Source organism: Schistocerca cancellata, chromosome 11 (assembly GCF_023864275.1).
Source record: "Schistocerca cancellata isolate TAMUIC-IGC-003103 chromosome 11, iqSchCanc2.1, whole genome shotgun sequence".
In the NCBI taxonomy this organism is placed as follows: Eukaryota; Metazoa; Arthropoda; class Insecta; order Orthoptera; family Acrididae; genus Schistocerca; species Schistocerca cancellata.
This window is the reverse complement of record NC_064636.1, coordinates 48,400,521-48,544,699: the sequence shown is the minus strand read 5'-3', so window position 1 is coordinate 48,544,699 and position 144,179 is coordinate 48,400,521. Positions and strand designations below refer to the sequence as shown.

The window sequence follows — 144,179 nt, the reverse complement described above, 5'->3', positions numbered from 1 at the left end:
AAAATATTGTGTGTCAGTTTAGTGTTGATCAGAATAAGTAAAGAGAGAAATGTCTGAGTACATTCAGTTCTGCTCAGCTGTTTGAAAATCAACTAATGTAAGAGGTTTATCAGCACAGTAATTCACTAATTTTTCTAAGGGGAAGTTTCATTGCCTTACGTTTACAATAGTGTTTTCGTTGTCAGGACACCGAGCATCTGGGCTCCTTTCTGGAACGACATATTCCCCACTATCATAACTACTGAAGCACCCGGTTTCTTCATTCTCTGTAGAAATGTCCAGTTCAGTATTGGCAACATCTCACTGATGATGTTTATTTCCCAAAATTCCTTCTCCAGCATCCACATTTTGTGAAGACTTAAAACCAGAATTAATGAAGCATTTTCTAATTTTTTCTTTACATTCCGAGCACTTTTAATCCAGTTAACAGCGTCACCTACGGTCACCAGCTTGGCTAGCTCATATACGCATGTGGCAGTGTCCATTTTCGCAACTACGGAACGCAGAACAATCTTTCAGTAATTTAACATAAAAGATCGGATCACTCTCTGGTCAAGAGGCTGAAGATACGATGTTGCGTTTGGTAACTTTTCGCTGGAATCGCATGGTGTATTAACTACAAAAAGTAGTGATTAAAATTCTTCTGGGCACGTGCCCTAAGGAAGGCTATTGCAATTCCGCCGAAACGTCGGTTTTAGTTTATTATTGTTGTTAGTTTTTAGCAATGACGCGGCATAATACCCAGAAGAATTTTTTCACTATGACACCGGCCGTGGAAGCCTACATTCTTATATACAAAAAGTAGTATTTCACGATTGTGAATGCCCATTTTGGAATATAAGTTATTCATCCAAGAACGGAGAATGTCACATGTCATACGTACATTTTTATTTGCATTTTGAAGGACCGTCAACGAATTTGTGTATCTATCACTAGTGGTTATTGTTTTTCACCGCAGAGGTTAGCTCAACGACCGATCGTTAATCTTCGTTTCGCCATTTTGCTACCTTCGCACTGACCACTCTTCACAGTAAGTACACATTAAGTTTTTTTACAACTGCGAATAAAGATAACCATCAACTATGGAGTGGAATGGCGACAATGAAAATTTGTCACAGACCGGGGCTCGATCCCGGACTGCCCGCTTATCGCGAGAGGTCGCCTTAACGTTTGGCTGTCTGTGCAAGTCTCCAGGCCAGAGCCGAACTCCCACGTGTCGTGAGCCACGTGTCTGTGGCCTGCACTCGTACATCCATTATGTCTGTCCAGACGTTGTCCTTGAAAATCGCTTGCCCAGTATCGGTAGATGTATACTTCGCAGTTAGTGTTTTGTCTGAAATAGCTTTAAAAATCATTTATGTCGTAAATGTCGCTATCACAATAGCCACTTGTTTTTACTCTAAGTTTCGACTTCCAGTCCGGTACCACATCTTGACTAACTGCTGATCTTTCTCCACAGACTGCTCAGGAAGCAATTCTGTATCGAAGACGAAATCGATCCGCCCAGACGAAGTTTGTATCGAAATCAGGAAGTCCAAGACAAGAAGCAAATTTAAGAGCTTTTTCTTGTAGCGCGGCAATTCTCTGGCACATGCTGTATTAAATCACTCCAAAACAGCATTATTAACGCCTTCAGTTGGTTGCTACCGTCTTTTGCATGAATGGTGCATACCCTGGCAGTTGACCCTGAACGTAAATAAATGTAACATATAGAGCATACATAGGAAAAGAAATCCACTACTGTACAGATTAGATTAGATTAGATTAATACTTGTTCCATAGATCATGAATACGACACTTCGTAATGATATGGAATGTGTCAGGTTAACAAAAGATGTCTGTACAAGATATTACATTACACAAAATATTGCAAGACACTAGTGTTTAAGTTGTTTTTTTTTTCCCCTTAATTTAATATCGAAAAATTCAGCCAGTGAGTAGAAGGAGTTGTCATCTAGAAATTCTTTTAACTTATTTTTAAATGTTAGTTGGCTATCTGTCAGGCTTTTGATGCTGTTTGGTAGGTGACCAAAGACTTTTGTGGCAGCATAATTTACCCCTTTCTGTGCCAAAGTCATATTTAACCCTGCATAGTGAAGATCATCCTTTCTCCTGGTGTTGTAGCTATGCACACTGCTACTGCTTTTGAACTGGGTTGGATTATTAACAACAATTTTCATAAGTGAATATGTATACTGTGAGGTTACTGTGAGGATCCCTAGATCCTTAAATAGATGTTTGCAGGATGACCGTGGGTGGGCTCCAGCAATTATTCTGATTACACATTTTTGAGCAATGAATACTTTTCTACTCAACGATGAATTACCCCAGAATATGATGCCATACGAAAGCAATGAATGAAAGTAGGCATAGTAAGCTAATTTACTGAGATTCTTATCACCAAAATTTGCACTAACCCTAATAGCATATGTAGCTGAACTCAGATGTTTCAGCAGACCATCAATGTGTTGCTTCCAGTTTAACATCTCATCAATGGACACACCTAAAAATTTTTGAAAATTCAACCCTAGCTACAGACTTCTGTTCAAAGTCTATATTTATTACTGGAGGTGTGCAATTTACTGTACGGAACTGTATATGCTGTGTTTTATCAAAATTGAAAGAGAGTCCGTTTGCTGAGAATCACTTAATAATTTTGTGAAAAACATCATTTACAATTACATCACTTAGTTCTTGGTTTTTGGATGTTATTACTGTACTTGTATCATCAGCAAAAAGAACTAACTTTGCATCTTCATCAATGTGGAATGGTAAGTCATTAATGTATATCAGGAACAGTAAAGGACCTAAGACCGAACGCTGTGGGACACCGTACTTGATAGCCCCCCAGTTTGAGGAATCAGCTGTTGTTTTAACATTACATGAACCTAAAATGTAAACTTTCACGGCCGGAAATATCATGTCCATTATAATTATCCGGGCTGTTATGCCGTGGTCGGTTGATGAATGCTGTGGTGATTCCCAACGTTTCGTCTCCGACTGCGGGAGACATCTTCAAGGGGGTCCGTAGCTTGATGGAAGATCCAACACACACACTGGCTCGCTACTGACTGCCGCTACATTCCGTGTCCGCGCGCCCCCGCGCCGCGGCGTGACGTCACGTCATTACATGAACCACTTATTTCAACTTTCTGCTTTCTTCCAGTTAAGTATGAATTAAACCATTTGTGCACTGCCCCCCTCAAACCATAATGATCCAGCTTCACCAAAAGAATTCCATGATTTACACAATCAAAGGCCTTTGAGAAATCACAGAAAATACCAATAGGTGATGTCTGGTTATTCAGAGCATTTAATATTTGATCAGTGAAAGCGTATATAGCATTTTCTGTTTAAAATCCTTTCTGAAAACCAAACTGACATTTTGTTAGTACTTTATTTTTACAAATATGGGAGGCTACTCTTGAATAAATTACTTTCTCAAAAATTTTGATAGACCTGTCAGAAGAGAGATTGGGCGGTAGTTGTTGACATCCGACGTATCCCCCTTTTTATGCAATGGTTTTACAATGGCATATTTCAGTCTATCGGGGAAAACACCCTGCTCCAAAGAGCTATTACATACGTGGCTGAGAATCCTACTTATCTGTGGGGAACAAGCTTTAAGTACCTTGCTGGAAATGCCATCAATTCCGTAAGAGCTTTCACTTTTCAGTGAGTTTATTATTTTACTGATTTCAGAGGGAGAGGTTGGTGGAATTACAGTTGTTTCAAACTGCACAGATATGGCCTCTTCTATTAGTAGCCTTGCCTCTTCTAGTGAATATCTAGATCCTATTTTCTCCACAACATTTAAAAAATGATTATTGAAAATATTTTCAATTTCTGATTGTTTGTTATTACACTTGTCATTCTGTTTTATGGCACTTAAGTCTTCCTGTGCTCTTGGTAGCCCTGTTTGCCTTTCAATAATATTCCAAATTGCTTTAATTTTATTATCAGAGTTACTGATCTCAGACATGATACACATGCTTATGGACTTTTTAATAACTTTTCTTAGTACTGCACAATAGTTTTTATAATATTGAACAATTTCGGGGTCAGTGCTCCCTCTTGCAGGTCTCTTTTACGGTTGCAAGATATTCTTATTCCTTTAGTTAGCCAAGGTTTTTTATATGTTTTCTTGGAATTATGTTTAACTATTTTCTTGGAAAAACAATTTTCAAATACCCTTCAAAATGTATTGTGAAATAAGTTATATTTAAAGTTTGCATCGGGTTCCTTATACACTTCATCCCAGTTGAGCTGCTGTAGGCTTGCCCTAAAGTTTGCAATATTTATATTGTTAATTGAACGCACAGCTTTGAAAGTCTGATTTGATATACTGCATGGAGCTATGTCATATACTGTAACTAGCTGTGCACCATGATCTGAAAGACCGTTCTCAACAGGATATGCATTTATGTCCTTAAACTTATCCTGTTCTATAAAAAAGTTATCTATCAATGTACAGCTGTTCTTTGTTATCCGAGTAGGAAAATCAATGACAGAGCTCAAATTGAAAGAACTAAGTAATACTACAAGGTCATTCTTCCTATTACACTCTTTCAGGGAATCAACATAGAAATCCCCACAAATGATAATTGCTTCCACCTGTCTGACAGATAGCACAACAAAGCATCCAAGTTTTCTAGAAATAGCTGGAAATTCCCTGAGGGGGACCTATACACTGTTACAATTATGAAAGTGCCATCATTTAGTTTAAGTTCAGTGGCTCATGCTTCCATATGTTGCTCTACACAAAATTTTTTAGTTTCTAAATTTTTTACACTGTGGAAGCTTTTGACATATATGGCAACTCCTCCTCTCTTCATATTATCTCTACTTACATGTGCAGCTAATTTGTACCCATCGATGCTAACCTTTTGCATATCAGTGACAATGTGATGCTCAGACAGGCATAGTACATCTATTACATTCTCGGTTTCTATATCTTCTAAACAAAGCAGAAGCTCATCAATTTTATTCTTCATCCTCCAATATTTTGATGAAATATACTAACATTATTTTTCACTTTACTTTTGTGAGTATCTTGAACTTTTTTAACATCTTTAGTACTTGCCTGGCTGAGTTTCCCACTGGACACTGATCTTACACTACACACAAGATTACTGATTGACCCAGCTCTTGGGCTACGCCACAGGTTAGTCTTTCATCACAACCAACACTTCAGGACAACATGGACAGACAGTCCAATAAAACACTATGACAAGTATTTTTCAGTAACTGCATAACAAAATAATTGGCAAATAAGACAGCTAAAACAAGAGGAGAACAGAATTTTCATTATTTACTTTCAGTGTAATACAGATTTCTTTTTCATCAGTTTTAAATTCACAAATCGACAATATTTAAGTGAGAGACCAGTAATTTCTATTCTGGAAATAGAACATTACTGATGTTAATACACACAGCATTCCATACTGACATAGAGCCTTGGCAATGCTACAGGTTAGTCTGTCATCACAACCAAAATTTCAGAGCAGGATGGACAGACAGACCAATAAAATAAACTGACAAGTTTTCATCAATAACTACAGGGCAGCCTATTTTCTTGTATGATTCGCTAAAAGATGAGCAGAATGTAATGTATTCCACTTTTTTTATCATTCCTTTAAAATTCACAAATCATATATATATATATATATATATATATATATATATATATATATTAGAGGGAAACATTCAATGTGGGAAAAATATATCTAAAAACAAAGATGATGTGACTTACCAAACGAAAGTGCTGGCAGGTCGATAGACACACAAACAAACACAAACATACACACATAATTCAAGCTTTCGCAACAAACGGTTGCTTCATCAGGAAAGAGGGAAGGAGAGGGAAAGACGAAAGGATGTGGGTTTTAAGGGAGAGGGTAAGGAGTCATTCCAATCCCGGGAGCGGAAAGACGTACCTTAGGGGGGGAAAAGGACAGGTATACACTCGCACACGCACACATATCCATAAATTCTCGTCTGCAGAAGGAAAAAAGGCGGACATTGCTTTGATACCGGCGGCATCAGTAATTCGGTGAGTAAATTCGATAAGAGCCAATCATGATGTCCGATTCATTCACATCCTTTGTGCTGGGATATAGGGGCCTCTACATAGCGGAGGGGACGTTTGTGTGTGTTGAAAGCAGGAAGGGTAACATGCAATAGAGGGTGTGCCTCGTTAGGTCCACAAGGGAGACTGCATTCAACGTTATTGTGCGCTATTTGCGTAAACAGGTTCTGTTAGGGCAAGAATTTTCTTGCATACAAGCTGAGACATCAAGAAAAACGAGAATTAACAATTTCTGGGACATTATACAATTTCCGTGAGGTCGGCTCAGATCTTATTTTCACATAGTCGTGTGACATGAGTATAAGGTTGAGAATGTTGTTAGAAGTGCTTGCGACAATCGGCCCCTGCTTGTGCTTAGACAGTGATCTATTTCCAAACAAGGAGAACGCTCTTACTATTAAGGGTGTGTGTTCAGAAGCATGCCACCTTGTGGCGTCTGTGCTTTGAAAATAGGTCTTCGCTCCCGTACGATCGCAGCATAACACTTTTATAGACCAAGGTAGGTTTAATAACATAAATTCTTGTCCTGTTGAGAATGGGCTTTCCAATCATGATGCTCAGCTAGTTACAGTATATGACATAGCTCCATTCAGTAATTCAAAACTACCCTCCAAAGTTGTGCATTCAATTAGTGACTCAACAATTAGAAATTTCAGAGAAAATCTTCAGCAGTTAGACTGGGATGTGGTGTACAAAGAACTCGATGCTAATTTAAAATATAACTTATTTCATGATACACTTGTAAGAGAATTTGAAAACTGTTTCCCCAAGAAAGTAGTTAAATCTAATTATAAGAAATCATGCAAAAAGCTTTGGCTTACCAAAGGAATAAAAATATCTTGTAACCACAAAACGGAACTGTATCTAACAACAAGAAAGAGTAATGACCCAGAAACAGCCAAATATTATAAAAACTATGGTGCTACATTAAGAAAGGTCATTAAAAAGTTCAGAAGCATGTGCATCATGTCTGCGATCAAAACCTCTGAAAAAAATCAAAACAATTTGGAATATTATTACAAGGAAGACAGGGCAACCAACAGTGCTCGATGTCGGCATCACCATCAAAGCGAATGGAAACTCGATAAACAACAAGCCGGAAGTCGAAAACATTTTGAATAATCATTTTTTAAATGTTGTAGAGAAAATAGGATCTAAATGTTCATTAGAAGAAGCAAGGCAGTTAATGGAAAAGTCCTTCATCTACATCTACATCTACATTTATACTCCGCAAGCCACCCAACGGTGTGTGGCGGAGGGCACTTTACGTGCCACTGTCATTACCTCCCTTTCCTGTTCCAGTCGCGTATGGTTTGCGGGAAGAACGACTGTCTGAAAGCCTCCGTGCGCGCTCTAATTTTCTCTAATTTTACATTCGTGATCTCCTCGGGAGGTATAAGTAGGGGGAAGCAATATATTCGATACCTCATCCAGAAACGCACCCTCTCGAAACCTGGCGAGCAAGCTACACCGCGATGCAGAGCGCCTCTCTTGCAGAGTCTGCCACTTTAGTTTATTAAACACCTCCGTAACGCTATCACGGTTACCAAATAACCCTGTGACATAACGCGCCGCTCTTCTTTGGATCTTCTCTATCTCCTCCGTCAAACCGATCTGGTACAGATCCCACACTGATGAGCAATACTCAAGTATAGGTCGAACGAGTGTTTTGTAAGCCACCTCCTTTGTTGATGGACTACATTTTCTAAGCACTCTCCCAATGAATCTCAATCTGGTACCCGCCTTACCAACAATTAATTTTATATGATCATTCCACTTCAAATCGTTCCGCACGCATACTCCCAGATATTTTACAGAAGTAACTGCTACCAGTGTTTGTTCCGCTATCATATAATCATACAATAAAGGATCCTTCTTTCTATGTATTCGCAATACATTACATTTGTCTATGTTAAGGGTCAGTTGCCACTCCCTGCACCAAGCGCCTATCCGCTGCAGATCTTCCTGCATTTCGCTACAATTTTCTAATGCTGCAACTTCTCTGTATACTACAGCATCATCCGCGAAAAGCCGCATGGAACTTCCGACACTATCTACTAGGTCATATATATATATTGTGAAAAGTAATGGTCCCATAACACTCCCCTGTGGCACGCCAGAGGTTACTTTAACGTCTGTAGACGTCTCTCCATTGATAACAACATGCTGTGTTCTGTTTGCTAAAAACTCTTCAATCCAGCCACACAGCTGGTCTGATATTCCGTAGGCTCTTACTTTGTTTATCAGGCGACAGTGCGGAACTGTATCGAACGCCTTCCGGAAGTCAAGAAAAATAGCATCTACCTGGGAGCCTGTATCTAATATTTTCTGGGTCTCATGAACAAATAAAGCGAGTTGGGTCTCACACGATCGCTGTTTCCGGAATCCATGTTGATTCCTACATAGTAGATTCTGGGTTTCCAAAAACGACATGATACTCGAGCAAAAAACATGGTGTTACCCACACCATTTGATACAATTGAAATTCCACCCACCTCTCCTTCTGAAATCAGGAAGATAATAAACTCTCTCAAGAATAAAAGCTCACATGGAATTTATGGCATTTCTAGCAGGATAATAAAAGCTGGTCCCCAAGAAATAAGTGGAATTCTTAGCCACATATGTAATAGCCCTCTGAACAGGGTATTTTCCCAGATAGACTTAAGTATGCCATTGTTAAACTACTGCATAAAAAAGGGGATACGTCTGATGTCAACAACTACTGCCCAATCTCTCTTCTGACTGCCTTATACAAAATTCTTGAAAAAGTAATGTATTGTAGAGTAGCTTCACACCTTTGTAAAAATAAAGTTTTAACAAAATGTCAGATTAGTTTCCAGAAGGGTTTTTCAACGGAAAATGCTATATATACTTTCACTAATGAAATATTAAATGCTCTGAGTAACCAGAAGTCACCCGTTGGGATTTTTTGTGTTCTATCAAAGGCTTTTGATTGTGTAAATCACGGAATACTTCTAGCTAAGCTTATGTACTGTGGTATGAATGGGACGGTGCTCAAATGGTTTAAATCATACCTAAATGGAAGAGTGCAGAAAGTTGAAATAAGCAGTTCACATAATATGCAAAAAACTGATGATTTCTCAAACTGGAGAAAAATCAAGAATAGGGTGCCGCAAGGTTTGGTCTTGCATCCTCTGCTGTTCTTAATATATATTAATGACTTGTCATTCTATATTCACGAAGATGCAAAGCTGGTACTTTTTTCTGATGATACAATTATAGCTATCACACCCAACAGACAAGAATTAACTGGTCAAATTGTAAACGATGTTTTTCAAAAGATCATTAAGTGGTTCTCTGCAAATGAGCTGTCATTAAACTTTGACAAAACATAGAATATACAGTTCCACACAGTAAATGGAATGACACCATTGATAAATATAGACTTTGATCAGAAATTGGTAGCTAAGGTAGAATATTCAAAACTTCTAGGTGTATGCATTGATGAGGTGTTGAACTGGAAAAAACACACTGAGAATCTGCTAAAACGTTTGAGTTCAGCTACTTATGCTATTAGGGTCATTGCAAATTTTGGCGATATACATCTGAGTAAATTAGCTTACCACGCCTATTTTCATTCTCTGCTTTCGTATTGCATCATATTCTGGGGTAACTCATCATTGAGTAAAAGTGTGTTCATTGCACAAAAGCATGTAATCAGAATAATTGCTGGAGCTCATCCAAGATCATCCTGCAGACACTTATTCAAAGAGCGAGAGATCTTCACTGTAGCCTCACAATATATATATTCACTTACGAAATTCGTTATTAACAATCCAAACGAATTCAAAAGTGATAGCAGTGTACATGGCTACAACACTAGGAGAAAGCATGATCGTCACTACTCAAAGTTAAATCTAACTTTGGCTCAGAAGGGAGTAAATTATGGTGCCACAAAAGTCTTTGGTCACTTACCTAACAGCATCAAAAGTCTGACAGATAGCCGTATCATATTTAAAAGGAAATTAAAAGAATTTCTTAATGGCAACTCCTTCTACCCATTAGATGAATTTTTGGATATAGTAAGTGGATAATTTTCCCAACCCCCACAAAAAAAAGAAATTAAAAATATTGAGTGTCATGCAATATTTTGTGTAATGTAATATCTTGTATAGACACCTTTATTAACCTGACAAGTTCCACATCATTATGAAGTGTCGTATTCATGATATATGGAACAAGTACTAATCAAATCTAGTCTAATCTAATCTTATCTAAGAAAGCAGTCAAACAGATGAGAGGGATGATAGCACCCTCTGGTGCCGGTACTGTGTACTAGCTCAGTTGGGCTCTGGACCTCGTGGCGAACATATTGGACGATGGTAGAGCCTGAAATTGTTGAGATACAGACTGGTGCATGATTTCGACAGTTGCTGATTAGCAATCACGTTTGCAGAGTCTTTTAGTGATTCACGTGTCTGTAGGCTGTGAGACGTGACCCCAAGCATGTCAGAGCGTGTGTTTTGTATCAGTGTAATAAATATACTCCATTCTTAAATAAATTGTTCCAAAATAAATAAAGTACACTCCTTCCTCTCTCCACCAGCCCAGTGCAAGCTGAAGCCTTCTTCCACGAACCCCTAGGAGAAGGTGGCGGTCGGATGACTTACGTTAGTCCAAGTGTCCTTTCTTTTGCGCAATTTTTTTAGGGTAGCAGAGGTAGCCCTATTGACCTATCTTCCCGCCAAAATTCAAACTTCCCACCAGCTCCTAGGATGAGGTGACAGGTTAGTGGAGGTAGCTCGAGTGACCTATCTTCCCGTGATTTTCTTAGCTTAGTAGATATAACTGTGGTGTGATGAATTATCCTGTTTTAATTTGAACTTCCCGCCATTTTGGTGAGGGAGGGAAGTGTGGCACTTTCCCGCCAAATTTCAAACCTCCCTACAGGGGTGTGTGGCAAGGGGTGTGGCACTTGCGTCATCAGTGACGTCACGGACCTCATCTGGAGTCTGCATAGTTTAAGGCGACGTCCTCATCTGGGGTGACCTCCTTTGGGGCGACACCGGCCTTGGGGTGATGTCCCCCTTCGGGTGTTGCCCCCCTTGTCACCCTACTGGCAGGATGTTAGAAAAGGAAGTATCAGAAAAATCTTAACCCGATCCAAGAATTTAAATTATTGTTTTGTTATGCGAGTGCATTCTTGTGTTTAAAATGTTTATTGAAAGCCGTTTGTCACCAGTTTTCCGTTTTAATTATCAAGAAATGATTCCTGGTTTGCCTACTCCCTATCCTTCGATAATACTGTGACTTGTCCCCCTCTCCCACCCAATTCCACTAGTTTGTATCGTGGTTACACCCTTCGATTTCACATTCATAGGGACAAACCGTGAGGTTATTCTCCAGAGCAGATTCTCAGAGCAAAAGAGTATTCACTGAGAAAGTTTGCAGTTTCATATGAATGAAAAATTGGAAGCGTATTCTCTGACGAGAGAGTTTCCTCCCCACTGCCTTCCCACCTCCCTGAGAAGGTTCTCTGTGTGTGTCGTCCGCCGTGTGACGCACAGAACGCACGCGGAGCGTCTGATTTCATTCAGCTCGCTCAAACAGGCTAATCATTTAGTTAGTGTACAAAGATGGAACTGGGATCAGTGTGTTCTGGAAGAGTTGCACTACGATCGATTTCACTTTTACGTGGGGCAACGAACTATTAAGACGATTAATGACAATTTAGAAAAATGCGTTTTCTGCGATCTTATCGAATTAACGATATGCGGGAACCTCTTCTGTTACTGAAGTTAGGTGAACACATTATGTGAATGAAATCTTAAAATTACACGATTTTTCATCTACTCCAAACCGGAACTGTGGCAGAGCTTTCTAACACGAGATAATTTTGATTGAATACGACGCGGAACGATCTGCTCGCGTGTCAAGGACGCAAGCGATCGCCTGTGGGGTTCGTTACGAGAAACTGATCGCTAGGTTTGTAATCAACCAGCTGATAATTTTTCTGATTCGCCTACATTTCTAACGTAACAAGATATTAGATTTATGCTGTGATAAGACATGAATATGAATATCCAGAAATGTCAGCGGCACAGTTGTTCTGTGTATACCAAAGTCTTCTCGTACATCACTTTGAAAAAATGTTTTAATTTTCACTTCGTTTGGAAAGTCACCCCTCTCTTTTATCATGATTTTCTCGAAGGAAATGCGCCAGGCAAGTGATGTTTTTTATTGGGAAACCCGTATAAGCTTCAATAGTTTTTCTCTTCTGTATTTCTTCAGGTTACGTATACCTTCTTACCTTCCAGGCAATATAAACTCTGCCTTTACCGCCAAAATGTCGGTAAAAATTAACCTCTACAGAACTTACTCAGTTCGATGTATGATACAGAGATCACTTCAAAAAACAGAGAATGTTCTCGACTTGTGATAGGCTCCTCTAGTTTTACTGATACGAAATGTTCTTTGTTTTGAGCGACCTCCCCCACACCTTTACTCAAGCTGAGGACGTTCTCGGACGGTGTGTATCCTCCGACTCGCTTTATTTGTACGAACCTGGGAATGCTCTCCAAAATTTAGAATATAAAGTAGACTCTCCGTCGTATTCATACGACGGAAGGTCGCGATTTTGTAAGTTGCACCAAACCATGATGACGCACACTCATTGAGGTAATTCAGCTCAGAAAGTTTTCCCACTGGTTGGCAGCCAGTACTGGACTTGCAACAGTCTGTTTCAGAAATTGTTACGTTATTCACTCTGAAGCTGCAAATCGAAATGTATAATTCTATCCCAAATACAGCAACACTACTTGTGACCAAGACTTGGCACCAAGACTTACTTAGGGTCTTTTCAATTAAAGGTGCCCAACACTGGATTGTCAATCAGCAAAAACGTCGTGTTACATAGTGCTTCCGTGTTTACTTCTGTTCCTTTTCTCTTTAACCTTCAATCCTTTCACTTTGGGTTGTCGAGATCAACTTCTCTTCCATTTCCCCCACCATCGGCGTCCCTGCAACAGTGCCACTCTCACTCCAGTCTCGCGACTGGAGAATTGAAGTCGACGTCTGAGCGAGATCTCTGCCACGACTGGAGTTTAGCGAGGAATACGACTGAGCAAGTTCTGCCAGCCCGAATTATGCACAACTTTTCTCCTGTTTTTTAATTTACGATTTCCCAAGAGCATTTACAATTAATTTTCAAAGTTACTACGATCCCATATCGTGATTAAAGTACATTAAAGAGAAAGCTTGTAATTCATTTGGAGTTGTGAATAATAACAAGTCCAACACCACATTGCATTCGAGCACTGCAGATGGGGTGCGCCACGAACTTGTAAGTCATCTTCAGCCAGGTATCCAGATACTTTTGACCACATAGTGTATGTGAAGGCATCGTCAAGATCTAAAATGGATGTTCCAGCACCCAGGAAGTGCAGAATTGTCTACGTCTACGACAGAGAGGTTGCAATTATGTTTTCCAGTCATTAAACAATCGAAGCACACAATGAACATCAGTACAGTAGTTACATGTGTAATGAATTTGATCTGAAAATATACTATGGAAGAAACTGGTTGACATGGCCAAAGATGAATAACATGTCTATGTTGGACAATCCATGTTCACAGGAAGATCATAGATATATAAAATCAAACATCTTTGGAAGAACTATGTTATCTGTGAATAGATTTATAAATAAATTCATCTCTGGACGAACAGTGTTATCTGCGACCGCAAGGTGTAAACAGTATGTTTGCAGAACAAGAATATGATATCATCCGGAAAAGAATACTCACGTTGTATACAAGTTTAAATGAGAAACACGTCCATATGTCATACATACCATGCTACAGAGAACTGCGAAAGTTTGCTATTAAAATATTTTGCGTTGTAACCAATATGTTGCAGACCACTAGAGAAGCCTATGGCCTGAGTGCCAACGTTGATAGCGAAATGAATCAACAGATTAGTAGCTCAAATTCGCGCAGTCTCTACTAATTCAGTTCTAGATTATGGGACAGTACTGCACTGGTGTTAAGGATGTGAATTACATTGGCACAAGGACGATAAAGACACCCCATCTAATGATACATTAACAGAAAAAAATGAATAAATTCTAGTGTCCGATTTCACCCTCGGCTTTGACCACAGAGTGAGGATTCAAATGCACAGAATTTATTTTCTAGTGTCGACATACATTGCCACCGCGGACATGTGATCTCGGGGTGGCATAGGTTTCTGCATAAAACGTTCTATAAATTTTGAATGCCGCCATATCGCCAGTACAGATAGGTTCCCTTCGTAGGTGCTGTGTATTTGGGACAGGTGTTTTGTAGACACCTTACCAATTTGAATTTGATACCTAGAATAAACTATTCTCACAGCTTTGATGCACAAAATGAGCGGGCATCACGTCACAGAAGCGTCACACCAGCGTGTATTCACGCTGTCTCTCACGTCATGTAACGTCAGTTCACTTAGTCCGTGTCAGAGTGTAGTATTGCAACTGAGGAGCTACGGTTGTTAATGGCCAAACCAAACCTCATAACGTATGTTCTTGATCAGTTTTGTTTGTTGAAATACTGAGACGTGAAACAATATTTCAAAACATCGACATTTCTGTGTTATGAAAAAGAGGGCGTCTGTTCTGTTATTGTCATACCTGAATAATTTTTCGCTTCCAGATATCTCACATTCCTTGTGTTAAAACATCCAGTGGAAATAATTCTAAACCTTTACAATTTGCCACGAAAACAACATACAATAATACAATAAAGATTAAGAAGATAGAAAAGCACAAGATCAAGTACTATAACACGAGCGAGCGCGGCAAAATAGGTTAACTTACGATGACAGCAGACGATGATACCGTCGACACTTCCTTGCCGGCAAACCTTGGCCTGCCGTGACGTGACGTGACAGTCTGTTGATGACTTGTCTGAATGCCGCCATTTCAAATGGATTGCGGAAAGTTATGACTTGACATTACGGGACATCACGGCCAAGGTGAACTGGTCTTAAAAAGAGTCATCCTGAGATCATGTGACAATTTCGGCTTAATGTTGACAACATGCGCAGCACGAAATGCACACTCCAGAGATTTTTCTACTCTGTGGCTTTGACCGACGTCATATCTGAGTCACAGACGCTACTTAGAGGCGACATATGAAGGCAATGAGATTTATCCCTAAATCAAAGAATGTATTTCAGAAAAGAAAGATAATACACATACATACAATAACATCCCATTGCAGCTCACGCGATTAATTACATTGTCACAAGTTACATCGGAAAGAAATTGGGGTAACAAAAAAGAAAGTTACAACATAAAAAACATACACGCATTAAATATATTATTATCACAGTTTATACGAGCAAGTGAAAGAACCATAGCTGGCCTTCAAAGTCTACTACAATATCACTCGTAGTAAACTCGTAATCTACATCTACATGCCGGCCGCTGTGGCCGAGTGGTTCTAGGCGCTTCAGTCCGGAGCCGCGTTGCTTCTACAGTCGCAGGTTTGAATCCTGCCTCGGGCATGCATGTGTGTGATGTCCTTAGGTTAGTTAGGTTTAAATAGTTCTAAGTCTAGGGGACTGATGACCTCAGATGTCAAGTCCCATAGTTCTTGGAGCCCTCTACATCTACACGGGCACTTACAAATCACACTTACGTGCTTGGCGAAGGGTTCATCTACCCACCTTCACAATAATCCTCGATTATTACAATCACGAACAGGGCGCGAAAAAACACCTATATTTTTCCGAGCGAGTTCTGATTTCCTTATTTTATGATGATGATCGTTTCTCCCTATGGAGGTCGTTGTCAAAAAAATATTTTCGCATTTGGAGGAAAAACTTGGTGATCGAAATTTCGTGAGAAGTTTCTAGAACAACGAAAAACGCCTTATTTTTAATTAGGTCCGCCCGAAATTCTGCATCACGTCTGTGTCACTCGCTCCCCTATTTCATGATAGTACAAAATGTGCTGCTCTTCTTTGAACATTCTCGATGTAGTCCGTTAATTCTATCTGGTAGGGATCCCACCCCGCACAGCAGCGCTCCAAAAGCGGACAGACAAGCGTAGTGTAGGCAGTCTCTGTAGCCGATCTGTTGTATCTTCAGCCAGTAAAACGCAATCTTTGGTTCGCTTTCCCCCACAACATTTCCTGTGTGTTCTCTCCATTTTATGTTGTTATCTATATCTGGATCCCGCTCCAGCTACTGCCAGTTCTGGGTGCTGACGAGTCCTCTCCATTTGGCTCAGTCCTCCCACCACTTTTCTTCCTCCACATGCTGCCAGGTCACACCTCTCCTTTCCACAGATATTTTCACTCCCGTTTTCCACCGTGTTCTTGGGCGCCCTCTAGGTCTTTTTCCATCCATCTTTAGTTCTTCCATAATTTTGGGGAGTCTCTACCCACACATCCTCTTAACATGCTCGTACCATCTTAATCTCTTTTTTTCAGATTCTTCTCTCATACATTCTTGTTGAAGGTCCTTTCTGATATCTACGTTCCTTACTCTGCCCATTCTTGTTTTTCCCATAACTGCTCTGAGAAATTTCATTTCCCCTGGTTGCAATAGGGAAGTAATAACCCTTATACATAAGGAGTTTTGCTTTTTCTGAAACTTCTTTATTCCAAATCAGGTGTTTTATTGTTTGGTAGAAATTGCCTCCCTTCTGTAACCTCCTATTAATTTCGTTGGTTATTCTTCCATCACTAGATATTTCACTCCCTAAATAATGTACAAAGGACACTATTGTAGAATTAGAACATCATTGGGGAACTCTGAATACTTCGAAATAAGACAAGGACTCAAGCAAGGAAGTGTTCTATCTCCTGCACTTTTTAATGTTGTGATGGAGGAAATGAATAGGGCATTTAAAGATATAGTAAAAGAAAAAGACAAAAAGATTATTTTTGCAGATGATATGGTAATATGGGGTGATAAAGAGGTACATGTACAGTTACAACTCGATGTGTGGAAGGAAATAATGAAAAGGTATGGATTAAAAATAAATAAAGATCAGAGTGAAGTAATGGTATTTGGAAGAGACCAAGGGATCAACGGATGTATTACTTTGAATGGAGAACCCCTCAAAATGGTAGACAGTTCATTACATTAATTTATCCATCTTCTATATCTATTTTCTTCATTTCTTCCCAGAGTCTTTCCCTGGTAAGTGAGTCATATGCCATTATCACCCTTGTGTTATATTCCCAACTTTTTTCCATCAGTTGACAGATAGAAAATATGAGGTCAGTTGTGCTTCTTCCTTTCCTAAACTCATGCTATTCTTCACTCAGCTCCTTTTCTATCTTTTCACATATTCGATTTAGTAAAATTCTGTCAAAAATTTGGCTGTATGATTCATAGGGGTTATTCCTCTGTAGTTTTTAGAAAGCCTTTATTGCCATTTTTGAAGATGGGAACAATGTCTCCTCTTCTCAAATCGTCAGGTACTGTACTATTTCTCCATACACTTGATAGAACTCTACACAGCCACTGCATTCCCTACAGACCTGCTGCTCTTATCATGTCGTCAGGTTCTGCAGCTTTCCCCCCATTCATCTTCTTCACAGGTATTTCCGTTTCTTCCTATATAATTTGTCCTATTTATGCTTCCCAACTTCTCTCAATTTCTCCATTATTTGCTGTTACCTCGTGTACCTGCTCCTCAGCATTTAACAGTTTCTTAAAATGTTCTTTCCAGAGGTCTTTTATATTCCGTGGATCTTCAACCACAGTAACTTCCTCTGTTTCCATCTTTACTGGTACTTCATAAGCCTTCCTTTATTTTTCATCATTTTATAGAACATTTTCTTATTGCTCTTCACATCTTCTTCAAAAATTTTTGTCAACTCTTCCCATGCCTTTTTCTTTGCTGTTTCCACTATTTCTTTGCACTTCTTCTTTTCCTCTTCATATCTCATATGGCCCTCGTCATTTTTAGTTTTCCACCACTTTCTCCATGCTCCATTTTTTCTTCTAATTGCTTGGATTGTGGTATCATCCCACCAACTTGTCTGTCCTGCTTTTTCTTTTCCAAATGTTCTGCCACATACTTTTTGTGCTGCTTCGACTAAAGTGTCTTTGAATAAACTCCATTCTTTTTCTACATCGCAGAAAACTTCTTTTGGAAATTTTTGTGTGATTAATTCTCTATAATTGTCAGCACGTTTACTCTCCTTCAGTTTCTAATTCCATATCCTCATCACTTTCTACTGTTTTCTATTTTTCACACATTGATCCATTTTCCATTGTCCCACCAGTAATCTATGGTCTCCATCTGCACTCACACTAGAAATTATCTTCACATTTGTTACTCTTTCTCCCAATTCCCTGTCTGCTAGGATATAATAAATTACACTCTTGGTTCTTCTATCCGAACTATATCTGGTGATAACATGACTTTCTCTCTTCATAAACCAGCTGTTTGCTAGTTTCATTCCATTCCTCTGGCACAAATCCAGGAGTCTTTCCCCTTCTTCATTTCTGCCCCCATATCCAAAACATCCCAACACTTGCTCAAATCTCTTTCTGTCTTTGCCTACCTGTGCATTAAAATCTCCCATCACTATATTCACACTGTCTATATGGTTCTCTAACTTATTTTCAAATACCTAGGTTCAATTTACGAACTTTAGATTTGAATGATTTATCGTCTAAATAAAGTTTGACAGAGTCCTTTTCGCACTCATGTGGATGAACTCACATTTTTCATCATTTAGGGTCAACTACCAGCTTTCGCACCATATAGATATCTTTTCTAAATCGTTGTGCAATTTTTTTGATCTTCTGATGACTTAACTAGATGGTAAATGACAGCATCATCTGCAACCATCCTAAGAGGGCTGCTCAGATTGTCTACTAACTCGTTTATATAGATAAGGAACAGCATAACCCTGGGAAACACTGGAAATGACTGCTGTTTCACTCAATAACTTTCCATTAATTAGTATGAATTGTGAACACTGTGACAGAAATCTTTGCAATAGCACTGCAACTATTGAGAAATAGTCTACTGCTAAGAAACACAACGTCTCTCTCTCGACCTTGTGTTTCTCGTGGAATATAATGTATCCATACAACTTACAATAATGCTGCCGACATCTTTCACAATCTCGTCTATTTCCAAACGTAAACTCCCAATCTCTTTGAAGGTACAAATGCCGGAATATTGGTGGCTGTCTAGTACATCACCCAACTCTATTACCGTTTGTTGTTTGAACCAGTCCCCTACATTATCAGCTTACTGGAAACTATTTGCTGGCAGCATGTATGGTCCTATCTTAGATTGGCGTAAACTGCACCATACTCAATTTACTGACATATAAGCTGTGCAGCTAGAATGTATTTTCAGTTGCGATCTCAGACTGAATTTACTTCTGTGTCTCTAGCACACATACACTTTTTGTGTTCAATTACATCATCACATTGGTAGCAGTACTTACATCACATCATGCTAACATCATCTGCAGTCATCTTACTAGTTTGTTTAAATAAAGGGAATTGAAGAAAAACCTAATACGCTTCCTTTCCCGCAAACCTGCCATGCTAGTCGTACAAAACAAGCTACCATCAAAATTTTTCAAATGGCGCTGAGCACTATGGGACTTAACATCTGTGGTCATCAGTCCCCTAGAACTTAGACCTACTTAAACCTAACTAACCTAAGGACATCTCACACATCCATGCCTGAGGCAGGATTCGAACCTGCGACCATAGCAGTCGCGCCGATCTGGACTAAGCGCCTAGATCCGCTCGGCCACTACGGCTGGCGACTACGATCTCTCAGAGGATTATACACAACTGTGCACAAGGGTAAGTCAATTATTATCCACAATTTAGTCATAGTTTTTTTTATTTTGGTACTACTGTCGTTTTACATTTATGAAGCATGAGTTGTTTATTTATAGTTATATCTTTACAATTATCAACCTGCTAGGTTAGTTTCGTTAATGCTGCTGCGCTGTTAATCATGGCTGCTCCCTTTCTATTTGCACCAAAGAAGACCAGTATTGGGACAAAGGGAATACAGCGCCACTCTGCATTGTTACCATATATATGCAAGATGGCGGCGATGACGTCATCCAAGATAGCAGCGTATAGACTTGGCAACAGCACATGAAGTCATCCAAGATGTCGGCAATGACGTTATCCAAAATGACGGATTTTGGTGGGAAGTTGGAATTTTGGCGGGAAAGTGAAACGCCCCCCTCCCCGAGAAAACTGTCAGGAAGTTCAAATTCCAGCAGGATAATGCATCACATGGCGGTTATCTCCACTAAGCTGAGAAAATCGCGGGAAGACAGCTAACTTGTGCTACCTCCACTAACCAAAGTCATCCGACCGCCACTTCTTCCTATGAACTGGCGCCAAGTTTGAATTTTGGCTGTAAAGAAAGGTCACTTGGGGTTTCTCTACCAACCTAACAAAATTGCAGAAAACTAAGCTCACCTCCACTAACCTAAGTCACCTGACCGCCACCTCTTCCTAGGGATTGGTGGGAAATGGACTATGCCTGCACTGGGATGCTGGAGAGATGAAGGAGTGTACTTTATTTATTTTCGAACAATTTATTTAGGGATGGAGTATATTTGTCAAAGCTATACAGAACACATGCTCTGACATGCCACACAGCATACATACTTGCAAACTACTCCTAAATAACTCATGTATAATGATCTACACTTGCACTTGCTAATTGCAAACTGTCAAAATAACGCATTGCACAGCCCACAGACATGCAAACCACTCGTAAATAATGCAGTACATTTACGTCCTGAGAGCCAAACAACTCGTAAATTGTCAAAATAATAATCCATCTAAAATACTCTGCAAACATGCTTGCTAATCGTCAAGTATCGAAATCATGCACCAGTGTTTATTTAAACAATCACAGACAGCACCACCATCCAGTGTGTTCGCCAGGAGGTCCGCACTCCAGCTGACCTAGTACACACTACTACCACCAGAGGGTGCTGTCCAAGATGACAGCCATTACATCAGCTGATGATGCAAGTACAGTTATCCAATATGGCTTCAAACAGTGTGTTCACCACTAGGTCAGGACCTAGTACTCAGTACCACCACCAGACAGCGCTGTCATCCTTTTCATGACATAACCCAAGACGGTGGGGGTAAAATGGGGGAAAATGACACTGCCTGTGCGGGACATGAGTTTTTATTTTGCAAGCAGTGTCTCCGCTATGAGATCTAGACTCCAAGTGAACTGTACACATTCGTGTCACGAGAGGGTGCTGTCATCCCTCCTGTGACGTAATCCGAGATGGTGGTCTATAGGGGGAAAATGGCGCGAAATTGACTCAGCTTGCGCTGGGGAGAGTAGGGAAGGAGTGCACTCTATTTATTTTGGAATATTTTATTTAGGGATGGAGTATATTTATCACACTGACACAAAACACACGCTCTGCCATGCCTGGGGTCACGCCACACAGCCCACAGATCTGTAAACTACTCCTAAACAACGCTCTCCAGACACGCAAACAACTCCTAATTTACCAAAATAATTTCAGTACAGACATGCAGACTCCTCCTAAGTAATGCAGCACAGTGATGTGTAGACATGCTCAGTACTCGTAAACTGTCCAAATAATGAACAGGGCAGCTCACAGGCTGGCTCGCAAAATAATGCAACAGACACACAATCAACGGGCAGACACTGCCCGCCACCCCTGTCCAGCAGAGTGCACAGGTGGTTAGCGGCAATCCCCGCCAAGTGATGCGGCCGTCAGCTGTCAAACTGCACACAGGTGCCCTCAGGCAAGAGGTGGCGACATCCCTTTCATACTTGACATCAGAGAAATTCCTATCCAAGTACGTGTTCAGCCAGACACAGGGGCTGACATGACTCGGTGAGAGCGCAGCTGCAATCCGGTGCCGGACACAGGTGAAAGCTGCCTCTATTTCCGAGTATACAGTCACTGTTATACCGACCTAACAGAACTCCAGGGTGCAGCCCCCATATGCGAGTCATCTGTGGACAGCACTTGCCTTTACTGCTGATGACAGAATAGCACAGTCTGCTTCCCCCTAACGGAACACATTAGCTGTGTTGAGCTGTGCGTACCCGCCCCAGCATGTCCGACACCTCGCCGTGAAACGTTCGCATGGCGACTCGCCATCTAAAACGTTCTCAATGTTGTTCTTACATCACATGGCTTTGTAAAAAATAATAGCCAAGTCAACCTCTCGGGAATTGGAAACGAGAGAAAATTTCTGTCTGGTGATCTAGGATAGAGAGAATACTAACTGCTGAGACGCCTTCATTTTCCACAGCAGTTGCTACGGAGAACTGCACACCGTACTCGTTTGAAATTAAAACTGCATCATATTCATCTAATTTTGATTCGGTTTGTTAAAGAAAACTGCTAAAAACAAGTGAGGAGAGTTGTTCTCTGAGGAAAACCGCAGGTCTGCGGCTCTACGTCTGCATTTAAAGTGTATACGGCAAGGCACCTGACGGTGTGTGGCGGAGGGTAGTTTGTGAACCGGTGTCGCTTCCCCCTTTTCCTGTTCCAGTCATGTATGGTTCGCGGGAAGAGAGATTACCGGTAGGCCTCTACAATCTTATCCCCGTGGACTTTTCGCGAGATATAGCCAGATGTGGACTCTGACCACAATGTATTGGTTATGAACTGTAAATTAAAACTGAAGAAACTGCAAAAAGGTGGGAATTTAAGGAGATGGGACCTGGATAAACTGAAAAAACCAGAGGTTGTACAGAGTTTCGGGAACAGCATAAGAGAACAATTGACAGGAATGGGGGAGAGAAATACAGTACAAGAAGAATGGGTAGCCTTGAGGAATGAAATAGTGAAGGCAGCAGAGGATCAAGTAGGTAAAAAGACGAGGGCTAGTAGAAATCCTTGGGCAACAGAAGAGATACTGAATTTAATTGATGAAAGGAGAAAATATAAAAATGCAGTAAGTGAAGCAGGCAAAAAGGAATACAAACGTCTCAAAAATGAGATCGACAGGAAGTGCAAAATGGCTAAGCAGGGATGGCTAGAGGACAAATGTAAGGATGTAGAGGCTTATCTCACGAGGGGTAAGATAGATACTGCCTACAGGAAAATTAAAGAGACCTCTGGAAAAAAGAGAACCACTTGCATGAATATCAAGAGCTCAGATGGAAACCCAGTTCTAAGCAAAGAAGGGAAAGCAGAAAGGTGGAAGGAGAATATAGAGAGTCCATACAGGGGCATGTTCTTGAGGACAATATTATGGAAATGGAAGAGGATGTAGATGAAGATGAATTGGGAGATAGGGTACTGCGTGAAGAGCTCGACAGAGCACTGAAAGACCTAAGAGGAAACAAGGCGCCAGCAGTAGACAACATTCCATTAGAACTACTGACAGCCTTGGGAGAGCCAGTCCTGACAAAACTCTACCAACTGGTGAGCAAGATGTATGAGACAGGCGAAATTCCCTCAGACTGCGTTAGAGAAAAGTGAAATAATCAACACAGAAAACAATGCTGTACTGCTTCATTTTGTTGTGTGAATGTTGATGACTCTAATGGCTCGACACATTTACATAATAAAATCGTCATTTTGTTTGTTGGTTAGATACCTTTGGCTCCATGCTGCTATCCACCACCAGATTGATGGTGCCTGACTAAATAAATAGTTGGAATTTCATTAGTTTTGCTATAGTTTTTAACTTCTACGTTTTTATTCACACAATTGTGATTGACATTTTATTGGACACATCGTTTCTGGAATAATTACAGGGCTTGAACTCTCTCCAGTGTGCAGAGTCGCCCTCTCCAGAGCAGGCGAGCCTCCAGCAGAGCTCCGTGGCCACTGGGGCGGCACCCGCTGCCACCTGCCGCGGTACCCCCTTTGCCGCTGAGCGCTCAGCCCTGCCAGAGGGAATCCAGGCCTGGCCGCGAAGCTACTCCATCGGGAGCAGCTCTCAAGTCTAACTCTGAAACGTGTTCATAAGCCTGCGACTTATCCAGTATTCGCTTTGACTTATTGTCTCGAGAACAGATCGTTCATAAGCTTCAGGAGTTAGATCTCAACTACAACTTTCGATGTTTATATCGAAGCACTGGCCTGGACGAAACAGTCGGTCCCTAGACATGCCGTCGTCTGTCGCAGAGCAACAGCAGACCAGCAACAAAGCTACGATCATTCTTGAAAATGTCCTCCCCACATGGGGACGAAACGTCCTGCTTTAAAATGAAATCCCTTCGACCACGGCATAATAGCCCGGAATATTTCATTAATTATGACAATTACGGGCGTGGAAGTTTACATTTTACAATCAGATTAAAATGTTCACCCTGAATCTTGTTAATCCTTATCTTTAGACTTACAAACGATCACTTTACCAGAACTGTTATTGTAGTTATAGAGCAAAGGAACATAAAACGTAAGACATCTGACTTTGTGTTACAACAGTTTGAAAACTCACAAGATAACAGCTGTATGAAATCATTTGCTGATTAGAAACCTCTGAAATTACATGATATTTTCACAGATACATTGCGACAGTCACTGTGCATTACAGTGGACATGAACTCTGATGGTAATTACATTTGTTGGCCTACCTGTGCGAATGGAACGTTCGTCTGCTCTGCAGCATATTACTATTAAGGTAAGGATGAAACTGTCAAAAACGAAATTTCATTTACCGTGCTTGCGAGCGACGTGCAGTACAAGAGGCTATCTTATCAGTTTTCATAAAAATGTTTCTGCAGCGAGTATGCAAGCGTATCCATAAAAGTCAAGAATGAAAAATGAGGAACTGAAGTTAACGACCGATAAATGAGGACAAAGGCTCCAAGTACAACTACGCTTCATTAAGACTGGGAAGGGATGATTATACGCGTACCAGAGGAAACACGTGGTGAGGGCCGTCGGTACAGAGTCGGGCTGAGCACAGCACTGCAGCACGGGGGCGCCTCAGCGAACACTCTGCCCGCTCTCCATCATGTGCGGCTGGAGAGGGGAAAACTTCTGACAAGTGTTACGGTGCCAAGCACTCTCTGCCATGTACGTCGATTCAGACGTAGATATGACGGTGAAGACTCGGTGTTAACAAATGTCTCAAGTACGTCTACGTTGTGACGCCACAGTTGTCTATAGTGGTGTGAGGCGTTCAGCGATCGGCAGAACAGCCTACACAGGGCTTCTGTGGAGTACACGTCTTCCGTCTGCGTATCGTTCCAGATGCTGGTTAGACGGGCAGGAGTTGTCGGCGGCACGTACGTTGTCAGTGCTGTACGACCCACGTAAACTCATTTGAAAATGCGAAGTAATACTACGGGACTCGAATACGTGTAACGCAACTAAAGCATAGGGAACAGTACAATCTCGGAATCGTCACATATTTCTAACATGTTCAGTAATTTTCTACGTGACTAAACTAGTTGCAACAATTCACACTACTGTCTTAGACAAAATCATTTGCAGTAGTGTTATCAACGGAATACCGAGGCATACGTAATAAAACGGAATTACGTTTTCTGTGACCAGAGACGCCGCACAGAACAGATTCCGCAACAATATAGTTCCAGCCCGGCTGCCGCTATTGTCTTAGCGCCGACTGAGTACAGAGAAAGTCGCCGGAATTCATTACGTCTCCGTGTGTGGGAAAAGCGTCGCAGACATCGACACCTTCCCTGGCAGTAATGCGGTCACGGAGAGAAAGGCGGTGCAGTTTTTTCGCCCTGATATCGGTTTGTTACTCGAGCTCGACTCGGCAACGACACGGACAGCGTCTGACGCAACAATGTCGCCGCCAGCAGCTCCGTTCCCAGCTGTAAGGGAATTCTCGGCCAACAGCTGTTTTCGCGGCAGCTTACAAACTCCGCGTCATTTTAATTGTTCGTTCGTCTGGTATCGACGAATTACAGACCAGTGAAAGATTTTTTCCTTTCTATTGTCAAATCGCAAGACTGTTCTCTCTGGATAAAGGGAGAGAAGACAACGCCATTTCAGTCTATTCCCGAAGCACTGGGACATAGAAACAGAATATTTAAACGAGTTTGTCAAATTGCTTAATCGCTTTGTTTGTAAGGGCGACGTGGCTTGATAGCGTCCCAAATGAAGCAGTACACACAGCGAGAGCTGAATGACAAGCACAAAAGTTAATGAGACGTCGTTAAATATGGTGATATCAGGCGGTTCTTTTTCTTTCTCGTCTCAATATGTAGTTACAAGAGTAACGTAATCTGTGTGGCGTCGTGATGTACGTGCGCGAGCGGTTACGCATAATCTGTCGGAACAAGCAGGTGCTACCAGGTTCTTATGACCAGAAGACAACGTAGCTTCATATGTCACCAGTCTTAACTAAACTAAAACCTGCTAAATATTGCCTCAAGACGCATATGTGGATAAGCTCGGCAAAACTTTACAAGCAGCTGGAAGTTTCGATATTTACATCGAAGCACCGGTCCGAACGAAACAAGAAAGTCGTAGTATGCGTCATTCACAGAACTGCTGTGAATACCAGAGACGCTTTGGTACATAAAGTCAGTATACTAAACAGATGTTAAAGATTTCAGTAGTACACAGTAGTTCTAGCATAGCAATTCTGTTCGCACTAATCGCGCCAGTTCCTAGTAGTTTTCTGCTATGGACTAGTCAAGCACTTGTGAGTGCGGTCACCACATTTCATACGAGCGGCTACTAATTATACGTTTCTCCTCTGCCCTCATCAACGCTACTACGGTACTGTTTAAGTACGTGGCCGGAATGTGTAAGATGTCGCAGCAGGAAAAAGCGACTGCAACGAAAATAGTTTGGCAACAGAGATTGCGCGATTCGATTGTCGAGGCTTGTTACCCGGCGTATTCCAAACGATGGATTACATGAACACCATTTACACGTTTTAAAAATGTGTTAAAGCTGTAGCAAAATAAAAAGTACGACTTTAAAATGCTTAAACCTGATAAACGTTGCGAATTGTTGTAGTGATAACAGTTTAAGGACAAGTTCTGTCGATCGTAAGGGCTTCGTACGTGTGGCGTTGCAAAGTAGGTCGTATTGAACACGACGCCTGTGTCGATGTCATGACGCCACGGGTGTGGGCCATGGAACGAGGGCTGCCGCGGCGTGTACGGAATGTACGTAAATTTTCTCAAGCAGGCGTCTACACCTGCATATCGTGCACTGTATATGAGTGTGGACGAGTGTGCCAGCGCTGCCAACACAGACGTTCAGCTGAGCGGCGACCTGCTAGACGCTGACCTTCCGTTTACCTCGAATGAGAGTCCGCACGTTCGAATGTTGCAGGAACCACAGCTGCGCGTGGCCGCCCGGCCGCCACACGGGACGTCGGACGGGTTTGCGCAACTTCGCTGTGAAGACGACGGACGCCTCGCGCGCCGACTCTCCGTGCTTTTGTTCACTGCCAGGCCTCCGTCAGTGGCGGATCTGGGCTGGGAACGCGCCTCCGTTACAGACGCCATTTTGAAGTCTGCGTATCGTACCACCACCTGTCGCAACTCCATGAAACTGTGACGGCTGAAGCGGGAGTATTCCACGATTCCGCACAACATATCCTGCATTTTTTTCAAGCGAAACTGGCGGAGAAAAACAAATGTGCTGCATTACTTACTTAACGCCTCTGGTTAGCCCTAAATTACAAATACTGTAATTACTCTGAAAGTACTAACTAGATTTTGAAGAGCGAAATGCTGTAGACTTGGTCTCTTTCAGAACTACGGTACTAACAGCAGAGACTACAACAGTCCTATTGCAAAAAAGCGAAATTGATACCGATATCCCTGCGATTAATATAACTATGAAAAGAGACTGTACGTCGTTCACTGAAGCCTTTCTGACAGTGTTTAATATGGAGGCAAATCGTATTACAGTATCTTAAACGAGTCCAGAAATGTGACTTGTGGTGCTCAGCTGCACCACTGTGTGTCTTGGGATGAATGACCAGTGTGCTACAGGTGGCCTCACTCGCTTTATGGGCGTCTGTCTACTGCTCCACATGTGAGCGATCCTTCGGTGATTGGAGGCAAAGTGACTCTGGCGCCGCAAGGCTAGGGCCTCTGTCATTTAACCACTGACACGTTTTATGCACTTTGCTTTCAAATCCTCACGATACAAAAGACAACCAAAAAACCCAAGATCTGCGGAGTACAGGACATCCCCTCAGAGTCACTAAGATGCTTGGCTACGCCAGCCAGGATAAAACATTCCCCCCCCCCCCTCCACCGGTGTGCAAGACATATCAGGCAAGCAACCTATCCTCAGAGTTCAAGAAGAATGTAACGATTCCTGTCTCAAGGGAGGCAGGTGGTTACAGGTGCGGAGCCAGCGGAACTTCACTTATCCGACCCTATATATCAGATATCAGATATATCGCTCATCTGAATAACTATATAGTATTGGATACTGCAGAGGGAACAATCGATGGTGACAAACACTAAATTTGAATACAGCCACTGGCATACAGAGATCCAAGCGCAGTGGCAGTTAACAAGTCAACATCGAGTTGTGTAGTTTCCTCTATTGGCCCATCTGCTGCGAGTATACAGGAACATCAAAGAGAAGGAGCGTGCTTATGTCCACGGTCAACAAGATAGTTGTCTTGCAGAGGGTGGGTAAAGTAGAACTGTTGAACAAAATTGTTGTTTAATTTGTTGTTGGAGCTTCAACGACGTCAGATAGGAAGAGGAAACGGATAGAAATTGAACACCTTTGTTTCGAAATGGTGAGTCCTTATGGTATCACCATAAGGACTCACCATTTCGAAACAAAGGTGTTCGTCTTCGGCCAATGTAAACAATTCAGCAGGGACACCTGTGTGGTCCTGATGAGCACAAACAATATACGAATACGTCTGAAATTAAATCCACTGGTTATTTCACTGTATAAAAGCCATTGTACTTCTTCTGCATCTTGGCAAAATTTAAGTGAAAATAACTTACAATTTGTGTGTTGCCATGAAAAATTTAACGTGTTTTAATGGCGTTTAACCAATGTCTTGTAACTGTTTTTTTTCATTTCCTGCTTACCCCTGTCCCACCTACACACACTCCTGCGTCCACACGACTGCTCTGCAGTTCACACTTGAGTGCCTGGCAGAGGACTCGCCGGACCGCCTCCGCACTCTGTCTGCACCGTGCCCTTCTCGAACACCACGTGGATGAAACGACCACTTAAATGTGGTGTGTTGTCTCTTAGTTTACCACGGCGATCGTTTCTCCCTGTGTAGGTGGGCGTCAACAAAATATTTTCGCCTATCATATCCGTGTCACTCTGGCCCTATATCGCGATAACACGAAATGAGCTGCCCTTCTCTCAAACTTTTCGGTGTCTTCCGTCAGTCCTATCTGGTAAGGGTCCTACACTGCACAGCAACACTCCAGGAGAGAACGGACGAGTTTCGTGTACGCATTCTCTTCACAAGACCTGCTGCATCTTGTAAGTGTTCTGCCAATAAACGCCGACTTTAGTTAGCCTTCCCCGGCAACATTATCGATGTGATCGTTCTAGTTTAAGTTGTTCGTAATTGTAATCTCTAGGTATTTAGCAGAATTGACGTCCTTCAGATTTGTGTGAGTTATCGTCTAACAGAAAGCTACCGGATTCCTTTTAGTACTCGTGTGGACCGTGTCAACTGCCGCTTCTTGCATCAGACAGATATTTTGTACTTTGCAGCTTCGTGTGGCGAGAGTTTCAAATTGAAACCTTTTGTTTATCGTAACTTGACACAAACGGATTTTTTCCGATAGCGTAAGAGGTGTTGAATTCTTGGGCAGCATTTATACTTGCTTTGGGCTGCATGCGGCTCGTGCACTATGCGCTGGACACCCCTGATGTAGATTAACGACAACAGTGGGCGCTGTAACACATTCTTGGGTAACGCCAGGTAGGACACCTGTTTTAGTCGATGACGTCTCGTCATTTACTGCGAACTGTGACCTTTTTCACAGGAAATCACGAATCCAGTCGCTCAACTTGAACGGTACTCCGTAGGCGTGCAGTTTGATTACAAACATTGTGTGTGTTCCAGAATCCTATTGCAAATCGACGTCAGTGATATGGGTCCGTAATTCAGCGGATTATTCCTGTTCCCCTTCTTGTGTACTGGTGTGACGTGTGCCACTTTTTGGCCTTTAGGTATGGGTCTCTCGTCGAGCAAGTGATGTATACGATTGCTAAGTACGGGGCAGTTACGTCTGGAAACTAACTGGTGTACGATCTGGACCTGAGGACCTGCCCTCATTAAGTGATTTAAACTGCTTAACTCCTCTGAGGATCTGGACTTCAAAGTTTCGCATATTTGTAGCTGTCATTGACTCTAATTCTGGAATATTTACTTCATCATCTTTGCTGAATTTGGGGAACCGTTTTCAGTGACTGTCATAGGAAACATCAGAATTCCTATCACAGAGTGCAGGTGGTGGCTGTGTCTTTACACTGGTGTACTTTTACTACGACCTGAAACTCTCTCATTTTCTGCCAGTTTTCGAGGCACACTTTCTTTGTGGGAACAATTAAACTCATCTCGCGTAGAATTCCACGCTAAATTTCCAGCTCCAGTAAGGACATCGCCAGTCACGATTTTGCGTTCTTTCTGTCTTGCGACGTCGGTACTACGTTTGGTAGTTCTCATGCACGAAAGGCGTACCTGTCAAGTGAAGATGTCCACGACCCTAATTATTAGAAACGGCAGTTAGTCCTGAGTACACATTACATTTTTACCATTTCTGTTTGATCAATGTAAACCGTATCTGAATCGTCTGATAAAGAATAGTGTTATCAAAAGGAAGTGAAGAAAGGCGGGAGAGAGGTCAGACACATTACACCAAATAGCTAAAAGGGCTGTGACTAAGACGATACCTGAAAGTAACTTGTACAAAAACTTTATGATGCAGCCATGTTAAAATCTCAAGCATTTTGGAATTGCTATAAAGGTCCCATAAAGCTTGTGAAAGCTATCTAGAATTGAGTGGAAAATCCCCTACTTATCCATGTCAAAGACGATGGAATACACAACATAACCACGGGACCTGTGCGAAACATGCTCGATGTTACAGTTTTAAATAATGTCAGTTTTTCGAATAAGTTTAGTCATTGGTATAAGGGTACTTGTGGGAATAAGAGGAAACATTTTTAAAAACTAACCGAACGACGTGAACTAATAATCGTGGATTATGTATGATACGTTCATGTTTCCAGAAATGTGCATTCGGACTGTTTGTCCCGGTTTGTATGAGTGGCAGAGATCAGGAACTGTCAGAGAATCCACGTAACCCGTAACTTCCTCTCGAGAGACATTTTCAGTTACAGTAAGCACGTTAGATCATGGTGGCTCTAGGTAAATCAGAATTGAAGGTGGCAATGGCAGATATGTCCGTCGTTTCAGAAGGTATACTCGATTAGGAAAGTCAACTTGTACAATGGCAGATATAGCGGATAACTGCAGTGGCCACACATATTATCTGTGACAGTGCTGTATATAAACTGTCCAGTTAATAAGTGCTTTACAACAAATAAAATTATTTTTGTAACAAGGTGGTATGAAGAGGGAGACTCTTATTCCTGTTTAATAACTTAGCTTCGTAGAATATAGGTATGAAGCTCGCCATCCGCGATACCCTTTTCCGTGTGACAGTTGAAAGTCTCCTTTAAGCTAAATTTTCCACAAGTACCAAAATTGTAGTGCAATATTAATATGCAGTGTCAGAAGCTGGTTAAAAAACCTTTCTAACGATACCTCATTTACCCCCGTACGATTACAATATGTCATGAAAAAGAGATGTTGTCTAGTATTAAAAATAGGCCTTAATTATGAGGAAGAAATCTCTCAGGGTGTACGTTTGGAGCACAGCTTTATATGACCGTGAGACACGGACTGTCTGAAACCCAGAACAGAAGAGAATTGAAGCATATGAGACGTGGTGCTACAGAAGAATGTTGATAATTAGGTGGACTGATAAGGTAAGGAATGAGGAGGTTCTCAGCAGAGTAGGCGAGGAAAGGAATATATGGAGAAAACAATGACAACAAGAAAGGACAGGATGGTAGGACAGCAGTAAAGACATGACGGAATAACTCGCACAGTGCTAGGGGGAGCTGTAGAGGGCAAGAACTCTAGAGGAAAACAGAGACTGGAGTACACCCAGCAGACAGTTGAGGACCTGGGCTGCCTGCGCTACTCTGAGGTGGAGAGGTTGGTGGACCGTATCAAACCCGTCAGAAGAGTGGTGAGTGAAAAAATAAATAAATAAACGGTACGGAGTGTCGAATAGTGGTGAAGACAGCGATGATGATACTCAATGACAATGACTCAGAAACGTCAAGTTGTGAAGGGGACGTCAGACAAGAAGTGATAACTGATTACAATGGTTTCGGTTCGGTAATTTCGTGGCCCGCTAATTGCAGTGTAGCTAGGAGTAAATTCCGTTCGACACGAAATCTAGATGTAAAAATTTCTTTGGAGATCCTCCACAATCGTTTAATAGCATCACTTTTTTATGGGAGCTTACTAGCAAAGATGGCGAGCAAGACGAACAAATGTGCTGAACAGTTCATAAACGCACACGCAGGACACATTAAAACAGCGATCGTGTGTTCGCAAATGGGTAGAAAAAAGTGTTGGGGAATTGTAATCTTTATTCGATATCTTATTCCTCTCAGGGATTATTTAAAGACTGAATTTTGAAATGTACTATTTGAGGTTCCTTCATTTTAATGACAAGAGTGTTTATTCAAAATGACTCTGGTATTCCCGCTGAATTGTGTGGATACAGATGTGTCATTGATAAACTATAGAAAACATTTGAGGAGGCTTTTTACTCCCGGACATGAGTTATACCATCATGAATCGCTGTTAATTGTGGAAAGGGCGGGACGTCTATCAATCTCGCTTTGATATTAAATAGTTTCGCTTGTATTAAGCAGGTAGCGATTCTTTGTGACACTTTGTAACTTGCAGTGGGAAAGACATTGTGTTTAAGCCACAATATAGTGAATATCCTCTAGTGTCTAAAGTCTTTGCTTCACGGATGTTTTAACAATGGGTATACTTTGTTTACCGAGAGGTTCTATATTATTCATCAGCGGTTCCATTTTATCTTTTCTAAAAGCAGTGGCTGTATTGGATCTGTTAGTATTGACGGGAAAGAAATGCCAACAGCTCTGAAGGAGGCAAAACTCGAGAGAGGTAAATGTAAGACCTCTTACAGAGGGAAGCTGATGGCAGTGCGGTGGCGAGACAGCAGAGACGTGTACACGCTTCCCTGTGTTTACAGCGGCGAGCTGCGGCAGACTGAGGAGATAAAAGTGCAGTGGAAACCTGGAGTGATACTAGAGTGCAGGGACAGAACGGCTGGCGTTGATTCAGCTGACCAATACGGGACCAGTTATTCGGCCACGAGGAAACGTCTTCGAAAATATATATGCAGCGATTTGGCCATTTCATGGACGTAGCAGCTCTGAATCCGTACCTGTTGTACAACCGACTTGGTGGTAAAATTCCGATGAGTTGAGTTTCAAATGAACCTCACAGAAAGAGGCAGTATCGACGTCAGCTGATGCTCTCAGCGTGGAACCTCGACAGGTGTCGGTGCCGACACGTCTGGTGGGACGACGTCTTCCAGAATATCACGCACAGTCTTTCGCCTAAAAGCAGGCGCCGACGCGAAAATGCCGTGTGTGTTGCCAATCGGGAATAAGCGAGAAGAAAAGCACGTGTGTTTTGTGTAGAGTGCGAAGTTGGGGTTTGTGGAACACGATGCTTTGAACAGTGTCATACAAAATCTACTTTGTAATAAATTCGTTCGACAAAGCTGCACATACACTGATTCCACCAATATTATACTCCAGAATATCGAAACAAATACGAATTATATTTATTTTTATAAAAAGATCGTTATTGTGGAAAGCTGGAAACTATTTTCTAATAACAGTCGCCCAGTTTGAAAATCTCGCGACAAAGCGCCGACCGAGGTGATTCTGTGACGTAACCTACAATTTACTCGTGAAGCAATAATTTGTATAACTGCACCTTGCACGTAAACACATATTTGAAGCATGAGAAAATATATCTCGTTTGCTCTCTGTTCCTGTCATGATGGACAGTCTCTTTGACACATAACAATTTTGTATGCAGCGTAATGATTCACAGATTCTTACACTTCTATCGATGTTCTAATAGACGAATATTTCTTTCAATGTAATTGTTTTTGCTTCAAGAGCGAATCTGTTGTAATATTCTTGCCGTTCTTGGCAGAGATGTAGCAACAGTTGTGGAATTTATGTGATCCGTGTTGGAAAAGTTTCATTGTTTTTTATGTATTATTACCACATTTGTGTGTTTTTCATTTCATCAACAGTTGTGTTGGCTTATTTGGTACCTTACGTAACGCAGATACTGCATTCCATAGAAGTTTCCTATGTCTCGCGTTCTTTGATCCGACTGGAGGTGTTGTGAACAAAACTTCACGTCGTCGAATGAATATACGACGTCTTTCTGCTGAAGGTCAAGTCTTCCGCTGTTTACTAGCCTTTTTGATTCCCTTGTAAGAAAACGACGTCCTTCATTAAATATCTGTTACTTACAAGAGAATCGTAAGTAAAACGTCCCGAAATGTACCACTTCATACCTCCCACGGTCCTAAGGTAATTAAAAAAAAAAAAAATGAGGTGTAATGTTTTAGTTACTGCAGATGTTTACAGCATTACAGACGTTCCCTGTTGAAAAACTGTGTTACAAATGAATATAAATGATGCTATTCGCATTTCTCTTATATCGCATTCAGAACTATAGCTTAGTGTCCGCTTGGAGCGCTGCTGTCAGGGGTGTATAGAGAGCGGGAAGGAGTGTCGGCAGTGTGTGTGTCGGACTGCGGCGACATTCACCACGAGGGGGGAGAGGCGGGGGCCGCCCCCTGCACGCGAAGGAGGCGCTTCTGTCTCCAGCTCTGCCTCCCTCCCTCCCTCCCCCCACTTTCCCCGTCTCTGTCCATCTGTCTAGGTATCTGGAGGACGCAGCATGGTATCTCGGAAGGAGACTTACCAACAGGTGTGGGAGTAGCTTGAGACACGCCTCAGGGATGTGTGTTGCATGCACTGCTGTTCACGTCGTATGCTACTGACCTTGGAGGCAATGTTAAGAGTCAGGCCACAGTTCCTGCAGATGATACATTCTCTATAATGAAGGAGTGTCTGAAAGAAGCTGTACAAATATTTATTCATATTTTCACATGATTTCAAAGTAAAGGAGGCTTCGACAAATTGCTGTAACCGGGAAGAAATGTAAAATCGTGTGAAAGTGGTTCGACGAACACTCTGCCATTCACTTCAGTCTGTTTGGCAGAGAAGTTACGTACAAAATTGTGCTCTTAAAAACACGCAAAAACGTCGTATTCTAAGGTTGTTGTAATATTAATGAGTCAGTTCTGGAATCAGTCAACTCATACAAAGACACGGGTGTGGCACACTGAGGTGATATAAAATGGAAGTGTCACATAGTCTCAGTTGTAGGTAAACTAGATGGCAGAGTGGACGGGACACTGGATGAATGCGGTGAGTCTACAAGAGAGACAGCTTACGAAACACTCGTGTGGTCCATCCTAGACTATCGCTCGGGTGCGTGGGACCCATTACAAAGAGAACTAACAGGGAATATTGAACGCGTACAGAGAAGGGTAGTGCGAGTAGGCAAAGGAGTGTTGGCGTGAAAGCCTGCTTACAGGAAATTCCAGAGCCAGCAGTGGGTGGTGAGCAGGGCTGAGCCGGCGTGGGGACGTGTGCCCAAGCTCTGCGAGGGGCTCTCCCACACCCTCCCCCCCCCCCCAACCCCTCAGCCCCTCCTCCAACACAGGGCACATATCTCCGTCACGTTCAAAAGAATTCTAACTTCCGTCATTAACGCAGTACCAGTGCATCAGTAGACTGTTACCGCAGGGGACCTACTGTCATTGTAGGAAAATAGTTAATTGGAGAAGAAATCTTAATAGTTATGGTTATTACAAAATAATAATAATAAGACTGCTACGGGAATCCTTCCAATTCAATGAAGTTCAAAATCAGTTAAGGTTCACAAATTTTGTTCAGGATATACGCTTCAATGTTTTCATCACTCGACTGTGCTCTGTGTTCACAAGAAATTAACCGAGTTGTAGGTTATAAACACAAAGGGTATACACAAAACATCTTTTCCTCGCTATTTAAAGAGCAAATTCGTGAATAATATCTTCAGAACTCAATTTTGGAACCACGCCATGTTCTATTGACAACATGGCCGACATGCTGCTTCGGAAATAATTCTTGACGAGATCTGGAAAGCTTGTTTCAGAGGAGGCGACAGTTCCTGGCACAGCTGGCTAAATCCTGTGGGCGATGTAAATCCCGTTAAACGGGTTTGCAGAATCATTCGAGTATTTCAGTATTAACGTAGGAGTTTTCACGTCATCGGGCGCCATTTCTCTGAGCACATTAATTTCTGTTCAAATGGTTCAAATGGCTCTGAGCACTATGGGACTCAACTGCTGAGGTCATTAGTCCCTTAGAACTTAGAACTAGTTAAACCTAACTAACCTAAGGACATTACAAACATCCATGCCCGAGGCAGGATTCGAACCTGCGACCGTAGCGGTCTTGCGGTTCCAGACTGCAGCGCCTTTAACCGCATGGCCACTTCGGCCGGCTTAATTTCTGTCAAGAGAGCTGAAGCAACAATGTCTTTCGAACATTCACAATTTATGTTTACACTTAGCTCTTTCTCAAGGTTTGTAGACAGCATTTTCAATTCTTCGTCCTGTATGTATTTTAAACTGTCTAGAGAAAACGAAAAGTCGAGTACTCTGGAATACTTAGCCATTTGGCGAAACCTCTCTTTCAAACTTTTTAACACTGTCTCAACGACAGGGTAGAAAAAATCGCTCCTATATGTATCCTCTGAAGGTTGAGCTCTGCAAACCATGTCGTCACCTTCAAAATCAAATTGCTTCGCCTTCTTGCCAGTTCTCCTTTCTCCAAATTTTGTTCAAGCCTGCGAAGTTTCAGTTATCTCTTTCGCTGTTAACTGCACATTAACGAAAACTCCTTCGCGGAAATTCCCAATAAACGTAATTAGACTTTCGAGAGATTTAGTTGCTACTTTCACGTACGTTTGCTGCTTGCTGCCTTTATTGTTGCGCTAATGGGAAAGAGAAGGCCATACTATACGAGAACGCCTACAATAAACTCGAAGCTTTTCAAATCGTTCACAGCAAGCGAGTGAGCTCCGCTCTTTGTTTTCGATTCAACAGCGCTGTTGCTGACCTCAAGAAGAGCGCCTCTGACTTCTCTCGTCTGGCACCTTAACAGCTTTGACACTCTACACCCTACTTTGACATCAACTATCTGAAAGATTCTTCACCGTTAAAGTTGGCGCCCTGCGCAATAAGATTTCCCATCTCTGAGTGGATGCACTGAAAATAACGTATATTCTTTAAATTACACCAGAAAATGTGACTGCTTTTGCAGTAGATTTCGCCGCATCTGATAACACAAGACTGTGGCTGTCACATGGCATATAAAATGCTCTTGGTTTGCACCTTAATATTCGGGCTTGAACACCACTTCCATCACCTTTCATATTCGATAACGTTGGCCTCTGCAGTCATGAATATCGAGCCCTAGTTCATCTAATTTCGAAAAAACTGTTTCGGTCAAACTTTCTCCTGTTGTTGAAGTGACGCTCAGGAAGTCGAGGAAGTGTTCTACAGTCGCTGCGTCTTCTGATAAATTTACAGACCTAACAATCAATGTCATTTGTTCCTTGTGGCATGTATCAGGAGTACAATCAAGCACGTCAGAAAAATATTTACTTTCGATTACAGAATTAACAATGCTGTTTTTTACTTTGTTGGCAAGCAAATTTATGAGTTCATTCTGAATGTTTTTTTCCAAGAAAATGGTCATGACTTACTTGAGCCTTTACCCACCTCTAATGTTCCTGCAAAACGGTGTCAAATTCTGCTGTCTTTCGATCAAACCAAGAAAACTACCATTATTTCCTTGATAGAGCTTGTCGCTGCCTCCCTTTAAGGCAATATTGCTTTGAAGTAGGTACCTGATGGTGAGTATAATTGATATTAGAACCTGACGCTAATGTTCTTTCTCTTTTTCCAGTAGTTCAAGGTCAGTATGATCAACACCACTTTGTTGTTTCAAATTACCTCGCATTCTACCCACTTTCTTGTACTGTTTATGTTGTTAAATTATTGTTCATGCTCTTGAAGCCGATTTCCTAAATGAACCCAGTCACAGAGTCCATCACCTGATAGCTTGTTTGAAGGAGATCGAATATGTTTACAATAAAAACAAAGAACTTTGTCGGTAGGTTTCGAATACTTAAGCCATTTACGATCATTGTTTTTCTCAATTTGGTAAACTTCTTATGTTAAAAATGAGTTGAAAATTTTCTTCCATTCTCGTTTAAAGGATACTCAAAACTTACAATTTTAGTAGGGCCTTTATGTAAAATTTTATTTATCATTGTGGATGTTAACCTATTAGGCCAAGTGCCTGCGTCCAAACTCCTGATTGCTTCACAACTGCTAGCAGTAGGCCTACCCGAATGTGGGACAGCGGGAGGTCCGTATTCCAGTGCTTGTGTTCACTTGCATCTGGAGCACCACACGATGAGAGGCTGCTGTTAGGGACTGGCCTTTTAAGCACGCTTAAGTCTCACTGTCTGACGTTGTTGGTCGGAGAAATTTTCCGGAAGCGCCTTTTTGTGAGTTCAAAAACTGTTCAGTTGTAGCTTTTTCTTGATCTTTTGAATACGTGAATCGTATCTTTTAAATCTGTCCCTTTCAGGAAAGGTTTCCCTGTTGGCACTTTGAACTCCACAGGACAGGGAAAAACACTGTATCTTCACACACAGAGCACACACAACACGTGAAGTGAGAATGTGCGGCAGGCATATGTTTCAACTGACGAGAATAAAACAATCATTCTGTGGGAACACCTTCTGACGGGTAGAATGTAATGCTTGATTGTTATCCACAGCAATGACTAGAAATGGCGCGGAGAGGCAGCGAGCAGCAATGAATGGAATCGACGCATGGGCAGCGGCCGTCTGTTGGCAACAGATACTGCTGCGACGCGTCCGTCTCACAGCTGCTGGTTCCCTCGACTCCGGTGCGGGCATAATTTTCTGAGAGGCACTCCAGTGGCCACAGCAGTGTCACAGTGAGCGTAGAATTGGATTACATTACGTGAAAAGTACTTTCACAAACATGTTACTTTATGTTTTTCAGCTTGTCCGCAATAACTAAATTAGGACGCGACAGTCTTCGTATTACATTCGCATATTCTGCGCGGGGTCCCTGGAAGCGCTGCCCGCTGTGTGAGGCCCCCGTAGCAGACTGCAGTTGGTACCTGCCGGCCTCGCAGCCGTTGGCAGCACTGACTGCGTGCCACAGCCCAGGCGTCTGTCGCATTTGTATCGAGTCGTGTCCAGTGTGACGTTCTGCGTTGGGGTTTCGTGCTGCTGTTTCTGCGCCGAGAATTTCTTCTGCTGCACCCACACCCTTAATAAGGTAAGGACGACTGTTTTCATGCGTTCCCGCAGTGTTGAATTATTTTCTTTGTTTTCTTTTGGTTTGTTTTTGCAAAGTCATGGTAGCTGTAAGGTTTCATTTACGTTCACTATGGAGACTATCCCTTACAAAGCAAACCGCGTTCGGTTATTACGCTCTCAAAATATTAACGAATTTCGTATTACAAATCTTATTAATTTAAAGTCCTGCCGACATTCCTATTAATTCTGCTGTTCTACGGACTTTAGGCATGAGAGAAAAGCATAGGCTCGGACGAGATTTCTACTCGTATTCGCGCCATTTTGTTGAATTTTTTTTTTTTCCGAAATATAGGTTCGTATTTGTACACATGTGATCCATAAAAGGATTATTCTGCGTGTTAGGAATAACAGAACAGAATGACGGAACACTGCTTCTGCAAGTAGATAAGATGCTATGGCAACTTCGATTATTGAGGAATTCAACAATTACTTTACGTCAGGATAGTGCGTAGACCTTGGGACAGTCTGATCCTATTCCTAATGGCTTGAAATCAAACCAAGCTAGACGCATTTTGACAGTTCGATAGTGGAGCATTGAATCCAGTATTTTCCAAAGCAGTCAGCTCCACGAAAACTGCCGAATTTAGTACAACTAATCTGTTAGCTTCTTTCTCCCAGTCCTGCATTAGCAATCGTCAGCACGTTAAGTCACGCAAATGTGTTTTAGTACAGAACGCTGTTCCATTGAATTTCGATATTTTCACTTTTCTAGAGTAATGTTTTTGGTGACAACGTAGTCTGTTGGTTAGTCAGTAAGACAGATAATGTTACCCTCCATTTCGTCTTTGTTCTATACGTGTAAGTGGAGAAATTAATGAATTCTTACGATGACCTAAAATTGATCCTCTTGCTAGAAAGTTTGTCAAATTCCCGTCGTTAGGGGCTTAGTCTTCACTTCTGTTAATAATCGTGCATCTCCAGGCAGTGACTGTGCCGTACACTTACCAAAAAAATAGTCGGTTTTCTGCTAAGGGGGTATCTGGACGAGTGAAGCAGTATCCCATGTAAAGGACCAGTACTCAAACACTTTGGCAGTACAACCAGCCATCCTCAGAATCTTTTCTGATAAGTGTTTGTCATTGCTCAGAACGATATCAAAATACAGAGTATCAGTTACAAATCTCGCTGCAGAACTCAATACATATTCTTGATGGAACAGTCCATAGGTGTACTTTCGGTTCATAGCGTGCACGTTGGACACTACGAACAGGCAGTTCACCTGTGGACTGTTTCATCAAAACATAAGTTGGGAGAAACTGAAACCAAACGGGTGCTGCTGAGTAATACTTTATTAGGACAAACAATTATTCAACTGTTGCGGCTTTAAGAAGAACGCATTGTTACATCTGTAGTTGCCTACAGTATGAAGTGTGTTGCTGTTGCGTAGAGGAAGGAATACACAGTTTATATCACAGCAAGCAGATCTCTTGACATTAATACGTTAAGAGTAATTTCATCGTCTTTTGTGGAAGTAAATGAAAAATAGCAATGCAGGTGGTTGTAGACAAACTTCCACAAAGAAGGGCTGATACGATAGCCACCTCCCTGAAATATGGGTTGTGTTGACAAATTGGTTTGCATCCATAGATACATACATACATTGATCCTTGTTGCATAGCGCATTAATACATTTCGTAATGATGTGGGATGTCTCACTTTAACATAAGTTTTCTTTACACAAAATAGTAAATATTTTTATAGTTAATACTTCATGTCTAAAGATTCATCTATTCAGTAGGAGCTGTCATTCAGGAATACTTTTATTTTCTTTTAAATGTTGTTTAGATATCTGCTGGATTTTTAATGCTGTTTGGCAAATGACCAAATATTTTTGTGGCAGCATAATTCACACCTTTTTGTGACAAAGTGAGATTTAATCCAGAGTAGTGAAGATCTTCGTTTCTTCTAGTGTGGTAGCTATGCACTTCGCTGTTATTTTTGAATTGGGGTGGGTCATTAATGACAAATTTCATAAATGAATATATGTATGTCGAAGGTACTGTGAATATCTCAAGTTCATTGAATAAATGTCCACAAGGTGATCTTTGGTGGGCTCCAGCTGTTAGCCTGATCACACCCTTCTGTGCTATGAATAATTTTCCTCTTAGTGACGAATTGCCCCCAAATACGATACCGTGTGTAAGCAGTGAATGAAAATAGGCATAGTAGGCTAATTTAATGATGTTCATCACCAATATTTCGCAATAACCGCAGTAGCGTAAGTAGCTCAACCTAACTACACTCCTGGAAATTGAAATAAGAACACCGTGAATTCATTGTCCCAGGAAGGGGAAACTTTATTGATACATTCCTGGGGTCAGATACATCACATGATCACACTGACAGAACCACAGGCACATAGACACAATCAACAGAGCATGCACAATGTCGGCACTAGTACAGTGTATATCCACCTTTCGCAGCAATGCAGGCTGCTATTCTCCCATGGAGACGATCGTAGAGATGCTGGATGTAGTCCTGTGGAACGGCTTGCCATGCCATTTCCACCTGGCGCCTCAGTTGGACCAGCGTTCGTGCTGGACGTGCAGACCGCGTGAGACGACGCTTCATCCAGTCCCAAACATGCTCAAAGGGGGACAGATCCGGAGATCTTGCTGGCCAGGGTAGTTGACTTACACCTTCTAGAGCACGTTGGGTGGCACGGGATACATGCGGACGTGCATTGTTCTGTTGGAACAGCAAGTTCCCTTGCCGGTCTAGGCATGGTAGAACGATGGGTTCGATGACGGTTAGGATGTACCGTGCACTATTCAGTGTCCCCTCGACGATCACCAGTGGTGTACGGCCAGTGTAGGAGATCGCTCCCCACACCATGATGCCGGGTGTTGGCCCTGTGTGCCTCGGTCGTATGCAGTCCTGATTGTGGCGCTCACCTGCACGGCGCCAAACACGCATACGACCATCATTGGCACCAAGGCAGAAGCGACTCTCATCGCTGAAGACGACACGTCTCCATTCGTCCCTCCATTCACGCCTGTCGCGACACCACTGGAGGCGGGCTGCACGATGTTGGGGCGTGAGCGGAAGACGGCCTAACGGTGTGCGGGACCGTAGCCCAGCTTCATGGAGACGGTTGAGAATGGTTCTCGCCGATACCCCAGGAGCAACAGTGTCACTAATTTGCTGGGAAGTGGCGGTGCGGTTCCCTACGGCACTGCTTAGGATCCTACGGTCTTGGCGTGCATCCGTGCGTCGCTGCGGTCCGGTCCCAGGTCGACGGGCACGTGCACCTTCCGCCGACCACTGGCGACAATATCGATGTACTGTGGAGACCTCATGCCCCACGTGTTGAGCAATTCGGCGGTACGTATACCCGGCCTCCCGCATGCCCACTATACGCCCTCGCTCAAAGTCCGTCAACTGCACATACGGTTCACGTCCACGCTGTCGCGGCATGCTACCAGTGTTAAAGACTGCGATGGAGCTCCGTATGCCACGGCAAACTGGCTGACACTGACGGCGGCGGTGCACAAATGCTGCGCAGCTAGCGCCATTCGACGGCCCACACCGCGGTTCCTGGTGTGTCCGCTGTGCCGTGCGTGTGATCATTGCTTGTACAGCCCTCTCGCAGTGTCCGGAGCAAGTATGGTGGGTCTGACACACCGGTGTCAATGTGTTCTTTTTTCCATTTCCAGGAGTGTATTTCAGCAGATCATCGATGTTTCTTCAAATTCAATTTCTCATCAGTGTACACATCCAGAAATTTTGAATACCCTGCCTTAGCAACAGACTTGCGTTCATAGCCTATATTTATCAGTGTTATGCCATTTACTGCACAGAATTATATTCACTGTTTTTTCTCAAAATTTAATAAGTGTCCACTTGCAGAGAACCACTTAGTAATTTTTATGAAAGACATTATTTACAATTTCCTTGAGTGTGATTACTGTACTTGTATCATTAGCAAAAAGAACTAGCTTTGCATCTTCATGAATATAGAGTAGCAAGTCATTAATATATATTGAGAACAGTAAGGGACCCAAGACTGAACTCTGTGGGACACCATTCTTGATACCTCCCCAGTTAAAGGACTCTGCTGATTTTTGCAGACAATCTGTAGTGCTAATTTCAGCCTTCTGCATTCTTCCAGTTAAATATGAATTAAACCATTTGTGCACTGTCCCATTCATGCCACAATACTTAAGCTTGTGTAGAAGAAATTCATGATTCACACCATCAAAAGCCTTTGAGAGGTGACAAAATATCCTAATGGGTGATGTTTGATTATTCACTGCATTTAATATTGATCAGTGAAAGCATATTTATAGCATTTTCTCTTGAAAAGCCTTTCTGAAAACCAAATTGACATTTTGTTAGTACTTCATTTTTACAGGTACGTGATGCTACTCCTGAATACATTACTTTTTCAAGACTTTTGAATAAAGCTATCAGAAGTGAGACTGGCTGGTAGTTGTTAGCATCAGACCTATCCCCATTTTGGAAATACGCAAGCGTCCGATCCCGCCCATCTGCTTTGACGTCACAAATATGGCGGAAACGACCATAAACCACGATTCCAATATGGCGCATATAAAGTCGTTACGTACACATTATGAGGACGAAAATCGAAAAACAAACACACACACTTTCCACAAAAAGCCTAATGAGACTAACGGGACAAGCGCGGGAAATGGGGTGTTTTTGGGTGGCGGGCAAACTAAATATAAACTAATTTGGACGCCCACCCCCATACAAAACAACACAAAACTCTCCAAATACCACTAAACACAATATCATCTGGAATCGGACACTTCCCTTGACCTATATAGCTCAACAGCAGCTCCCGATCCCATAAACGAGGATCAAACACTTTCCTTGGCCTATATAGCTCGAAAAACATCTCCCGATACCAATACCAACATACGCAGCCACACATTGGGATCGAACACGTCCCTTGCCCTGTGCACTGTTAATTTTATCCGTCATATCCATTCCTGAACAAAAACAACAACCGATTAATTTTACTAAAATTACCACACGATGTACAGCGAACACTAAATTAACTTTCACACAAGATCGTTAACTCACTGAAACGAATTCCACCACAAACACAGCCGACACTCGAACAATTCTGGATAATGATCAAAAGCAAACTGAGCCCATTACACCACACGAACGAAAACTCTGAACACACCACCAGAGAGCACAACAAACCACAACACGACGACATCTACAAACACGCCACACTCACAAACCAAACTCTGCGCCGTCGTGACGTCACACACGACACCCTTACGTCACGGGTCACGGGTCAAAGCCGACGCGTGGGATCGGACGCTTCTGTCGACCCCTCATTTTTACGCAGTTTTTGAACAACAGCGTATTTCAGTCTTTCAGGAAAAATACATATCTGGCTGAGACTCCTACTTATTTGTTGGGAACAAGCTTTCAGTACTCCGTAGCACAGCGAGAGGTCTAGGTTGGTGTGGAGTAAGGTGGTATGGCTGTGAGACGGGTAAGACAATGAACGTGAATGCGAAATAAAGGGTGGGGCTGCGGGGTTCGTGTGTAGCACGTACTTCATCATAAGAGCAAACCAGATGTAAACAAACGCAAGCGCGATGATTGGTCAGCAGCCGTAGCTCTCCTAAACTGGTGGTGCTCCGCTCTTGGAAGTAGGTCCAACTTAAGTGTTCGGTAGCTTATTAGTATGTCAGTGTGGAAGAACCTTTCAGACATTCTGACGTATTAACAGCCATCAACGTCTATCTTAATCGCACTTTACCTACGAAACTTTTATCTTAAAAATTGTGTACAGTCACAGTGTCTCTGTAACCAGTACTTGTGCTCTGATTGTCTCGCTGTTCATACGTACCGCGAAAATGGACGACACTGCTTCCTGCTTCGCAGTGAAACACGCGCGTGGAACACCGTTAATGGCGAGAAACAAGTAGTTAATGTTCTTCACAAGATTACAGACAAAAATCAGCTTTTAACTTTTTTCGAGTAGGACTATGTATCAGAAATAAGGGAGGTGTTAACTGTATGCGTGGCGTGATAGACAGGGTCGTAGACTGACCATCGTGTGTGCCGGCGGGCGGTGGTTCTACACTCCACGTGGTGCGTAATTTTCTTTGTTTGGTTTGAATACCTAAAGCATTTAAATATGAAACTCATCACATCTACATATACATCTATATGGTTACTCTGCAATTCACAATCAAGTGCTGGGCAGAGGGTTCATCGAACCATTTTCATACTACTTCTCTACCATTCCACTCTCGAATGGCGCGTGGGAAAAAGGAACACCTATATCTTTCCGTTCGAGCTCTGCTTTCTCTTATTTTATGATCATGATCATTTCTTCCTACGTAGTTGGGTGTTGACAAAATATTTACACATTCGGGAGAGAAAGTTGGAGATTGAAACTTCGTAAATAGATCTCTCCTCAATCAAGACTGCCTTTGATTCAGTGACTCTCAGCCCAACTCGCGTATCATATCAGTTACACTCTCACCCCTATTTCGCGATAACACGAAATGAGCTGTCCTTCCTTGAACTTTTTCGATGTCCTCCGTCAATCCTACCTGGTAAGGATCCCATACCGCGCAGCAATATTCCAGCAGAGGATGGACAAGTGTGATGTAGGCTGTCTCTTTAGTGATCTGCCAACAAAGCGCAGTCTTTTGTTTCGCCTTCCCCACAATATTATCTATGTGATCTTTCCAATTTAAGTTGCTCGTAATTGTAATTCCTAGGTATTTAGTCGAATTGACAGCCCTAAGATTTGTGCGATTTATCGTATACCCAAAATTACTCGGATTTCTTTTAGTACCCATGTGGATGACCTCCCACTTTTCTTTTGCTTAGTGCCAATTGCCACTTTTCGCACCATACAGAAATTCTCTCTAGGTCATTTTGTAGTTGGAATTGATCGTCTAATGACTTCACTAGACTCTAAATTACAGCGTCATCTGCAAACAATCTAAGGGGGCTGCTCAGATATCTCCTAGATCGTGTAGGTAAATCAGGAACAGCAGAGGGCCTATGACACTACCTTGCGGAACGCCAGATATCACTTCTGTTCTACTCGATGATTTACCGACTATCGCCACGAACTGTGACCTCTCTGAGAGGAAATCACGAATCCAATCACACAACTGAGACGATACTCCATATGCACGCAATTTGATTAATACTCGCTTGTGAGGAACGGTATCAAAAGCCTTCTGGAAATCTAGGAATATGGAATCGATCTGAGATCCCTTGTCGACAGCACTCATTACTTCATCGGAATAAAGAGCCAGCTGTCTTGCACAAGAACGATATTTTCTAAAGCCGTGTTGGTTATGTATCAATAAGTCATTTTCTTCAAGGTGATTTATAATGTTAAAGTACAGTATGTGCTCCAGAATCCTCCTGCAGATTGAGGTCAGTGATTTGGGTCTGTAATTAAATGGGTTACTCCTATTTCCTTTCTTGAATATTGGTGTGACCTTTGCTACTTTCCAGTCTTCAGGAACAGACCCTTCAAGTGAGCGGTTGTATATGATTCATAAGAAAGGCGGTATTGTCTGCATACTCTGAAAGAAACCTGATTGCTATATCATCTGGACCTGAAGACTTGCCTTAGGAAAGTGATTTGAGTTGTTTCGCAACACAAATCTACTTTTGTCACTCACGCTAACAACTGTTCTGGTTTCGAATTCTGGAATATTTACTTTCGTGAAGGAAATACGGAAAACTGTGTTTAGTAACTCCGCTTCAGTGGCGCCACCATCGGCAACTTCTCCATCGCTATCGCGCAGTGACGGTATTGACTGTTTTTTTTGCCACTGGTGTACTTTACATGCGACCAGAATCTCTTTGGGTTTTCTACCGTGTTTTGAGACAATATTTCATTGTGGAAACTACACTCCTGGAAATGGAAAAAAGAACACATTGACACCGGTGTGTCAGACCCACCATACTTGCTCCGGACACTGCGAGAGGGCTGTACAAGCAATGATCACACGCACGGCACAGCGGACACACCAGGAACCGCGGTGTTGGCTGTCGAATGGCGCTGGCTGCGCAGCATTTGTGCACCGCCGCCGTCAGTGTCAGCCAGTTTGCCGTGGCATACGGAGCTCCATCGCAGTCTTTAACACTGGTAGCATGCCGCGACAGCGTGGACGTGAACCGTATGTGCAGTTGACGGACTTTGAGCGAGGGCGTATAGTGGGCATGCGGGAGGCCGGGTGGACGTACCGCCGAATTGCTCAACACGTGGGGCGTGAGGTCTCCACAGTACATCGATATTGTCGCCAGTGGTCGGCGGAAGGTGCACGTGCCCGTCGACCTGGGACCGGACCGCAGCGACGCACGGATGCACGCCAAGACCGTAGGATCGTACGCAGTGCCGTAGGGGACCGCACCGCCACTTCCCAGCAAATTAGGGACACTGTTGCTCCTGGGGTATCGGCGAGGACCATTCACAACCGTCTCCATGAAGCTGGGCTACGGTCCCTCAAACCGTTAGGCCGTCTTCCGCTCACGCCCCAACATCGTGCAGCCCGCCTCCAGTGGTGTCGCGACAGGCGTGAATGGAGGGACGAATGGAGACGTGTCGTCTTCAGCGATGAGAGTCGCTTCTGCCTCGGTGCCAATGATGGTCGTATGCGTGTTTGGCGCCGTGCAGGTGAGCGCCACAATCAGGACTGCATACGACCGAGGCACACAGGGCCAACACCCGGCATCATGGTGTGGGGAGCGATCTCCTACACTGGCCGTACACCACTGGTGATCGTCGAGGGGACACTGAATAGTGCACGGTACATCCAAACCGTCATCGAACCCATCGTTCTACCATTCCTAGACCGGCAAGGGAACTTGCTGTTCCAACAGGACAATGCACGTCCGCATGTATCCCGTGCCACCCAACGTGCTCTAGAAGGTGTAAGTCAACTACTCTGGCCAGCAAGATCTCCGGATCTGTCCCCCATTGAGCATGTTTGGGACTGGATGAAGCGTCGTCTCACGCGGTCTGCACGTCCAGCACGAACGCTGGTCCAACTGAGGCGCCAGGTGGAAATGGCATGGCAAGCCGTTCCACAGGACTACATCCAGCATCTCTACGATCGTCTCCATGGGAGAATAGCAGCCTGCATTGCTGCGAAAGGTGGATATACACTGTACTGGTGCCGACATTGTGCATGCTCTGTTGCCTGTGTCTATGTGCCTGTGGTTCTGTCAGTGTGATCATGTGATGTATCTGACCCCAGGAATGTGTCAATAAAGTTTCCCCTTCCTGGGACAATGAATTCACGGTGTTCTTATTTCAATTTCCAGGAGTGTATTAAAAGCATCTCGTTTTGACGTCCGCACTAAATTTCGAGCTTCCGTGAAACTTAGCCAGTTTTGGGGATTTTGCGTTCTTCTGAATTTGGCATGCTTTTTTCGTTGTTTCTGCAACAGTGTTCTGATGTGTTTTGTGTACCGTGATGGATCAGTCCCGTCTCTTATTAACTTGGATGGTATGAATCTATTGCTGTCGATACTGTATCTTTGAATTTGAGCCATATCTGGTCTACACTTACATAATTAGCTTGGGAGGAATGGAGACTCTCTCTTAGGAAGGCATCAAGCGAATTTTTATCTGCTGTTTTAAATAGATATATTTTGCGTTTATTTTTAGTGGTTTTGGTTGATATGGTTTTGAGCCATATATGGCAATTAACTTGCGCATCACCAATTTTAAGAAAAATGCACATCCCGTAGTTTACAATTACGTATCACGCGAAAATTTCTGGTGATCATTGCAAGTATACATTCTTAATTACAGATATATTATAAAAGATTGCAAAGGATGGTTAAAGATAAAACATTACGTGATTAAATTTTTTGGAGAAAAATTAAAAAGTACTGTTTGAATATGCCCATTGTTTTGTAGGACAGATGTGGTATCACATGAGCCAGAGTGATAAATGTCGCAGAAAGATGGAAGACAATTTTGATGGCGTCGAGCACGCTGTACAAATGGATTATATTTACAGTTGTGGTCGTAGCACTGCAGCCTGAACCCGACAGAATTGATATGGAGCCAAGTTACGGGATTTGTCGCGAGAAATAACAAGACATTGCGCTGTCAAACGTACTGCAACTAATGCGCGAAGCTTTGTGACACGTCACTGCCAAACGATGGCGAACTGCAGAACAGCACGTCACGAAAGAGGAGCAGGAGGAGGAGGAGGAAATGTGGACATTTGCACACCACGAAACTCTGCGATACATTTTAGGGTACATAGGTATTGCGAAACGGAGACGTCCTTCGCAGGTGTGCAGTCCAGGCATGCAGTAAGAGCATTGGACAGCGTCTCCAGTACCTGGAGCTGGAACAACGGTTCTGCTCGCTTGGTCGGCTGTGTTCCTGTGAAGACAAAAAAAGGAAATGGCGGAAGACCAGACTTCATGTGGGCCGTCAAGACTGGTTACAAAAAAAAAGAAACTTATCACACTGTTACCCCGTGAGTTGACGACATTTGCACGTGACCGTTATAATTGTTTATGAATCAAAAAAAGTAATCATTTGTAATTGCTGCTACTGGATATGATGCCCTAAATTCCGTATTATGAAACAGCACCGTTTCAAGGCAACGGTACATGGAAGATTTGTAAAAACACGTCACTTTCTTTCGGATGTTTTATAATCAGACGTCATGTAAGGAAGTATCGGCTGCTAAATCCTTCATTACATTCAGTTTACGGTGCGGGGGCTGATCTTCCAGCGGTTGATGTGAGGCAGCGGTTGTAAGCGTTGAGTTACAGAGCAGAGGGTAGTCGTCGGTATTGCTTTCGTTTCCCAAATGTTATAAATGTTTCGATTTCGGAGAAGCAGCTCTGTATTTCCCCCTTACGTACTGGTTGCATCGAGTAAGATGGGAAGACACCGGTTTGAAAGCGGACAGTAGTACGAGGGCGTCCCTAACCTGAGGGATCGCTAGTCAAGCTACCTGGCGGAGGGGCAAGTGTGGCAAATGTCCAGCGTGGCAAATGTCCGTCATTCGCTGTACCACTGTGTGCTAGTAATCTGAAGTTGAGCCACTCACAGAGGTCCATCGTGGGCTGTAACTGCTGTATGGCGGCGAAACTTGGTATGCTAATGCGCCCTTGCGGAACCGATTTACACTGGAAAGAAATGTTCCCATATCTAATGCATTGGGAACGAAATGTGGACAGGAAGGCACAAACAAGTGAGAAAGGCAGAATGTCGATATTGTTAACCGCCAGTTGCTGAACGTACACAGGAAGGGACAAACAAGTGAGAAAGGCAGAATGTCGATATTGTTAACCGCCACTTGCTGAACGTACACAGGAAGGGACAAACAAGTGAGAAAGGCAGAATGTCGATATTGCTAACCGCCACTTGCAGAACTTGTTCAGTATGAGCACCGGAGACTTCGGCGAGGTGTTGCACAGTGACAGATTCGCACCTGGTAACCAACATTGGAATTGATTTCCTCCGGCGCCAACTGGTTTCGCGTTAACGCATTAGCACGTCTACAGTGTTTCGCTGCCTTACCATACTCACAGACCACAGTGGACTTCGGTCAGTAGCTGCATTTCACTTACGAGCACCCGGTACTTGAATGTCTCAGACGGAGAAAAAAAAAAAAAAACGGTTCGTGAAAGTTTCGCTGTCGCCTTGGTGGCCCATGTGGTCATAAACCATTTAGTAGTTAATCAGTTAAAAAAATCTGCAGTTTTCTCAGACTTCCGTCGTGTGTTTCACTTTTCTCAAAGCATCAAGGCTCTGCAAGTACCCGTATTTCCAGTACAGGCGGCTGCCTAAACTGGAGCAGCTCGCAGCTGCTGATAGCGGCCGTCGACATTGACCCGTGGCGTAATGGTGTGCTGCGTGACGTCACACACACTCACGGATACAACAGAACGTGTGGCTGCTATATTATTTTCTGTAAAGTGTTGTGGTGGAATAGTGATCCGTTGCTCGGCCAGAGTTGTGGTACAGGTTGTCAGGTTACAGTATGGTTGTCAGTCAGCGGAGCCAAAGAAATGGAACGCTACAGTAACAATTTTTGTGTGGCACGTACTTCAGGCATGTTAGCTTTGGAAGAGCGTTGTATGTCCGTTTTGGTGACGCACAGTTGGAATCGGCAGGTTCGGTGCTGGGCACAACATTATAACTTCAATATAGGAGCCAACCGCAATTACGACACACACACACACAGTTTAATTACACAAACCCGTGACCAGTTCCAGATTTTCAAACATCCATTGTTAAGTGCTTTTGCAAGCTGATCAGTACTTGCGTTAACCGCCTACGGCCAATCCAGCGATGCGAAATTTCGTCGTTTAGGTAGCAACAAACATCGATGCTCCCTGAAGGAATGAGTAGTCGAAACAACCACAACTGCAACATATCGAGATAAGATGTACCCGCCACAGTTGTCTCACAGTATTAAAACGGCCCATTCAGCTTCGCCTGTCACACAGCACAGGATACATTAACCCTCGGCGAATCTCCTTCATGCGCCGGAATTACCTGAGGTTTTTCAGTACTTCACTCGCTCACATTGCGGAGATAAACTTTTTTAGTAAAGTGTTAGTTGCTTTGTCGCTGAATATCAGCGTGGGGGGCGCAATGTCCATCCTCAATTGATCCCTGCAATGTGGCGCAAATCTGGAGGCGCCGGCCGTAACAGTCCGCTTTTAATTGTTGTAAGGGATCCAGACGGTACGGTTTGGAGTGTAACCGCCGACGCACCGTCTTCCACACACTTTGCTGCGGTGTTCAGGGTTCGTGGCTTCTGCGTGCTGTTGACTTGTGTGGACTGCGTACAGAAATCTCGTTCAGCCCCCTCACCCCTTACACGGTTTTTTGCACCTGCCACATTTGGTCAAATACCTCGCATGTTACAACACACGAAAAGTCTCCCCTTGCCTTGTCGGCATTTTGGCAAGGCGCTGAATTCGTAATGGCATGCAATCATATTCGTACATCTAATACTGCGGAAAAATTCGAATTCTGGAAACGAGTGAATCGTTCATGGTAGCCCTCTGTCTCGCCTTTTACCCGTCGTCCTTAGTTTCTGCACCAGTACGGTGCTGAGCAGCCCAACTCATGATCTCGATCCCCTTGCTCATTTTACACAAGGCCAAGAAGTCTTTAAATTCTTAGTCGGTCTGGTTGACAACATTGCATTTACGAATTATTTCAATAACGTACGTAATATCTGTACACGTAATGTGCCTGCAGGAACACCCGCGAAATGTTAACCATCAAAGTACTTCTGTGCCCGTACAATTAATCACTGCAGCGCCTAATATTTAATTCACAGAATCTGGTACTTTCTGAACACGCTTGGTTACACTTCACGCGCTGACTTTAATCCCAGTACATACACTGTGTACCTTAGTGTCGGGAATCTTTCCGTAAGCAATGAAAGATAATGTACGTAAATGATGAGTATATGCCTACTTCCACTGAACCCATATTACTCCTCTGTGGTACACAAGTTAATTATGTACGTACATGTAAACGATGCAGTTCCGCGTGTAACTGACGTATACAAAGACGCAGGTATCGTTAATACGTCGAGTGTAAGTGTTTGAATTCTAAAATTGGATGTAGAAGTTCGTTATGTGGAGAGCCAAGTACGGAAACCACTGCATCAGTGGCTTTATTCTTCTTTCAAAATAATGCTGAGAAATTTATACACAAGTGCTTTCTAACGCGTAAATACCTAGTGTATGGTGAGCTGTCACTGTTGCTGTTCATTAACTTGTAATTCACGCCCTGCCTACCCTTAGTTCACTTACAGTATCACTGAAGCGTCGTTCCTTTCCGTACGTAAAACTGCGACTACAAGTTACGAAATGCCACAGTAGGTGAAATAACGCCCTCTATAAAGCACTGCAGGACCTTTGCTTGTCTCTGAGTTGCACAGCTGATACAATGAATTTTCGTTACCACTCACGAATAATTCCGTCTCTCTTTTATTGACGATTAAAATGCTTAATACTTGGGCAAATCTGCTGATAGCAAATATCGTTCTATTTACTGTTTATCAAAACATGTCCCCGACCTTCATGCCTTCTTTCTTCTGTCGTGTAAATTTTGCCAACTCCAAGGAAACAAGACGACCGGCAAGTCAGGGATTTCTGTCTCCTTATCTATGAGTTTCAAACAGCTGCTTCTCTTTCTTTTTCTCCTACAGAAATTAGTATTGCGTATTTCTTTATACTTACCGCGTGTACAAATTATTTCCTCTTTTTTACTTATTTACATAAAAATATGCAAATAATCGTTACCACCTAGATGGACGTAAAACATGAAAAATATATCTATGGACGGTTAGTCTCTAAATTGGCTAAAAGAGAATTACTGCCATCTTTGTAGCCTCTTTCATGTAGGTGCTTTAAAAATATATTCATTACATGATGAACGGTGCAGTTTTTTATAAACTCACGCAAAGACTTATTAACGTGAGTTCTCTCGACCGAAATATTTCAGACAGGACTAAAGAAAACAACGATGGCGTCAACTCTTGACAGTTTTTGTGTGGTGATCCACAGTGCGGACCTTACTGTAGTTAGTTTCTTACTGTGCTTAGTTTGAAGCGTCAGAAATTAAACTCGGTATTTGAACCTAAAGTAATTGCAGCTTGCGGGGATGACGTCATATAGCGATATTTTGCGCGGTTATATTGTAAGAATTCGTATATTTAACTAAGGGATTTCGAGGGATTTTTTTCCTTGCTCTTTCTTCAATACAAAGCCACAAAATGGGGCACCAGTGCTCCGGTAGTGTAAAACCGAATACGGCGACCGGTCAGTCTCTTCTGCATCAACGAATCAGAGCGCAGACAACAGCCACTTACTGGGGACCGCTGAAAGTGACCAGCGCAAATATATAAGGGTTACTGCAAAAAAAACACCCGCCATAAAATGAGTTCTGGCCATCGTACTCGGCGCAGCACAAGGGAACAGACAGGAAAAATTTAGGTTCCTCTTCCGCCCACGAATGGCGCGTGGGTAGGGTGATCTTCGGTAAGGCGTCTTTATTGGCCGCAGTTTCTCGATTTTTCTCGTCGTCGTGATTTCGCTGCAAGCCTGGAAGCTTCGAGGAGACGCGCTGGCGCTGCGGAGCAGCGGCTTGTGGGCGGGAAGCGGGCGTCCGCGCACTGCAGACAACTCCCGAGTCGCCAGTCCAGGGTCAGCGTGTGACGTCACGCGGCGAGGCTGGTGGAAACCGGCTGCAGTGGGAAACACAGTGGCAGGAAGGGGGGGGGGGGGGGCAGCAGCGAGACTGACGTCACGGCGCAGCCAAGAACGGCTCCGGTGAACAAAAAGTACCTTCCTCCATATTCCGCAAAGTCGTGTGAGGTTTGAATCTGTAGGTGGTTACTTAGTTTTACTGCATGCCCCATCAAGACATTAATTTTGTGGTGCTTATGTTTAGATTTGATTCATACATGAGAAGTGTGTTGGAAAAGAGCACTATAACGTATTACGGTTATGCACATGAGGGTATACAGGTACATTCATGGCGGTGCATTTTGTGTGGTTCATATCGTTTGAAAGATGTTTCACGCTGATACGGAAAACACTGGGGCGTAAAATGTGTACGCCACAGGAAGTTTTCGGGCAGAAGAACGTTTCCTTCAGCTTGTATAAATCATACAGAAGTGTACATATTGGCATAATTTGACAACACTAATTGTATAAATTTTTCGTTCCTGTTCAGATATAGTAAAAGTTGTCTGTGGACTGGCGCGGACACACACACACACACACACACACACACACACACACACACACACACACACTAGAGTGGTCCTACAAGAGTTTAGTTTCTACCGACTGAGCTGCGGAGCCATGGAAACAGAATGAGGTGGCGGTGTTGGCCGGGAGATTTGCTCGGCCGGTAGGAGAAAGCCGTCCCGTTTCACGCGACTCGGCCCATCTGCTCGGCGGTGAGATGAGCCGAAGTTACGGGGGCGGCGCAAACACCCAGACCCCGAGAGAAGGAAATTAGCGACTCTGTCGGGAATCGAACCTGGGACGCTAACCACGGACTGCGGACACTGCTGCACCGACCGTGAACACGAGTGGGTCTGGGATACGCTGTGTGGGGCTCACCGCCTCTCTTTCCTGCTAGAAGCAGTCAGTGTTCCGAAATTCTTCCGTTCATTACCGCCTTAACAACGTCGCGTTTTGTCTCTGTGGGGGGGGGGGGGGGGCGCCCAGGGGGGGGGGATGTGAAGATGTTCTACAAAACAAAAATCTACTCGCATTTTGACCTAGAACATGCGAATTTCTTCTCAGATGGGTCTCCGATAAGAGCCGTGCTGTCTGTTCAACGGAAAGAAAGATTGTGTTTTGCGGCATGGAATATCCGCTGACAAGCTTCGGGGTCACGTTATTCTGTTTAAACGTGTTAATAAATCAAATGGCCATGCTAGTACTCGCAATTATGTAGGAAAATTATCTTACAAATCGCCTACTTTCAAAAAGAAATTCATAGCTCAGATCCTCAATAACAGAATTGCGGAATTGTATACAAAGAAAGATGGGTTCAACGAGAAAGCTTACTTGTTGTATCTTGAAATATTGATGCACTATTCGAAGTCTTAAAATTATCGAATAGATGATTTTTGGGCACTGGCCAATGATTTCCTTGGTAAACAGAAAGAAGAAACACGCTGCAAGTCATGCGAAAAAGCGTCAAATTTGTGTAAGGGTGTTATCAAAGGTAACCAACAAGGATGTTCGAATAATGTTTTAAACCCACGTTCTGTGAACGTGTTATTAGTAAAACTTGTATAATATTTCCAACAGCTAAGACCCAGTTACTGTCCAAAGGGCTGAAATTCAATATCGCACCTGCGATTAAAGAACCACACGTGGTAGACAATTTCATAGCAGGCCTTAAATTAGGTTTGGAGTGTACCAAAACGCCAAAGAATGTTCAAACGCGGTCAGGCTAAGAATTCTGTGAAATCTTAGGAAATGAATTGTCAGTCGCTCAATCAAAGCATTACGTTATAGAACCGTGAAAAGTTTTAATCGTAAACTGGAGAATAATGGCGCCCTAGTTACGAAAGCCGATAACGGGAACTCGTTAATTATAGCTTCCGTATTTCGGTTATGTCATCTATGTATCTGTAACAATATATTATATTGTACTGTTTTGGTATTACTATTTTGTCAAAGATTTGTTTTTCTATCTGACTGAGGAAAATGTCAGCTATGAGACCACTGATTGGGGATCCAATGGGTAGTCCATCATGTTGAGAGTAAAATCTGTTGTTGAATGTGAAGTAGTTTTGTTCTGTGATGAGCCTGAGTATGGCTAATATTTCTAGTATGTTTGTTGTGGGTATGTTTCCTTGCAGTTGGAGGTTTCTTTCTATTATGTTGATGGTTTCTTCTGTTGGGATGTGTGTGTACATTGAAATTATATCACATGAAACCAATGTTGCTGTGTTTGGTATGTTTTCATTTCTTACTTTTTCTAAGACATCTGTTGTCAGTGTATTTGTATATTGTCTGTAGCAGAGTGTGTGTGTGTGTGTGTGTGTGTGTGTGTGTGTGTGTGTGTGTTTGGCTAATTGGTATTTTGGGTCTTTGGTGAAGTTTATTAATAGACATATGGGTATTCCGGGTTTGTGAACTTTAGGAAATGATTTTAGGGTGGGGGCCTTGGGATTTTTATGTATCATTTTTTTAATCTGTCTTTCTGTGAAAATTTGTTTTTATGTTTCTCAGGGTTTTCTGTAACTCACTTTGGTATCAGTTTCTTGGGTCACTGGTTAATTCTGTGATGTTGTTGCTTTGGATGAATTCTAATCTTTTGTGAATGTATTCCTGTTTGTATGACTACTATTGAATTACCTTTGTCAGATTTTGTGATGATGGCATTTTCTTGTGTTAATTTATTCTGTAGCATTCTGTAGGCTTTTTCTTCAGGAGTCCTAGTGTTTTCTTTTATGGTGGTTTTGTTCTCTTTGATTATGTTTCTTATTTCCTCAGCAATTAGTTCTCTTGTTAGGTTTGCATTGAATACAGGTGTGTTTAGCCTTTCTTGTTGCTTTATGATGTTTTCAGTTGCTGTTATGATATTTGCTACTGTCCTGTGTGACACCACTGTGTTAATGTTATGTTTGGGACTCTTTTCAAGTAGGCTGCTTTCTTGTTCAGATAGTTTTATGTCCATTAGATTAATCACTGTTTTGTGAAAGGTGTGTTTGTTGTATTGGTGGTGGTATTAGTGGGTGTTTGTGTGATGTAACATTCTTGTGAGTTTCTTTTGTTGGATTGTCTGTTTCCTGCTTATTATGGTATCTGTGTATGCTCTAACCCTGTACATTAGTTCATTATGTGATTAGCTAGTTCTATATGCAATCTGTATAATTCAATATTCAGAGTCAGTTTTTTGGAATACAAAGACCGGATTTCTTGCTTTATTCACGTGATTTCTGCCTCACGTTTTGACTGCTGTGCTGCTGGTGACATCTTGTTTACAGTTATTGTTATATAGTTAGGTACAATTTTATAAGCCAAACATAGTTTATTGAACTTAATGTTGAGTGTGGTTTTATGAAGTCTGATGGTTGTTCTGATATTTGTTGAAGAGCTGCGATGGAAATACCTGGCTTGGTGTAGAAATAATCATCTTGTGGTGCAGTTCTTCTTGTTGTCTCCGTGATTGCTAAGAAAATGGGATGTATCACAGTTCGAAACTTGGCGTGTCTCGAGGTGACGTAACTCACAGTGCTGAAATACGTGGTCGTCATTCACCCAGTACCTCAGAATGATGGCAGTCAGCGACCCGGAACCAACTTCAGACAACATTTCAAACACTTGAGATAAATTCCCCTAATGTCACCCCGCCCCACACACATACACACACCCACATAAACATGCGCGCGCACTGGGAGATTGGCATGTCGAACATTTAGTCGCGCGAGAGATTTTCTTTTGTTTAAAAAAGAGTGTCAACTAGCCCAACTGTATTCACGCCGTGTTTCAGAACGAGAGCACTTGCCCACCTCGAACACACGTTAAGAATAATTTCAAACCGTTCCTAAACTCCCCTAATACATGCGTAACATAAGATATCACACGGGTTAACTCATTTATAAAGCGGCCAGTCGTCGGGTGCTGTTTCGTGTGTCAGCATTGTGTGTCCTGTAATCGACTCGCGAATCAGAACCCGTGACGTCATGCCGACATGGTTGTGGTGCTGCGTTCATTTCAGTTTGTTGTTGTTGTGGTCTTCAGTCCTGAGACTGGTTTGATGCAGCTCTCCATGCTACTCTATCCTGTGCAAGCTTCTTCATCTCCCAGTACCTACTGCAACCTACATCCTTCTGAATCTGCTTAGTGTATTCATCTCTTGGTGTCCCTGTACGATTTTTACCCTACACGCTGCCCTCCCAACACTAAATTGGTGATACCTCGATGTCTCAGAACATGTCCTACCAACTGATCCCTTCTTCTGGTCAAGTTCTGCCACAAACTCCTCTTCTCCCCAAATCTATTCAATACCTCCTCATTAGTTATATGATCTACCCATCTAATCTTCAGCATTCTTCTGTAGCACCACATTTCGAAAGCTTCTGTTCTCTTCTTGTCCATACTGCTTATCATCCATGTTTCACTTCCATACATGGCTACACTCCATACAAATACTTTGAGAAACGACTTCCTGACACTTAAATCTACATTCGATGTTAACAAATTTCTCTTCTTCAGAAACGCTCTCCTTGCCATTGCCAGTCTACATTTTATATCCTCTCTACTTCGACCATCATGAGTTATTTTGCTCCCCAGATAGAAAATCTCCTTTACTACTTTAAGTGTCTCATTTCCTAATCTAATTCCCTCAGCATCACCCAACTTAATTCGACTACATTGCATTATCCTCGTTTTGCTTTTGTTGATGTTCATCTTTTATCCTCCTTTCAAGACACTGTCCGTTCCATTAAACTGCTCTTCCAAGTCCTTTGCTGTCTGTGACATCGGCAAACCTCAAAGATTTTGTTTATTCTCCATGGATTTTAATACCTACTCCGAATTTTCCTTTTGTTTCCTTTACTGCTTGCTCAATATACAGATTGAATGAGGCTACAACCCTGTCTCACTCCCTTCCCAACCACTGATTCCCTTTCAGGCCCCTCGACTCTTATAACTGCCATCTGATTTCTGTATAAATTGTAAATAGCCTTCCGCTCCCTGTATTTTACCCCTGCCACATTTAGAATTTGAAAGAGTATACCAGCCAACATTGTCAAAGTCTTTATGTAAGTCTACAAATGCTAGAAACGTAGGTTTGTCTTTTCTTAATCTAGCTTCTAAAATAAGTCGTAAGGTCAGTATTGCCTCACATGTTCCAACATTTCTACGGAATCCAAACTGATCTTCCCCGAGGTCGGCTTCTACCAGTTTTTCCATTCGTCTGTAAAGAATGCGCGTTAGTATTTTGCAGCTGTGACTTATTAAACTGATAGTTCGGTAATTTTCACATGTCAACAGCTGCTTTCTTTGGAATTGGAATTATTATATTCTTCTTGAAGTCTGACGGTATTTCGCCTGGCTCGTACATCTTGCTCACCAGATGGTAGAATTTTGTCAGGACTGGCTCTCCCAAGGCCGTCAATCGTTATAATGGAATGTTGTCTACTCCCGGGGCCTTGTTTCGAGTTAGGTCTTTCAGTGCTCTGTCAAACTCTTCACGCAGTATTGTATCTCCCATTTCGTCTTGATCTACATTCTCTTCCATTTCCATAATATTGTCCTCAAGTACATCGCCCTTGTATAGACCCTCTATATACTCCTTCCACCTTTCTGCTTTCCCTTCTTTGCTTAGAACTGGGTTTCCATCTGAGCTCTTGATATTCGTGCAAGTGGTTCTCCTTTCTCCAAAGGTCTCTTTAATTTTCCTGTAGGCAGTGTCTATCTTACCCCTCGTGAGATAAGCCTCTACATCCTTACATTTGTCCTCTAGCCATCCCTGCTTAGCCATTTTGCACTTCCTGTGGATCTCATTTTTGAGACGTTTGTATTCCTTTTTGCCTGCTTCGCTTACTGCATTTTTATATTTTCTCCTTTCATCAATTCAATATTTCTTCTGTTACTCTAGGTTTCCACTAACCCTCTTCTTTTTACCTGCTTGGTCCTCTGCTGCCTTCACTACTTCATCCCTCAGAGCTACCCATTCTTCTTCTACTGTATATCTTTCCCCCATTCCTGTCTTTGTTCCCTTATGCTCTCCCTGAAACTGTCTGCAACATCTGGTTTAGTCGGTTTATGCAGGTCCCATCTCCTTAAATTCCCACCTTTCTGCAGTTTCTTCAGTTTTAATCTATAGTTTATAACCAATAGCTTACGGTCAGAGTCCACAACTGCTCCTGGAAATGTCTTGCAGTTTAAAACCTGGTTCCTAAGTCTCTGTCTTACCATTATATAATCTATCTGATACCTTCTAGTATCTCCAGGATTCTTCTATGTATATAACCTTCTTCATTTCAGTATTTTCACAGTTTTATGGAACCTGCTGCGCTCCCTTGCACCTCGGTTAGACTGAGGCGAAGGCTGGATTAGCAGCAGGCGAATTCTCGAAGTTTTGTCGTGATGTTTTGCTTCGTGAAATCAAATATTGCATGCTTCTCTTTTCATCTGTGACGTCACGTCTCCTGCTTTGAGATTAGCTGATGAAAGGGAAGCTATCAGACACAACACTTTTTTTTGTACTATGCAACGCTGCAGTGCTTTGTTTTGGCTGTTCTCGTGTTAAAATTTGCGTGAGAAGTCCATGGCGTGCTGACAAAGCAAAGCACAAGGGATATCTCCGAAACGCCTCGAGTTCTGTGTGGCTTTTTGTGCAAAAAATTTGCCGCAATCGTGCTTCGGCGTTAATAGCATCCTTTTGTTAGGAAAGAATGGGCGACTGTTACGCTGTCACTTACAAACTTCTTTACTTGAGGTTCAAATGACACGATTAAAGAGCAGTGTAAATTTTCACGTCCAGCCTACAACGACGGTAGAATTTTGTCATTTCCAGTGCAATAACGGCAAGACTAGGCGTAGACTACTATGTTATTAGTTTTCCTGAAGGGACTGAATGGCGTCAGAATTAAAACATTTGCGCACGTATTTGCTACATACGTTCGATACAAATGTATAACAAATTTCAGTTTTTTTAGCCCTCTAAGGCTTAACCGTTGATGGTCAGTCACTGTTTTGGAAACATGGGCAGCCGCTGACATTACACATCTTGAGACTTACGCAAGACAAAAAGTAATGAAAATGACCCGTTTTGAAGAGTTCAGAAATGTCGTGTACAAGTTAAACTGCATATCGTCGTAATACGCAAGTGAGAGTAACAGAAGTATTAAATACGAAATTATAGCTTCGCAAACAGGTTGATAAACCCAGCGACTGCCCAGTCTGCTCCCCGCATCCATTAGTGGCAATATTCAGAACATGGTACCTCTACTTCAGCAGAAGCACCGTCCTCCGGGTTTTGTGCGTAAAACGTGCTTGGTGCTGCGTAGAGCTGGCCGCATCTTCGTCGTAAGTAGTTACAGAGTAAACAGCAGGCAGGCGCCGCATTCTGCATATTTTCTGTATCGATTTTTAAAGGACTGGAATGTGGAAGAGAGAGAGTCGGAAACACGTTCTCCACAGTTCTTAGACAACGGGATTGGGGATAATAGCAAACCACCTTCTCAGAATTTAGTACCTTGAGACTATAGGGATCAATAAAATCGTGCCTTACGCAGAAGGCATCTCTCCTGCAGAAACATACGGCAGTTTGTGACCTATGACACAAGATTCACACGGTATTCTTAACTTACTTTTCTTCGGTTTGTAGCAAAATACTGTGTTTCGCACAACGCCACCATCAGGTATCCCGTCATTGGTTCCAAAGCCTCCATAGTGAACTCGTAATTTGCGTTTACTGTTGCAGGCAGCACCATGTTACAGTAGCCACTGTAGTTGCCACTCTCCAGGAGGAGGGAGGATTAATGCGCACGTGTTCGCCGTCGATATGATCGAGACATTTCGGAACTCTTTTGCATTGTAAATCCATCCCTCTTGAGACCTTGGGAACTGTAACATAGGAAGGAAAAACACAGCTACATATAACGTCAACTTTTTTTTTAAATTTACAACCTACCTCCATGTGTTCATTTATCAAAGCATAGAAAATTGCGCCACAAGTATCTGGCATAATTTTCGAGAGACCCAGTTGTGAAATAGCAACACTATGCTGCAGATGACGGTATGTAGGGCCAGTAGCTAAGTATCTTAATGTTGGTGCTGATTTCTCATGCGGTGCCGCAGCTCTCCCCATATGTGTCTCCTGTCTTTGTAGTAAAGGGCTCACGAAGGGGGAGCAAGTGCTGGTAAGTTTCTCCATCCATTCTTAGGTAATTGTCGAAATCACCACACTCTAAAACTGGCAACATTTCTAGGTGAGAGATTCTCATCTCTTCTTTGCAGCCACTTCTTCGTCGAAAATTTTGGTGTCCTCCTCCTCTTCTTGCTCGAGCAGCCGTATAGTTTGAGAACCGGAAGTGCGCACAGCGACAGCCAAACGACGTCCTCGTTCACCCCGAGAACCGGAAGTGCGCACAGCGACAGCCAAACGACGTCCTCGTCCACCCTGCCCCGCTTCCACACAGGAGGCTGACAGTCGGTGCGCGAGCAGCCGCGGTCGAGCGGTTCTGCCACCGAAAATCCGCGCGTTTTCTGCCGGCAGAAAGTGTCCTGTGGAACAGCGCTTCGTGCGAACGATTTACCCGCGGCGGGAAATGCGCGCGCTCCCGCCTACGCCCTGACAGCTTCCCCCGCGCATTTTCCCCCGCGGTAAAACGCCGTTTCGCATAGCGCCGACGCTGAGCGCAGAGACGTGCTGTGGGGGGGGGGGGGGGGGAGAGAGAGGGAGTGGGAGCCGCTCCACGCCCTCAGGAGTGGAGGGACGGCAGTCGGGCTGGCAGTGGGGTGGCGAGTGCCAGTTTGTTCAGCCCTTCCAGGCGAATTGCGCTGCTGAACTCACGGATAGTAATATTCCCGTGTCACGACAGGGTGGCGAGCGAGAATATTACCGGATCGCTGCTGAATGGCTGTTTCTGAGACACTCGCCATTGGCCAATCTCTATTCTCAGAGTGCGTGTGTCCGTGACGTCCACAAATGCGCCAATACAGTAATGACAGTGGCACGTAAAGTGCCCTCCGCCACACACCGTTGGGTGGCTTGCGGAGTATAAATGTAGATGTAGATGTAGAATACTGTGTCAGTTGATTTTGATTCATATATTCTGTTAGGAAAACATTATATCGTCTCTTCTTCATTGGCGTTCGTATATGAGCAACTTACTTTCTGGAGTTGAGGTTTAAGAGTGCCGTTGGCGGCTGCTCCACACGTGGTACACCTTCGGTCGTACAGGGCGGCGCGAGGCGCACACAGACTGTTTCTGCAGCGTCGTGGCGTATCCCCAGTCCAGACCAAACGCTGCCGAAGCTGCCGACACAGGCTGCTTGTAACACTGCAACCGGTTGTACGTAGCGTGTGCAATCAGATACCAAATTTGGTATATTACGTACTATGCACCAAAAGAGCAAATAGTCCTGTCCCGGAAAAGCCACGTATAACACTTCTGTCAAATACAGCTACTGTTATACCATAACCTCAAAACTGGAGGCAGTTCGTATAATGAAATTATTTTTATTCAAGCAATTATAGTATAAAGCAACGGAGCAGTGTTACCCTCTGACAGGAATTTTGTTATGTTGACCGTGTTGTACCTAACGGAGGTGGTTTATCGGAAGTGAAACACAAAATTATGTAAATATTTAAACAGTAACAAACAATATCTTACCGATCTACACTGTTCAAAGAATAAAGAAAACGGTCGCCAGCCTAATTAGGCAAGAGAACGATTGACATTCTTGTTCAACAAGATAGGTATGAGTAACTGTAACGGACCAACACAACCTATACTTTGCCACACGTGAGTGCAATGAACTCTGGCACCTGAATACAGCATGTTCACGTTAAGGCTGGAGCTACCAAATCAGAACAAACTATTTGCATAAATATAACACATAACAAAACACAGTATTACCTTGAAGACTTGGTCAAATTGAATGCTCTCAATATCGTTACTACTAATATTCACTGTAGAATCGTAAATTGGACACAGATTTAATATTACTTTTCAAACAAATTCCTATCTGACATGAAATATGGATATGGTCCACAGCAAATTTAGTTACTGTGCGTAGATTTAGTCTTTCGCTACTAAGCACCTTTCTACTTAAAATGAAAATTAAATGGAATTAACTAACAGATTACTCCTCACTGTCTTTTGAATAAAGAAATTGTTTTCATAGATAGTGGTCTTTTTATGAATCGTTATCTAGCATGAGCACAGTAGACAAACTGTTGCTCCTGTTACACCATTAATGGTCACTTTTAATACACAAGAGGAACCCAATATTGTACACAATTTCACTTGAATAGCAAGAATAGTAGAAACTACTTTGAGTGGAGAGGTGCCCTTAATCATGACCTCTGTAGCAGAGCATACTAAACACAATTTAAATACACTAAAGAAACAAGGTCTTAACAAGTATGAACATGTAAACCTCCAATAGTATTAGTTCTCAACTCTTACTGCAGTAGAACACAACTCGATGTGGTTATAAGACAACAGCTCGCCTTTGGTTGATTTTCAACAGACTGCACTGTCATCATTTACTAAGCAAACTTCATAAGCCTCAGTTTTGAGGACTTTCACTTTAGAAGTTGGCAATAAAATTTTAATAAGTAGTTTTAATAGAGAAATTATTTTCAGCAAGCATTATTTACTGTATTACTCAGTTCTGCTCAAACACTGAGCTTCAAATGTTCTTTCAATAAAGACACTCGGTAATCACTTTAGAATGGGAAGGACCCTAAGAGGTTGTGTGACTAAGGATAAAAAAATCAAGGTAGGTATAAGAGTTAGAGTATAAGTTACCTTGTATTTGTCCGCACTAAAACATCCAGTGAGCTGATCCTTCACCATACACTTCTACTATTCCTTGGTTCCTTTTCAGTGGCTGCGCAATGTGGTGGCGATTGCATGTAGGTAGGTGGATTTGCAGGTAGAACTGCTGGACCCTGTCATTTCTTGGTGGCGACGATAGATATCAATTCAAGAATAGTTCCAGCTCTTTATCCATCCATCCGAGGCATTGGAAAGCGCCACGGAAAGCCTCTCTCGGTACCAGCACAGTACACAACTTTTACGTGAGCAGTTGACAGTTTGGTAGCTCGGCCCCGACTGACTCTTGGTTCCACCTTTCTGTCCATGCCCACCACGTTTAGCGCGTGCTACAAAGTTCCGTTCCCGAGGGGAACCACAACACCTTTTGCATATGAAATAACTTCAGAACCCTAAGTGAAGGTCAGCAGTTTACATAACAGCAAACAAACATTAAAAAAAAAGAACAGAACATTAGCATATATTGACATTTCTACAAAAAATTATTTAAACAAAATTACAATTATGTACATCAAGTTTTGTCTCCCTCCAAATGAGACAAAGAATTTAAATGATAGATACACTACATTGCATAGAATCAAACCATGACATCAGAGTTTTTACAAAGAAAGGACTATACAATTTTGTCATCGATTCAATCAAACATCATTTAGAGAGACTCAACGATCTGACATTAAATAAAACAAAAGGCAAAATGAATCAGTAGAGCATTAGAGCTATGGTGTTAGATGCTGCATATCGGCGGGCACATTTCTCTGTACGACATGAAGCCCGTCTTGTTCTCTCTAGTGTGTTAACTTTATTCACAAAAACGTGATACAGACATCAGTTTAAATACGTACAAGCAGAGACGAATTTCAAAATTATCGACATGTGCTGTGTTTTACCTATAAGGAAGACGCCGTTTTCACATCGTTTAAGTGACATAAGAAGACATCAATGTGTACGACACCGTCCTGCTAGCGTCATTCACGAGTGCAGTTTGCTACTGAGCTCGGAATGGAAATGAAATCTGCGTCCTTCTGTGCAAGGAATGAGAGTTGAAACTACCGCTCGCGAAGCAGACAGCGTAATTTCGAAGTAGAGACAAATCGCTATCAAAGTATAAGTGGGCCACGTCACAGATGTATGCGCTTGTTCGCGCCCTGGCAAGACTGCTGTGGGAAATCTTAACCCAATAGTCTCCGTCAATGCACGATAGTTCCAACTGCATATTCCAGTGTATTCAACTAGATCCCTAATCGAGCTAAAGTAACGCCTAGATACTCAAACAAATTGAACTCGATGGTTACAATGGCTGTGTCAATACCATCTCTGTATCACATTACACTGCCCTTGGGAGATGCATACACTCTCGTCTCACGATTACAGCTGCGTAAATAAAGCGAAATGGATTCCCATTTCACGAATCTGGATTTACGTGAGCCGTTTGTGGCACATGGAAGTTTGTGCGGGATTTGGGTTCGAGTCCCGCTCCGGCAAAACGTTTCATGTTTCGCAAATAGCGGACGGCAATTGGGATTCGCGAAATGGGAATAAATTTCACAATAAATGTAAAACTCTTTCCAAGCTAGATGAACCACAGATCGGTGGTAACGTTTCTACTGAGGTTATGTTTCTCACACGCAAACAGATTGTCTATCGGAAAAACAGCACAAATTGCAATTTTGTAAGTTTTTTTAGTGTGTCAGATGTGACGCTTGCATATCTTCCGTATAAAGGAGGTAACAGAATGAACCGTGAACGCTGCGGGGTTGCGTATACTGTTGTAAAACTTGCTGACATTTTAATTTCGTGACGCACGACAGATGAAGCTTGCGTACCTGGACATGTTTAAAGTTGTGTCGTAAGGCGTGGGCGGCTAGCTCAGCTGGCAAGAGTGAAGGTTCCGCGCTGGAAGCCTCTTTCGGGGCACAAACGACACAACAGCCAGAATACTCGGGTGCGGCTGGCGTCCTGTTGTTGACAGACAGGCGCGGAAGTAAACACTGTGTCTGCAAGCCTGGACACTGGGGAGGCACACAACACAGCCGCCGGGAGAGAGCGGTCTGCCGCCGGTGGAGACACCTGCTTCCGCTGCGGCCAGCCCGGGCTCCACAGAGGCCGGGACTTCCCCGAGCAGCTGACGCAGTGCGGCCACACCCGCGGAAAAGTACTGGCAGTAGTGGGCGAAGGAGGGTGGGGGGGGGGGGCGGGGAAGGGGCATGTGCGGCAGAGAAGGCGGCGCGCCGGCGGAGCGCAGAAAGGCCCTGGTGCTGCAAGTACCCTCCACCACACACCGTAAAGCGGCTGGAAGTAGGTTACTTTCTCCTTTTGGATCACACCCCAGCTGTGCCGTGGGATTAGAATTTTCTCAGGTACTTGGCAAAGTGAGTTATGACATGCAAGTTGTATGCTTTGGGTTTTCCGCAATTTTGTGATTAAACCGCCCTTAATCCACTCACTCGGCTCGTACTGCTTCAGAGCGCAATTTCTAATTATTTTACACCTTGTCCACAATTCCTTCACGTCCATCATATCGAAATTAAATGATGCCTATTCATTGTCTTAAGATACTAACTAATACCTGCTTATCTACTATATCCATCATAGATATTCTCCTAGGCTTCGTGAAGCATGTATTAGCTTCAGTAACCATCGTCCCTACGTTGAAATAGAGATCATCAATTCCTGTCCATATAGTTACAATATCTATAGCGTCAGGTCACTTTGTAGTTTCATCGTCTAAAACATTCCCAATGTGTGTGGGTTCCCGAAATAGCGGCTCAAGACAGTTCTCAGAAAAAGCGCAGTAGCACTTTCTCTTGCGATTCCACTTGGTTTTCTATCACATGGTCGCATCTTTCGATATCTGCTATTTTGACGTTTTTGCGATTATTAAAGGCGGAACTACGGACTAATATTCGTCAGTGAAACAGTTTTGGGAAAAGACGTTTAGTATTTGGGGCTTTTCTCTGTAATCCAAGTTTTTGAGGTTTTCTGAGGAATTGGATGAGGAGTTAAACGTAATGGACAGTGTCGTGGAAGGAAGATACAAGATCATCAACAAAAGCGATACAATGTAGCGAGATTATATTAGGCGATTCTGACGAAATTAGATTAGGAAAAGAGACGCCAAAAGTAGGTGACCTTTGCTAGTTATACTTAACTGATGGTAGACAGAGTAGAGAAGATATAGAATGCACACTGGTAAGAGCGAGAAAAGCGTTTCCGAAGAAGAGAAATGTTTAAAATTCGAATATAAATTTAAATATTAAGAAATCTTTCCTGACAGTATTAGTGGTAGCCTTTTCCGGAAGTGAAATGTCGTCGATAAAAAGCTCAGACAGGAAAGGAACAAAGGTTTTAGATTGCAGTGCTACAGAAGAATGCACGAGAATTGATGTGTAGATCACGTAAGTAATGAGATACTGAATAGAATTGCCGCGCAAAGAAATTTGTGACACAACCTGACTAGAAGAAGGAATGAGTTGACAGGACACATTCTCAGACAGCAAGGGATCCCCAATTTAGTAGTGGAGGGAAGTGTAAAACAGGGGGGTTGGGGTGGACAGATGGTTTCGACCTATTTATTCACTTAAAGTGGGACTAAAACTTCCTGGTACCAGTACATCCTGTCAAGTTGGTAGACAGGATTTGACTTCTAAATTCGTTGAGTGCTGCACATAAGGCTCTCCTTACTCTAATTTAGTTCTGCTGTGGGGTTTTGGCCGCACGTAGTTTTGCAGTGGAGCTGTGTTTGCCTCCTAACGCTGGTGCGGAGCCACGGCGGGTGTCGGCCCTCCTCCCTCACCACTCTGGCCGGCGCAGCCGTGCCGGAAGCGTGTCGCACAGTACTGCCGAACTCTGCCCACTGGAGCTCAAGACAGCCGCTGGTGGTGTTTTCATGCTGAGCCCCCACATAACCTGCCGGCCTCTGTATGCGTATTTACAGCCGTACTGAGTGATGCTGAAAGATACAGTTACCAGTTTGATCTCTTGCTTCAGACGTTGTTGTGGAACATAACAGTGCAGTGATACTTTAGAGATGATTAATGTTCTACTTGTTGAATATTCTACTGATGGAACCCATACAACCACTCACACGAAGAAACATCCGTACCTAAAGACAGGAAAGTCGCACGAGTCACACCAATACTCAATAAAGGAAATGGGAGTAATGCGATGAAAGACAGCCTCACATCACTGGAATCAATCTGCAGAATAATTTCGGAATATATACCCTGTTCGAAAATGAGTTACCTCAAAGAAAGCGATTTGTTCAGAAAAAATGTCTTCTAAAGCACAACTAGCTCTTTTTTCACACCAAATAACGAGCGTTGTCGACAGAGGATCTTAAATCTATTCCATATTTATGAATTTCGAGAAGGCTCTTGACAGCGGTCCTCACATGCAACTTGTAATCGAACTGCGTGTCGCCGGCCGTTGTGGCCGATCGGTTCTAGGCACTTCAGTCCGGAACCGCGTTGCTGCTACGGTCGCAGGTTCGAATCCTGCATCGGGCACGGATGTGTGTGATGTCCTTAGGTTAGTTAGGTTTAAGTAGTTCTACGTTCTAGGGCACTGATGACCTCCGATGTTAAGTCCCATAGTGCTTAGAGGCATTTGAACCATTTGAAACGGCGTGTCCAGGGAGTGCCTTCCCAGTTGTGCGACTGGATTCGTCATTTCCTCGCAGAAAGGTCGCAATTAGTAGTCATTCGAGGAAAGTCATCGAGTAAAACAGAAGGTACATCTATGGTGCTCCGAGGAAGTGTTGAAGGTCCTCTGCCGTTCCTGACGTACGTAATTGCTTTACTAGATAATCTGAGCAGCCATTTTAGACTGTATAAAATGACATTCACCGTCTGGTAAGGTCAGCAGAACATCGAAACCAAATGCAAAATGATTTGGAGACGGTAACTTGTTTGTACGAATACTCGCAACTGATCCTACATAATGACGTGTTAAGCTATATGCAAAACCGACTGAAATTACCATTACGGACAACTTAAATTGGAAAGAACACATAGAAAATGTTGTTGTGAAGGCGAACCAAAGAGCGCATTTTATTGGCAGAACACTTAGTAGATACAATAGAGCTACTGGAGAGACGGCCGACACCACGCTACTAAATTGGTGATCCCTTGACGTCTCCTCGTTCGGAATGTTTGCTGTGGAGAAGGGGTGCTTACCAGATGCGATTGACTGAGAACATCGAAAAAGTCCAAAGGAGGACAGTTTGTTTTGTTTTATTACTAAGTAGGGGAGAAAGTGCCACGGATATGACACGCGAGTTGCGATGACAATAAGTGAAAGGCCATTTCGTCGGGGCGAGATCTTTTCACGAAATTTCAGTCACCAGTTTTGTCCTGCCAATACCAGAATATTTCGCTGCATAGAGTGAAAAGACCATCGTAATAAAACAAGAGAAATAAAGTTGTCGTGGAACGTCTTGAAGTGTGCATTTTTCTCGCGCGCTCTTGGGAAAGTAGAACGGGAAAGAATTAGTCGCAGGGTAATTCGATGAACCTTCTGCCAGGCTCTTAAGAGTGAATCGCGCCGTAATCATGTACACGGTGAAAATGTTGTGTGGCATAAATTATATGAATGATTCATCTGGAAAACTTTGTTGCATATTGCATGGTGAAATGTAAGTAAGTTCTTGATGCGAAATTGGACGAGAAGCGTATCTATATTTTAGGGATATCTTCGATGTACATCACCTGCGGAAGTGTTACCTGTCGTCTCAGAATTAATTGGGGTGAAAGTCTGTCTACTTGATATGAGAATAAGGAGCTGATTTTTTATCTTTTTATTAATCAAATTTTTATTTTATGTTTATTATCTTTGTAGCAGTTTATCGTCGGCCGAGAACGAGTGGCAGCAAAGCTAAACACTCGAACCAACAACGATAGTGAATAATAATGAAGAATGCAAAAATAATTCCCAGGCCCGTCCTGTGTGGCCGCGCCCCAGCAGATACCGGCACGTTCTGACACACCACGGCGGGGCGCGGATTCCTGAGCAGGAAAGCAACTGCTGGGAGAGAACCCACGACCCCTTACGCCGGTCCAGTAGTCAGGACTCTGTAGAGGACACGGCAGTCAGATACTGTCTCAACACGAGCTCAGAGGTCACTGGGAAGGTCTTGAAAAAAGTGTAGTAATTGGTGTGGTAGGGTCTTTTCTCGCATTATGTGATGCAATACCCTCTTTTTACATGACGAATAGTACAGTGTTTCCAGTTGATGCAAAAGTTTATAAACTTGGCTTTTCTGGAACGAAATTTTTCAGACAGGAGTGTACAAAACTACTATGACGTCAAATGTTTTGTGCGGTGATCGACAGTGTTGGCCTTACACTGAAGCGGCGGAAACTAAACTTGGTATTTGACCCTACAGTAACTGCAGCTTACTGGGATGACGTTTTGGTATTCGGTTATTTTGCGCCGTTGTATTGTAAGAAATTGCGCAGGTATATCGAGTGTTGGGTGGCCTTTTTTGCTTTGGACGTAAGTTGCAATACAAAGTGGGCCAATGTGGCACCAAAGCGCCGATAGTATGAAACCGGATACGGCGACTGCTCAGTGTGTTCTGCCTCAGCCAATCACAGCACAGATGACACCCTCTTATTACGAACTGTTAAAAATTACTACCGCTTACTGCAAAAGCTGCTGCTGCAAAATAAACATTTCGACCGTCGTACTTTGCGCAGTACATAGGAGCAGACAGAAAATTTTAAGCTCTTGCATGGACACCAGGGCAGCAGGCAGTCAACTGAATCGCTATAAGATGAATGGCCAGATCATGCGAATTAATTACGTTATGTACTTGTGACCTATGAGCTTCTCGGTTAAGACTGAAATCAAAATGACTACTGAAAATACAGGCGATGACGTAGGGAGAAGCGAGCGACGGAGTTGTTTATTCGTTAGGCAGCGTTCTGTCGCAGTAAGCGTTGCGTGTGCTCGCTTCTCGGAAAAGGGACTGAAACGCTGCACGGAGCGCCAAGGTCGTGGCTTTCGGCTTTCGTTGCTGGAGGTGGCCCGGCGGGGGGGGGGGGGTCACGTGACGTGAGAGCCGCTGCCCCGGCCCGCCGGCTGTGGGACAGTGACGGCGCTGAGTCGCTTTCGCACGGCAGGGCGGGCGGGTGTGCGTGTGGGCGCAGCAGCAGCAGGCGGGGACGGCGCGCAGTCGCCCCGTGCTGTCTGAAGAGTGCAAGATTTGTTTGCAAAAAATGTTGCAACTGATGCCGGTACTAATAGTTGAAATCAGTATAAAGAGCGGCAAAGTACAGACAGCTGTTATAATTGACAGCATGTACTCAGTTTAATCTCAAAACAAACAAATTTTTTCGTTGTAGTGATCTGAAACGGCAGCAACATGCATTTCACATCTCATTTAGGTGCAATAAAGTCAGCTTGCTACTAAGTGACAGAATAGAAATGAAAGAAAATTACTTGTTCCCTCAGACACGGCCTCTCGCGAAACAAATTTTATTGCACGCAACTTCCTGGCAGATTAAAACTGTGTGCCGGTCCGAGAGTCGAGAACTCGGGTCATTTGCCTTTCGCGGGCAAGTGCTCTGCTGCGGAAGTACAGCTATGAGCAGGTGTTCTGAGTTGTGCTTCGGCAGCTCAGGTAAGCCGGCACGGTGGCTCAGCGTGTTCCGTCAGAGGGCTGTTTGGCCTCTGCAATAAAAAAACTGAGTCCAAGGATCAACAAACGAACCTAAGCGGATGTCATGTGACGTAGTGACGTACACAACGATCAACAACGAACAAAATGCAAAAAAAAAAAAGTGGTAGAGCACTTGCTCGCGAGAGGCAAAGGTCGGGAGTTCGAGCCTCGGTCGGGCACCCAGTTTTAATCTTCCAAGAAGTTCAATATCAGTGCACACTCCGCTGCAGAGCGAAAATTTCACTCTGGAAATTTTATTCCATGTTTAGAAGTGAAACTGTGACTGAAAGTAGTCTGGTGAAGTAAGTAGGATACTTTGGACTCCGTCTTGACTAAATAAAATTCGTTTATATCGACAAGCCTACATCAAACTACAAATGGCCCACGTCGTCTGTACAAGCCTCTTACAAATAGTTACGTAGATGAACCCATTTCGTTAAATAAGGCGCCTCAAACTACTTCTGGAGGCAACAAAAATTTTATTCTCAGTATTTCACTGTTATCCGGCGAATTTAAAAGTTATGTCGTAAACTGCTCGCTAAGAGGTTCTAACTTGTGTTTAAAGCCCTCTTACAGCGAGACAAGTATTACGCTGAACGAGACAGATACGGAGATTGCCATCGCATCTCGTGGAGCCCAAATAACCCACGATACGTTCATCCATTGTCTGGGAATGACAGCACTTGGCAACTTGCAACAAAGTTTGAACATTATCTCAAACCTCCTCAAAAGTTTCTCTCCCTTCCATGCATAACGTCAGATATTCGAGACAGTGGTGCATTTGTAAAGTAATCGATTACACGTGTAGTATAAGTGCGAGTTGTAGTCTTGACAGAATCGGGCGTGGCGTGGGGTTTATACTGGTTGTGACTTGTGAGACCTCTGCACTGCACCTCATGCCGCTGTAGGACTTTCAGCAAACCTGCAAGTCCAACACCTAAGTCTGTATGTACGTGCCGGCAAGCCGCGTGGCAGTGCGTGGCAGAGGGTACTCTGGTACCACTGACTGCTCCCATCCGCCTTGGCTGTGCCGCTCGCGAGTGGTACGTGGCTGGCGTCATCGTCGGTAAGCCCGTGTGTGGGCTGCAGTTTCTCGAATTTTCTCGTCTCGCTCATTTCGCTGCAGGCCTGAAAGCGTAGAGGAGACACGCTTGCACTGCGGCACTGCGGTTTGTCGGCAGGAAGCGGGCGTCCGCGCGGTGGGTGCAGATAAGTGCGTGTCGCCAGTTCAGGGTCGGCAGCGGCGGGAGGTGACGTCACGCGGCCACGCTCGTGATGGTCGGCGGGGGTGGGCGGGAAGCCAGCGAGGCGCAGAGTAGAATGGCCTCGGTGCACGAAATACCCTCCACCACACACCGTAAAGTGGCCTTAGGTTTGAAGATGTAGGTGGTAACTCATTCCTGTTACATTATGCATCGCAATATTGGTTTTTAGTACTTTATGTTTAGATTTGATTGCTACGGGTAAGGGGTGATGTAACGAATTAACAATTATGCAGATGAGAGTATACCGGTACATTCGTAACAGGAAACACTGGGACCACTTAAAATTTACGGGTTACGGGTGGAACAACAGTTTCCTTCAGATCGTATAAATAATATAATTGTTGACATGCTGGCGTACTTTGACAACACAAATTGTACGGTTTTGTGGTGAGTGTGGTTCGTCGATGGGCGGTCAGCGTCCTCTTTCCTGCTCCACGCTTCGGCAGTGCGTTCCTGCCGCCACCGAGTCCGCGACACTCCCACCAGAGCCCCGCTGGTGCCAGCCCTCCCGCTGCTGAGGAAGGGCCGTCTTTAGGCCTGGGCGCGGACTGAGGCGCGACACGACGCTACAGCGCGACGCGCACGAATCGCGCGTGTCCAACGCACGTCGAGACGCGTGCACGTGTTTTGCACGCGCCGGCTGACGGCGCTCTCCGCTGACAGAAACGAGGCGCGCGCACACTGTACTCTTTCTCAAACGATTTTACAAAAACTACTCAGTAAAAATATTTCATTTTTTACTTGCTTGTAGCGTTATATGGCAGCTTCCTGGCGAAGTGCCCATCATCTCGCTAATTGTCATACTTATTTCGATATACACATTACAGTAAGACGCTACGCAAAATTCGAAAAGCCTGCAATGAAAAATAAGGGTCGCTACGATTTTGCGTTTGGTTACACCATATGTTGTTGCGTTTGAAATTTAGCCAACATGTTGAATTTTTTAGACTTGGGAGGAGGTCTCTATCTGCCTCCGATCTCGAGAAAACGGATCCTATGTAGCGCGCTCACTTACAGTCTCACGCCCGCGAGACGAGAATGAAATACGCGCAACATCTCTCGTATCTCCTAAACCGCTCGAGACATCGAAACGAAAGATTGGCGAATGATAGCACACAAGGAGAGTATTTTCCTAAATCGTAAACACAGGGAACTTTATCTTTGGCGATATATCAGTACTTGTACTTCCCTTCTTATTTTTTTGACTCCATTGGTACTAATTTCTTGAGTTATCGACAGCTAGCAAAACAAGATTTTCCTAGTTGTTGTTGTTGTTGTTGTTGTGGTCTTCAGTCCTGAGACTGGTTTTATGCAGCTCTCCATGCTACTCTATCCTGTGCAAGCTTCTTCATCCCCCAGTACCTACTGCAGCCTACATCCTTCTGAATCTGCTTAGTGTATTCAACTCTTGGTCTCCCTCTACGATTTTTACCCTCCACGCTGCCCTCCAATACTAAATTGGTGATCCCTCGATGTCTCAGAACATGTCCTACCAACCGCTCCCTTCTTCTAATCAAGTTGTACCACAAACTCCTTTTCTCCCCAATCCTATTCTGCACCTCCTCATTAGTCATGTGATCTACCCATCTAATCTTCAGTATTCTTCTGCAGCACCACATTTCGAAAGCTTCTTTTCTCTTCTTGTCTAAACTTTTTATCGTCCATGTTTCACTTCCATACATGGTAGAGCACTTGCCCGCGAAAGGCAAAGGTCCCGAGTTCGAGTCTCGGTCGGGCACACAGTTTTAATCTGCCAGGAAGTTTCATAGCAGCGCACACTCCGCTGCAGAGTGAAAATCTCATTCTGGAAACATCCCCCAGGCTGTGGCTAAGCCATGTCTCCACAATATCCTTTCTTTCAGGAGTGCTAGTTCTGCAAGGTTCGCAGGAGAGCTTCTGTAAAGTTTACAAGGTAGGAGACGAGGTATTGGCAGAAGTAAAGCTGTGAGTACCGGTCGTGAGTCGTGCTTCGGTAGCTCAGATGGTAGAGCATTTGCCCGCGAAAGGCAAAGGTCTCGAGTGCGAGTCTCGGTCGGGCACACAGTTTTTATCTGCCAGGAAGTTTCACACAAAAATTAATTGCCAATTCTGTTGGAGTTTTGGTCGAATGCCCGTAACCCATAGTGTCTAACACTGAGCGACTGGAATGGAAACTTACCAAAGGATTTTATTTCTTCTCTTGTCTGAGCAGTATTAAAATAATGATGAGCGTTCCTTCAGGCGGAGTAAATACGCACCTGCCGGATGCTGGTTACTCACCTACTGCTCTGGCCAAACTGTGTGATAGCGAATGAAATAGTTGTTACTGAGAGAAAGAAAGAATTGATCTGTCGCACAACACAATGATCAGTGTATTGCCAGCAGCGGAGGACAATACGCGCGACAGGAATGCAGACGCTGGCCATGTGTGCCTTGTGAGCTGCAGTTCGAAGAACATTGTCGTGAAAGTAAATCCCCCTTTGTCAGCAGAACATTTCAACAAATTAAATATATCTAAGCACCACACTCTTTTAGGATATTCCTACTTTCGTAATAATACCATTTTTTTTTCATTTGTATAATTAGTTTATTAATGCTGAATAATGTGCATGCAACAATTGAAATGCTGAAACTCATTCTGGAATTGAAATGCTGTTTCTCATCTTGGCGAGCCAATTGAAACATTGTTATTTCTGACTGCTTTTCGAGTGTTTCTAGCTTGCAGTGGACATGTAATGTCCACAGGTACATACTATAATGTCTGTTATTACACCTATATCCAAGTAACGACAGTCAAAGCTACGTACTTCATATCTTCGACGTTTTATCAGAAGCAGAAAGAGGTCATACCTGTGGAAATAACGCCTTTTCGACTTCTTGCAGCAGATCGTAGAGATACGTCAGCATTACAGGCAGCAAGTAGATACCCTTATTTTAATTTTCTGCCTCGTTTCTAAATCACTTGATTTTATAATTATTCCTTAGTTCCTTATTCACTACCCTCAGGATGAATCGTCTATCCCTTCTTACGATCTGAAAACATGGCGGAGGCAGAAGATGATAATAATGCCATTGGCTAAGGGCTCACCAGTTACTGAACTGTCCATTGTTCTTGACAAAAGAAGAAACAAACCAAAAGAACTGTAGAGATATTTGCAACTGAAAACTATTATGTAGTTACGTAAATAGATGGAGCGCTTGAACGGCGAAAGACGAAACACTACTCAGTGTTAATAAAATTCGGTTTACCATAAGGCTGTATTTTTGGGACGGCCAATACTTCCACTGCCCATACGCGCCATGCCGGGGTGAGCACACGGCAGGACTGCCTTCCTCCCCCCCACCCTCACCCCCACCCGCGGTGCTCGCGTGACGCGCGTCGCCAGAAACTGTGCCGCAACCACAACGCCGCGCGTCGCGTCCCAGTCGCGTCGCGTCGCAGTTTGCGCGGCCCCATTTGAACCTGAAGTTAGGAAAATGCGCGCTGCGCTGCGTCGCGCCACACGCGCTATATGCGTCTCAATTTGCGCCTAGCCTGGAACCCTAAAAATGAAGTGAACTGACCGGGAGATGATCCCGTTTGGGGTTGCTCGGCCGGTAGGAGAAAGACCTCCTGTTTCACTCGAATTTGTCGGTTTGCGCGGCGGTGAAACCGACCGGCAATGATGGTGGCTGAACAAACACCGAGACCCGTAGAGAGGGAAAACACCGACTCGGCCGGGAATCGAACTTGGGACACTAACCACGAGACCATGGACTGCGGAAACTGCTGCACAAATCGTGAATGCCAGTCTCTGTAGGACACGCTGTATCACATGCTGTGTGTTAAAGCGGTAACGGACGGCAGAATTTCGAAATATTGATAACGTGTATCAGATATGAGATGAACTACAGTGTCGCATTTTGTGTGTGTGTGTGTGTGTGTGTGTGTGTGTGTGTGTGTGTGGGAGGGGAGTGAAGATGTAAAAAAAAATAAAACAGTGCATCAAGTAACGCAGACAAGTAGGAACAGAACGCCCATTCTGCTGCCTTTACTTGTGTAATGTCGCACCCAACATGCGTATCTGGTTCGGGAGCTTTCCTGCATAACAACAAATAATAAAATGAGAAATAAAATCTATGTAGCCAACGTCGAATTTTCTACCCAAATTGGAAGTTACTAAAAGTCCATGTCGATGAAACTTCTTTTCGTGTCGTCTGTGGCTGAAATAAATCCGATGCGATCCGTGAGCGGTACGTGATGCCTGACTCCTTTTGGCGAGCCAGCTGACCGGCGCTGCGCATGCGCACAGGCTCCGCTCCCAGCACAGCCGGCTGCCCTGCCGCTCCCTCTGGGCTGACGCGATGCACGCCGCCTGACACTGCCGGAAAACCCTAACAGCAGTGCAGCGACGTTTTAGAGATCGTTAATCCCTGAAAGTTCTCTTGAGAAATGCTTGGAAAACTTGTTCTCTGCTCCAGATGCCACACATACACTCCTGGAAATTGAAATAAGAACACCGTGAATTCATTGTCCCAGGAAGGGGAAACTTTATTGACACATTCCTGGGGTCAGATACATCACATGATCACACTGACAGAACCACAGACACATAGACACAGGCAACAGAGCATGCACAATGTCGGCACTAGTACAGTGTATATCCACCTTTCGCAGCAATGCAGGCTGCTATTCTCCCATGGAGACGATTGTAGAGATGCTGGATGTAGTCCTGTGGGACGGCTTGCCATGCCATTTCCACCTGGCGCCTCAGTTGGACCAGCGTTCGTGCTGGACGTGCAGACCGCGTGAGACGACGCTTCATCCAGTCCCAAACATGCTCAGTGGGGGACAGATCCGGAGATCTTGCTGGCCAGGGTAGTTGACTTACACCTTCTAGAGCACGTTGGGTGGCACGGGATACATGCGGACGTGCATTGTCCTGTTGGAACAGCACGTTCCCTTGCCGGTCTAGGAATGGTAGAACGATGGGTTCGATGACGGTTTGGATGTACCGTGCACTATTCAGTGTCCCCTCGACGATCACCAGTGGTGTACGGCCAGTGTAGGAGATCGCTCCCCACACCATGATGCCGGGTGTTGGCCCTGTGTGCCTCGGTCGTATGCAGTCCTGATTGTGGTGCTCACCTGCACGGCGCCAAACACGCATACGACCATCATTGGCACCGAGGCAGAAGCGACTCTCATCGCTGAAGACGACACGTCCCCATTCGTCCCTCCATTCACGCCTGTCGCGACACCACTGGAGGCGGGCTGCACGATGTTGGGGCGTGAGCGGAAGACGGCCTAACGGTGTGCGGGACCGTAGCCCAGCTTCATGGAGACGGTTGCGAATGGTCCTCGCCGATACCCCAGGAGCAACAGTGTCCCTAATTTGCTGGGAAGTGGCGGTGCGGTCCCCTACGGCACTGCGTAGGATCCTACGGTCTTGGCGTGCATCCGTGCGTCGCTGCGGTCCGGTCCCAGGTCGACGGGCACGTGCACCTTCCGCCGACCACTGGCGACAACATCGATGTACTGTGGGGACCTCACGCCCCACGTGTTGAGCAATTCGGCGGTACGTCCACCCGGCCTCCCGCATGCCCACTATACGCCCTCGCTCAAAGTCCGTCAACTGCACATACGGTTCACGTCCACGCTGTCGCGGCATGCTACCAGTGTTAAAGACTGCGATGGAGCTCCGTATGCCACGGCAAACTGGCTGACACTGACGGCGGCGGTGCACAAATGCTGCGCAGCTAGCGCCATTCGACGGCCAACACCGCGGTTCCTGGTGTGTCCGCTGTGCCGTGCGTGTGATCATTGCTTGTACAGCCCTCTCGCAGTGTCCGGAGCAAGTACGGTGGGTCTGACACACCGATGTCAATGTGTTCTTTTTTCCATTTCCAGGAGTGTAGTTCGGTTACGGTTCTTCACAGCGGTTGTATAACTGTGTTAGGTCACCCGAAATATACGCAGAATGACTGAACATGTGTCGAGGTGCGGCTTGCGCTAAACTGTAACTACGCAAGTTATAACGGAGCTGGACTTCCGTTTAATTAGGATGTTTACATGAGGCGTGCGCCTAATTTTCCCTGTTACTTTGGGAACGCGTATGTTCCGAGGAATAATGAAAATACGAAAAAATCCAGATACACTTGTAAACGAATTGTTACTGTGCGACTGGTTTTACACAGTAACGAAAGATAAAAGTATGGAATAAATAAACGGCATCAGCCATAAGCTTAGACGGAAAATAACTCGAGATCGGTCACCAGGTCAATTCGTGAGCAAAAATTACTGTATGATTATTAATTAATAATCTCTCTGCATAAAAGGGAATGTCCTGCCCGTCTGACCCATGTCCCAGCCCAAACCGAAACTGGAAATCTCCAGGAGGTGCGTGTAAGAAGATTGCGCGAAATTTCAACCATAAGGGGGTGAAATTGGGATGAAGGATTTTTGAGAAATGTCTCTATTAAGGTAATTTTGGAGGTAGAACTACAAAAACTAGTGTTTGGTTTCTCAGTCAGAAAATAAAAAAATACGTGTTTGAGTGTTTCTGGAAATTCAACCCCTAAAGGAGTGGAATAGGGGATGAAAATTCTTAAGAAAATATTTCATTGCATTAAAAAGTTTCAAAGCTGCATTTATGAAAGTTGCTGTTTCACCTCTGGGTTAGGTATAAAGAAATATTTGTCACGGTATGGAACTTGTAACCTCCTCCGTGACATTTGAAAGACAATGTTTAAATATAAATGGAGCAAAGTGTAACCTCCCCACAAAAATGTTAAGTCAATTCAACAAAAAATGAATGAAATCTCAGCTGATATGAATTCAATAAAAAATGAAATCTCAGTGACAATGAAAACACAAATAGACCGAAATGTCGATCTTTAGGCCCTGATTAAACTCAAATTCTTACGTCAGTAATACTGCATCTGCCCTTATTTTTCGCATAGCTTGGAGGAAATGCATCGCAAATATATATATATATTTTTTTTAATTTAAGGGAGACTTTTCTTTAAGGAAATGCAAGGAAAATATTATTTCAAAAAGGGATTCTTTGTTTTGTTAAAATGCTTGGTTTGAAAACAAAATTATTATTGGGGCGATTCTTGAACAAATTAATTACACTTAAGATCCATTACATTATCAGATGTGCGCAAAGCTGCTTCATTACCTTATTTAAAAAATTTACCTCGTCCTGAATCTCGACCATAGAGCCATGTCGACGCCCGCCGACTCCTCACACACAATGCTAACTCGCAACAGCAACTACATGCTCTCGCGACTCGCTACGTACCACTACTGCCTCGCAGCAGAACTGAACTCTCGCGCGCTATTACTCTCTCGCAACTGCACTGACTACATGCTCTCTGGTCAGAAATTCTGTGGCTCGCCATCGCTGCCTATGAAACGTACGCGTTTCAAACTTGCTATGGAAATATCTGCAGAGCAACGCAAAAGGCACGATAAAGAAAAACTCTGGACTCCAGCTACCGGCATCGCATTTTGGTCAAAACTACATTCGGAAGAGACCATGCTTACACGGCCTTAATTAGCGTGAAAACCTGTAACGGTGTTCAGTTTGTGCAAAACGTAAAAATCTGATTAAGTTAGAACAAAAAGTTTTCTGCCGGCCGTACAGACCAGGCGATCGAAGCGGCAGTCCTTTCTGGACTGCAGTCACGAACCAATCAGGCGAGAACCGAACCAGGAGCTCAGACGTCGAAACACGATTAATACCACGAGAGAGAAAGTCGGTCGTCAGAAAACCAGGAGAACAGTTTGTGCCGAACATGCGTGTAAAAGTCGACGGTTTGCGAAACTGTTAGCGCATTGAACAACTTTGCGTTACCCACTGTGATGATAGGTGCTACCGATGTCATAAATGAAAATGTTCTCCTGATCTTACACCTCTGGACTACTTTCTGTGGGGTACGTTAAAGATGAATGTGTACCGTGATGTGCCTACAACCCCAGAGGATATGAAACAACGTATTGTGGCAGCCTGCGGCGGCATTACACCAGATGTACTGCGGCGTGTACGACATTCATTACGCCGGAGATTGCAATTGTGTGCAGCAAATGATGGCCACCACAGTGAACATCTATTGGCCTGACATGTCGGGACACGCTCTATTCCACTGCGTAATTGAAAACGGAAACCACGTGTGTACGTGTACCTCACCCCTCATGGTAATGTACATGTGCGTCAGTGAAAAAGACCAATAAAAAGGTGTTAGCATGTGGACATAATGTGCTGTTCCAGTCTCTTCTGTACCTAAGGTCCATCACCGTTCCCTTTGGATCCCTACGTAATTCGGTGCTCTCCGATACAGACGATCGAACAGCGGAGGAGTGGTATTCAAGCGTCAAGTTTAGGTTACAATATCTCCGGATGTAATTAACATTTTAGAATCAACAAACGGCACTGATTACGTATTTGTTTGTATGTTCAAATGTGCTAACAAAACCAACGGGGTTCCAACTAAAAAATGTAGTTTTATGTTAAAAAACATAGTTCCGTGCATTTTTTTATGGTTTGTGGTAACCAATTACACTAGCCCCTCTCCTCACGTTCGGTCTGTGGAATCGGTTCGTCAGTATTTGATGTGGTTTACGAAATATATCCAGCGGTAACGTTAGGTGACTCACCCTGTATTTATCAACTGTCGCTGGAAACAGATGTGGCTGTCACTCGTAGAAGTATCGTCAGTCACCTGTATGCTGAAACGGCTGCTCCGTGTTGCCGTGTTTCAGAATCGTCCGCAATGGAAGCAGTTAAGGACATCACAGAGACGGTGGCTGTCGACCTGGGGGACCTGCTGGACGTCGGGGACGACGCCATGGTGATACTCGAGGCAGGTGACACTCGGCTGGTGGTGCACAGGGCCGTCCTCGCGGACAGGAGCCCCGTATTTGCGGCCATGTTCGCCCACGACACCCTCGAGGCCTGCACTGGCGTGGTGAGGATTGCCGACATCGGGGGCCCGGTGCTGAGGGAGCTGGTGTCCTACCTGTACACCCTGCGGGCCCCCCAGCGGCCCGGCACGGCCCCCCAGCTGCTGACTGCAGCGGATAAGTACGGGGCGTCGGGGCTGAAGGCGGAGTGCGAGCGGCAGGTGGCCGCTCAGCTGACCGTGGAGACCGCGGCGGCCGCGGCCGTCCTCGCAGTCCGCCACTCCTGCAGTGACCTCAGGCGAGCCGCCATCGAATTTATTAAGACTCGTACACACGAGGTGATGGCCACTCAGGGGTGGGCAGATGCGATGCTTCATCAACCTAAAGACTTGATCGAAGTGAGCCGGTTGCTGTACGATCCACCACCACAAACCAGGTAAGTGTGAGACAACCAACTCATTCGTGTCTCTCGGTTCTAGGTGTGTGTATTTCCAACTGTATAATTTTTCCCACTGAATTTTCGCAGATGTGTGTCTGCTGTAAAATACACCATCGTAGACAGTAATTTCACGATAGCTCACAATGCTATCATTACCCTCGTGTAGCAGTTTCAGTGAACCCCTAAACTGAACAGTGTTCATTACCAGGTATGTTAGCTAACAAAAACCATCAAAGAGCCAGTTTGTGGACATTATATTAAACTACATGTATACAGAAAGTGGTTGTTTAGGTTTCAGCATCAACTGTCATGACAGAGGGTACACTCACTGTGTGAATAGAGCATGAGGCAGACTGCTGTGGACACAAAGCTGTATTGCCCAGCATAGGCTCAGACACAGTGATGGGTGTAGTTTGCAACCGGCAGCCTGTACTCGTTGCTGTAGGCCTGTTCCCATGAAGTGGTCTCTAAAGTTGTCCATTGCCTCTGTGGCTGATGACAATGAGACACCTTTGAATAGTGCCACACTGCATGAAGATGATGACAAAGTCACTTACAATCGACACCTCGAGCAAGGTAGTGTACTGCAGAATGATTATAGAGGATGGTGGTAACATTTTTACAAATTTAGATGGCTGATGTTGACCTGTGGAAGTTTCGTCTTGTATAAAAGCAGATTATCAGAGTAATCACTATTCACACCTTAGTATTACAGCTTTGGCTCTTACGTAGTTGTCGGTCACTTTCTTTCCACGTGCAAGCCATATGCCAGTAACTATCCCAAGATAATTCTTAGTTCTCTCCAAATCCAGATAGTACACGGAAGATGTTAATTGCTCTAAAGGCACATAATATAAAAGAATGCTCTGCTGTGAGGGCTTGTACAGAGGATGTTCAGAAAACCAGGTGAAGTAAGCATCGGTGCCCCAGTGGCTGACTGCTCAAACCTCTTGCAGCCTGAGACCACCTCGCAGGTTCACAGGCCAGACCTAGCAGCAGTTCCAGCTGGTCCCATAAAGTTGAGTCTTCCCACCTCGTTTTGTTCGCCTCTGTACTCAGCATTACATAAAGCTCACGCAGTGCTTGGATACGTTCCCTTCTGACACACACAGAATACCGTGCCTTACTGTGTATTCGATGAACAGGTGTCCACCCTGTGTGGGTGTGTTTCAGTGGATCTATGGCTTCACTATAGCCACCCAGTGAACACTACAGGCTTCCATTCTCCTGTGGCACACCTTATGACATTATCTGTCCCATCCATTGTTGCTGTTCCAACTCTGATAGTCTGTGACCATTAAAGTGTCTGTGCGACCAGAGTTACCATTTTTCTGCACCATCTTACAGTTACATATGTTCATACGAGTCTAATAGCCACTAACACTGATAAATGATCATTTATTTTTCATTTAGATTTTAATACTTATGTATTATTTTATGTGCTATTTTACATATTGGAAATCTTGTGTTCGAGATGACACTGTGCATTCCCTGAACCAATTGTAATGAACATAGAGCCAGTGTTGTAAATCATTCAGTGTCTTTCTCTTTTATTCTATAAAGATTAACATCAAAATTCATTGTTTAAGCAATAAACATATTACAATTGTTATTTACATTCTTGAAAAAAATTTAAAACATTACATTATTCCAAACTCGTTATGCACGCTGTGGGAAATGACTCGAGCTCTTATGTTTGAAAAAATTTTTGTTAACGGGAATCTTTTTACTAACAGTAATCTTTGTGTACATTTTAAAAATTCTCTTGATGATGTATAATAGATTCTTGTCGTGATCTTCACCTAGTTCACTGCCTCATACTTCCCACACTGTTGGGTGTCAGTTACAGACACATATACAATGTTTGGTTCTGGAACTGCCTCTGTCTTTCACTGATTCCACTTGACAACCCCCCCCCCCCCCCCCCCCCCCGCCTCTCAAAATTATACATAGTATTACACACAAATTTTATACACCACAGGTACCTATGATTTTAATAATTAAAATAAGATGTATAAAACCACATGTAAGCAGAATTATTTTTTACTTCATACAGTGTCCACTTCACACAGTGAAGTGATACAGTGTTTTACCATTTTTTGGGGAGGATGTCTCACTATCCCATGTTCATCCTACTCCCCCTTGTACCCATGCCAGCCCTTCTAGATAGACATCAGATTCTCACGGAATTTACCATTCATACCTACTGTTTGTGGAGGACAAACTTAATTTTATTTCAGTAGCAAGTTTACAGCACAACTTATATCATGAATCACAAACATTGCTCATCACCCCCCCCCCCCCCCACACACACACACACACATTAGTGTGTGTTTTTCCATCACTGGGGAATGACACAGCTTACTTCAACTACCCCATGGTTTCATGTGTGCTTACAAAGTGAGGATACTCACTTGAAAAATACTTAAATTCCTGTCAACCATATTTAATGAATGAAATTGAGATGAATGTGGTAATACTGTTATGACACGTAACTGTTGCACACCCACAGCCTCTTTCTGTTGTCAAATCACGAGGTTCACCGTGCCTTACTGCCCGCTGTACTGATTTCCTTCTCCAGCTCAATTTGAAACACGCTGTCAACCATTTCATTAGCTGTACCTTTCAAAGACCAGTTTTAAGACAGGCTTTGAACGATGTCTGATGATCAAAGTATCACATTAATTACAATACGAAATGTTTGACAATCAGACGAGTGTCGTGCCTGTCAAATTTATATGCGTGTGTTACCATGCTCAGAAGCAGCCAAATTTCCTGAACTGCGTTCCACCTGGTTTGTATGCAGCCACATAACTTTCTTGCACTTTGTCTATTATCGTCCATATGAAAACCAATACCACAGTAATGTAAATATCAGAAAACCCTTTACCAGAGATGACGGTCCTCAGTGCTTGTAAACTGAAGTGAATTACAATAAATGAGATTTCAAAAAGCAAGATTCAGCTTCAAACTACATGCTTTTGTATTGGATTGGGATCCAGGACTCCAATCCGGTCACTACAGATCTTAACTATCATTTTAACCGCATGTAACATCATATGCACTTTTTCAAACTTGATATGATGGGGCATAAAGTTTTGTTTTGGGCAGGGATTGTGAATGAAGCACAGTAAACTGTTACAATTTTATGTATCAAAATTTTTCACCGCTAGAGGGATGATGAAACTGAAATGATTATACAACAAAGTATTCCCCTGCTGCATTTCGAACCCAGCATATATCATGTTGTTTTCTAGCCACATATAGATACACAATGTCGGTTTATTTCACCACCAGTGAGATATGCTCATGTCTGAACTAGAAATTATGCGAGGAAAAGTTCTGTGCTGACTGGGACTCTTAACCCTGTATATGCTATCACCACTGGCTACACACCTGTCAAATACTTTTCCACCAGCCACTAGGAGTGGAATTTATAAATCTGAAATGATAGGATAAAAAGTTCTCTGCCTGTTTCAGGGTCAAAATTGGCACCAATTGTTATTGTTGACGTTGCATGCACAAATGCTAAAAATCATAATTGCTTTCCACATTTCTTGCAGTGCGGATGCTACAACTTGAAATCCCACAGCAAAAATTTTTGTACCCAACCAGTATTTAAAACCTGACCTTCCCCATTCATTGAAACCTGGATAACTATGGAATGTTGGGACCCAACAAAACGATTGAACTGTATTGTCCGAAAAGTGTTAAAGATGGCAGAAAGAGATATCTGGGTTAGATTCCCATTTCAGCATCAACATTTTCAACATTGCAAGTTCAAATAAGTGTGCCGTGACTTTACATGACAATTGTTTCAGGGATGAAATAAAATTTCTGGTGCAAGAAAGGTTAATGGTGAGCTTCCACTAGCTGGACGTCTGCCTCTGTCGTGGCCCAACATACACCGACTCTCCTCCAGCAGGTAGTGAAGGAGCGTCGGCTTTATTGTAGATTAGGAAGGAAAGTGGAACCTTATGTTGTTCAACAGAAGTCACCGGAGGCAAAGAGGGTCTGTTAATACTAGTCAAGTGTTTGGCTGATCAGTGACTCGAATATAGAGCTTAAGCAAATGAAGCCAGAGCAATTTTAACAGACCACCAAACTACTTTCAATGCAGTGCCACTGTTTTGCTGTTAACGAAGGATGCTCGTCACTGGATGAGCGTTCCGTTTCCCTGGAGGTTCATTACAGCCTTTACAAAACATTCTTTTCCTTGTTAATCCATATCAGTGGTCACTAGTTGCCTCAGCTACCTAATATGTACTTTGGAGTTGTTTTTGTAATCACTGAAATAAAATCACATAATTGTCAGCTGCACTACTGGCATTATTGTAGGCTACAGAAATTTCTGCAGGAAGTGTTTTTTCCCACCTGAGCTGCTGTGATCTTGTAAGAGTTTAAGTTACACCAACACTAGATCGTACAAAACAAACTCAGCAACAAGTATCAATCAAACTTCCAGAATGTTCTCCATTGTCACATTTATGACTGCAGTAGTGTGCCATTGTGTCAAGGAACGTTAATTATTTTCTAGTTCTTTATTATTGTGATAGAGGCTTATAATTTTACTAAAAGAAGAGATGCATTATTAGAATTTCTTCTCTTATTATTAACACCATCAATCTTGGCAAAGACGAGGCTTGTCTTTAGTAAATGTAGCTCATGTAGCACAGATAATCCCTCCATATAAATTCCATGTGGAAAAAGGAGGCCTAAAAATGTACCGTGCAAGTGCGTAAGAAAGTCCATAAATTTTCCTCATGTAGCATACTACATTGATGCATGTAGCCTAAAAGGACCACCCATAATTTAACTGAAACAACTAGATTCATGCATAATATCATAGACTTTTGTCTGACATGTTGTCATGCAGGTTGGAATAAGTATATTTATCAATCATAATTTTTTATTTGTAGCTATAAAGTATTCATGGAGTGACTTATTGAATATTGTACTCTTGAAGGTCATGAGGATTGTTGTTTAAACCTTCGAAAATGGTGCATGAAGTATTTTGTGCGTCACAGTATATTGATAATTTTTACTTATGGACCATCTGACAGCAACTGAATAAAACACAATTTTAGTGCCATACGCGTTTTGAGTTTATTTTGTGCAAGGCGTTATCAGTGGCCTGGAATATGTACATATGTTAGCTATTTAATTTACATTTTTGTCACTGTGCCTATAGGTTATAAACAGTTCTGGTGGTTGGTATTTCCTGTTAAGTAGTAATGTTTTGAACTGTACTTACAGGTTGTGTGGACAATTTCTTACATATTACACTCCCATTGCATTTTTGGTGTTGTTCTTCTTATGAATGCCAATTTGCAGTTTTTTCCCACACTCCACAGCACTATGAACTGAAAGATTGTTTCAATGCAATGTTTTGGTTTATCTGTTTGTGTACACGTTTGTGTGTGTGTGTGTGTGTGTGTGTGTGTGTGGTATTTTTTTTATTTTGGCTCTGCTTGTGTGTGTTAGTTTATGTGTGTAGGTCATGGTGTACCATCTGGTTCTTTTCTGTGTGGTGCTCTCAGTGTGTGTTTGTTGAGTGTGTTTGTAAGTTTTCAGCTTGTGAGTCCTTTTGTATTCTGGAAATGTGTTTGTTTTGTTGTATTATTTTGTGCGCGTATGTGGTAAGTGTGTCAAAGAAATTACGTCAGGAAATAATTTTCTCATTTTCAATTGGTTAGTTTTGATGTGGTGGTTTACCAGTATGGCTCAATCGATTACTGCCAAATGTCATGAAATGTGACCAATTAGCCATCATGCGGCACCTTAATTCAATAGGAAATGTTGAAGAAAGAAAGAAGTAATTAAGTGTCAAACATCCCATCGACTGCAAGACCATTAGAGACAAAGTAGAATCTACAGCTCTCAAATGTTAGAAAGGAAATAGATAGTGCCATTTCAAAGGAAAGGTCACAGTATTTGCATTGCTTAGTTTAAGAAAATAAAGGAAAACTTAAAACAGGAACTATTTGGCTTTACCTTCATAAAACAAAAATGTTTGGTCCTGACAAAAAAACGTAAAATCAAAGGCTAATGTGAGTCCTCAGAATGTAACAGTACACATCTGGTGTAATGAAGCTCTTTTGTGTTAAGAAATTCTTCCCACGGATATGTCCATAGTTATTAGCATCCATTGTGTTCATGGTTGTCTGCAAAGATTTTTATTGTGTCGTGCACATAAAACCAGAGGAGAAAAGCGATTTTGATTTTTATCACCTCTGCATGTCTTGTCAACTATGACAGCTGGTGTCGATTTCAAGTCTGTCACACAAAACTTTAAATGATTGCTCGAAAAGTTAAAACACGTACCTCGTAGCAAGTGGCGAAAAAGAATTCGATAATCAACATCATCTTGTGTGCAGTCTACAACGATGGTGCATGCAGCACGTGGGGATAGATTCCCACCCTACACAGAATGTTCCGTTAGGTTATTTCCAGTACATACATGGGCACATCCTGCTACAGCTAAACTAAGCAGATGTTTAACATGTATTTGTGGTTAGAAAACAATGAGAGGTGGTGGATTCAGATCCCAGCAAAGGAACAAAATACTTTTTCTCGACAGTTCAGATTCTCATATTGCTATATTTGCATATGTAATGTATTATTGCACTTAGTTAACAATCCTATTAGTTGCTAGGTTTGAATAATCGAACACAATGCGAAGTCATTTCAACATTTCAACATGCACCCATACACACATGCTTACCTGTGGCTGAAATGATATTTAAGATCTTTCGTACTTAGTTAACAGAGACAATAGGTGCTCAATTGGAATCCTGGATGGTAGTCTTAATACAAATGTTTTCGTCACTTAATTTCAAGTTGAAACTTAGTTTCCAAAAAGTCATTTATTGCAATAAACTTGAGTTTACAAGCTGCCATCTAATTATAACAGGTTTCGATATTCACACTATCGTGATATTAGTCTGATTGTGGACTCAGTGTTACAAATCAGTTGCTTCAAGTGGGGTCTTGTAGTAATCATTTTGTAGAGTGAAATGTCCATATCGAAAAGAGATCAGAGGAACTGCAAGACAGTAACATTATGTGGGTGCATTCGTCGTTCCCCTACACTCTGTCGAGGAATATGGCACTTCATCATTATCATACAATTTAGGTGGAGTGGAATTCAGGCCGTTTGGATAGTTTTGATGGCGATAGCACCTGAGCTAACATGTCCAGTAATTCTGTAATTATGTTTTGTGCAAGTATTGGGCGTTGTATGTACCTTCTGGCTGCACCTAGATTTGAACTACCTGTTGTATGGGGTTGAGCGACTGCCATGGAAAGCTCAGATGGTACGACTGATTGTTATTAGCTTAGCTTACTGGTAATTCATTTGTATTAACTGGAGCCCTATCCCCTGTGTGGATGGTCCCTCAGCAGTGCTGGCCATGGTGAGCCACCTCCACATCCCCACGAGGACACGCCCAGCCAACTCACACCCTGCCTCTCTGTGTGTGCAGTGCACCAGTCGTTACAGAGCCGAGGACCACCACCACCGGCACCACAACCACAACCAGAACCGCCACCACCTCTGCCAGCGCACCTCGCCAGACACCTGCTGCTGCGCGGCCCACGACTCCTCAACCTGATGAGGCCACTGTCTCTCAAATGCGGTGAGTTCCCTCAGCACGCGCGCACGCGCACGCACGCACACACACACACACACACACACACACACACACACACACACCATTATATGGTAGATAAGATATAAATACTGAAAAGCAAAGTGTAAATGCTCAGTCTAGATAAAAACATACAATCAGAGGTGGTATTCCCACGACTAGATCATAGTATCATGGGAGAGAGGTTGGTTAAGAATAGGTTGGTAGGAAAAATAGTTATTGTCAACAGTTCAGTGTCTTATTCATCAAGACCAGCAAACCAATGCCAACAATAATTCAGACTGAGATTTTCACTCTTCAGCGGAGTGTGCGCTGATATGAAACTTCCTGGCAGATTAAAACTGTCTGCTGGACCGAGACTCGAACTCGGGACCTTTGCCTTTCGTGGGCAAGTGCTCTACCAACTGAGCTACCTGAGCACGAGTCAAGCCCTGTCCTCACAGCTTTACTTTTGCCAGTACCTCGGCTCCTACCCTCCAAACTTTACAGAAGCTCTCCTGCAAACCTTGCAGAACTAGCACTCCTGAAAGAAAGGATATTGCGGAGACACGGCTTAGCCACAGCCTGGGGGATGTTTCCAGAATGAGAGTCGTGCTCGGGTAGCTCAGTTGGTAGAGCACTTGCCCGCGAAAGGCGAAGGTCCCGAGTTCGAGTCTCAGTCCGGCACACAGTTTTAATCTGCCAGGAAGTTTCAATAATTCAGACAATGTCATGCCCAGAAAATTTAGTGATGGGGAGAGTATGAGTGCACTGAATGTGTAAACTGTCAGATGAGATAAATGTCTATTACTTTAGATGTATTGTAATGGTCTAGTAGAGGTCAGACTCATACACACACATTTATGAGACCATTTTTGGTGCTTCTCAGGAATGAGAGAGGAGAAAGAACCCAATAATTTGCTATAAAGTTTCTGTTAGTAACAAGAAATATACTCGGCAATCACCAAACAGAAGCAAGCGCCAGCAGAGCCTCAGCTTGCCAGGGTGTGCACCACCTTGGTTGCCCCACTGCTGTAACAGCCAGTCTTGGTAACGACAGACATGCAAAGGGGAAACTCTGCCTTCTGTTGACAATGTGTCTGTCTGTGTGAGCAACAGATTTGCAGCCCCATGAGCACCTAGAGTCCAGTCATTTAAGGTATTCATTCCTATCTCTGTCTTTCCCTACAGTTTTTAATCTCAACAACCACCTCTAGTGCCACAGCAGCTATTCCCTGATGCCTTCAAATATAACTTAATGTGCTGGCCCCTGTACTTGTCACGGTTTTCCACATATCACACTATCCTCACCTATTTTGCAGAGATGTTCCACAGTTCTTCTGTTGTAAGTTCACCTAGTTTAAACATCCATCAATAGCACCGCATTTACAATGCTCCGATTCCCCTCTTGTTTTTCCATAATCCATGATGAATTTTTATGCAGTACTGTGCTCCAAGCATACATTCAGGTATGTCTAACACAAATTAAGGCCTATCTTTGATATTAGTAACTTTGTTTTGCGAGGAATCTCCTGTTTTTCCATGCTACATTACTCCTTATAACAACTATGCTTTGACCCTCAGTGTAAATTAGCATCACGTGTAGCAGAGTCCTACAAGTGGTCTACTGTGTGGTCCTTAATTCTGTAAACTTTGCCACCAATGTTATTTCTGCCACACCCCAATCCTTTCCTCTTTCTTCCATTCATTAATCCTGATTTGGCACTCATTCAACTGTTTATTACATTTACCAACTCTGGTGATTCAGTCTGACTTTCAGTGAACACAGAAATATCACCAGTGAATATTATCAAGGAAATCCTTTTCACCTTCAGTTTTAATTAAATTGCTATAAGTTTCTTCAGTTCCACCAGTGATTCTTCGGTGTTCATCTGAACATTTGTGGAGATTTCCTGCATCCTTATCTTTAACCATCTTTAATTCAGAATACCAATTCTTGTTGATTATTGTACATATTCTATGTTACCTGCTGTTCCATATATCTTATATGTACCTTTTAAAAAAATTTCATGCACTTTCACTGTTTCATGCTGTCAAATGTCATGTAAAGATCTGCAAATCCAATAAAGATCTCTTGATTTTTCTTGAACATCCCTTCCACTATCCCTGCATCTTTACTCCAAATTCAGTTTTCTCAAACAGATTGTCACCTTCGTCTTCCATTCTTCTGCATGTTGTTGTTATTTTTTCAATAAGTTCTATTCATGAGCTGTTTAGCTATTGCACTTATAGGCGCTTGGTTGCTTCTGTAGTGCCTGGATGGTGCTTCTCTGGCAGTCTGTTTTTATGACTCCTGTCTCATGGATTGCGCAGACAAATGTGAATATTCACGTGATTGCCATTTATTATTGCATTGTCTAGAGCCTCAAAGAAGTTAAAATCCCATTCCATTCCTGTGTACTTCAGTATCCTATTATTTACACACTGAATTCTCATAAAAATTCTCTTAAAATTTAGTTCACTAACTGGTCCGAGCACAGGTGTCACAACCCGGACCACACGCCACTGTTAAGCACTAATGAAGGACTGGGTCCCTTACTTCGATTGCACATAATTCATTAAGGTCAATCCAACACATTTATTTCAAATACATAAATGAAGTTACATTTGAATCTGTCTGACATTAAACAGGAATAAAATACAATATTTTTATATGTTTAAACTACAGCATTAAGGAATTCCAAATCTTTCCCCTTTCTAGGTGGAGGCTGAGCCAGAAACACAGAATGCCCCAAAATCACAGTTTTGCTGTGAAATCTTAGACACCCGAAAGCAGTAACAGACAAGGGGTCGGCGCCCACAAATAACATAGGCCAAGAGTCAGGCCGGGAGCACATCCCACGAGAACTTGTTCACACTATGCTCACCACAAACTGTACACTTTCCGAGCGAACATCTGCTTGCGGTGGCTCCCAGAAGGACGAAGCAACCGACAGCCCTACGCCGTGCTTCTCACACAGGCACCTCAATTTGTACAAACATATAGGCCGACACCAACTCCGGACTCCTCTCTCACTGTGAGGCTTGGCACAATTTATACAAAATGCCTTCCAGGCAACCAGTAACCGCCGCAGGAGTTTCACTATTCACAAACAGCCCCAGCGTAACAGACATCACACGTGTGCTTACGCCCGAGCCACAACTCAGCCAGTCTCACCGGCCGCCCCAAACCGACTGGCTCTCGCCTTCCCGCGCGCCCCAGCCGAAAACGCAAAGATGCTCATGCCCGGGGACGCACCAAAGATAAGCCGATTGTTGATGATCGACCAGCGTTCTGGCTCAGTCATTATCATAACTGAATTGTGATCTGAGTGCACATCTGTTCCTGGATACACCTTACAATTCAATACCTGACTCCAGAGTGTGTGTCTGGTTGTGATGTACTCCAGCTGGAAATGTCTTTACCAGCTAAAGCTCTGCCTCCCTCCTTAAGAGCTGAAAATGCTGAGATACCGAAGCAACCGCACAAATGTCACAGAACACAGGGCATAGCCTTGCAGCAAGTCAGCCATCCACGTGTGGTGGAATGGTTCAGGAGCGGTCCTCCAAAGGGAGTGCTTGTAATGGTAACACCGACCACCATAAATGGCAGTCGGTGATTACATTAAACCTCTCTGAGGAATTTTTGAGAAAGTTGTGACCGTGAGATAACCTAATGGGAACAGAACAAACAGACTGGGATTCGTTTCCGAAACACCCCATCGGAGTATAACAAACACTAAACATTTGAGTGAGGAACAGATGTTCTCCAGCACAAAAGCAAGTCTTATTAATTACATATTAGTTATGTATTAATATTAGTCACCAGCCTAATCAGGAATTCTTGTCAAACAATGTTATAAAGCAGAAGGCAGTGCTAAGGCTAACCTAACTTTCCTTGACACACACACACAAAACTCTTTCTTTATATCTGTTCACATTACAACAGAGAAACGTAGCCTTGCAGATAAATGTAGTACTAATTTGGAAGTCAAACAAATGGCCAATGAGATAGCAAACAGCAGCATATCCCCACAACAACATGTACCTTGAATCAGGGCTTAATTTCGGTCAGAACACGTTCTGGCACCTCCCAGAAACTCCCTTTCTTCTAATTCTCCCTTTTTTCCCTTTTTTACAGTACAGCACTGGAGATTTGAAATAGTATTAAATCAAAACGTAACTATAATTTTCCGCTGCACCAGAACAAGTGAACGTGACAATGGGTTGCCAACGTGATGTGATGGGCAGGAGGTACTGTGTGTGTGTGTGTGTGTGTGTGTGTGTGTGTGTAAGATAAGTGGAGTATCATTCCAAAGTTGTGATTGGTACATATCGCCTTTTGTTTACAACTGCCAACAACCTCAGCGATGTAGTAGCAAGGCAACGTCTCATGTGTGTCAATGAGAAATAAATTATGTAAGCCGTGTTTGAATGTGAATGTCTTTATAATTTGCTTTCATGAAATCATTTCATTACATGTTGCAATTTATGTCACAGCTAAAAATCAAAAGTGCGTATGGAACAGACACGACTAAAAGTTGGCAGTCTTTCGATCCGATACATCCCTTTGTCCACGGCACTCTTGACCATTGTCTTTATCTGCCCACACCCTTGTTAGAACATGGTTGACACTATACAGTAGAGAGGAGCTCCCACAGGAGGCAAATTTGAACTCCCAATGCAGAACGGACATGTATATGTTTGACCCATATGTCTGTCTGTCTGCCCCAACATAGTTCTCAAACGAAAGTTCCAATTTTAAAGCCGTTTTTTTACTTGACAGCTGGTTTAATCAGGACGGTTCTTAGATATATTTCTGAAAGTCTGTTCAGCCATTTAAATGTCATGAGCTATATGAAGTAAAAATGTTTTCCGCCAGCATGCTCTCTTGAAATACATTACGTAGTCCATAAGAATTACATCACGTTACGAAGTGCCAAACTGTAGAGCTCAAAAAGATGTACCTAAATAAAAGATTAAGGTTGAAGAATAATTATGATTTTTGTCTTCTGAAATCACCTGTTTCAGCACCCACAAAGCAGAAAAAGTGTGAGTGTGACTCAACTGTGAAAGACAAACATATGCTCTTGCTGACTTTTTGTGGTTCTTTTTGAGGTCTACAATTCATTAAAAAATCAAATGATTTTGCTCTAATAGTTTATGTAGCGTACTGTAAGAGAGCACGAAGGCAGCCCACTTTTTTGCGACTTGACTTAAAATTATAGCCACAGCTTATTTCTCGTGCTACCTAAAGTAGCGAAATATATACTAATAGATAGTAAATGAATATGTCTGTGAGTTAAAGAAAGAAACATGTAAATCCCATAAGTGGTTCTCACGTTACAATCGCCTATCTGTATGTCTGTCTGTGAATTCAGTCTTTGTAGTCCACAATTCAGACAGGTCGTGTCTACGGCTTTTTCAATTTGAATCAGTTTACCTTGTTAGCCATCGCTGCCTCACAGAGAAGCCAACAGACAATCCAACAGGCACTTTAGGAATTCAAGTTCAACGATATTACTCAGTCACTCTATGTAGGTCAATTGCTTGCAGTTCAGTTGTTGTTCTGCTCAGAACCGACAGCATTGTTTCGATTTGTTCGTAGTGTTTATTTACACAGTGAGACTGTGATTGGACACGAGAGTTTAATAGTTATGTATATCTCTACAAAAATTAGTGACTTCTTTAAATCTAAATGACACAAAGTTAGTGAGAGTAATGAAAACTACAGTTTAGATGTAGAATCCATGACGTCAGCTGTGGCTTGAGAAGAAGATGCAAACAACAAATCAGACGATCCTTCTCCTACGTCATGTAACAAAATGAAAATTTCTATAAGTTGGTGGATATGGATACAGACAAAACATCTATAGACAGTATTGATAATTGGAATGATAATGAAAAGCCAGATTGTCAGTCTGTCGAACAATGTACAGATTATAAAGCTAAAAACCTGTGGTTAATTATTAAAAAAAGACCAAGTTTGTAGAAGTGTATCTACACTAGGTAAAGAAATAAGAAGTTGTTACTGAGCGTGTTTTTGGACAACTTATAAGCAAGCAAAGTTAAATAGACTGTTTTATGAGTTTGAGACAGAAATTGATCTCCAAATTAAAAATAGTTTGGATATGGGCCGAATACTATGTTCAAATGTTGCTTGATCTAATACAGTGATTCATATTTCTGACCAGATGACATCAGATCTAATAAATAATTTAGTAAAAAGTGACTCCAAATTTTCACTTCTTTTGGATAAAGCCACTTCTCTTTCACACAAAAAAGCTTTGATTGTATACTTCAGAACATTGTTAAAAGGGAAAACGCCATGACTATTTCTTTGAGACTTTTTGAGCTAAATGACACAACAGAATCTGATATATTGAAAGAACTTTTAAAGCAGTTAGAATCACTAGGACTAGGCTGTGAGTTTTTGAAAGACCATTTAATCGCTTTGACTTGCGATGGAGCTTCTGTCGTGTTAGGAAAAAAGTCTGACCTTGCAAAGCTGATGTTTTCAAACTTATTCATCTGGCATTGTTTGAATCATCGTTCAGAATTCACCGTGCACGACACGATAGAAGAAGTGGTGGGAATTAATCACTTTAAAATATTCATGGATAAAGTTAGAAATATCTTCAGCTGCTCTCCGAAAAACAGCAGTGAGTTGGCAGTTGCTGCTAAAGGTTTGGAGCAAGACATTTAAAAATTGGTCATGTGTTTGACACTCGTTGGGTGGCCTCCAGTTTATTGGCAGTAAAAGCTGTGTGGAAAGATTGCAGGGCTTTGTACAGTCATTTTTTAGAAGTATCAGAGGACACGAAACGAGACTCAAAACAATGGTCTTCTTACAAAGGGCTTTGTAATACATTGTCATCTACATCTTTCGTCTCCAACCTAGCTATAATGTCTGATGCCTTAGAAGAGCTGGCCGATCTATCCCTACAGCTTCAAAGATCAAGTATTAACCTTGTTCGAGCTCACAACGACATTACACTTTTATTAAAAGTGTTTGAAAGTCTGTTTGATGCAATGGGACAACATGCAAATGTAGCTAACATTGCACTGGAAAATATGAACTTTCAATGTGTTAAACTTTCTCAAAGAACAATTATTTCTAAGAATCCTGATAAACAGTTTTATCGCAGCTTGGCAAATAATTAGTCATCCAGGTTGCTATCAACAGTGAATGCATCTGAAAGCTACGATGCTGTTAAGAATTACATGAAGGCCATTCACCTGAAATTCTGGCCTAAAAACATATCGATCACGTACGGAGAAAATGAGATTTTTCGAATGAAAGATTTAAGATTAATAGCCCTCTGAAATAATGAAGGACTTAAGGGAGTACAAACGGGGTATGAAACCAGTACTAAGCGGAGAAATGCCAACTGTTCCTGTACAGCCACCAATGTTCAAAAATGTTGTATCAATAATAAACAGCATTGCAGTGTCGATTGCAAAGTGTGAACGTGGCATTTCTGCAATGAACTTCATTATGACACCACTGAGATCTTCACTCTACATCAGCACTGTTCGTAGTTCATTACGCATCAGACTTCTGGGACCACCTGTAGCTAGATATGAAAATGGGCGTCTTGGATGGTGAAGGGATATCATTCTGCACTTGCTACACAGTCAAAAGCACGAAGTGATAAAGTGTATAATGAGGATAATTCTGTATTGTGGAAATGTTTTTCTTAATCCATCTCCATTGATTGTGTTTGAAATAATTTCACAATGCTTACTTTTACTTCCTTTATTTGAGCCACTGAGTATGAACTTAGTTAAAACTATGAGTTCAGTTAATAATACATCCTAAAAAGGTACTTTCTAACAATAAATACACAATGTATATTCTGTATAAACTGACTGCTCATATGCCACTGACTTTTGTCAGGATAACAGATGTTTGTCATTTTAAGTTAATACGCTATGTTGAAAGTGTAATAAAATTTAAAGGGAAATATTTAAACAAAGTTGTATACCCTTAGGTCAAAGATATATACTGCATGTTGACAGGACTTGTTATTTTATGAGTGAAGGGAAATTAAATTCATATTTAAACTACAAAACTGTCGCCGGCCGCGGTGGTCTAGCGGTTCTAGTCGCTCAGTCTGAAACCGCACGACTGCTACGGTCACAGGTTCGAATCCTGCCTCGGGCATGGATGTGTGTGATGTCCTTAGGTTAGTTAGGTTTAAGTAGTTCTAAGTTCTAGGGGACTGGTGACCACAGATGTTAAGTCCCATAGTGCTCAGAGCCATTTGAACAAAACTGTAATTTCAAAATTAACGCTCGGTACAATTTATTATTAATGTGATATTCTTGATTTGGAATCATTTGTAATTTTATCATAAATGAGATAACAGATCAATACTCAATCCGACCAATTCAGTTTATTGGTCATTAGAGGTTTAATTGTTGAATGGCAAATCGAGCTAAAAATGTCCTGAGATGTGGGATTCTTGAAGTTATGAACTGCTGCTTGAAACAGTGTTACATCTTCATGCAGCCTGCTGAAGTAAAATTGTTTAAATAATGGTTTAATGTACAAACCAATTTTTTTATATACACAGTATGTTGTTGGAAATGAAAAAGTAATTTTAACAGAGCTATAATGGAACTCAAGAAGCTTTGACATTTTTGTAAAATATTCGCCAAAGATGGATGATTGTTATAAGTGCGACTTTGACTGAAATGGTAGACTTCACTGTCAAACTGATTTTAATATAAGTGCATGTGTATCGTTGTAATAATTCTCTCCCAATGCCAAATGCGTTGATTGCTTTTCCTACAAGATGTATTCTACATGTAAAACGTTTTTCGGTCAGATTTCAGCAAATGTGTTAACATTTATAATAACGGGTCCCTTTTGATTGTTTGTGGTTTAATAAATAAATATTCAGTTTGCAGCGGCTACTCATGAAATATGTTTCTCTCAGTTAATACAGTATGGGCTTAAGAAAAAGAACAAATCTGTCATCTCTATGATGAGTTTATCATTTCCTGATTAGTATAACATAAAGAACACTTGCCCACGAAAAGCAAAGGTCCCGAGTTCGAGTCTCGGTCTGGCACACAGTTTTAATCTGCCAGGAAGTTTCATATCAGCGCACACTCTGCCGCAGAGTGGAAATCTCATTCTGGAAACAATAGTCGTTTTTCAGTTCAATTTTTACACGTAGAGTCTAATGTTAATTAAATGGTAAAGACCTTTCTCTTTGGCTAGTAACATAGGAACTACTTAATTATTTTACAATTGTAAAAGTAAGTCATAGATATTTTTTAGACTATTAGTTACATTTTACATTCAGAAGGGAATTTATTTATTACCTGTATAAATAAAACTTTTGATTTCTTTTTTACTCACTATCATGAAAGTTTCAAATGACAAAATCTGACTGAAGAACATTACGTATAGTCTTTCCTCATGGCAGTGTAACATGTAAGGAGGAGACGAGAGGAGAGAAGGAAGATTACGACAGACTCAGGGTGAGGAGGGGGAACGTTTTAACTTTATCTTGCATTGTCATCAACTCAGGTGTGACGCAACGATCAGCTGCTACGGTACAAAATGCTCACGGAATTAACGTTTCGTGAAGACGTGGGAAATCTGAATTGTACTAGACCCAGATCAATCAGGAATATCTTTATTGTCATTAACTGCTAAATGCCTTATTGATAAATACTGAACACAAGTTCATAGAGCAGCTACAAAGAAACTGTTTGAACGTTGTGGCTGGCAGCATTTGAAAACATGTCGTGAGTATGACTTGGTGCCAATACGTGTGAAGCAGAACTATGGACAACGTGACGCTGGTACGGCAGGTGGTGGAACCTTGTGGTGTTATGTTTTTGATTATAAGATATTATGGTTTAAAAACCTGAATTTTCAGAACTGTATTTTCTAAAAAAGAATTTCTCATTGTAAGTCTTATCACAAGTCTCTCTCCGTGGCCAGTGGTAGAAGGGGGCGCCTTACGGCACCTAAAAGTTTAGAAATGAAGCCCTGCCTTGAATGAACTAGATGCAGCAGTTAATAGAACCAGTCACCAACACACATGATACTAATAGCAATACTAAACAGGGCAGAGCATGAAATGATTGATTTAAATCAGGTCTATTATGATCATACCATATAACATCATTGCTAGTACAGGGTCTCTATACCTTTACACTAACCAGCTTGCATTAAAGTAGCTAATGCAGTAAATATTTCTTTATTGAGCTCAGTTTGAAGCAATTAAACAGAATGCAAATCTAACTACACTAGCTGTGGAGGTACCTTTGCTTTGCTTCATTACCTAACTAGTTTAGCACATGAGTGCCTCAAAGTTTCATGGTTTGAAGAGCCACACTCATTAACAAATCTTCACAAGTGTGTATGGAAAATGGTGAGTATTCTCATCAATAATTATTCATTAAGTGAAGCACAACAAACTATAACTCCTCAAATAACAAGTGTGCTTTGAAAAGTAGTCTTTTAACCTTCTCAAAATATAGTTGGCTGGGCAAATGCCAACACCATTAAATTAAAGTTCAAACAGCTTCTCATGGAATGAACAGTAATAAAACTTTGTAATTCTGATTAAAGTGCATAGATGCAACAATTAATAATCTTTTTCACTTCTAATCAGTATTATTATTCTTTTAACTAACAACTTTATTTTTGGACAGGTTTTAAATAAGGCAAAGTATTTAAGAAAAGTAATGCAGATCGATTTAAAAATGCACTGGAAGTGGTGTATTTCTCAAATTATTAAACTAGACTTGAAACACACTAACTCCACACATTAGAAAGCAATCACAACTATTTTTACGGCTGCTTAATAGTCTTTTCATAATAAATGGCACACTCGGAATTAAATTCACTAGGATAGGATTCCTGGTGAGGTTTGTGATTTGGGATAATCACAGGTGCAAGATAGAGCTTTTAGCAATACCGTAATTATTATTAAAATCAACCAAATTTCATAAATACCTGGTCCATTCACAGAGTGCCAAATATAAACATTTTGGTGGAAGGCTGGTGGCACTGGTGGCATGATTTGCAGTGGCTGTTAATATGGCGGCGATGTAGTTATGGCAGTACTGTTGGCCTCGCCCTGTTATAGATCTTCTGAATTATATTTTTGCAGGGCCAAAAACAATGCCATGATAATGGTATCACCAAATGCAGAATCAGAGGTCCATATATAACACTCTTAGCTCCTCTGCCTCAAAACTGCAAGAGTAGGAACTACAATGTTCCGCTACTGCTAGCGAGATGTTAACGACAGCATTGGTCAGGCCCGATTCCTTACCCGTTTCAAAGGACACATTTCAGATTGCGCTAACCACTCCTTTTCCATTCCGCCAGGCTACTTCTGTAGCTGTAGGGCTTCCCCACATCTTTTACATACAACCCTGCGTTCCCTAACTATGGACCAAGTCATTTACAGTACATTATATAACAATCATTCCTGTAGTTATTTACATTCATAAGCATAAATTGAACATTGATCAAAAAGTTTACATAACTGAAATATGTATACATTGTCAAAGAATTTCCATGACAGGTAAAACACTCTACATATGACAGATACAGCACTCTACATACGCAACTCTACAAATAGAAATATCAATACAAAGTAGGTCAAAAATGGATGTTACATATGCCCCATGGTTCACTGAAGATTCCTGCTAGGCAAACATCAATGACACCTTAATGGTGCCAAGCAGTCGAAAATAATAATCACTTCATCCAGAGTTGAGCATGAAAAGAATACATTGCAAAACACATTAAAACACTATACACTCTATACACGTAATTACCAAAACAAGACATAAGCAACATTATTCAATTATGTACACCTGTCACATCTGACTCTCATTTTGTGAAACCGTAAGTTGAGTAGTAAGCAAAATTTATCTGTATTGCCAAGAATATTGAGAAGCATTTTGTAAGCATTAAGAAATGTAGGTATACACATAAAAGTATACCTCCTACAAATATCACAAGCAATTTGACATTGTACATGCAACACATCCTATAGCATGATTTTGAATTTACAAAGGAGGAAACTATCAATGCTGATTCTAATAATAGTAGTCCATTCTTTGATATTTACATAAACATATTTAAACTGAACCTACCATTCTTTTCTTACTGCCTTTATTTGAAACACAGTCCCTCTTTGAAAACTGTAGCAAAACACATACAACACTAACAGATGTAAAAATAAAATAATTTTGCTACCTGCAATAGCATCTTGTACTGCATTTGACAATATTAAGAAATTACATATCACATTAACCAATTGGCTGCCCATTTTGGGTTTTGGCAGTCTATTACAGACATAGTTTTTTTTCCCCACTTTGGCAAGTCTTCTATGCTGCCCATTCTGTATTTAAGGCATTCCACATTTCTTTTCAATTTGGCAACATTTGCTTGTAGCCCTTTCAGTACAGGGTTTCACATATTTTACAACAGCTTTTAGAATCTGAAACTTCTAAGATAGTAACAGCAATTTTACATAGGTAACAACATTTTTATAAGAACATAAATTACAGTTAAAAACAGTATAGTAGCTTCATAAGATACATTATTTCATCTACAGCATAATATACATTTTTAGTCTGGTATGATTTCATTTATTTATTCCTAGGTACATACAGTTTGAGATCCAATACAATATGGATATCAAGGAGCTTCTTCGACTCTGGGTAGATTAAAAAGTAGGCATTGTTGTGAGGTGTGTCTTGTACTGTGAATGGCCCATTATATATACATAAATTTAGAAATTTCGTGGTTAAGTTCACTTGATTATTCATGGGTCTTCAGAAAAACATAGTCTCCAATTTTGAACATGGCAAACTTCAGGTTGCTATTGTGCCTTTTAGATCTCGTTTTGGCTTTGTTTTTTCTTTTACCAATTCTTTCTTCTGGGCTAATCCCAAATCTGTAAACGGTGGGAACTCTAGTTTTTCCTCATTTAAACATTTGCTCTTAGTATTGAGCAGAATTTCCCCAGGTGTGAACTCAGTAAACCCATGAGGCAAGGTCTTCACTAAACTGTCAAATTCACATACAAATCTGCCTTACGCTAAGTGGTTATGGTGACAATAGGTCCTACATAAACATCCTATTTCCCTCGCATACCGCTCAACAGGGTTGCTGCCTGGATGGTAGGCCAAAATATATTTAGTTTCTACACAATTCTGCTCCATTCCATCTTTCCAGGTTTTGTAATTAAATTGGGGCCATTATTGGGCAGTACTGCACTGGGTTTTCCAATGGTTCTCAAAAACTGAATCATCCTATCAAAAACTGACATTGCTGTCACCTTTTTCGGGAGATACAATTTTATAAATTTAGAAAATACTTCCGAAACCACCAAAATACACTCCTGGAAATGGAAAAAAGAACACATTGACACCGGTGTGTCAGACCCATCATACTTGCTCCGGACACTGCGAGAGGGCTGTACAAGCAATGATCACACGCACGGCACAGCGGACACACCAGGAACCGCGGTGTTGGCCGTCGAATGGCGCTAGCTGCGCAGCAATTGTGCACCGCCGCCGTCAGTGTCAGCCAGTTTGCCGTGGCATACGGAGCTCCATCGCAGTCTTTAACACTGGTAGCATGCCGCAACAGCGTGGACGTGAACCGTATGTGCAGTTGACGGACTTTGAGCGAGGGCGTATAGTGGGCATGCGGGAAGCCGGGTGGACGTACCGCCGAATTGCTCAACACGTGGGGCGTGAGGTCTCCACAGTACATCGATGTTGTCGCCAGTGGTCGGCGGAAGGTGCACGTGCCCGTCGACCTGGGACCGGAACGCAGCGACGCACGGATGCAGGCCAAGACCGTAGGACCCTACGCAGTGCCGTAGGGGACCGCACCGCCACTTCCCAGCAAATTAGGGACACTGTCGCTCCTGGGGTATCGGCGAGGACCATTCGCAACCGTCTCCATGAAGCTGGGCTACGGTTCCGCACACCGTTAGGCCGTCTTCCGCTCACGCCCCAACATCGTGCAGCCCGCCTCCAGTGGTGTCGCGACAGGCGTGAATGGAGGGACGAATGGAGACGTGTCGTCTTCAGCGATGAGAGTCGCTTCTGCCTTGGTGCCAATGATGGTCGTATGCGTGTTTGGCGCCGCGCAGGTGAGCACCACAATCAGGACTGCATACGACCGAGGCACACAGGGCCAACACCCGGCATCATGGTGTGGGGAGCGATCTCCTACACTGGCCGTACACCACTGGTGATCGTCGAGGGGACACTGAATAGTGCACGGTACATCCAAACTGTCATCGAACCCATCGTTCTACCATTCCTAGACCGGCAAGGGAACTTGCTGTTCCAACAGGACAATGCACATCCGCATGTATCCCGTGCCACCCAACGTGCTCTAGAAGGTGTAAGTCAACTACCCTGGCCTGCAAGATCTCCGGATCTGTCCCCCATTGAGCATGTTTGGGACTGGATGAAGCGTCGTCTCACGCGGTCTGCACGTCCAGCACGAACGCTGGTCCAACTGAGGCGCCAGGTGGAAATGGCATGGCAAGCCGTTCCACAGGACTACATCCAGCATCTCTACGATCGTCTCCATGGGAGAATAGCAGCCTGCATTGCTGCGAAAGGTGGATATACACTGTACTAGTGCCGACATTGTGCATGCTCTGTTGCCTGTGTCTATGTGCCTGTGGTTCTGTCAGTGTGATCATGTGATGTATTTGACCCCAGGAATGTGTCAATAAAGTTTCCCCTTCCTGGGACAATGAATTCACGGTGTTCTTATTTCAATTTCCAGGAGTGTACATTTACAATTACCAGAAGTTGTGGGGAGGGGTCCATACAAGTCCACAGACAGTAAATCCATGGTATCTTTAGGTAACGTGTTCTGCATTGGGCCTTGACTAGTTCTATTGATTACCTTAGCTATCTGGCAGATGTCACAAGACCTAATACGTTCAGTTACCTTTCGACTCATGTGGCAATCACTATAACACTAGCCAATTTATCTAGACACTTCTTTGGCCCAATGCTAGTGAAAATAATCCGACATCTGTATCAAATTGGGTAGGCCAACACACCATCCATTCTTCAGTAATGAAGCCTTTCCTCTTATACAAGATACTTTTAAAAATCAAAATTTACTTATACAGATTTCCAATTTGGTTGCTCATTTTGATGATATCACATGGTTTTGCAAATCTGTTCAAATTCATTTTTGCCTCAACTTCTTCATGTAATTAATTTGGAAAGTTCCATCTCCATTGCATTCCTTGGGTACTTAATCAGTACCATTGGGACAATTCATTGCCACATAATTTTTTGTACCCTTTACATAGCAGATTTCATATTTAAATTGTTGCAGGTATAAAGCCCGTTGGGTGAGCCTGCCATTTAGAAGGCAACAATCTTTAAGGAATGTTTGAGCTTTGTGGTCAATGTGTGATGATCTTAAAACCCCACCAATCTATAAATTTATTTAGGTCCCATAATATGGCCAAGGCTACCTCCTCTGATATGGTATAGTTCCTTTTGTTTCCTGTCAATGCCCTGCTGGCAAAAGCTATAGTTCTGTGTGCTAAATTTCCTGTACCATTTATCTCATGGAAAACATTGGAGATAAATAAATCATTTACATCAATAGTTAACCTGAAACTCAACTCCTCTCCTAACATAGTCCAGAGCTCTAATAAACACTGCCAGAGAGGTATTCAGTCCAAATGGAACTACTTTGTATCGATAACATTCCCCGGTAAAAAGGATTGCTTTATATTCATACGATTCTAGACTTAATGGGATTTGCCAATAGCCAGCAGTCATGTCGAAGCTGGTTAAATACCTCATTATGAAATTTTTGCAACATTTTGTCCAGATTTTCGGGCCTGTGTACCTCTCTTCTTACTTTGTTTAGAGTTTGTGCATCAATGGCCACATGTACTCCTCCATCCTTGTTTACAATGATAAGTGGACTGATATATTCGCTGTTACTGTGTTATATCACTCCTCATTCCATAATCCTATCTGTTTCATTCTGCATGGCCTGTATCTTAGAAAAATGTACTGAATACGGTTCCACGAAGAATGGATCATGATCCAGAGTTGCAATACAGTATCCAAAATTTCGAGCCAGTCCGGGTTAATCGAAAATGATCTACTGTTGCTTTCTAAGATAGTAATAAATTCTACTTTCTCAGGGCCGGCCAGAAATTCTGCACGCGTGTGGTGCTCCTGCACATGTGCAACTTCCGGGTCACAGCGTGCATGCCGCAGCCGTCAGCATTCATGTAGTGCACGTTTCTATGCACAGATGTCGCTTTATCCACTTGCTGGGGTACTCTGTACCAGCGCATTCTAGTGCTCTTACCACAGCTTGCAAGCCAACCATGGGAAGGTATTTTGCGTATTAAAACATTTAAAACTGTCACAGTCTACTCATTGAGACGTCTACTTTTATGTTACCAGTTTAACCCAGTAAGAAAAGTAATACAGTTAACAACCGTGGGTTTTTATTGAGGCAGCTTGACTGACGGCACGCAAATATGCGTAATGTTTTTGATCTAGTATTTAAGAAAGAGAGCAGTTAGCGACAAACAGCGAACTTTATTCATGATTACAAATAACATTAAATTAATGCAAGGTTTCCTATAACTAATTCTCGGTGCCCTCAGTTACACCCACATAATTTCTGTCTCACTGACCTCTGAACAGAATAATAACCGCAGACCTCTCGATCACCTGCTATTTCAATACTATTATCAGTTCCGTCTAAAATCTGCATAATAACAGACAATTAGATGAAGGTTATTGTTTATCGACTTCAGCTGAGTGTAGCCCTTCACACATTAAAAAAACCCTAAATGTAAGTATACATTGGAACAATTGGTTTAATGAGCAATTTTCCTGATAATAATGTACCATGGTGCAGATAGTAAACAATTTTTAATTATGAAAGGAATAAATCCAAACACGTTTATCACTGGTCATGAGAAATGATATAGTTAATATCGGGCATAAAAGCTCAGCTCATTGACGAACGCAAGCAGTTGTGAAGATTTTCATCACTTATGCTTGATATAAACCTTGATTAATTAATTTTCATCACCCAGATAAACCTTTCACAAACGTATGTCAACCCGAATATGGACATAAGTCTCGCGGCATCTTTGTGCAGGTGTGGAAATTCTTGTTGTGAAAAATTTTCGTAGAATTCTTTTGTACTTCGCACTGCAAAGAACTTGTCCTTCAGTCTTGTATTGCACTGTAGGTCGATCAGTTCCATCTGTAGATCATTCGGAGCATCTCCAACTGACGACTAGAACGGTCGAGCAAAGAGGCGAATGACAGGAGGCAAACTCGTATCATCTGCAAATTGTGCTCGAAATTGTTCCTTAATTTTTCCAATTATTGATACGTATTCTTGAAATCTAGCACTTTCATGGACCAGTCCAAGAGTAGTGAAATCTGCAGTCATTAGCTGGCACTCCCAAAGCAGAATCTTCCTTTCAAAGGCATTTACTTTTTCCAACATGTCAGAAATTAAATTATTTTCACCTTGCAAACTGACATTCAGGCTGTTCATGAGAGACGTAATGTCCACAAGAGTTTCAAGGTCTGATACCCAACAGGGGTCTTCCAACATAGGTTCACTTTTTCCCTTCTCGTGCAAGAATGTTACTATGACCAAACGTAAATCAAAAAATATTTTCAGCATTTTACCTCAACTGATCCAGCATACTTCAGTATAGTAAGCTATGTCACCGTACTCCGCTCCTGATTCCTCAAAGAACCGCCGAAACTGGCGATGCTTATGCCCATGTGTCTTCAGGTAGTTTACAGTATGCACAACAATTCGCATGACGTTTGCTAACGTTACTGATTTTGCACAAAGCGCCTCTCGATGCAGAATGCAGTGAATCCATATGTCTCATTTGTCCGTCCTAGCTTTTGGCGCATCCGTGCTATGAGTCCTCTCCGATGGCCTTGCATTGATGGTGCTCCATCTGTGGTCACTGAGACTCACCGCCGGTCGGGGTGGCCGAGTGGTTCTAGGCGCTACAGTTTGGAACCGCGCGACCGCTACGGTCGCAGGTTCGAATCCTGCCTCAGGCATGGATGTGTGTGATGTCCTTAGGTTAGTTAGGTTTAAGTAGATCTAAGTTCTAGGGGACTGATGACCTCAGAAGTTAAGTCCCATAGTGCTCAGAGCCATTTGAACCATTTGAGACTCACAGATACCAATCCATACCGACACCATCAATCGCTTGCTCGACAGCTTGGAGTAAGTCCGCACCTGTAGTAGTCCCTTTCAAAGGCACTAAGTCCAAAACGTCCTCTGTTTCACAAAGTGCGTTATCGACACCTCGTATGTATATCACAACTTGGGCTGTATCTGTAAGATCTGTTGCTTCATCGAGCGCAATAAAACTAACGAAAATTAATTACAGGTTCCTTGACGTTTTAGAAGAAATCAAGGCCTAAACCAGATAGTGATATTCGTCACTTGATCGTATTTGTTTTTCAAAGATTAAATTGTCTCTCATTTCTTCATGTTCTGAATCGCATAATCGAAAATGGAGTTGACATGATGCTTCTTCTGAGGAAGTTGGTGTATGTATCATAGTAATTATTTATGCGTAGTAGCTTGTGATGCCAGTCGGAGATGTACGTCCAAAAATCTCCTTTGCTCCTTTCTTTTCTGGACAGCGGGTAAAATACCGCGTGTCCCTTCAACCAGTTGACGGCATTTTTCTTTGAGGTGGGGTATAATTCTTCTTCCGGGAATAAAAGCCACGTTGGCGTTATCAAATACGGCGGTTTTCTCTGCATAGTTGCTAATTTTTTTCTGATTGACAACCATATATTATCTGCATTTCCACAGACAAATTGATGTTCATCTGTGTCAATCAGGTTGCAAGTGGTACACGAAGGGGAATCAGCCAGATTAATGGAATGTAGTCTGGAGTTCGTAGAAAATTTCCTATTCACAAAATAATACCACACGGGGGCTCGGCACTGGACCAACATTTTATACTCATAAGGTACGTGAGGTGTTAGGTGTCTTTGACCACGCAAAATTTCGGACAAATCCCCGACCACGTGGTCGTACCGTCTCCTTGTGAGTTATGTTGGGGAGGTGGCTAATCTCCACGTGGCCTGTGTTTACGTTTAGTGAGTTTGCTGTCTGCTCTTCGTTTATTGCTGTCACGTCAAACGAAAAGGAAATTGATCTCTGTGGCCGTGTTATTAGTTTCAGATTTTATTTTTTTTTCCACCTTCCTGACAGTTGGGCCTTAATCGCCTCGCAGAACAATACTTCAGCTGTTTGCTGCATTTCAAAAGTGCACGATTTCATCCAACCAATTATTATGTTACTAGCACCTGCAAACACGATTTAAGTTTTGACTTGTCCAGTTTTTAGGTATAATCTATCCTGGTTGCTTACATGCTTCAGTACTCTCCCCATATCTGGCCTTTGGGTTTACACAAATTTGTGAATAGACCCGAAATACTATGAGCGTAGAACCACAAGTGGAGAGGCACATCCTGCAGAAATCTGCGCACTATACCGTGTTGCCCGTTCGTGCAGCTGCCTCTTAACGTGATCTCATTTCGGCGATAACAGAACCAAGTCAGGAGGACGCCTTAGGCAGCCAAGCTGGCCAGTGACTGTCGATGTGGACCAACAAAGAAATGTTTCCAACAGGTTGTAATCGACCCCCACGGAATCGGAATTTTCCATTAGTGCTGAAAGGCCTTCATTATGACAGTCATGAACCAATGCTCTGTGCAGACGGGTGTCTATTTGGAATGATTCTTGTGATGGTCGGGGCTAGGATCTCACATAAGGCAATCAATTTAAGAAGTACAAACGGCACATCTTCACCTCTGGTGAAGTCATTCGAAAAATGTAGTGTTGCACTGTGGCTCCAAACGGACATAAGAGACGTCACTTTGCTACTTGTTGCGTGAGAGTCCTTATAGGGTGGGCCATGACAGAGGCCTAACCATGCCAGGTTGAAAGTCAGTCACCAGTATGCTTTCTTAAGCGAGAGTGTTTTTTGATGAATGTGCCACTCATCGTGCAAGATCACTGGGCAGCTGATTCTTATTTTATTTCGGCATGAGATGTGGAAAATATCGGTGCTGGACTGAGATTCGAACTCGGATATCCCTTTTCATCACGTCTGATGGCTTTGTGTTGATACTTTCCACTGTTCGCTGCGCGGTCTGCACGGCTGCCCCCTCAGAGGTTCGAGTCCTCCCTCTGGTATGGGCATGTGTAAGTTAGTGTAAGTTGAAAAGTCCCCTTTTGAAAAATTGTACATGACTGTGCTTAAACTGACACACAATATTTTTAGCACAACGCAGTCTGACTTTCAAAAATCCCTACAAAAGAATGGCCCAGACTAACATTAACCTATACCTTTCACAAATCACTTACCTCACCAAAAATCTTCATTACTCGAACTACTGCAATACAGCGAGCACCACTACTGCCAGCTAAATAAAAGATTCAAACTACTGAAGGCACTAACTACTGATAGGCATAGTTAGCAAATGAAAGATTTTGATAGAGAGCAAACAATGTAATAGTCATAATTGACATCCAGTCTTACAAATTTCAAAACTCCGCCATTTCTCTCCCCACATCCACCACTGCAGGCGGCTCACCTCCAACTGCGCAACGCTTCGTGCTGTTCACATCCAGCTGCCCAACACTACAATGGCAGACAACAATGCAAACCTAGCCACAGACTGCACACAGCACAGCCAGTGATTTCCATACAGAGCGCTACGTAACGTTGCCAATAAGAAAACATAAACAGCCTACTTACATAGCCCCCATGCTCCCCACAAAAAATTTTACAAATTGTTTTGGGCAGTGGCCAATAATGATTTGATAAAATTTTTCATAATTACAATAACAAAGATATCAAATGCACCCACTTATTGATACAATGTTGGTCAAAAGACAAAATTTTCTTACAGTCCATAAAGACAGTCCTGATCATTCATCACAGTAACATTGCAGTGTTTTTCTCAGTCTGAGCAGTAAAAGAAAATGCACATGGAAGTAATGGATTTCCATGCAATCTTGAAGAAGTAGTGTTGTCCTTCCAATGGAAAGACAGTGCTGACTCTTGACATGCAGACAGGTATTGGTCCACAACAGAGCAAACCCACAGCAGAGTCAGTCGAAATTTTGAAGAGTATTGGTAGGTAGGTCATCACAGAGCAGACACACTGTAGTCCTGGTAGAGATTACGGTATTAGTGGGCCACCAGAGGTGCAGACCCACTGTAGTCCTTGTAGAAATAATAGTATTGGTGGATCATCAAAGATGCAGAGCCACTGTAGTCCTTGCAGAGATGGCCAGCAGCCATCTGTTGCAACTGTGCAGGTGCACAATCACCATCGAAGAGTCTTGCGGACAATATAGCAAGTCCATAAACCACCACTTGTGCACTCACAAAGTTTTTGCAATTGTCCTTAGAACCAGCAATGCTGTTATCCAGTCCCTTGCTGAATTATTAACACATGTGCAAACACTAACAGTCCCTACTTCTCACATATTGTCCATATACTATGACCAACAGAAACGTGTGCAGTGAAATGTAACTTAAAAGTTACTTAATTTGATGAACTGGTGTCAATTACAATTTTATAACACAAGAATACAATAACAAAGGTACAAAATACATCATTAAAAACATAATAATATAGATAACATTTGTAGTAATACAGGCTTTACAAAACAATAGAAATAAACATATACACCAGTGTTACAGGAATTATGACATAAGTAAATACATAAAAGATCAGAATAATTATTGAAACATCAACTTCACACATGAGCATTAAAACAGAACAGAATTTATAATGTCTAACATCTTTACAAAGTATATAACATATTATTAATGCAAATTATATTTGAGGATAACAGTATTCCTCATCATAGTATATGTAGCTTAGTACTAGAAAAATTCTACAACATAAATCTTATTAGCTAAACACATAAAGACAGGAAAAACACACAAATGCAAGAGTACACAAACACAAAGCAGAATAACACAGGGGGAAAGGACAGGGTTTGTTTTCAGTGTAACATTTGGTACTGCAGTATTTTGCAAACAAAACCTTTTTTTTTCTTGGAGATCTCCCTTCGTTCATCATTATTCCCACAAGGTCCTATCTATACCTGCTTTCTGTACTTCTTTCGTATAACTTCTCAGTGCATTTCTTCCAATTCATCGCAACTCATTCTCTTATATAGTCTACCCCCTCTTAAGCTAACTTAAATCTACTGAGCTCAGATGCTAAACCAAGGGACGAAGCAATGCAGCAGTACATAACAAATTAACACAAACAGCAAGGACAAAAAAAATACAAATTGGCAAAGTAAGCAACAATATTACAACTAATATAAGGCAATGCGCACCAAACAAGAAAAATAAATCAGTAGTAAACTGGCTTAGCAGAGTAACAGTCAAATTCAGTAACACTATGCCTGGCAAACAGCAGCAGCAAATGAAATAACTTATATCTAAACATGACATAGCTCAAGCAGAAAAAATATTACATTAAAGACAAAAATGCAGATAAGGGACATGTATATTCACATCTTAATGTCTATGTAATTAAAGTGGTGCACCACAAGAAGTTATTCTACCAAAAAATTCCGTATGCAATTCCTATGAAGGGAAATGTCATTTTATGCTCCTTCGTTTTTTTAATAGATCATAAAATTATTTACTGGATCTGTAGGCATAAAATATTTATATTAGTTCATCTATTAAATTTTATTTTAACCAATGCTGCAGTGCAGCTAGAAACTAGATATTAAACAAAATGAGTAAATAAATACATAAAGCAAGCCATATGGCATTTCTCTCAACTAGCAAGACAATAGCCGTGAAATGTTTCTCATCGTTTCATTAGGCATTTCAGTGAATATCATGAATTAAGAGCTCCACAGTATAATCATATGTTTTCAAGTTTGAGCGTGTCGTATTTGCGATGCTTTCTACAAAGGAATGTCAACAGCGAGGATAATGGCCTCCCTTTTTTTTTCTACCTGTGTCTCTGAAAAGGCACACACTAATGGCTTTTTCTCCAGGCGTCTGACACAGCTGGGTGCCCACGACGCATTACGTGCAGGTGGCCACTTAACTTTCTTACGGAAATATTTACGACAGCAGTTTCCGCTACAGTGACAGTCTCATATAAAAATATTTCACAGGTCAAGAATTTGCATTACAAATCTGTAGAAACAAAATCCTATTGATATAACAAGAGTCCAAAAAAATTTTGTCGGCATTGTAATACATTCATGCATTTACATACATTTCATAACTCTTAAAGTACGATTCTTGGTTTCCAACAACCATTTTCACAAACCAGAGTCCCTAACCACTACTCATTATTCCTTACCTTATTCGTCGACTCTTCAATATTTCATCATAACAGATACATAACATAATCAAATAACTCATATCGCATCAGCTTATTGATCATAAACATACCTCAACAACATAATACACATCGTCATCGTAAAAATAACATCGTAACATCTCAGTCAAATCTCAAAATCGTCGTAGCTTCCTCCAATAATTTCAAAACCTAAAAAAAATTCTTTGCTCATTTCAATAGTGTCATCTACCTCAAACGTACTTTAAAATCATGATCCCATACCAAATACATCATTCAAAGCTCTCATAGTATCACAATGGTTCCAAAAAAAATATGAACAGTTCACAAAGTACAAACAACATACAATTTCGTAAGTGTGAAGTTATCCAATGGTGTAATTACGTAAACGTCTGTCACTGATGTAGTAAAATAAATGTTTGTCTCTCTCAGGTAAATAATCAGATAGCTGTGTAATTCTGTGTTAGAGAAATATGGTACCAATGTGTAAAGTTGTATAAGCAAATACCATATTAGCTAGGGCTCCTTGTGCTTGCCACACACATGGTACACAAAGTAGGCGTGTACCCCCCTGAGGATTAATGTAATTATACCCTCAGGTGTTACAGATTACAGCAATGGAATGAAATGTATTATGGGAAACCCTTGTATCATTGTACTTCAAATATCTTAAAAAATAAATGTTTTAAGTGCGAAATTAATCACTCAAATACGTGCAGTGTAGCGCTAAACTGTGCGTCATGTTGTAAGATAATTCTGTAGAAGTATCGTAGTTATTGTCCTCTGTAAGCAAAGTTCTGCTGAAGTCAATGTACTCACCTCATCATAAACGAAAGTGAAATGCTTTGCGTATAGATACCGTAGTTATTACGTACCTTACCGTGATCAAGAAAGTACTATAATGTAACGTATTGTTGTGCTACGGAAAAGGCTGTCCCATTGTTGCTATACCACAAAATTTACTACTAAAACATGCTTTACTTTCCAGAATAATACAGATATAAAACAGAAACACTGAAAAAGCAACATTGTAAATTGTCACTCATTAGTAGTGTCGTGATAAAATCGTGTAGCTGTCACATAAACTAACCACTGTGTCATCTGTTATCTCACAGAAAGTACTTTAAACCCAGAATGTATTTTCAAGTAAACCAAAATGTTGCATTAAAATCTCATTAGCAGTATTAGTAAATGTTCTAAGTATGTGAGCCTTATAGTTGTTACGTAATCGTGCAACTTACAAGCAAGAGTGTACATACACAATAACACTGTGTCGTCTGTTCACAATAACAATGCATTCGTAATTTCTGTTTAAATAAGTTCTCTTGGTTCTTGACTGGATATTTAACTTCAAACATTGTTGCATGTTAACAGATTCTAAGTCTGACAAAGCATACTAGTAATGTAAAGTGAAAAGTTATATGGCAAAGACAAAGTTAAAAAGCAGATTATCTCTCAATAAACGGTTTTACTTATGAAATGTGGTGCAATCCTTTACTCTTCATATTACTCAGAGTTTCTACTTGAACGCAGTTATCATGCGGTAAAGTCGGTAAAGAATACTGGAATTTTTCTCAAGGTTAGCGTCTGTTATTTTTCTCTGAGCCAGCCGGCACACGCAGCTGCCTGCGGTGTGAGTCATTGTCTGTCTCTTTGTTGGGTTGTTATTAGGATTATGAGATCTAACTTCTACAAATTCACCTTGTCGAGAAGGCCCTGCTCTGTTTTAATCTTGCCAGTTCTGATGCAACTCAAGTCTGTCGTTACGATTATATCGTCTGTTGTCATGTCGGTAGTTCCTGTACTTTCTTTCTTGTCGGTTAAGTGGTGGAGAATTTCTCCCTGAATCGTAACTGCGCGCTGGACCGTTGCGTCTGAAGTTATTCTGTCTCCCTCGATAATAATTATTTTGGTTCCCATATTGTCTGTTTCTCTGATTGTGATAGTCACTACTGCGGAGAGGTGATCTTTCCCTGTAGTTATTACTACTCTGCCAACGGTTGTCATACGGGTGGTGTCTGTTTTGGTCACGATTTGTGTTGTGAGAATAGCCTTGTCGTGTCCAGTTATTACTTCTTTCATCGTGGAATTGCGACGGATGTGACCTGTATTTGTTGTGCTCCTGTTTTTGCGTTCCGCGATTATCAGTGTCAATTTCTAATTCTTGTAAGAGTCCCTGAAAAGCTTCAATGTCGTCTTTGCAACATCCTGCCAAAATAACACGTCGTAAATGTTCAGGTAATTTGATTAAGCAAATGCAGATGAGTTCTGAGGGGCTGTATGGGTTTGACAGGTACTGATTCTTGTGCAACATGTCTTCAAAATATTTCACAAGACTGGTAAATTCAGATTGTTCGAAATGTTTCATCATTATGATGCTATGTTTTACTCGGCCTTGTGTAGCCTAAGACCAATATGCTGAGAGGAAGGCATGGTAAAATTCTCCTTCACTGTGGCAATCGTGAATGACAGATCGCATTCTTACAGCTGGTTCATTCTCTAAGTAGCCACACATAAATTCTAACCTGTGCTGCTCTAATGACCAGTTGGGAGGAAAACAATGAGAGAATTGATGGAGCCATGCTTGTGGATGAATGTCGTTGCCAGAATTCTTAAATGTTTTGAATTTACGTGTAGTAATGAACAGCTTATAGTCAAAATCATCGTGTCGGCGAGTCACATGTCGGTCACTGTTACGTCGTTTCGGCGGTTCCATCTCAAAATTCGGTGTGCCTTGCCAATTATTTTCATAATTTCCGAAGTGTCGTGTGTTATTATTTTGTGGTTGTTCCGTATTTCTAAGTCCCTCTTCCCGTGTTGGAGCGCGAGTGTCCTCTGAAATATGTAATTCTTGTATTACTTGTGTCAGCTGATCTTGTACATCCTGGATTTCTCTTTGGTGTTGCGTATTAATTTGATTCTGATTTTGTTTGAATTTCTAAATTTGTTCATACTCTTCTGTGTCAGTGAAGGCTGCAGGTCTTTGGTCATTCAGGTCATCATCTACCTTTGTAGATAAGTTAGTGAACTGATCTGAAAGTTCTGCTACTTTATCCGATAGTGAACTTATTTCCTCCGTGCGTTTTTCTGAACCAAGTTTCAGAGTGTCCAGTTGTGTTGAAATCGTATTTACTGCGTCCTTTAAGTCTTCCTGAGTTTTTGCAAGTTGCGTAACCGAATCGGTAGATGCAACTGAGTCAGTTTTAGCTTGCAAGGTCTCATGATTTTCATGAACAATGGGTTGCAGTTCCTTTATGGCTGCTTCGTGATTCTGTAATGCATTTTCATTACGTGAAAAAATAGGTTGGAAATGCTCACAAATTTGCGTTTTTACGTCATTACAGACTTTTTGACATTTCGATTCGATTTTCAGTAACTCAACAGATAAACATTCACGTGTTTGTTCCAGTGTGGTGTCTAACTTTTGAAGATGTTGCTGTGACTATTTTTGATTTTGTTCCATTGCGTCTAACCTTTGAAGATTTTGTCCCATTTGTTTCTGATTTTGTTGAAGCGTTGTCTAACTTTTGTAGCCTTTGTCCCATTTGTTGCATTAACTGTAAGAACAATGCCCTGGTGTCTGAAACATGTTCCTCAGTGCTATTCGGCAGTGCATTTGAACTGGCAATATTCCCATTTTGAAAAGCAGAAAATGTGGGTTGACTTATTTGAGAAAACGGTGAGGACACAAAACCTGAATCTACAGTATTGGCAAGATTGTGTCCTGTCATTTCGGATTCCTGAGGCAAGCTGTTGCCGACCGATCGATCGATAATGCTTCCCTGTTCACTAATTGTTTCATTGTCTACGCCATTATTTGCAGCCCGCTCCATTTCCCTATGCACAATTACCAAATTACTACTTTGAATATTAGTTAATTCATTACTCGGTGGCGCTAACACACTGCTTTCGTCTTCACTGTCATTTCTCAGTTTACTTTGGAGCCTAGTATTACGTTTTTCACACGCCGTAATTGTCACAATATTTCACACGATGACACAGAAAAGCAGAATTTGAAGAGCAAAAACAAGAAAACACATTAACATAGCTCTGAAAATAATATCTAGTTAATTTCAAGCGCAGCTGCGAAATACTTGGTGCAAATCTATTGCATGCCACAAGTGTTTTACTGTACAACATTGAAAGACTGCAACTACAAAGGAGATTCTCTCTACAATTACGCGCTAGCAATAAACAAAATCTACACTAATTACACAAACTACAAGAAAAAATCAGAAGATTCCAGTGAGGTATCCTCGGCTAAGGGTCGACATATGAAGCGTCCCCTTAGAAAAATTTATACATGACTGCTTAAACTGAGACAATATTTTTAGCGCAACACAATCCGACTTCCAATAACCCTACAAAAGAATGGCCCTGACTAACATTAACCTATACCTTTCACAAATCACTTACCTCACCAAAAATCTTCGTTACTCAAACTACTGCAATACAGCAAGCACCACTACTGCCAGCTAAATAAAAGATTCAAGCTACTGAAGGCACTAACTACTGATAGGCATAGTTAGCAAATGAAAGATTTTGATAGAGAGCAAACAATGTAATAGTCATAATTGACATCCAGTCTTACAAATTTCAAAACTCCGCCATTTCTCTCCCCACATCCACCACTGCTGGCGGCTCACCTCCAACTGCGCAACGCTACGCGCTGTTCACATCCAGCTGCCCAACACTACAATGGCAGACAACAATGCAAACCTAGCCACAGACTGCACACAGCACAGCCAGTGATTTTCGTACAGAGCGCTACGTAACGTTGCCAATAAGAAAACATAAACAGCCTACTTACAAAGTTAGTTCTAAGTTAGATGATGTGGCGGAGGGTACCGTGAGTACCTCTATCGGTTGTCCCTTCTATTCCAGTCTCGTATTGTTCATGGAAAGGAGGATTGTCGGTATGCCTCTGTGTGGGCTCTAATCTCTCTGATTTTATCCTCATGGTCTCTTCACGAGACGTAGGAGGGAGCAATATACTGTTTGACTTCTCGGTGAAGGTATGTTCTCGAAACTCCGACAAAAGTCTGTGCTGAACTACTGTACGTCTCTCCTGCAGAGTCTTCCACTGGAGTTTATCTATCATCTCCGTAACATTTTCGCGATTACTAAATGATCCTGTAACGAAGTGCACTGCTCTCCATTGGATCTTCTCTATCTCTTCTATCAACCCTATCTGGTACGGATCCCACACTGCTGAGCAGTACTCAAGCAGTGGGCGAACAAGCGTACTGTAACCTACTTCATTTGTTTTCGGATTGCATTTCCTTAGGATTCTTCCAATGAATCTGTCTGGCATCTGCTTTACCGACGATCAACTTTATATGATCATTCCATTTTAAATCACTCCTAATGTGTACTCCCAGATCATTTATGGAATTAACTGCTTCCAGTTCCTGAGTTGCTATATTGTAGCTAAATATTATGGGATCTTTCTTTCTGTGTATTAGCAGCACATTACACTTGTCTACACTGAGATTAGATTGCCATTCCCTACACCATGCATCAATTCGCTGCAGATCCTCCTACATTTCAGTACAATTTTCCATCGTTCCAACCTCTCGATATACCACAGCATCATCCTCAAAAAGCCTCAGTGAACTTCCGATGTCATCCACAAGTTCATTTATGTATATTGTGAACAGCAACGGTCCTACGACACTCCCCTGCGGCACACTGAAATCACTCTTACTTCGGAAGACTTCTCTCCATTGAGAACGACATGCTGCGTTCTGTTATCTAGGAACTCTTCAATCCAGTCACACAATTGGTCTGATAGTCCATATGCTCTTACTTTGTTCATTAAACAACTGTGAGGAACTGTACCGAACGCCTTGAGGAAGTCAAGAAACACGGCATCTGCGTGGGAACCTGTGTCTGTGGCCCTCTTGAGTCTCGTGGACTTCGTTTCCAAAAAAGTCATTATACTCTAACGTAATACGTGTTCCAAAATTCTACAACTTATCGACGTTAGAGATATAGGTCTACAGTTCTGCACATCTGTTCGACGTCCCTTCTTGAAAACGGGGATGACCTGTACCCTATTCCAATCCTTTGAAACGCTACGCTCCTCTAGAGACCTACGGTACACCGCTGCAAGAAGGGGGGGCAAGTTACTTTGCGTACTCTGTGTAAAATCGAACCGGTATCCCATCAGGTCCAGCGGCCTTTCCTCTTTTGAACGATTTTAATTGTTTCTCTATCCCTCTGTCGTTTATTTCGATATCTACCATTTTGTCATCTGTGCGACAAACTAGAGAAGGAACTAAAGTGCATTCTTCCTTTGTGAAACAGGTTTGGAAAAAGAGATTTAGTATTTCGGCCTTTGGTCTGTCATCCTCTGTTTCAGTACCATTTTGGTCGCAGAGTGTCTGGACATTTTGTTTTGATCCACCTACCGCTTTGACACAAGACCAAAATTTCTTAGGATTTTCTGCCAAGTCAGTACATAGAACTTTACTTTCGAATTCATTGAACGCCTCTCGCATGGCCCTCCTCACATTACATTTCGCTTCGCGTAATTTTTGTTTGTCTGCAAGGCGTTGGCTATGTTTATGTTTGCTGTGAAGTTCCCTTTGTTTCCGTAGCAGTTTTCTAACTCGGTTGTTGTTCCACGGTGGCTCTTTTCCATCTGTTACGATCTTGCTTGGCACATACTCATCTAATGCATATTGTACGATGGTTTTGAACTTTGTCCACTGATCCTCAACACTGTCTGTACTTAAATCAAAACTTTTGTGTTGAGCTATTAGGTACTCTGAAATCTGCTTTTTGTCACTTTTGCTAAACAGAAAAATCTTCCTACCTTTTTTAATATTTCTATTTACGGCTGAAATCATTGATGTAGTAACCGCTTTATGATCGCTGATTCCCTGTTTTGCGTTAACTGTTTCAAATAGTTCGGGTCTGTTTGTCACCAGAAGGTCTAATATCATCACGAGTTGGTTCTCTGTTTAACTGCTCAAGGTAGGTTTCAGATAAAGCACTTTGAAAAATTTCACTGGATTCTTTGTCCCTGCCACCCGTTATGAACGTTTGAGTCTCCCAGTCTATGTCCGGCAAATTAAAATCTCCATCCAGAACTATAACATGGTGGGGAAATCTACTCGAAATATTTTCCAAATTATCCTTCAGGTGCCCAGCCAGAACAGCTGCTGAGCCAGGGGGCCTATAGACACATCCAGTTACCATGTCTCAGCCTGCTTTAACCGTGACCTTCACCAAAATTATTTCGCATTTCGGATCTCCGTCAATTTCCTTCGATACTATTGCACTGCTTATAGCTATAAACACGCCTCCTCCTTCACTGACCAGCCTGTCTTTGTGTTATACATTCCAATCTGAGTTTAGAATTTCATTACTGGTTGCATCTGGTTTCAGCCAACTTTCTGTCCCTAGTACTATATGGGCGTTGTGACCGTTTATTAATGAGAGCAGTTCTGGGACCTTTCTATAGACGCTCCTGCAGTTTACTATTAGCACATTAATATTGTTATTCCCTGTTGCATTTTGCCTACTCCTACCTTGCCGCGTCTCAAGAGGGGTCTTGTCGGGCCTAGGGAGGGAATTCTCTAACCTAAAAAACCCACATGTGCACTCCACACGTACTCCGCTACCCTTGCAGCCGCTTCCTCACGCCTGACCTATTCAGGGGGACGCTACATTTCTCCACCCGATAGCGGAGGTCGAGAAATTTGCACCACAGATTTCCACAGAATCGTCTGAGCCTCTGGTTTAAGCCTTCCACTCGGCTCCAAACCAGAGGACCGCGATCGGTTCTGGGAACGATACTACAAATAGTTGGCTCAGATTCCACCCCGCGAGCGAGGCTTTCTGCCTTCACCAACTCCGCCAACCGCTTGTACGAGCTGAGGATGACCTCTGAACGCAGACGGCCTGAGTGATTGGTGCCGACATGAGCAACAGTTTGCAGTGGGGTGCACCCAGTGCTCTCTATGGCCGCCGGCAGGGCCTCCTCCACATCTCGGGTGAGACCCCCCGGCAATCAGACAGAGTGAACACTGGCCTATTTCCCAGACCTTTCCGCTTTTTCCCTAAGCCAAACGTTGGAGCTCCCAACAACTAATAAACCCCTCCCCCCGTGTGCCTGCTCGGACCTTGCTGAAGGAGCGGCCACATGTCCACTCACAGGCAGAGCGGGCGATGCCACACGGCCAGCCTCCACATTGACCCTCCGCCTCGTGCGCCGCTGAACCCGCCACTCCCCTTGGGGAGAGGGTGGCCCAACCGCGCCCAGTAGCCGCGAAGATGTCTCGACAGCAGGGACAGAGGGTGACGCATGTGTAACCCCTGGGGTGTACCATGCGACGCACCAGACTCCCCACTGCCGCTACACTCCGAGGCAGCAGCCTGAAGATGGCTGACCGCGGCCATCAACACGCTCAGCTGGTCGCGAACAGTGGCCAGCTCCCCCTGCGTCCGTACACAGCAGTCAGACATCCTATCCGTCCTATGAAATCAATTTACTGTAGAGAGTTAATCAACTTTTAACTAGACTGCTAATTCACTAAAGGCGGCTGATAGTTGACTTAACTGTGGATACCAGACACTTCTTGTAGAAAACAATAAAAAAGCACTACCTGTCTAAGGACTGTATTCAAAACACTAGCACTGCTGGCACTATGGCTGACTAAAGGGACTCTTGAGATCAGTTACTGCCCTGAATGGTGGTTACAAAATTAATGGTGCACGTTCTTGCCTGGAGAGTGAAAATGACAATGCATGAGGTGACTGGCCCGTATCGAATTACGGTGGGTAGAGGCAGAACAAGTATTCAAACTGTCCGTGAATATAGCGACATCGTAGCTGCGGCACATGTTGTCACGCTCGAGTGCGCCGTAGTGTCACTCGATTTCGGGAATGCTTTCGATAGGGTGAGTCACCAGTGCCTTGTTGAAACAATGACAGTACTGGATTTTCTGCAATATTTTGTCAAGGTAATTGGTATAGTGTTGAAGAACAGCAGTTTGCAAATCATGATCAGTGAGTGGTCAGCTAACAAGGCAGCTCGCACTCAAGAGTTGTGTGCGACGAGAGGTGGTCCTGTGAGGACGGTCTCGTTCGCCACTGCCGCTGAGGCCCTGCTAGCCGCTCTGCAGAAACTGCTACGAGGGCTGCACGCATGCGCGCGCACACACACACACACACACACACACACACACACACACACACACACACACACACACCGCCAGAATATCGTGTGTAGGCCATACACAGGTGACATGGATGTAATGATCTCCAGCGAGAGCGAGTCGCAGAAGGCATTGCAGGTCACCAGCAAATACCAACTTGCATCAGCTGCGAAGCCGAGCAACATTAAATCTGTAGTGTTTAATAAAAAAAGATAAATGTGAGAACAGAGACCGTGAAAAAAGGGGAAAAATGAAACGCAAATCGGACTTTGTATTACAGAAAAGCTATCGGACTTCGTTATTCGGAAAAGCTATTGTTGGGGGTGGTCCTTGTGGCGTTTTTGAGCAAAAGTTAAACCAATTTTCACTACAAAAGTTATTGAAAAGAAACAGAGAATAACAGAATGTAACTGACAGGGGGAAGTGGCGTAGATGAGAGATCATCCTTTACCAGGTTAACTTATCTTCTTTCGGGCGGCGTCCACGTCTTCAAAAATCTCCTTCATTTAAGCGTGAAAAATCTGCTCCGAAATCTTGCAATAGTTCAGGAATCACTAATTTATACCAATTAAAATCATCTTGATACTGTATGCAATTTAATTCACTTTGCTACTTCCATCCACCGAATTTCTTAATAACTTCCACAATGTCTACACATTACAATCAGATCAAGATTAGCCGTTAAGTTTTTACGTTAGCATCCGATCACGCCTGCCTTAAGCTACCGCTATCAAGAGACAATTGAAACGGAATAAAAAACAAAAAAGAGTTAACAATTCTAGTATTTTCTCTCTGCCGTCGAGCGCTCATACCGCTGCGACGGGATATTTTTATCTGAGTGAACGAATGTAGCGCGGCGAAATTCAAAGTCCCGCTACATCGCCCCCTCGACTGTCACGCTAAAACATTTAGCGTGGCAGGCTGGCAAACAATAGAATAGATATACCTAAATGTCTATTATACATATTTTCCCAGGAAACGCCACGTGCATACTTAGAGGATTATCTTTGTCAATACTTTGTTTCTAAATCTATATACTACATTCAGTTGTTACAGTTTTGATCCTTTTCACACAATTAATATATATTTACATACAGTTTGTTTGAACAAGCTGCTCGCCAGCGCAGGTAATGTCATGCCCTTCCAGCGTTGGTTTCCCAATGCATCTCTGGCAGCACGTAGTCTTTGCGCATGCGCAGTAGCATCACTGAATTTCGCGTGCGGCAGTTTCAAAATCGCTGTGTTATGACAGTCTTGAACAATTTTCACTCTCACATAGTGTTCATTACAAGTTGTTATTCCAGCATAATTGGCGTGTAAAGTCCGGTGACACCATAAGATTGAGCGTGTGCGTGATCTGAAGCAACGTCCATGTCTTCTGTTAAGACACAACACTCCAGGTCCTTGTGCGTTTTCATGACTATTGTTCCTGGGGCATATATGGTCGATGTAGTTTTTAGTCTCCACATCGCCTACGACAGGTGCTGAGTTTGTCTCTAAAGCATCTGAAGGCCGGCCAGGAACAACGGCGTCGATTTTCGCAAAGGTAGGTGTTTCACCACGTTGTTTACACTTGCCAACAAACGTTCATTTGCAGTGTGAAAATCCTCATTATCGTCGAAGTAAATTGCAGTTTATATCGATTTACAAACAGTTATTTGGCTTATGTTTCACAAACATCACAAAATTCTTCGTTTATAACGTTCACAGTTTGCAACACTTTTTTGCAATATTTACATTTTAACAGTTCACTTTGTCCAAGCATGTTTACATCGTTAATTATGAAAGCTTACATTTCGCGGTCACATTTCAAAATATGTTGACAATATGCAAAGTTTTAACACATGTACAAATACATATAAATTTACAAGAATATGCATGTGAAACATTTACACTATAAAATTATACTAAGTCCCATTGGCTTTCTTTTATTGGGGTATTAATTTTTTTATTTTTTTTATTCAGGTTTGGGTGTGCCAAGGGATATCAGACTTAATACTTAAAGCACGGGCTTTCCTTCATTTATTATTTATCTCTTTCTTTTGATTCCATATCTTGGCTGGCTAGTGGTTAACCAGGCTTGTAATGACATTAATATTCATGTCTTTTTATTCATACCTGAAAGTTTACTGTCACACATTATATTCTTACATTCCATAAACAAACAATACCCAGCTGCAGGAGGTGGTAGGATAATGGAGAAAGAAAGAAAGATAGACTGGAAGAAACTATTCACTACCTATAAACTACCAAATCCTACAGCTACTACATACAAAGAGAACATAATACATTATAACATTTGCATCACCTTCAAGGGGTGTATGAAAGGAGGTGATTACAATTTACCAAATCATGGGTAAATGTAAGTGTCCGTATGTCAAGTCTGTGTAGTGTAACATCATGACAGGTTCTCTGTTTGTGTTGTGATTGTTCATATGACTTAGTGTATTATACCTTAACAAATTCTTGCATGAGTGAATCGCATATCTGCTCAGTACATCCTCAATATCTCCACTTCTTGTGGATACCGTCTACACAAATGGAAAATGTATCTCAGAGATTGTCTCTCTCATAATGTGTATTATATAATAACATACCAAATTTCCTCTCAAGAGTTCAACCATGAACTTTCTTCGACTTTAATGAAGGTTAGACATCATGTATATGGTATAAATCATAAATAAAGAACATATTATTATAATTGACAGTAAAATGTCTCTTTCTCACTGTCCGTTGCTCGACGTCGGCTGCACGGATGGTCACTGCTCCTTTGCACTTACCTTGCATAGCCTGAAAAGTCAAATGTCTTCAACGTAGATGTAATTTTGTCATCTGTTCGCTTAAGTGGAGGTGTTGTACGAATCGCAAAACTTCCTTAATAACTCTATCTTTTGCTTCCTCAGGGTTTTCTGTCTTGTGTAAAAAAAATTTTTTTCTATACAAATGTATTCACATGAGGGCTGTGTAAAAACTGTATTTCAACTTAAGTTCCTTAAAATATCATTCTCCTGTCTGAACACAAACTATAAATGTTTTCTTCCACACAGTGGCTTAACAAAACTTAACAAAAGGTTACCAAGTTACACTTCTGCCATAAATTAAAGCTAATGTGTTTCCAAGCTACGTTCTTATCACACTTATCTCCACAGCTGTAATCATCATTATGTTCACTCTGCTTTTCTTGCATTCATTCATTTTCAAGGGCACTGTAAATAGATTCACATTTAACGTCTTGTACACACGTGTCCTAACTCATCACCAATGTTTTCTTTCAAACTGAAATTCTTACGTAATCTTAAAGATGTAGACTGTTTACTCACTTCTCTATGTAGCACAATATTACCAAAACATTCTCACTCATTCCTTACTCACATATTCATCATATATATATTCTTATACATTAAACATATTCCTCATCAAACATTCATATATCACATATGTGGGCCATCTGCACTTCCATTCTCATAAAACTCCAATAATATTTTCCTCAAATAATCTGTCTCCATCAACTACTTCACAGTAACTTACCTTCTTGTATTAACTTAAATATTAACTCATTCATACTGATCACTCATTCTTACTTACTCATTCATTCTGCTACATACCTATGTCATTACTGATCTCAATAGCTATTATTTCCTCTCATTAGAGTGCCTTGAAATAACTAATTGTTGGTTCACCTTATAATTTACAATTAACAACAAATGTAACCTGCGTAGATCTCATTCCTACATGAATATCTTTTCTCATTTAGTAAGTGTACTCACCTGAGTTTACATTCTCTTCATAATTATGTGTACAAGTGTAACTGCAGTATATAATTTCCATAAATGAATGTTTGTGTTCTTAGGCTGTATAACTTAATGTTCGTGTATTCAATTCAAATATTTATGATCTCGTTTTCGCAGCAACTTGCTCATGTTCAACTTAGTTGTCATTATATTATGTTGTTTTAGTGCACGAAGGGTTTCAAATGTCTGTGGGGATGCAGCCCCCTCGGCTTGTGAGATAACAGATATTCTAGGGAGTAACAACCTGGGTGAGGTATGCTTGCTATTCTGAAAGGACCTGAAAATAATAGATGCCATTTTCTGTTCAGTTGTTTTATTTTTGTAGACTTGGGATGTGAACGCAAAAGAACAAGGTCATCAACCTGATAGGTTTGTTAATTCCTTTTCTGCTGTCATTCTGTCGTCGTACCTGAGGAAACAAATCGTCTCAGCCGTTGCGCTCTTACAACACCTCACGACCGAAGCACGAGCGCTTAGGTCGGTCGTCGACTGTTTTCCGTCGTCTGCTGTGTTTTGCGGGGTTCATTGACCAGCTCCACTATGTTTACATTCCGGCCGGTTGGCGCCCACGCGTCAGCTGATGGCGCGCCGCAATTGTTATTGCTACTTCGTGGCGGGGAGTGCATAACTGGACTAGGGAACGGGGGCGGATTCCGTGGAGGGTTATGATTTGTCATGCGTGAATTTTGTGTGTTCATATTCTGTCGGTGATTGTTGGGATTGCTATTGTTTTGGTGGTAATTATGTCTGTTATATGTCATGTTCCTGTCAAAATAGCCCAGGTTGTACCGGTTATTCTCACGTCTCCTATTGTTGTTGCTGTTGTTGTTGTACTGTCTGGAATTTTCATTTTGCTTGTAGTTACCATTTTGATATGGGTGATAATTATTGTTATTGTTATTATTCCACGAATATCTGCGGTTGTTCCTACTGTCATACACGTTTCCATTTGAATATATTTCGCGCGCAGGCATCGTATTGTGTCGCAGCGCGGACGGATGGTTCCACCAACAACCGTCACTACGGTTCCTTTGGGGTGGGTGCTGATTTTGGTTACTAATTTGAATAAAATTTGAATGGCGTGAATCGCCTCTGTAAACTACGTCCATTTGATCTAAGAAGTTTAAGAAAGTCTTAATGTCATTCTCCGGTACTCCTATTAATCTGTCTCGGTATGGAAAGGGTAAGTGGCTCTTTAAAGTGTCAATTATAGCTGGCAAGTCGGCTGGTTTGGACCAGTAAAGTGTCTTGTCTAGGTACCTCTCAAAGTATTGTCTTAATCTCTCTTTTTTAGGGTCATAGGTCTCGGGGTTGCACACTTCTCTCCTTAGACTCTGTTGCTCATTCTCGGACCAGAATTCGTCCAAGAAGGCTTGTTCGAACTGTTCAAACGTAAGGCACCGCCGTTTCATAGCGGCACCCCACTTAGCTGCTCGTCGTCTCATGAGATTGGTGACGTATCTGATTTTATCGACTTCTGACCAACTACGTGGAAAAACACCGTCAAATGATCTAATAAACACAATAGGGTGGACTTTGTGCTTGTCCTCACTGGAAAATGTCTGGAAATACCCATGTCTTACAAACGTGTCGTCGGCCATGCTGGTTGGCATAACTGTATTGACGTAGTTTGTCACTTGCTACTCTAGGTGTCGTACCGTAATATTGCTCGTTTGGTGGAAAAGAAAGCTCCACATTGTAATTTTGATTGGAAATAGGTGATTTCACAATAGGTGTTCTGTCTGTGTCATTAGCCATGGTTTTAGCTGTTTTGTCGTTTCCTGACGATGCGTTTGCACCAATCCCCAAACACGGCACAACATTGTCTCGTAATTTTGTCACTTCGTCTTCTATGTGTTTTGTCTCGTCTTTAACATGTGTCTTTGTTTTTGAAAGTATGTCCCGTGTAATTGTTTCAAGTTTTTTGTCCAGATAGTCGTCACACAATTTACATTCATGTACAATTCTCTCGGCCATGTTGGTGTCGTTGTTTAGTGACGCGAGGTCCGCTCGGTCTTCTAATTTTTCTATCTTTTCTTTGAGGTGGGTTTGTTCAAGAACTACCATTGTGAGTTGTTGGGTAATATTTCCCACTTCTTCAGTCAACTTTTCGTGGGCGGAGCTAGCTGAAGTGTGGGCCTGAGCTAACTCTTCCACACGGGTGTTCACTTCCTGCTGCACATTAACTATTTGCGTTAACTGATTCTCACATCGGGCGATATTGTTTTTGTTTCATGTGTGAATGTAACCAAAGTTTCTTCCTGTTTAGTGACTCGATCGGACAACGTCTCAAATAGCTGGCTGAGCTGTTGAGTAGTGTTATTTAATTCTGTCATCTGTTTTGTCGTTCGTTCAAAATTTTCGGTCATAGTACGGTTTAATACGTCAAATTTTTCGTCGCTTTTATCTAGCCTTTGTTTAAAGTCCTGACCAAGTGCGTCCAGTTTTGCGTCAATTTTCTGACTAACGTCTCGTTTCATGTCTGCAAATAACTCTGACAGTCGGTCCAGTTTGTCAGTCTCCTGTGTCCGATTTGTGTCACATTGCTGAATTTGTCTCATATTCGGTTCTCACATTGATGTTAAGAATGGCGCTGACGGTCTAGTCTCGCGTCCATTACACATTTCGTCTTTTAAAGTCGCCATCTGTGTATTATCACAAATGTTGCGAGTTTGAGGCAAAATCATTGCATTGATCTGTGAACTGGTCCATGGAGGGAAACGCGGACTTTCTTGTTGGTTGAACGATGAATCTACTTCACTTAACTCATCTGTCGAAACTATCTCTACCTTACCGCGTTCCATTGTAATAGAATGTATAATCGTAAGTCAAAAAGGGAATAATATAAGTCTGATTAATAAAGATTTGACTCAAATTTAGGATGAAATATTTTCTCGTCAATGTAAATGATTGCTCTATTGCAAACAATGGCTGAGAAAGATGCAGCAGGGCGGACAAAATTTTTCGTAACAAATGACTGTTTGGCGGTCAAATTCACGATCTTCATATGCAGCTACAACAATACTATAATTACCACAAACTACAATAGAGATAGATAATTTTGGAAAAATCTAGAAGAAAACTACAGGATGTGTGGAAAGGGAAAAATGGATTCTGCAGTTGGCTATTGAATGCTTGAATGAAACATAATTGGGTGACTCACCATTAAATTTTCTGTCCTCCAGCGGCTGGTCAAACACTTCCGCGTAAATCGTATTCGTCAAAATATGGATTTTCTTAATACATCTCCATCGGATAATCACCAAAAGGTCTCACAATAACAGTTTTGCATCAATATATGCCATGAAAAGAAAACAGATTGAATTAGTTACAAAAACTCTTCACAATATTGTGGTATCATTTGCTTAGGTACAATAAAGTTGGTGTTTTCGTTACCCTTTAAACTTCAGGATTTTTGGTTATTCTCTGTTGGGAAAAAATACAAATTAAAGTTTCAAATTTGCTCAAAAACGACACATCCGAAGATTGCAGGTTCGAGTCCTGTCGCGGGAGCCAGTTGTAGTGTTTAATAAAAAAAAATAAATGTGAGAAGAGAGACCGTGAAAAAAGGGGAAAAATGAAACGCAAATCGGACTTTGTATTACAGAAAAGCTATCGGACTTCGTTATTCGGAAAAGCTATTGTTGGGGGTGGTCCTTGTGGCGTTTTTGAGCAAAAGTTAAACCAATTTTCACTACAAAAGTTATTGAAAAGAAACAGAGAATAACAGAATGTAACTGACAGGGGGAAGTGGCGTAGATGAGAGATCATCCTTTACCAGGTTAACTTATCTTCTTTCGGGCGGCGTCCACGTCTTCAAAAATCTCCTTCATTTAAGCGTGAAAAATCTGCTCCGAAATCTTGCAATAGTCCAGGAATCACTAATTTATACCAATTAAAATCATCTTGATACTGTATGCAATTTAATTCACTTTGCTACTTCCATCCACCGAATTTCTTAATAACTTCCACAATGTCTACACATTACAATCAGATCAAGATTAGCCATTAAGTTTCTACGTTAGCATCCGATCACGCCTGCCTTAAGCTACCGCTATCAAGAGACAATTGAAACGGAATAAAAAACAAAAAAGAGTTAACAATTCTAGTATTTTCTCTCTGCCGTCGAGCGCTCATACCGCTGCGACGGGATATTTTTATCTGAGGGAACGAATGTAGCGCGGCGAAATTCAAAGTCCCGCTACAAATCACATGTGGAATATCTCTGCAAAACACAGGAGACCTCAGTCCAAGTTCTGCCTCTGGACTACAGGTCTAATACAAATCGTACTGCAGCTGCAAACTCTTAAGAAAGTGCTTGCCAGCGTGCCAGTTGGAGTCAAAGAACATAGAGAAGGCTTGACGACATCCAAAGGCCACACTTTGCACATACTCTATGTAGATGGTCTCTAAAGTCAACTGCGTGGCACAAGTTTTACCCATACCACGTGAAACAGCAGCAAGATTTCTGTCAGCTACGAATCATTTTCTAATTCGTGGTAATATTTTTAAGATAAAGTTTGACACGTTGACCATCTCAGGCGGAAACGGGGGGGGGGGGAGATTAAATATTTTGCCGACTTTGGGAGAAAGTGAGAAACTATATTCGTGTGTTCCACACACGACATGCGGAAGAAGACACACACTGTCCTCACGCCGCACTTACCAGAGGAAATTACTCCCACTGTCTGGGATCCAATGGCTTTTATCATTTTGAACAATTTTGATTCGAACTCAGTTATACTCAAACCAGAGTTGGCCGTCGAATATGGTAAAAGTCAAGAACATGTGCGTGGAATTAATGAGAAGCAAAAGCGGAAACGTGACTGTACAAAAGTAGCCGCACTACGGCTGGAGGGCCATCTGGACAAACATCGGCACCCCTCACCTACCAACAAGTGTGAGAAGTAGGTAGAGGGCAGTAAACAGGAAAGTAGCAACCAAAGCGAAACTTGAGGCAGCCCACCTGGGTGGTCGGCAGCACGTGAGAGAATCACGACCTGACAGCAGGCGAGGTTCGTACGCGCTCAGGTGAAGGGCATCTGGTGAGTTATCAGACAACTGTTAGCCACGATAACACGAACTCTACTCCCAATACCTTGCCTTCCAATTTTTTTGAATCGTAGCGACGTGCCGTGTGAATGAAGGAATGCTGTAAACTGGCTAAGAGGACAGACAACGCACCGCCTGCCAGCAGAGGGAAGCGAGGCGGGCGGGCGCTGGGTGGGTCGCCGCACGCACGCCGGCCACGAGCGGGCCGCGGGGCGGCGCGTGCGTCGCTGAGGCGGGAAACTGCGAGAGGAACTCGGCAGCATGCTTCAGTGCACACAGTTACGTGGTACAGCGTGCAAAGTGAACAGGAAAAGGCGTGAACGCAAGAACATAATGAATCGTCCTTAAGCTCTTTTGTGTTAAACAGTGTTTCTTACTGACTTATTTATTTTTAAGGAAACAGGAATCTAATTTGAAATACATAGGTCAGAAGCACTCTATTTTGTGTTGAAGGAATCTCGGAGTAAAAGCTGGTCCTCACGACAGAGCACATGCTACTTTTTAGTACACTTTATTTTACTTCATTCTGTATGTGAAAAATCCTTTTAACGAGAAGCGACTGCACTCATTTCTGCTGTTCTGCGTTACATTCATCGCCAACCGCTGTATCAGGAATCGTAGCACGGAGCTTCCAGCGCGTGCAGTGCTCAGGGATGGCAGAAGACCAAATTTCCAAAGAAGCCTCGAGAACCGAGGCATTGGGCGAGTTACAAGATGTTGAGAAATAAATCTGAAAGCAAACCATCGTGAACACAGAGCTGGGAAGGCGTCGCTCTCAGCTCAGTTAGTTTGTGTGCAAACATTGTCTTTCAGATGAAGTGCTAAAAATAAAAAAAAAATTAGAAATAAAAAAATAAAAAAATTATGCGCGAAAATAGCGCAGCGACTCTCTGACAGGTATGGGGAAGGCGTCGTGGCCAGACCTCGGAATGGTTAAAAAATTAAATGAAAGAAAAGGGGTTAAGGGCGCGAGTTTCTAGTCTGCATGTAGTGGATTCGAATACCGCAACTCACATGGTTGTTAATTCGTGGTAATAGTTGCTAGTTAAGAAAAAGTTGAAATGATTCTTGCTACGAATGCTGAAGGTCTGGGTTCGTTTCTCACATCCGGCAATCATTTTTACCAAGCAAAAGCAGCATCTCTCCCACCTCTGGTAGCCTGGAGGAGAGTCGCTACAGGTTGGGCCCTGACAGAGGCGGAAGTCACGCCGGGTCGAAACTCTGTCACCAGTCACCTTTCTTAAGCGATATCTTTTTTAAATCATTGAGCCAATTGCTGTACAAGGCCGCAGCGCACTTGACTCTTACTGTATTCGAGCCTGAGACGTGGAAAATATTGACGATGGACTGGAATTAGAACTCAGATCTCCCTTTTCGTCACGTTTGATCACTTTCAGATGATGCATTTCCACTGCTTCATTCTCTCCACTTGTCTGCAAAGTGATAAAGACATTCACAAGAGACACATCTCTCGGTTCGAATCCTGGCATGTCACTTTAAGTTGCAGCATGAGCTCAGCAAAATACATTTGAGATATTATTATGATTTTACCGATTCTCTGGGCTTTGTTAACAGTAATGGTGGTACTGGTTTCGAGACCCAAGTCAGACGGGCAGCTTTTCGTCCTGTCGTGTCAGTTTCAAACATGCCACCCCTAGCTACTGGTGAAAGAGAATATAGTACAGTCGAGGTATCTTTGTATGTAGTCAACAACGATGTGTCTAGGGTTCCATTCCTAGTCGGCAGAAAATTTTCATCATTGTATTTACAATACAGACATGCGCACATTTCGCTGCTAATGAAGTAAATCAGTGTAGAACGTCTACGCGTGACTAGAGGTCAGTGTCGATAGGTACTGAGTTTGAGTGCGCATAACGGAAAACACTTTCGTCTCCTGGTTTCAGTTTGTCATCTCATTGCTGGTTAAAAACGACGATTTCTGACGTTTCATTGTGCTTAGTTAACCATCCGATTAAGTGCTGCTATCGAATCTCCGGGAAACACAATACTTTATGGCAGATCATTTCAAGTTTAACTTGCACACTGTTTGTTACTTGTGACTGAAACCATACTTGAGATATTTCGTCTTTACTTGTTAGATTGCATTCCCGGATAGTAGCGCAGTAAGAAAACTTTTGTCGTGTCATTTAAAGGAGGATGCTGCTTTCTGAGGTTTCATTTATTACAATAAGTTTGAATATGCAAGCGTAATGGCTGTGTAATGTCCAATAACACGTTTCCTTGTATTTGCATCATCGAAGTGTCAGTTTGCACGTAAGCCGATAACCACACAGAGCAGTTTTCTCTTGTGGCCTCATGCAGTGAACATTTTGTACAGGCAAAGACTGCACCGAAAACAGAGCAGAGGAACAATGTTACGAGGACTGATTACAAATCAGGCGAAACACAATTCAGATCTTTCCATAAAGTTTCTGGCGTGCAGCCGCATAAATTCAGCCTCTTCTCCTAATATTTCGGCCGAACACCGTCCCGCCATCTCCAGAGCGAGCCGAGGTGACTGACGCTGCCGCACTTGGTCCCTCCTTTTAAACCCGAGGACCGAACCACTGAACTTATGCGGCTGCACGCCAGAAACTTTATGGAACAGTCCTTACGCCGCAAAACCATCAAGATGGACGACAACTGAGGTCGTTCAGATGATTTTGAGCATGAAAGCACATGTTAAATACATGTGCGTAAGCTATGAGGCCATAAAATGACACACACACACACACACATACACACAGTTTTTTATGGGGGTGGTGTTGCCGAGTTGGTGTTTATCTCTCATATGTTTTGAATAAATTGTTGTCTGTGTGTCAGAAAGTTTCAGTGTTTGGTGAGGCTGAATGAAGAAAACTGCCGGTAACTGCAGTGAAATTTTTTTGCCTGCATAGCAGGAATGTGTGTTTGAAAACCAGGAGACGGAATTCTTGTTGTGTGTGACGTCTGGCAGTGAAGCTGCAGACAGAGACCAGTATCAGCTGCAAGAAGCCTGTCCTGTGGTGGAGGTGAGCGACTGGTTAGGTGTAGCGTCCCGAGAGCAAAGGAGCTGACTTGCAGGAATGAGTGCGACAAAATGTCACAATGTAATTCTTTCAGAGGTTGTATAATGCTATTTGTAATGGACGATGAATGAAGATTTTCTTATGAGGGGGAGAGAACAGATTTGCTGTAATTTAATACATATACACAAATGCGCACTGTTTTGTACTGTGGGAGGGGGAATACGGTAGGTTTGTTTCAGGACAGATTTGTATTCACAACAGTTGTTTCCTCGTGTGGCTGTTTTCCCCGTTCTGTGTGCTGTGTGTTGTGTAGCAGAGAGTGGCAGTTTGTGTGTTTTGTGCAGGAGCCTCTCTGCAGAGGAGAGGGGCAGGAGGCTGGTCCAGGCGGCTCGAGAGGGGGCAGTGGGGGAGCTGAGGGCGCTGATCGCCGCAGGGGCCGACCTGGGGGCGAGGGGCTGGGGTGGGCGGACCGCCCTGCACTGGGCAGCGTGGAGGGGAGACGTCGAGGCGGCGAGGCTGCTGGTGGGGGCGGGGGCGGCGGTGGACGCCAGGGATGACGATGGGTGGACGCCGCTGCACTGGGCGGCATTCCATGGCCGCGCAGAAGTGGCGGCTGCGCTGCTCGTCGCGGGGGCCGACAGGGGGGCCACAACTGATGATGGGGAGACAGCGCTGGACCTCGCCAGGAAGTGGAACAACAGGCGGCTGGTGGAGATGCTGTCATGAGGCAGACAGTCCAGCGAACTCTGTGCAAAAAAACAGGAACTGAAAGAATCTGTAGGAGAGCAATATTCATAATTTTTTAAACAAAGATCCAAAAAACTGAATCGTGTTGTGACTCACTAATTTCAGACCTCTTCAAGTAACATACAGCACACACATACTCTAAGGAACGTTGTAGCAAAACCCAGACAACGCCAGATAACAGCAAAATAATCCAGGTAACAACGGACAATCCTTGTTTCAAGAAAAATCTCTCGAGTACACTTCCAGACTAAACTAGGCAAAAGTCAACAGTTCACTGTGAACATTCACAACTGCTCTATAATATCTGATCGTTGAAAAGTATTTCACACCACTCTACAAGTTGCTATATCAGCGTCTTCTAATTTGCAACATACCGAGATTAACGCTATATCAGTTCTATCACCAGAACTTTCGCTCCTGATGTCAGACTCAATTTACTTCTCCATATTCAGCAAACATTCTACTCTACCGTACCTGTTGTGTTTAATAACGAGATATTAGTAGCAGTATTCACACTACATAATGCGACTATCATCTGGAACCATACAGTCAGTCTACATTTAACTGAACGCAATCAGACCACAACATGACATGCATACAAAATGTGAAGGAAATCCTCTCTATCTGGTACTGTTGTCTCTACTTGACGTAAATGATTGCAACGAGCAAAGTAATTCTAGTTGTATTGGAGACAGAACACCGAGGCCCGAGTTTCAGCACACGAAAGCAATTTCGCAACGACGCACACGAGTCTGCACACTCATCGGTCACAACGGCACAGCTGAGACGGTGACGCAAGTCGTGCAACTACAGGTAATAAAACTACACTTACTTTGACTCGTACAATACATCGAGTAAATAAGTGCAGTGGAGAGTGTATACGCCTGTCAACTCAGCTGCTGTCGCCTCACTTCACTCCCTGCGGCCGCAGCTGACGCAGCTCGCCGCTCCCTGCCACTCCGTGGCTCCTGCCACAACTGTCAGCGGCCTCTCTGCTTGTGAGGCGCCAGCAGGCAAACGGCAGAACAGTCCGTGAGGCCGTCACTCACACTTCACTCACAAAGAGTACTGACGAGGCGCAGAAGAAATGCTCGGACACAACATTGCCTTCACGAATCTTTCCAACAGTAAAATTTCTTCTCCGAGACCTTCGCTATTAACGTCTACACTGTAGCAAGATTCGTCGCTTCCCACAAGCTCTTGGACCGGAGAATCGTGTTCGCTTACGTAGTTCCACGGGAAACGGAATGTGTCCGTGTTGCGTGTGGCTGCACACGGTACAGTCAAGTTCCCTACAGCTGTGTAATAACGTGGCAAACATTTAGCTGAAAACTGTTCCTCGAAGCTATGGTTTAAATCGTCCCCTGCTGCTTCATCAACAAAGCGTTTTCTTCTGCCGTGCCGTTCCTCTCCGTCATCAATCATTACATTCAGTTCAGGTGACATTCCAATATTTTCTCCTACTTTGCAACTTCATGCGTAAACAGTATCCCAACATTTCTCAGCTGATTTAATTCTTCCGCGAGACTCTTCTTACTACTACTTCAAATATGTTTCTCCGGTTTGAAGTACAACTTTAAGTATGTTTATTGCAGCCAATAATTTCAAATACTTATGAATGCTCCTTAGTTCAATGTGTTGCCCCCGCAGTCCAGGTTATTAGCAAGTTCAACCGCCCATTGTAATCCTGGCCAATTCTCGGCAAATGGACGCATGGCACCTACCCACACAGACCCTCTCGTTGCCGATATTTTCTTTTAAAACCTTCCATAGCTGCCACTTTCATTTTAAATGAGTTTCTTAGAAACAGCAGTTGTACTGGAGACAGAGGAGAAACGTCATGGGGAAGTATCGCAGTTAACTCGAGTGCTTCTTTTTGCCACGTCTTCCCCACATGTGGCACACGTAAGCTGACGTTTCGTGGCTCTGTGTGCAACTACGACTTCCACATCAGACACAATCTTACACGCCTCCGCGGTGGTATTAAACGCTCTTTGTGGAGGTAACAGAGGGCCATGTTGTGCATCTCGCCGAAAGTTCGGGACGCGCCTGACGCCCTCCACCTGGTGCTGCCTGCTGCTGCGGCTCACTGGAACGGCACAGCACGCCACAGCAGAGGGGAAACAGCCCAGAACTCCGTCCCCTTTCCTCGCATCGTCAAACACGCCGCAATTCACTGCTCATATCGCTCAACAACCGGACGCCAAATAGTCTGAAACGTGTTACTGTTTAAACTTGTGTATGTAAACGTCTGGTTGGTATCTGAGAAACTGGTAAAATTTATGTTGATATGTAAATAGGTTAATCTCAGAGCAGGGCAGCAGAACTGTTATAAAATTAAATTTTGATCGGAAGTATGTGAAGCACACGCTACACGATGCGAAATCCAGTCGAGCCACCACGTCAAACAACTCGCCTGCGAGAGAGCATGGCGTTTTCGATGAAACTTACAAGTGCTATTTGATTGCAAAACAAATGACTCAGGTTAAAATGTTGGCCCTGAATCTTGTTAATGTTTATCTTCAGCCTCGCAAAGAATCACTGTACCAGCAGTTTTACGGTAATTACAGAGCAAATGAACACAAAATTTTACGCATCCAACTTTGTGTTAAAACTGTTTCAAAACTCACAAGGTAACACCTGTCTCAGATCATCTACCGATTTGAAACCTCTGAAATGATGTACTTTCACAGATATATCGCGACAATTACACTATCTGACAGTGGGCAATGGTAATTAAATATGTTGGCCTACCTCTGAGAACGGAAGATTCGTTTCTTCTGCAACCTATTTAGTATTATTATAATGACAGAACTGTCAAAAACCAAAAAAGAGGAACTGAAGTTAACGACTGACAAATGAGAGAAAGGTTCCAAGTATAACTATGCTTCACTAAGCCACAACAGCAACACACCCTTCCATGAATTACTCACAACTACACATGTCAGCACACTCACTGGTGCGACGCGCCTACACACTACGAGTGAAATACTTGAAACGACTCACCACGCAGGAACTGGAGGATTTACTGTGACTTCGCGCGCTGCGTTGATGGCTACAGTGCTGTGCTGTAATGCAAAACACATTTTCCACCTTGCCTCCATGACTTTACATCGTTTCATATTTTAAATATCTTGTGTTACGTTATTAGTTTTGGGGTAATTTCTACATTTCGTGTTTTTACTGACACGTCTGTGGCTGGTAGACTCCAGCTGTTCCAGCACAATATGTCTCCAGAATTGAGTCTGAATGCAGTGCTGCACGGCCCACACCCTACATGAGAAAATCATTACGAAATATTATCTGCCCTGTACATGTTTACTTACAGCTGCACAGTAAAGGCTGATATTAGGAAAAATACTTTGTTTTTCTCGCATCTCCAGTTATAGAACAGTTCTTACAGGTAGCGACAATCTCTAGGAGACTAGAGAACAATCAGGTGAAGAAAGGTTCAACCGTAATTTCGAAAATGTAATGTATTTCAAATGACGCAACGGATGTGTAATTGTGCAAAAAATGTCTTAGAGCTGAAGTGGAAAAATAAACATAATCGGTGTTGATCGCACCGCCATCGAAGAAAATGGAAAAATCTACAAAGTAATGGAGCTAAATAACTACAAATATTCCAAAGTTTAGTTTTAGACCTCTTTCCTTTGGCAGATTCTTGAAATACAACGTTGTATGTATGTCAGTTTTCACCTCTGCAACTGAATGTAGCCCAGTCAACTGGAGGTTGTCCCATAAAGAAACTGCGGAAGATCTTTTAATGACGTGTTTTGGCCTACTAAATAATAATTTCGTGGTTGCTGCCTTGTAGCAGACTGGCTTCACAACGAGAGATCCAGAAAGCCTCAAAATTTTCACTCTCTTCTCAGATTTTCGTCCGTTTCACGAAGACTATGCGTTTCTCGGAGTTGAAAACCCAGCACAAAATTAGAGTAGTCAAACTCTTCTACAAAACGCACCAATCAGGTCTGATTTTGTGACAGCGAGCGGTGACGGCGCTAGAGCGCGCTGAAGAACGGCGACTGCCGAAAATTCGGAACGCTCCTTTAACGGCCTTCGTCTGTTGTTCTCCGGTATTACGGAGCACTGCAACGGTACGGCACGCTTCAGCAGAGGGGAAACAGCCCAGAACTCCACCTGCGTTCTTCCCATCACCAAACACAACGGCATTCACCGCATACATCTGGTGACGAAAGTAACGTCATATCTTTTGAAACGAGTTCGTATTTATTTAAACTGGTCGTTGAAAGTGTCTGTCTGGTATCTGAGAAATTGTTGAAATTTGATACCGAAATGCGTAAATCTCAATACAGTGCAGCAGAACTGTATAAAAATGTATGTGAAGGACACGCTACACGATGCGAAATCCCCTGTAGCCAGTTCATCAAAGAATTTGCCTGCGAGAGAGCTGGCCGTTTTGAATGTTAATTGATATACGCAACTTGTCTACAAAACTAATGACTTAGATTAAAATGTTGGCCGTGGATACTGTTAATCCTTATCTTTAGACATGGAAACAATGACTGCACCAGAACTGCTGCCGGCCGAAGTGACCGTGCGGTTAACGGCGCTGCAGTCTGGAACCGCAAGACCGCTACGGTCGCAGTTTCGAATCCTGCCTCGGGCATGGATGTTTGTGATGTCCTTAGGTTAGTTAGGTTTAACTAGTTCTAAGTGCGAGGGGACTAATGACCTCAGCAGTTGAGTCCCATAGTGCTCAGAGCCATTTGAACCAGAACTGCTTTTGTATTTATAACGCATCTGAGTTTGTGTCAAACTGCTTAAAAATTGACAAATAACACCTTTCTGAAACAATTTACCGATCTGAAACGTCTCAAATGGTGTGATATCTTCACAGATGCATTCTGGTGTGTGACGGAGGATACTCTGAGTACCACAGGCGTTTCAGCCTTTTCCTGTTCCAGTCGCCAATGTATTGTACTCTCTTAAAAAAGTTTGAAATCGAGTGAAAAACTTCACGTCCACAAGAGTAAACAGCTTTCATAAGTTTTAGCTCAAAGTATCAGTTCCCATTACGATTAGCAGAAGTGCCGAGCGTATCCTTCACGTACTTCCGTTCAAAATTTAATTTTTATACAGTTCTGTTGAACTGTATTGAGATTATGAAATTGCATTGTCCTCCTCTTCCTAAAAGCTCCTTCACAACTGTAGTGGACAAGGTTCATTCTCACGCTAGGCTTACTGTAACTCAGGAACCAATCGAGAACGGAGCTGAAATTCTGCCGTTTGTATTGACATGCTTCCCATGTATCAATGATTCGGAACGGAGGACTGTAGAATATTCGGTAAGTGAAAGGCCGTGGCAGGTTAGTCCTCAGGGACGGTGCGAGAAATATCTTTGGACTACTCGTCTGTTAAGAGCTCTGTCTGGTTTTTCCTCCTTTGGCGACAGACCGACGTTGGGCGGCCACTGCTCCCAGAATCCACGCAACTCGTGACGTGTTTATTGCAACCGATCCAGCGCCGTCACGCATGCAGCACGCCATAATCTGGAGAACTTGGCCTTGAATTGTTCTCACTGTCTCAGCGTGGTATTAGTTAACTGCAGGAGCGTCTACGGAAAGTTCTCAGAACTAATCTCGCTTATAAGCAGTAACAATGGTCACACAGCAGTAGGGACGGAAAGCTGGGTGAAACGCCAAGTCAGTAGCAACGAGGTTCTAAATTCCGGTCGCAACGTAGGTCGTAAAGAGAGGTCGGCCGCTGGTGTTTAAAGCAGTGAGAAGTAGGATTACATTAGAGAGATCAATGGAGATCCCGAATGTAAAATGATTTGTGTCAAGAGAAGTGTTAAAGCTGGATCAAACGTGGTGATCGGACGCTTCTATAGACTCAGCAGCAACAGCGGCGCAACAGTTTGAGGTGAACCTCGAGAATATTTCGCGTGAATTTGCTGGCCATGTTACAGTTTTAGGCTTAAATGGCTCTGAGCACTATGCGACTTAACTTCTGAGGTCATCAGTCGCCTAGAACTTAGACCTAATTAAACCTAACTAACCTAAGGATATCACACACATCCATGCCCGAGTACAGTTTTAGGTGGAAACTTTATGTTGCCATGTATACAAGGAGACTCAGGTGGCTAAAACTGGTGGTAGGGCCAGAAAATCATAATAAATTAATCCAAGTACTTTACCCAAAAACTACCCCGAGCCATTAGTCTGAGAACCGACTGGTGAAGATAACATCTTAGACCTGCCGGTAACAAAGAGACCCGAACTTTTCGAATGTGTTAGGGTAGAACTGGGAATCGGCGATCACAAGGCCGTTACAGCAGGAAACAGGAATACAAAGAAATGTGGGAAGGTCGTTCTGCCTAGCAAGAGCGACAAGAAACAGGCTTCAGACTACCTGAGCAGTCAGCACCAAAATTCCCTCTGCAGTACTAAAAGCGTGGGTGTCAGTGGGAGAAGTTGAAGAGCATCGTACAGTACACTGTAGGATCACAGCGATGAGTTTAAGGCCACTGATTTCCATACAAGTGCGCGTCGGCGCACGCCGGAACACGAGAGAACAGTCTACAGAAATGTCAGAGATCCGAATGTCAACAATGGAACTCGAGCCAAAGAAAGAGTTCTTTGTGGGAAGCGATCCACACCTGTAACATGCTGCGTTACTCTCTACGCGACGAAAACCTGCGTAAACATTCGGTCTGGTAGTTTAGGCAAAAATGCTTACGGCACTTTTATCCACGTACAAGTAGCTTCAGGGAGCGACATTTACGCCGCAGGGAAAGTCGTAGGTGGGGGCGCGACGCGGAATGCGGGCAGCGAATCCGGCCGCGCATGCGCAGAAGCAGCGGGCGGGGCGGGAACAGGCGGTAGGGGCGCTGCGAGCAGAGAGAGAGAGAGAGAGAGAGAGAGAGAGAAGACCGGCCACGCGACGGGGAGGCCGAAACTAAATCGGGATTATCACTTAGCATATAAAATCTGCAACATTGTTTGGCGATTCGAGCTCCAGTTCTACTCGACAATTCAAAATTCAGCCGTGATCGCAGACACCAGCGTCCGGCTGGCAGTTAATGTCACGATATTACAAAGATATTTTCCCTCGATCTACCAATAATTTCGCAGTTGTATCTCATCAGGTTACGTCTACCTAATGGCCGTATACGGTGTACTAACACTAAACACTATTTCGATAACAGTTCTTTCACTTATGAGACAAAACGTTGCACTATAAAATTTCTGCTGCAAACTTGAGCCATACGCAGTGTCATAACAATAACAAACTACACAGTTACAAGTATGTGAAATACGGACGTGTTTTCATTACGCGACGTACGTCGGTACAAAGTCCCCCTGAGCTAACGCTGCCTCCAGCACACGGCAGGCCGAGTACACAGCCAGACCTCCCGACACACACACTGCCTGCCGCTGCCGTGAAAGGAAGCAACACCCGTGGTGTCCGCAACAGACCTACAACGAATATGGT

At 42.6% G+C, this 144,179-nt stretch overlaps 1 protein-coding gene across 1 annotated transcript; it reads left to right on the top strand.

Annotated features, from left to right (window-relative positions):
• The first annotated feature begins 39,507 nt into the window (after positions 1-39,507).
• LOC126108175 (poly [ADP-ribose] polymerase tankyrase-2-like) lies at positions 39,508-136,697 on the top strand. The gene is made up of 4 exons (XM_049913416.1): positions 39,508-39,600; positions 83,313-83,889; positions 91,377-91,529; positions 136,316-136,697. The coding sequence occupies exons 2-4, from the start codon at positions 83,324-83,326 to the stop codon at positions 136,695-136,697; spliced, it is 1,101 nt and encodes a 366-aa protein (XP_049769373.1). The 5' UTR covers positions 39,508-39,600; positions 83,313-83,323.
• Positions 136,698-144,179: the final 7,482 nt, after the last annotated feature.

Excerpts from the sequence above, each read along its gene's own strand:
- LOC126108175 (XM_049913416.1), top strand. The coding sequence starts at position 83,324 with ATGGAAGCAGTTAAGGACATCACAGAGACGGTGGCTGTCGACCTGGGG. Across the intron at positions 83,890-91,376 it reads GATCCACCACCACAAACCAG|TGCACCAGTCGTTACAGAGC; the intron begins GTAAGTGTGAGA and ends CTGTGTGTGCAG. Across the intron at positions 91,530-136,315 it reads GCCACTGTCTCTCAAATGCG|GAGCCTCTCTGCAGAGGAGA; the intron begins GTGAGTTCCCTC and ends TGTTTTGTGCAG.